The 144,179-nt window shown below is 40.7% G+C and overlaps 5 protein-coding genes across 5 annotated transcripts; 1 reads left to right on the top strand and 4 right to left on the bottom strand.

Annotated features, from left to right (window-relative positions):
* The first annotated feature begins 58,491 nt into the window (after positions 1-58,491).
* On the top strand, positions 58,492-72,887 carry LOC124148252 (NAD-dependent protein deacylase-like). Its single transcript, XM_046519243.2, has 9 exons — positions 58,492-58,955; positions 62,384-62,530; positions 64,352-64,450; positions 66,622-66,748; positions 68,111-68,198; positions 69,707-69,760; positions 70,733-70,856; positions 72,200-72,315; positions 72,732-72,887. The coding sequence occupies exons 1-9, from the start codon at positions 58,830-58,832 to the stop codon at positions 72,802-72,804; spliced, it is 954 nt and encodes a 317-aa protein (XP_046375199.2). The 5' UTR covers positions 58,492-58,829; the 3' UTR covers positions 72,805-72,887.
* Positions 72,888-76,605: 3,718 nt separating this feature from the next.
* LOC124148236 (myosin-4-like) lies at positions 76,606-96,588 on the bottom strand. Its single transcript, XM_048399146.1, has 14 exons — positions 96,435-96,588; positions 94,375-94,467; positions 92,410-92,505; positions 92,189-92,284; positions 91,299-91,394; positions 89,461-89,556; positions 87,071-87,184; positions 86,050-86,160; positions 85,559-85,642; positions 83,909-83,944; positions 82,518-82,807; positions 79,690-79,863; positions 78,581-78,725; positions 76,606-76,643 (listed from the first exon to the last, which is right to left on the bottom strand). Exons 1-14 carry the CDS (start codon positions 96,586-96,588, stop codon positions 76,606-76,608), a joined length of 1,623 nt encoding a protein of 540 aa, XP_048255103.1.
* Positions 96,589-103,294: 6,706 nt separating this feature from the next.
* LOC124148237 (GTP-binding protein Rit2-like) lies at positions 103,295-108,630 on the bottom strand. Its single transcript, XM_046519226.2, has 4 exons — positions 107,977-108,630; positions 107,234-107,319; positions 105,283-105,469; positions 103,295-103,932 (listed from the first exon to the last, which is right to left on the bottom strand). Exons 1-4 carry the CDS (start codon positions 108,482-108,484, stop codon positions 103,661-103,663), a joined length of 1,053 nt encoding a protein of 350 aa, XP_046375182.1. The 5' UTR covers positions 108,485-108,630; the 3' UTR covers positions 103,295-103,660.
* A 13,378-nt stretch (positions 108,631-122,008) lies between these two features.
* Positions 122,009-131,861, bottom strand: LOC124148243 (glutathione S-transferase omega-1-like). The gene is made up of 5 exons (XM_046519232.2): positions 131,750-131,861; positions 125,472-125,577; positions 124,853-125,072; positions 124,349-124,466; positions 122,009-122,632 (listed from the first exon to the last, which is right to left on the bottom strand). The coding sequence occupies exons 1-5, from the start codon at positions 131,859-131,861 to the stop codon at positions 122,394-122,396; spliced, it is 795 nt and encodes a 264-aa protein (XP_046375188.2). The 3' UTR covers positions 122,009-122,393.
* Positions 131,862-132,013: 152 nt separating this feature from the next.
* Positions 132,014-140,401, bottom strand: LOC125371568 (glutathione S-transferase omega-1-like). Its single transcript, XM_046519247.2, has 5 exons — positions 140,192-140,401; positions 138,182-138,287; positions 137,058-137,277; positions 135,474-135,600; positions 132,014-132,900 (listed from the first exon to the last, which is right to left on the bottom strand). The coding sequence occupies exons 1-5, from the start codon at positions 140,214-140,216 to the stop codon at positions 132,662-132,664; spliced, it is 717 nt and encodes a 238-aa protein (XP_046375203.1). The 5' UTR covers positions 140,217-140,401; the 3' UTR covers positions 132,014-132,661.
* Between the last annotated feature and the right edge of the window lie 3,778 nt (positions 140,402-144,179).

Below are 144,179 nucleotides of genomic sequence, written 5' to 3'. Positions count from 1 at the left end.
ATGAAATACAAATTAATAGTGATGAGGCACTATGTTGAAACAGCAGTCGTATAGTCTGTGGGAGGGCGTTCAAAAAGTGTAACTGGAAAGTGGAGAGGTCATTTTTCATACCGTAGGTGTGAAGATGATGGAGCTGCACACAATATATGCTCATCATATGAGCGAAATGGGAACTCTAGCTGAAACGGCGCATCTCTCTGGACAGATTAATACGCATTATTTGTTTGTCAGCACCTGGCCCGTTAGTTTTAACAAAGAGGTACACGCTTCGGACCTGTATCACTTTTGTCTTTTCAACCCGTGACGATCCGGGTCTTAATCATCCCATCTTTGGAAAGAGGCGACAAACGGGATAGGTGCATGTTATCGTATCCCAATTACGCGGATCCATGCTTATGATTTAAATCACTGGATTGTCTGGTCCAGCTGTCGATTAAGCTGACATACCGCGACGACCGCTGAAGTGCTGTTCAATGCAGCGCTGATAACACCCACCTACTCATGAAAATACTGTTTGTAATACGATTGTATTGTTGTTGTTTTTTATTCTCAGTAAAACTTGTTCAGAGCAAGCCATCCATGAAAAACCTTTTGAAAAGGGATGCATGCTTTAGCGTACTTCTCTCTGCGCAAATTAATTAAAATCTTCTCTTCAGAAAAGGAAATAGGAGCAGAATGACCACGTCCATAATATTAATGCTGAATCTATTTGTGTGTGTATGCCAAGAGGTTAAGCCCCACCTTCTAATGTGAGTCAAGAAAGTTATTTCCATATCAGCTATATAAAACATTCACGTGAACACGTACTACACAAATACAGCGATTGTGAGATGAAATGACAGACAATGCATACTTATAACCATGTATTTCGATATCGTATGAAATTCTGCCATTTTGGTTTCTGAGGAGTGGTTTTCGTTTGCGACACAAAAAAGCTTCTTCCGCCATGGTTTGGAAACAAAATGATAATTTACCTCAATAGTTCCTACTTGTAAAGTTATAGTGCATTAAGGCCAACATAACACGCCGCACTCAGCAATATTCCAGCCACATAACGGCGGTCTGAAAAAAACCGAGTAACAGCCTCCGCCCGTGTATAATGCCGGGGACATACGGCCTCATTATCTCATGCTTGTACCGGGGATATACTTCCTCATTAAATACGAGTAAGTACAGTGGACATACAGCCTCATTATCTCCGTGTTAGTACAGGGGACATACAGCCTCATTATCTCCGTGTTAGTACAGTGGACACACAGCCTCATTATCTCCGTGTAAATACAGTGGAAATGCAGCCTCATTATCTCCATGTAAGTACAGTGGACACACAGCCTCATTATCTCCGTGTTAGAACAGGGGGCAAACAGCCTCCGTTTCTCCTTGTTGGTACAGTGGACATACAGCCTCATTATCTCCGTGTAGGTACAGGGGATATACAGCCTCATTATCTCCGTGTTAGTACAGGGGGCAAACAGCCTCCGTATCTCCGTGTTGGTACATGGGACATACAGCCTCGTTATCTCCGTGTTAGTACAGTGGACATACAGCCTCGTTATCTCCGTGTTAGTACAGGGGACATACATCCTCATTATCTCTGTGTTAGTACGGGGGACATGCAGCCTCATTATCTCCGTGTTAGTACAGTGGACATACAGCCTAATTATCTCCGTGTAGGTACAGGGGATATACAGCCTCATTATCTCCGTGTTAGTACAGGGGGCAAACAGCCTCCGTATCTCCGTGTTGGTACATGGGACATACAGCCTCGTTATCTCCGTGTTAGTACAGGGGACATACATCCTCATTATCTCTGTGTTAGTACAGGGGACATGCAGCCTCATTATCTCCGTGTTAGTACAGGGGGCAAACAGCCTCCGTTTCTCCTTGTTGGTACAGTGGACATACAGCCTCGTTATCTCCGTGTTAGTACAGGAGACATACATCCTCATTATCTCTGTGTTACTACAGGGGACATGCAGCATCATAACCTCCGTGTTGGTACAGTGGACATACAGCCTCGTTATCTCCGTGTAAGTACAGGGGACATACAGCCTCATTACCTCCGTGTTGGTACAGTGGACATACAGCCTCGTTATCTCCGTGTAAGTACAGGGGACATACAGCCTCCGTATCTCCGTGTTGGTACAGGGGACATACAGCCTCATTACCTCCGTGTAAGTACAGGGGACATACAGCCTCATTACCTCCGTGTTGGTACAGGGGACATACAGCCTCCGTATCTCCGTGTTGGTACAGGGGACATACAGCCTCGTTATCTCCGTGTTAGTACAGTGGACATACAGCCTCGTTATCTCCGTGTAAGTACAGGGGACATACAGCCTCCGTATCTCCGTGTTGGTACAAGGGACATACAGCCTCGTTATCTCTGTGTTACTACAGGGGACATGCAGCCTCATTACCTCCGTGTTAGTACAGGGGGCATACAGCCTCATGACCTCCGTGTTGGTACAGTAGATAACAGCCTCGTTATCTCCGTGTAAGTACAGGGGACATACAGCCTCCGTATCTCCGTGTTGGTACAGGGGAAGTACAGCCTCGTTATCTCTGTGTTACTACAGGGGACATGCAGCCTCATTACCTCCGTGTTGGTACAGGGGGCATACAGCCTCGTTATCTCCGTGTTGGTACAGGGGGCATACAGCCTCGTTATCTCCGTGTTGGTACAGGGGACATGCAGCATCATAACCTCCGTGTTACTACAGGGGACATGCAGCCTCATTACCTCCGTGTTGGTACAGTGGACATACAGCCTCGTTATCTCCGTGTAAGTACAGGGGGCATACAGCCTCCGTATCTCCGTGTTGGTACAGGGGAAGTACAGCCTCGTTATCTCTGTGTTACTACAGGGGACATGCAGCCTCATTACCTCCATGTTGGTACAGGGGGCATACAGCCTCGTTATCTCCGTGTTGGTACAGGGGGCATAAGCCTCGTTATCTCTGTGTTACTACAGGGGACATGCAGCCTCATTACCTCCGTGTTAGTACAGGGGGCAAACAGCCTCCGTATCTCCGTGTTAGTACAGTAGACATAGAACCTCATTATCTCCGTGTTAGTACATGGGACATACAGCCTCATTATCTCCGTGTAAGTACAGTGGACATACAGCCTCCGTATCTCCGTGTTACTACAGGGGACATATAGCCTCATTTTCTCCGTGTAAGTACAGTGGACATACAGCCTCATTATCTCCATGTGGTAGCGGTGAACATGTAGCCTCATATAATCTTCGGGCAAGTTTCGGGGAATCATACAGCCTCGTTATCTTCGTGTAAGTTCTTGGGGACACCCGTCCTCTTCCATATATATTAATTATTATTTAAGTCGATCTAATGTAATTTGTATATTCCCGTCATGAAATAAGTCAATTATTTCCATTTTCATTACACAATCATATAACGACATCCACGGCGTTAAAACAAATAGAATAAATGCAGTATTTTTGTATCAGAACAAATTATCTGTTTCACCACAGCGACTCACAACAGGCCCGAATATAAGGACCACCCTGCGAATAGTTCTTTATTTCCGGGGCATAAAGACTTTGTTATTTAAAGCATAATCAAGACTAATGTCATCCACATCGGCCAGGAAACACTTCTAACTGCCGCTGTTAAGTATCACATTTTATATCTGACTAATGGTTTCTTTTTTCGCAGAAAACGTCATTGAAGACAAAATCGATATCTGTCACAGTAGCCGTTTAGACCGTTCACAGAACTTGCGTAGGTAATATCTTTTCTTTTAAAGCTTAATAACTGAAGGGACAAGATTGTCATTGCTTCAGGGGTAATTTTCGAATTCTGTCGTGGTTCCATGCATTTTATGTGAAACGTGAAAGCAGAACATGTGTATACATACAGAATATACCGAGTAACTGGGGTTCGTTTAGTTTAATTTGATTCATGCAGTCTATTTTAGTTTCCGTGTTACTGCTTACTATATAGCTACTTAACCGTGAAGACCCGGTTTAGAATTGGTCTTCAGTAACCCAATACTTGTCATAAGAGGCGACTAACGGATCAGATGGTCAGCCTCGCTGACTCGTTTGATGCTTGTCATCGTATCCCAGATGCGTAGATCGATGGATCGTCTGGTTCTCGATTATTTACAGATTGAATACTGCTGAGTGTGGCGTTAAACAACAACCAAACAAAAGCTTATTGGTAACTTCTAATTAAGCATCAGTTTATTTCGTTTATACTCGGAGGTTTGACCATTATGTTCCTTATATTAGTGCGTCTCATTGTTCCTGGAACAGCATTTCGGTTTGATCACATCGTGTCAGTATATGATAGGTAGAAAGCGCGAAATGATCCAGGTTTCACTTTGTTGAAACTCATGATCGCGACTTGGTGACGTCAAGTGTATATAGTATTAAGTGTATATTCAAAATGTTACCTTTCATAAAATCACCGTCCTCATGATTTACCTACATCTGTTACTCTCAAAGAGTAAGAAATGGTCCTCGAGGTTAATTTATAATAACAAGCAAACTCGCCATCCACTCTCTTTGGACCACTGGTCGGTTATCAACTTACAGCAATACACATAACTGTCATTATTTAAGTTTTGAATTAGGATTATCAGATACAGACAAATAAATGTTACTTCAACTTATACCCTTCTCTTAACTCTATCCGTTTTGAGATATTGCACATAAGTGTTGATATGTTTCAAATCTTAAAGGAAAACTGATAGTTCATAGTTTTCTCATGGTTTGCAATTGGTGTTGCATTTAAACCTTTCCTTGTTCTTTAAGATCAATAGTATTATGAATACCTATTGTATGACAATGGTTGGATTGTGAAGAGGTCGGCGAGGAGGGTAGTCATAAACAGTCTGAGGATCATGTAACTGCATATCGCTCTTTTGTAATAAATGCACACAATGGTCATCCAAGGGACAGGGGAACACAGTTTGGGCTAAAGAACTTGAAATTTCTAATTTTTCATAATTTAAAACTTGATTATTCAACCTAGATATTGTCTTGACTTTTCAACTAAGTATCTCTGATTTCAAAATGTTAAAAACGGCATGGCTGTAACAGGCTTCCGTATCCATATGTCTTTCACAATCAGGGATAATAAATGTGGTCTTTGAATATAAGATATCATAATGCATGATAAGTTATATTACGGATAATGTGGTAGGTTTTACATAAATGTAGTATATATTTTTTTTCTCCATGTATACTCGGACCTCGTGGTACTGCGGCATTCATCGTATCGCGGCATTTGTGATTTCCGGTAGTTCACGCGTCTTTTAATGCAAATCAGTAGCCAGGAAATGTGCTCGCTTCTTAAACAATTTCAATTTCCTCGGAATGTTCCGTCTGCCGTAAGTAAGGAATTTTTAGCGCGTTGATAGTTACTTCTTGCATCTTTTTTAATATTGCCTTACCCCCGTCTGTCAATGACCAACGATATAACCCGCAGTTCCCCAAGGAAACGTTCTCTATCGACCTGATTTAGGTAACGGAAGTTACGTAGTCCGCGAGGCCCGGGTTTTACTCGGCGCTACTGATGTAAATATTGAACTTTTATCAGTAAATATGCATTGTTAGATAAAATAAATGACATCTGATATAGAGAACACTAATAATCATTAAGGTTAGTGAGTGCATTTTGTTCCGTTTAGTGTACAAAACAAGTACCGCGATACCCCGAGGTTTGCAGGCTATACCACATTTACTTATCGCATTGAGTTCACGAAGGCCCATTTGACAACTCTTGGGAAACGTTGTTTTTCTTTATATACTGATATCAGAAACGTTAATTAGGTGACGTTAAGCAACGCTGGGGGCGGCGAGTAGTTGGATGGGTTGCCCCTGAGTGTTAACAGGGCGTTGACCCTGTCACGTACTGAACTACATTTCATAAAATATTTGGTACTCCAAGATGCAAGTGATTTTGTTTGAAACTGGCCCATTCCCCAGTAGCGTACATGTATGGGTGCCCGTGAAGACACGCAAGAACTCCAGCGTGTTATATAACCGACCTATTTTCAAAATATTCAAAGGTTTTGCAGACACTGTCACCGTTTGTATTCATGTACAAGTTATTACATATATTAATCAAATTTAACATTTGAAACCTCTCGCTGGGGGTTCGGTTCCAAATTCAATATAGCGCGGTAACCAGGCTCTAAATGGAAAACACGTCTGTCTCCTTTTTGGGTCGGCGAAAATATTGAGGGAAGGGAAATGGGCTTTGTCCATTGTTTGAAATTGCTTTGTTGATTACACTGCAGGACACACCTATAATAACCTTTAAACTAATAATGGCGTTTTATGTGGTTGAATGATATTTTTAATCCATCCGCATATACGACAGGTGTAGAAAGTGTGTAGAACAGTTATTTCGTGAGCCAGCATGAAGTGGGCACCCCTAAATTAGAGTAAGTAAGCTTTGGTTTTAAGGTTTTATTTTACACCGCACTCCTCAATGTTTACTTTAGATCGCGTACTGTTACGCAGACACTATGACGTCACAGTCGGTTATAGAATTTTGACAATTTTCAAGATTTGCACAAAACGAGAAATATACTCAATCGGTCGATTTCTATAATATTATTTCCTGCACGTAAAATGAATCTATTGAATTTGCGAAATGACGCCTTGACCTATTCGTCGTGCCTTGAATTGAAATCTTAAAAAGTGACGAAAGTTATTTAACCGTTAAGAAACACATATGTTCTGTATGCTCGATTCAAAGGGTTAATGATGAAATGCAATATCCACTTGTACTTTAAAATGCTGAATTGATAGAAAAGTCATTTACAAACAATGAAAACCTACCTCGCAGATTAGGGATCACGAAGCGCCTTGAGGAGTGCTAAAGAGGAATATAACACCATTCACGTTGAAGACAGGCACGTGACGCTGACTGTATTGTAATATGTTCCGTAGCATAAAAACCTGTCTCTTTAGTATCTGAACATTTACAGACAGTCAATAAGCTCAAGTCTTTGAAAGGCAGTCAGAAGTGATGCTTACAAGGAAGATAATGGATGGATGTCAACTTCTTTATTACGAGGAACACAACGTTTCGGAGTATATGCTTACTCCTTCGTCAGGTGAATGAATGCTATGAGGCAGAGAGCATATATATGTATGAACAACAAAAGTAATAAGATTAACAGAGCTACAGATAAGCTGCGTATTTGCGTAAAATACTCCCCAAAAATATTCAAAACCCAATTACTTTCCATCATCTTGCGTACAAAAACGTGTGCATTAAAGGAAAACCTCAAGTGGATAAACACAGTACGCGTAAATACCCAATGAAGCTTTTGTATCATGCGTACAACGGAGCTAATTTCCGAAAGACAATCATAAGCTAATTTACTTTCTGAGTCAAGCCTATATATTTAGAACAGTTATATACATCTAAAACATCTTTTTTTTTTTAATTCTTAAAATGTTCACTAATTTTGGGAAACCCCAATAGAGTGATGAATGGATGAGTGAAATAATATTGGTTACCCAATGAAAAATGTTCTAACCCAAATAAAATAGAAACCCTAGAGTAAAAATTCAATTGCTCAAAAAGTTATCTGGAGCTCTGCTGTCAAATTATAAGGTGGTAAGTAGATAGTTGGAATACTGTCAAGTATCTAAGCATGTCCAGATAGTAGAGAGGCTAGTAAGTAGATAGTTGGAATACTGTCAAGTATCTAAGCACGTCCAGATAGTAGAGAGGCTGGTAAGTAGATAGTTGGAATACTGTCAAGTATCTAAACACGTCCAGAGAGTACAGAGGCTGGTAAGTAGATAGTTGGAATACTGTCAAGTATCTAAGCACGTCCAGAGAGTAGAGAGGCTGGTAAGTAGATAGTTGGAATACTGTCAAGTATCTAAGCACGTCCAGAGAGTAGAGAGGCTGGTAAGTAGATAGTTGGAATACTGTCAAGTATCTAAGCACGTCCAGATAATAAAGAGGCTGGTAAGTAAATAGTTGGAATACTGTAAAGTTTCTAGGCATGTCCAGATAGTGAAGAGGTTGTTAAGTAGCTAAACATGTCGAGATAGTAGGGTTGCCGTTAAGTAGTTAGACATATGGAGACAGATAGGAGGCTGTTGAGTAACCGAAAATGTTGACATTCCATTGAAATTCACGTTCGCCTTATCGTAATCCCAAATATATGATAATGGACATTGAACACGAGGAACAGGTCCTATACAGATAATTGATGTATCTTAGATTACAAAAAAATGTTACTTAGACAGTTATGCAAACAAAAACGAATGTTGATACTTCATATCCCCAGTTATGGATATATTATCCAGAAAATGAATGATTTATTTGACTAGCCTGTATCATAATCATATCCTGCTAATTTCGAAGAAAATGAATGAATCTATGAATGGATGAATGAATGAATGAATCCGATTAGATGATAATGAGTTACACTGCTTATACGATCGATTGGGCTGTGACTTAAATTTCTTGTTGGCAATACGTCATTAGGGTATTGTTTTCCTTTCCTGCTTCCTTGTTTCATTAATAGATCGCAAACCGTTAATTGGTCTGTTTTTCCATGTCTTCATTACGTGTGGTCTTTGGATATGTGATATCATAATGCATGATTATATATATTACGGATAATGTAGTTGGTTCTACATAAATGTGGTATTGTTTTTTTCTCCATGTACACCACATTTACTTTTCGCATTGTTTTCATGAAGGCCCATTTGACAACACTTTGGAAACTTTGTTTTATACTGATATCAGAAACGTTAATCAGATGGCGTTAAGCCGTATTGGAGGCGGAGAGTAGTTGAATGGGTTGCTAAGCACGGCAAGTATTACCCCTGAGCGTAAACAGGGCGTTAGTCCTGCCACATACTGAATTACATTTCATAAAACATTTGGTACTCCAAGATGCAAAATATTAGCCCGTAGCTCAGCAGCGTACCCGATCGGATACGCAAGAATTCTAGTGTCTAATATAACGGACCTATTTTCTACATAGTAGTAGTAGTAGTAGTAGTAGTAGTAGTAGTAGTAGTAGTAGTATTTAGAGATTAAAATACAAAATGCTGCAACATGGGTTTGGGTGATCCTGGCAGTCAGGCAGGGTAGGCTCATCATCAGTTCAGGGCCCTTGCCCCCTCAACACAAAGCCCAGACAGCGAATGGGATATCTCCAAGGAAGCGCTGCCAAGTCGAACCAACCCAGAAACTTTCAGAGAATGTGAAAACTCCCCAACACTGCATGTTTTTGAAACATGACATTTCGAAAGCGAGGTCCGCATATTTGTCATGTTTTTCCTGAATCTTGTTAATCACATTGGTGGCAAAGGGGACAGAAAAAAATCAATGATATAAATTATTTCATTGGATTTATCAAAAAGGACAAGATCAGGTTTGTTGGTCTGGATACGTCTGAGGCTGTAAATGGGCCTATTTCAAAGAATTTTGTATTTATCATTTTCCATGACGCCCTCTACATATTCGGGGTCGTACCATGGGTGGACCTCTGTGTCAAAACCACAAGCATGGCGAAGACGGTAATAAAATGATCGAGCTACACCATCATGTCGTTTAAGATACTGTGTTTGTAGGCATCCACTGACAATGTGTTTGACAGTCTCATTAAACGCATTACATAATCTACATTTCATATTTACATTTTGATGCAAAATCACACATTGACGGTTTCGAGTGGGAAGTGACTGGTCCTGAGCAGCAAACAGAAAGCCTTCTGTCTCACTTTTCAGGCCAGACAACTTCATCCAAGCGAATGACTGCAGGATTGCTGATCGTCTCAACACACTGCACGTAAACTCGATGCAGTGGTCGTTCAGATGGCCTCTCCTTGAAAAACTGAGTCTGGGCCTACTTGATATGGCATTTCGCTTGGCTGACACTCATTTCTGTACAGAACCGTCAACAAAATCAACACCGACATTGCGATTATCTCCCACATCCTTGGCTCGTTTTAGAAAACTGTGGAATGTCTTGTTTTCATCATGAGTCTTGACATGCTTAACAAGAGGATCATCAGAGAAATAAATGTGTGCAAAAGTGCACAAAACAATTCTTTCATGAAGAGCCCCAACGTTATTCAAACCACGTCCTCCATAATGATTGGTAAATATTAGCGATTGAGGGAAGAGCGAGGGTGGTGGGATCTATTGTCTGACATGATTCTTCGTGTGAGGGTGTCAATACCCTGAATTTCTTGTTCGTCCAATCAACAACACCAAAAGAATACGAAAGGACGGGCACAGCATAAGTATTTGTGGCTTTGACTTTGTTGCGAGCTTTTCATTTGTACTCTGCCCGAAGTTTTTCCTTGATATGGGCATTCTGGAGTTTGTCCCTAATCTGCATCCCTGAGTACGTATAGGCCTGACCTTCCACAAGATGGTCAAAAACTCCTCCTCCGAGAAAACTGACTGATCCTCCCTCTTCCACCTTGCCACGTTTCAGATGAAGAATGTTGCATTTGTCGAGGCCAAAGGACATGCCGATATCATTAGAAAAGGACTCGACAAGGAGAATCTGATTTTTGAGTGTGGATCCTACATTGGCAATAAGTTCAAGGTCATCTATGTGAAGGAGGTGAGTAGGGAGTGTTGGATATCTGTGCTGAGGAGGTCCAGGATGATAACCTTCCTCTTTGCTAAGCAAAAAGCTTAAAGGATTTAATGACAAACAGAAAAGCAAAGGACTGAAAGTATCACCCTGAAATATTCCTCTTCTAATAGAAATGGGTTCCGAAATCACCACCTGCCCCTGCGAATACATCTCAAGTTGAGTGGACCAGCAATTCATTAAATACTTGAGTAAAACAAGTAGTCGCTCGGGGAGGTCATTCTGAGACTTCAAAATACATTCGTGAGGTACAGAATCATAAGCTTTTCTGTAGTCTATCCAACACATTGAGAGGTTACGGTGGTAAGTTTTAGCCTCTTCAAGGATCATTTTCTGAACCAGCAATTCAGACATCAACAACCCTTTCTGGCTCTTTTCTGCTCCATGTAGAAAATGTCATTCGAAGCGCAGTACGATGACACGAGATCTGTAAGATACCCTGTAAATAGTTTGTACTGTGTGTTCGAACAAGTAAGTGGGCGGAAGTTTTTAGGGTCAGTCAGATCACCTTTCTTTTGGAGAAGAATTGTTCTCCCTTTGCAGAACCAAGGCGGAACATCCCCTGCATCCACAGATTTAAAGAATTAAACAGGGAAGTAATGGCGTTTGGACACAAGGGAACAGTTTCCAATTCCGGTTTCGAATATAATCAGGCCTTGGCGCCGTATTAGATTTGGGCTTTTTAATGACATTTCTGTAGGCAATCAGGTGTTTTATGAAACACACCAATGGTGACCTTATTTTTTCATGTACACTGCACTATTATTATTATTATTATCATTATTATTATTATAATTATTATTGCTACAACACATTTGTTCACGTCTCTTTTAAAGATACGAACCATTTATCACCACGTCGTTTGCCAATCAATTCTCAGGGACGCTAACCTCAGACTAATATATTTCGAAAACAAAACACGTTTCTCACAAGATAATTCTATCCACAGGGACAGTCGTATACGAAGACAGGTAGGGATTACCGTCAAGTGTGATGCAAATGTGATATAGCACCTGCCAAAGAACTATACTTGCAGAGCCTGATAGACTGAGATCGTGTCAATGACCCATGGGCAATTAAGTTGCTGGTGCGGGATACATCGCCCGGCTTCACAAGCAGCCGATCGGTAGGTTCCTGGCGTACAAAGATCTTCTTTCGGCGTGGGCGAACATGTCCTTGATAGATAAAATGCAAGGTTAAACATTGTCATTTGAAAACAAATCGCCTCTCTTTCACATAAAACATTTCTTTCTCTTTTTTAAGAGACTTGGACAAGCACAGTGGTGTATTCCTGTCCGAATTACACATGGACACCATGGCAGCCATATTTGAAATGCCATTTATGCCCATTACGCAGTTTATACACGCATTATTATGCACGTTTGACTGTTTGTGTGTAATTTTGTCCACTATTTATAATTTTATTACTCATACTGGAGGGATCACCCGTTTACAGTAAACTCTAAGGGAACAGTGTTTAATAATAGCACGTGTGGACGGTACTACTGTTGGTCATCATTTGTTCAATCGAATGGCGGACGCCGGTAGCACAATGCAACTGTCCACAGCGTCCACCTTTTTCTTATGATTGATCTTGGTGAAAGGTGCGCAGGTTATTGCCAGATCGCACCTTGAGAGTCTATTATCAATTTTTAATTAAGAATTGAGTGAGCGAGTTGGGTTAAAGCTAGCTCAGGTATGATGCTGACAAGTGTTATGACATGGACGTATGTATGCAAAAATTGTTCATAAGCTCAGGGGCCGATATACAAAATAGCATAACTCACTCATATTTCCGTCCGGGCGTTCTGTATTTGCATGGGTCCCCGGCAACCTATTCCTGTCGTATGGGGAGACTAATTGGACAGGTGATCAGGTGACTTGGTTGATAGCCTAGTATCAAAAGCTGCTCATAACATCAATGCCTTGTTTGACTCGTGTATTTAAAGGCCAGGAATATTGCTGAGTGGAGCATTAAACAATCAACAAACAAATACAAACACTAAAATATATTTTCAAATTGTGGGTCAGCGAAAAGGAATAGACGAGCGCAGGGACAAACCAAGAATCATAATCAGGGCAAATGTGGGATTCGAACCCAGAATCAAAATATTCTAGCAAGCCTAAGTGAAGCGCCCTAACGGTTTATGTGAAAAATCCCAAAGTGATATTGTGTTAGCACGTCTGTCCCTTTGAATACTTGGCACAAATTTTTTTTCGAATTCTTGTCAACGTGAACCTTTTTTTCACTCAATGCAATTTTTATAGCGTTATTTAAGTCACATATATAAACTGCCACTAACAAAGATTTTGTCGTGTATTCTGATTTGGTGAAATCTACAAAGTACCTTTTCGAGAGTCGTAAAACGCTGAATTGTAGATATTCGCATTGTGTGTTAGTGGGTTTTTTTCAGAAATAGCATAAGCATCACATTACACAAGGCTTTAACGACACATGTATCTTTAATAACAGCCATAACTGTCTTGTTCTATCTTTACATCACTATAGTTTGCAAAACTAACAAGTATCGGATTATGGTGCAAATGTATTTTGGAGAATATCTACTCACATACGTCATGAGGGCTTCGTTCTACAAAGCAATTCAGGGGATGCTACTGCCATAAGTCTGATCCTTGTTGTCGCAGTCTTCAGATTGCTTTTCCGAAAGGAAGGGCTAAGCACTGCGACTACAATGGAATATTATACATTTAGTCCCAGAAAAAATAACCTTATTTAAAAATATATGTACATATCTACAGAATAAAATAGAAGATTCAAATTGTGCCCGGAACAGTGCCTTGAGCTGAGGAAATCGTCTAGACTTTAGTTGGACTCCTTTTCTAATGTATATACCAAGGTCTGGAGAACAGACTCGTGGAATATGTTCACCTTTTCGACTTTCTGACTCAACCCATAAGGAGATAAACATGTGTTGTGTGGGGTTTATTAAGTATTCGATACCTGGAAATTTTATTTGGTCAACGGTGTTACCGGGTTTCAAGTATTAATATTACACGTTAAATGTTAAATTACACTTCTTTTCGACATTGCGAAATAGAATACATTGCAATGAATACCATTTAATCACGTATCTCAACCAATCAGATTGCAGCATGTGTGTAGGAGCATACTGTGTTTTCAATTTAGAGCTCGGTTAACTGTAGATTTTATAACGCCAATTGAATCTAAACAGAAACACAGCGTGAGAATTCAAATGTTTAATCACCAATGTTGAATCAAAATAACCAAATGATAATCTTACAATAGTGCGTGAAAGAAACAGACAGTTCCCTAGGTATAACGTGGATACAGCATTTTTAATTTTTAAATTTCATTACAAATACATTAGTAATCAAAGAATACATATTGATCCTGTTACACTCCTGTCAAAAGTGTTGTTGTCCTTGTATTGCTTCTAAAAAGACATAGTAATCGGGTAAAAAGAAAAATAGGTAACATTCAAATTCAAACAAAATTACAAAGAAAATCACATTTCCTTGGTCGTATGTATAGAGGATGCAAAGAGAGATACTCGTTCTCATTAGGTTTTCTAACGAGCATTATCAAGAGTGAAGCATTCTGTTTATTGCCCACGTTAAATGTGTATTCAAGTGTACATAAATAAAATGTTTGATTTGTTTATCAGTCAAAATCGAAACCGGTATTGATCATGGTATACATGCATGCATACATAAGGACACTGTTGACATTTCTATGCATTCGCCTTTATAAACAAAATCTTCCTGTTATTGTGTGTGCCGACATGACACAAGCAATGCTCAACATTGGTAGTTCTAAGTACGAAGACCAACTGTAAGAATACTTAAAAAGTCAACCAGTACCGCTCCATGAATATCGGACTCACCCACAATCGGTCAATCGCACTACCGGTATCCCCGTCACTCACTCGCCATATATAGTGTCTTTGATCGATCAGCTGAATTTACATTCTGTCCAAATTATTTTTGGAAAGGGGAATGCATTGTGGTCGCCCGATAAGTTCATGTTTATAATACGACCCAATCCTGAAGACGTGAACATCAACAATCTAAAAAATTACAAGAATCTGCCTGGATGTGCATTGCCAGCTTCAAACGAAGGGCAAGGCCACTATAAGAACAAGGAAAGACAGCCGTATTCAACATACAACGTTTTACGCCACAGATCAATACGGAATGTTATTGTTAATCTTTTGGATGTTTTGGGGCACAAAATCAGTCAAACTTCCAAGGAGTATTTTTGTATCGGGACTGTTCAGTTTGAGTGATCAGATCGTGCGTTAGCGTACGTTCTTTCGTCAGCAAACACTTTCACAGATAGTGCCACAAAATATGTTTCGAAAGGATACTGAGGGCACAGCCAACAAACAGTCTATGTATCGACCCAAATGTATTAAACTGACTGCAATAAGTCAAGCTGAATGTAAGCATTAAATAAACTTGAAAATCCAAAGAAACGCCGATCTATGCTTTGTATATTTATAGCTATAGAAAATCTAAACTTGGCAAAATCACGGTTATCCAATCAAAAGGAATAAAACGACGTCAACATTGTACGACACACGAGTGACGTACAGATGTAGTATCTAACCACCAGTCGCGATACCCGGTGGATAAAAAAACCGCATACACTATCACACAATATAGCTACTGTTAATGACTAAATACCTAACACAATCTCGCAGCTATACGCCCACATACACAACAGTATGCGCAGGCTTCTCTAGAAGTGTCAGCGCAATCACAACGCATTCACACCAGGCATACAGAACACCTGTCGGCATCCAAACACAAAAACTGGGCTGAGAGACAATAACAATATTTTTCCTCTCTTCCCAACGTATTGGATTTCATGATTGTTGCCGACTTCGGTTTTCAAACACCATACCCTGCCGCGTGATTAACAATGAATCAAGGACCAGACAATCCCTTGTTTTTTTTTCTTTGGTTAGCCGCATGGGCAACACGGCCTATCACAAAGTATACACACGTGTGAAGAGAAAATAGGATCCTTTTCAATTGTTGTCTTGCTAAATACCACGAACGGCCGTTCTGTCGTGAATATGTTTTTAATTTGATAGTAAGATTTAGATTGAGTTTACAATAGTACGAAGAAATGTTTTGATACTCACAACATACATTTCACAACAGTGTCATTTTCGTTGGTGACACTTAGATTTGGGATAAGTCAAGCTTAAAAATAAATACAGCGACATAAAAGTGATAATTTCAATTATATGTCGAGAGATATGTCGCTTATTGGGGTATGTCGTGGGATTTGAATTAAAATTTAAAATTGATATATTGAAAATGTTATTAGGCATGTTATTACACTTTGGTAAACAAACATGAAACATGCCACATTAATATTCTTAAATGTTATTTGAGTGAGAGTGAGTGAGTTTGGTTCAACGTTGATTTGAACAGTATTCCAGATTTTGAGTTTTATCGATCACGGCGTACCAGCTTAGTGTGGGAGGAAAGCCCGAAGTGAAGCAGGTCACAGACGTTTACCACTTTGGTAAAACCCAGGAGCACGGGTATGGTGCTGACAAACCTAGAAACATTAATGTAACGAACGTGTTTCAAACCCATAGGATTCTTGATTGCCAAGGGGACGCAGCATAGTTCAGTCTGACTTGGCTGTGTCTTCACCCTGCTGTTTCAACAGCGATCATTACATCAAACGTTTTCAACATAGATTTACAAGTCGTTTGTAGAAACCAATCTAATTACCATAGGGCAATCAATGATCAGGAGAGCGATACAACCCCGAGAAGGCCCCTCAGTCCACTTGCGTGACGCGGAATTGGGAAATAAGCGGAACTTGGGACCATAAATGACGTCTGATTTTGTTCAATTTGTGTCGATCTGATCTTGGATAGTAAATGTACCTCCGCCGTAGAAATATGTAACGCCATAGAGCCAATACATTTTCAGTAATGACACCATAACATGGTATGGATTCTTTGTATTTCTTTCTGGACAGTGCCATGATATCAAGAACTCACAGGAACCAGTCCATAGATGCGAATGATGACAGACGCTCTCTTTGCAGCTGTTGAAGTCTGTTTTGCTCATATGAACGCAAGAAGGAAATTATTGATTGTTAAAGGTTTGTATTCACATTAATGTCTCACATGACTACGTGGTTTAATGTGTATGGCATGTGTGTCGTGTTGATCATGTTGCTCGCGTTGGTTATGTTTGTCATTTTGGTTGTTTAGGTCATGTTGGCTGTGTTGGTCATGATAGTCATGCTCGTCATGAAGGCCGTGTTGGTCGTGCCTAGTCACGTTGGTCATGGAAAACATGCTGATATATAATGAAGTCTTACGGTCGTGTTGCTCGCGTTGATAATGTTTGTCATTTTGGTCGTTTACGTCATGATGGTCGTGTTGGTCATGATGGTCACGTAGGTCATATTGGTCGTGATGGTCACGTAGGTCAAGTTGGTTATGATGGTCATGTAGGTCATGTTGGTCGTGATGGTCACGTACGTCAAGTTGGTTATGATGGTCAAGTAGGTCATGTTGGTCGTGTTGGTCATGATGGTAATGGTGGTCGTGATAGTTGTGCTGGGCATGTAGGCCATGTTGGCCACGCAGGCCGTGTTGGTCATGGGTAACACTTTGATCATGAATTCATGTTGGTCGTGATGGTCATGTTGGATATGATGATCATGTTCGACATGTTGGACGTGATGGTCATGTTGAACGTGATGGTCATGTTGGACGTGATGGTCCTGTAGATCATGTTGGTTATGATGGTCACGTAGGTCATGTTGAACGTGATGGTCGTGTGATCATGTTGGACGTGATGGTCTTGTAGATCATGTTGGACGTGATTGTAATGTTGAACGTGATGGTCACGTAGGTCATGTTGGTTATGATGGTCACGTAGGTCATATTGGTCGTGATGGTCACGTAGGTCAAGTTGGTTATGATGGTCATGTAGGTCATGTTGGTCGTGATGGTCACGTAGGTCAAGTTGGTTATGATGGTCATGTAGGTCATGTTGGTCGTGATGGTCACGTAGGTCAAGTAGGTCATGTTGGTCGTGATGGTCATGATGGTAATGTTGGTCGTGATAATCGTGCTGGGCACGTAGGTCATGTTGACCATGCAGCCCGTGTTGGTCATGGGCAACACTTTGGTCATGAAGTCATGTTGGACGTGATGGTCATGTTGAACATGATGGTCACGAATGTCATAATAGTCGTAATGGTCACCTTGGTTATGTTGGTCGGGATGGTCATGTTGGACATTGGCCATGAAGATCCTGTATGTCATGTTAGCGCTGTTGGTCATGTAGGTTCTGAAGATCAAGCTGGCGGGTTGGGTCATCTTAGTCATGTTGGTCATGCCGGCGGGTTGGGTCATATTAGTCATGTCGATCATGTTGGTGGGTTGGGTCATATTAGTCATGTTGATCATGATGGTGCGTTAGGTCATATTAGTCATGTTGATCATGCTGGTGCGTTAGGTCATATTAGTCATGTTGATGCGTTAGGTCATATTAGTCATGTCGATCATATTGGTGGGTTAGGTCATATTAGTCATGTTGATCATGTTGGTGCGTTAGGTCATATTAGTCATGTTGATCATGTTGGTGCGTTAAGTCATATTAGTCATGTCGATCATGTTGGTGCGTTAGGTCATATTAGTCATGTCGATCATGTTGGTGGGTTAGGTCATATTAGTCGTGTTGATCATGTTGGTGCGTTAGGTCATATTAGTCGTGTTGATCATGTTGGTGCGTTAGGTCATATTAGTCATGTCGATCATGTTGGTGGGTTAGTTCATATTAGTCGTGTTGATCATGTTGGTGCGTTAGGTCATATTAGTCGTGTTGATCATGTTGGTCACGTCGGTCGATTTGCTCACGTTAGTCATTTTGAATATGTTTGTCGTTTTGGTCATGCTTGTCCTGTTGGTCATGTTTATCATGCTGGTAGTTCAAATATTAATATAAATAATGATTCAGATCATGCTGACACAATTTACCACAACGATATGCACTCTCAGTCATACACTGATTTTACTGATGTGGTCTCAGGGTTCGTCTGATTGATGTGTTTGTACGAGGAAGTTGCAGAGTGAAAATAGCAATGGCCAACTTATCCGATCCAGGCTTAATAAACTAATGGTAATTCGCGATAGTGACCAGACAAAACATCGCGTTGGTAATCAAAACTCACGATTCCTTCCAGGTTTATCCCATCAGTATTACAACCAAGATACCGTTTCATCCCTCTGGGATTGATCAATAAGTTATGGTTGTGCAACTTATCGAAATGACCGTGACCCTTCGTTACCCAGGGGCAGATAATCCACATTCATGATCTTAGAGGGAGTCGGAAATACGGAACATTCGGCGCAACGTGACAAGTGGAGTTGTCGTATCGATGCAAAACAATCAACAGACATTATATAATAAGTTCAGGGAATAAATTAATGTTCGAATTTGGTCATAACATCACCTTTTCAACATAACCAAACCAATAACCAGTCGTCAAAGTCACTGCTGGTCAAAACCGTTGTTACTGAGTAGTAACACAAGATTGGCCTCCCCTAGTTTTGTAATGTAGTACAACTTATTTTATTCGGTGACAGTTTCTGTACTTTCGAAGCTAACCTATCAGGTTACTTATAACGCTAAAACGAATAAGAAGCACTACTTATCAGCAATTCGTGGCACGACAGTCGACTAGATCAATCAAACTTAAATATGTCCGCATATGGCAAAAAACATATTGTCATTGTTGACTCACCGTTGGCTACGTCCGTTTAATTGTTTAATTTATGCATTTAATTTAGTAAATATCTCAGGTTTATTTAAAGTAAATTTAAAGACTCTAAAGACCTCTAAAGACCTCAGAAAATGTGAGAGTGATGATGTCCAGGTTATTGCCCGTAGCCGTTAACGCCGCTTTTAACAGTATTCCAGTTATATCACGGCGTGTCAGTTTAATGTGGGAGGAAAGCCCGAAGTGATGCAGGTCTCAGACGTTTACCACTTCGGTGAAACCCACGAGCACGGGTATGGTGCTGACAAACCTAGAAACATAATCGGGGCGAACCGGGATTCGAACCCACAATCATAGGTTTCTGGCATGCCCAGGGGACGCAACTCTGCACAGCGAATCGCAGCGCCTTAGACAACTGGGCCACCCGCGCCCTTTTAAATTCATAAAAACTTCACTCGTTATAAACATACAGAGATAAAAGCAGGTTTTCATCGATACGAGGAGTAGCTGTCTCAACGAGCAAATCCTAAGTAAGAAAAGCGATATGTCGTGTGCACGATACCTACTATCATGAGGATGTGCTAATGGATCACTATTAAAAGTGATGACCCCCAGATGTTCGCGAAAAGGTAAGCGTGTCCTGCCCAACCGGTGGCACCCGTCATCGAAGCCACTGAGCGATACCCCAGGGATGGTATACCTTAATCAACATGTAACCATAATACGTGACAATGGTATTCCTATTGGCATACAACACCAGTGTCATACCTACCAATACAACAAATTGATTGAACGTATCTCGCAAAACTAGGACTTTTGGTTAAAGGAATTTTGACACTAAAATTAGTAGAATAACTTAAGCCTTGTTTTTGCATTAAGAAGCATTCGATGGCTTCCTCTAATTCAGTGATTGAGTAAGTTGCTTGGCGTCTGTAAAAATTCAAACAAGTGACTAATAGCATGAGCATCTGTCCACGAATGGGTAGGATAACAGGGCCCTGTTCCACAAAGCCATCTTACCGCTAAGGTGATCGTAACTCCCATACTTTAACACTGGCTTACGATAGTCGTAGCGCTAAGATCGCTTCGTGGAACGGTGCCCATGCCCATATATTATCACAGATAGTCATTTTGGACGGTGAGGTAGCCGAGTGGTTAAAGTGTTCGCTCGTCACGCCGAAGGCCTGGGTTCTGTTACCTATAAGGGTACAATGTGCGAAAGCCCATTTCTGGTGTCCCCTGATGTGATTTTGCTGGGATATTGCTAAAGGCGAAATTCACTACTTCGTCAGTTTAAGACAAACTTGGCACATTGATGACGTATTCACTCAGAAATCCGCATAGGGCCGGAAAAGACTTTCCCTGGGTGATAGTTTACCAACGACATCATTAAAGTGTACTGTCTGATAAATCACTGAAATCATACAAGAACGCAAATTAATAACATACCTTTCCAAAACTATTATAAATATTTTATGAATAATGTAGCATTGCTATGCCCTAATGAACCGAAAAACATTGATCGTAAGGGTCTGCTAGCACCGATAAAGTGTAATGAGTGCATAAGGCCTTTATTCACACTGCAGTAAAGATTGTGTATTTTTACAAGCCATAAGTCAAGACGTATTACCGTTTGCACTAACATAGGTACGCCGGCGCTTATCATGGTGAGACATTCGTACTTACATACTACTGCCCAAAGAACTAATGACTATTGCAGTGAACCTCAGATGAGGTTATTCGGTGCAAATACATCGTGCGCATAGCGTTCAGATGGGTACGGCTTGTCACTGCTGCACTGACACTGAGGGTGACAAAATACCACCTAAGTGACATCTCACCATACCATCATGCCTACCCACACCACAGAATCTGTCAATGATTAAGGGTCATAGCGTACAGTACAGTATACACAAACCATTTTTCTTATCTCCAAAGAAATGAACATAAGAATACTGTATCTTTTGTTCTTGGCGTCTTGTTTGTTAGTTTATCTGTTGTTTAACACCGCACGCAGCAATATTCAAGCTATATGACGGCGGTCTGTAAATAATCGAGCCTGGACCAGATAATCCAGTGACTGACATCATGAGCATCGATCCACGCAATTGGGATACGATGACATGCACCAACCAAGTTAGTGAGTCTGACCACCCGATCCCGTTAGTCGCCTCTTACGACAAGTATAGTCGTCTTTTAAGGCAAGCATGGGTTGCTGAAGACCTATTCTACCCCGGATCTTCACGGGTCTTGCGTCTTGTACATTGTATTGAATCAAAAGTATATCTTTATAAACATCGATGTATCGAAACGGTTCTATCTGGAACGAACTTAATAATAATAATTAAAATGTTTACTAATAAGACAATTAAGTTCGAGAATTTAACAGGCATTCCCTTGCGTCATTGAATATTTATTCATTAATTGGATAAATTTGTTTTCGAACACGCATTGCATACGAATATTTCAACTACCTGGCAGTAATTACAATTGCACCTTGTATTCTCTTCTCTACTCTAAACTAACAACCCGAAACTATTTGCACTGGGTAGTGCGAACCAATCTGCCGGAGTCCATTCATTCCTCACTAACCTGGTTTTGCCCATTCTAGTCAACAAACATGCACACAGGCTTTCAACATCTCTCGCATCTTTTTGTACTGCGTAACTCTAACTTTTTCTCTTCCACTTACGTCAAGGAATTAATGTATCTATGAGCACGGACAGTCAGCTGTTGTAGGATCGACCCAGTGATAAACGATAATATAGTCAAGCCTCGTTAATCTGGACTGAAGTGTTCTCAGTGAGGTCGGATTATTCATCCGGATTATCGAATAAGTGGAACGGAGTAATGTTTAAGTTTAAGTTTAGATTAAATAGATGTTTAAGAAAATATATACATAGTTTCGAAAGCGGGGTATCATAGGGATGAATCTCATCCTGACGGGAAACATCCTTAACGCTTTGCTTAAATAAGTTGATAAACCTCCCTTGAGTGAATGAGTTTGGTTTTACGCCGGTTTTAGCAATATTCCAGCAATATCATGGCGGGAACACCAGAACTGGGCTTCACACATTGTACCCATGTCGGGATTCGAACCCGGGTATTCGGCGTGACGAGTGAACGCTTTAACCACTAGTATAGGCTACCCGACCGCCCCCACCTCCCTTGAGACACCCACACACCACCATTACTGAACAGACCTTCAGCGTAACAGCGTAACATGTGTTGGCCAGTTAGGGTAGCTTCTGTGTTCCTCAACATTCAATAAGAATTAAATATATCCCGTGTCATTGACGGTCAACGTAACCAGTACTTAATACAAGACAAATAATACTTTATGGAGGTATAAACGAAAAAATAAGTTCTTAGATATACCGAAAACGAGAAGCTGGTTAATAGTGACGCATGGTAAACGTGTATATTCAGTTTAATATTATTAGTTTGTATCTACAACATCGTTTAATAGTAAATAGATTAAAACACCGTGGGTTGTCAAGCCTATTTAATGACTCACGTCTCACTACTAAAGAGCCTGTATTTTGATGAAAACTTTACGGTCGAAATATTACATTATGCGCGTTATATCAGCGATGCAGTTTTTAAATGTTATAATAGAAAAATAATAACGGTACATTTCAGACCTTATATATTAATTTTTATTATTATTTAGATGTAAGGCGTCATTTCATGTGTCCTTAAAAAGGAATATCGGAGTGTTTATGATCACAGATTAATAGTTATTTATTTCAGTATTGGAAATAAACCCGAAGAAACCCATCCATAAACATACGTTTCATGTTTCGATTCCATGAGTACAATGTGCGAAAGCTCACTCTAAGTGCCCCCGATGTATATATACCTGGAATATATTTATAGCTTCGTACAACCTTACGCTCTCACATTACAATTACCCACCACACAACTTGTGTATACCCGTGAAAATCCGGGAGAGAATAGGTCTTCAGCAACCCATGTATCTGTAAAAGGCGACTATCCTTGTCGTAAGAGGAGACTAACGGGATCGGGTGGTAAGGCTCTTTGACTTGGTTGATGCATGTCATCGTATCGCAATTGCTCGGATCGATGTTCATGATGTCAATCACTGGATTGTCTGGTCCAGACTCGATTATTTACAGACCGCCGTCATATAGCTGGAAAATGCTCAGTGCGGCGTTAAAAAACAAACAAACAAACACAGCTGTAGAGACGATTGCGTTCTTCAACATTTACTGCGTCTCATGAGCAAACCCTATGTAAAATCCAGCTCGTAGCGACCTACTGTGACGACCTCTCGCAGTGTACTCAGTACTGATACGACCGCAATCAGCGTAAAATTCTCACCGCTCATCACACGAATTTATCTCCGTTTCAATGGTGCTTGAGTGTTCTGAATGCAACGAACCGCAGGGGAACCCACACCAGTCTGACAGCGGTCTATGCCGCACCTCCACAATTCATGCGTGTTATCGACATATCTACATTTCCCCTTAACTACTCTGACACCTTATGTCACGTTATGGGAATATGATGTTTTAGAAAATACAGTTTCTTTGACGTGTTTGTGTAATATCGGGAAGTCGGCAAGTACCTTCTCTTCTGTGGGTAATAGCCGGTAAACATAAAGCGCATTCCCTCCAGGTCAGAACAACACCTAGAAGATAGCTGGTGGGATTTCCACGATGATCTGACAGTTGCACTAATACCTGTCGGTATCGTAGTGCACCCGTAGAGAGAGTACACCGGGCATTGCACTCACTGAGAGGCCCAGCAAACAGAGGTACTTGGGCTCGTTTCACCAGATGGTCTTCGCTTGTTTGTTGCTTGATATTCTTGGGAGGGGGGGGGTGGAGGGGCAATTTAGAGGGTTGGGGTAGGGAATCTTTTCGAAAATGAAATAATTTGTTCCTTAACAAATTCTGAAAATGTAATATTTGTCCTCATGATTTACTCCAAAACATGGGTGCCCGGGTGGCCCAGTTGTCTAAGGCGCCGCGATTCGCTGTGCAGAGTTGCGTCCCTTGGGCACGCCAGAAACCTATGATTGTGGGTTCGAATCCCGGTTCGCCCCGATCATATTTCTAGGTTTGTCAGCACCATACCCGTGCTCGTGGGTTTCACCGATGTGGTAAACGTCTGAGACCTGCATCACTTCGGGCTTTCCTCCCACATTAAACTGACACGCCGCGATATAACTGGAATACTGTTAAAAGCGGCGTTAAACCCAACTCACTCACTCACTAGTCCAAAATATTAAATGTTCTCTGGATATGCTGAATATTGTGAAAAGAATTGTTTGGTGCAAAAGAAAAATTGTTCGATCCCTTCTTTGAGAGTAACCATTGCCTGTTTTCATTAAGTGTCTGAAACAATACCTTGTCCTTAACGGGCCCTACTCACCCAATGTCTGCCGTAAAGGGACAACTAAAAGGATGGGGAGATCGGGATCGGGATCGGGATCGGTTATTTGACTTCTGCGTATCATCTTGCCGCGACGGGATGGATTGTTTCTCATTTTTGTAGTCACTGGTTTGCCTGTTCATTTACAGGCAAGCGTGACTGCGGCGTTAAACAGCATTCAGTTGAACTGACTAAAGAGTATAACGGTACACTACAAACAAGTGGCATCTGTACATATGTGGGTCCCCGGAACACATGGTCTATTCCCTGCAAATACTTGGTTGTGGAAGCTATCTTTTTGTAATCATGCAATGTACACGCGAATCAGTAAAGACGTCATAGCCTTTTGCTTAAGAAACAGGCACAACGTCCGGGTCAAGCCATGTTATCGACATGAGGTCCGTGTTGTTTATTACCTATCTTATTTATTGCGCAATGTGCATTGTGTTATGTAACCATGCACCTTTTCAAGCAGCTATCAGCATGATTTGAACAGATCAGACCCTGACATTTCCGGTAGGTACGTAAATTGCTCACACAAGTACACAGAACTCTTCACAAAAATATTTTTACAGTGAAGTTATTACAAACCTTAGATTTCCGTTACGCCTAAAGCAATGTTTCTACTTTGGTCTCACTTGTGACAGCACCTTGTAAACACCTTATAGTGCTCCAGCGATGGATTTAGACTAAAATTAAAGAGACAAAAATAGAAACATCTTAAAGTTGTACAGCAAGTGATCAAATAGCAATGTATCGCCTTCTTATTTCACTGGGGTTGCAGTAATAGTCAGCTTGAGGTACAAGATGGGAATAGATTTGTCTGTTATTATACGTCAAGAGTCCAAATTCAGATATCACTTCATTTATATTACACCTTCCGAGAATAACAAGCTGCTCAATTTATTGTAGTTATTTGTACTGTTGCGTGTACTGGAGAGATTGGATTGTGCACGTTTACGTGATACTATGTGTACGTGCGCGCGCGTTTTGAAGTGTGTCCGAGTGTTGGGCGTTGGGCAATGTGTGTGTGTGTGTGTGTGTGTGTGTGTGTGTGTGTGTGTGTGTGTGTTAGACTTGCACAAGTCTCAAAGGCAAGAATTATTAGTTTACATCATAATTTCTAGATTTAAATACATGTAATAAGAACAAGTTGTCCCTTAGTCTGTCCGCTTAAAGATATCTAGACTTGCCTATCCTAAGTATATAATTACTACCCATCCATGGACTTATCTTTCCATACATCCTCGGACAAAGGCTATGTGTTTGTGTGGGTGAGTTGCGGGATGTCGGGTGTTGGGAATGTTTGGTTTGTTTGTTGTTTAACGCCACACTCTGCAATATTCCAGCTATATGACCGCGGTCTGTAATAATCGAGTCTGGACAAGACAATCCAGTGATTGACATCATAAGCATCGATCCACACAATTGGGATACGATGATATGCATCAACTAAGTCAGCAAGCCTGACCACCCGATCCTGTTAGTCGCCTCTTACGACAAGCACAGTCGCCTTTTACGGCAAGCATGGGTTGCTGAAGTCCTATGTTAACCCGGATTTTCACGGGTGTGTTGGGAATATGTGTTGATTTTTAAGTTGCGTGGATGTGCGTGCGTGTTAGTGTATGTGAGGTGTTGCCGTGAGATATGGGAGAAGAGGTCGTGTTTGCGTGTATTCGTACCTGCTGCGTGCGTGTTTGTGTATGTGAGGTGTTGCCGTGAGATATGGGAGAAGAGGTCGTGTTTGCGTGTATTCGTACCTGCTGCGTGCGTGTTAATGTATGTGAGGTGTTGCCGTGAGATATTGGAGAAGAGGTCGTGTTTGCGTGTATTCGTACCTGCTGCGTACGTGTGCACGGGTTTGCTTCGGCGTGTTTGAGTGGTGCACAAATATGTGTGTTGCCGTGAGTTATGGGGAAAAGGGATGTGGAGGGTAGTTGATGTGTATGTGATGCGGAAATCCGTGCGTGTGCACGTTGTGTTTGGTCGTTAAATGTGTTGTGCATATTATGTTTGAAGCAAGAAAAGTGGATGCGTAGTGTTATCCACTTGCCCATATCGAACTAGACACAGTGCAGTTCCTCACGCCGGGGATGTTGTTGTGTAAGATTGTTCCTAATACACAGCAGCAATGAAACATAAAAAACACCGATCACTCTCTCGTTAATATACTGCACTTTCATTTCCTTTGTTGGCTGGATATCCACCTTGCAATGAGATTACATCGATACCCCAGACTGAAGATTATTGTTTCCCAATGATACTGACATATCTATTATTGCAGCATATATATGTAGTATCAACTACCTCATTAAGTTATGAGTTTTGTAACCACTTTGCAGAATGGCGATTGTTTACGTGAATTAGTATGGACGAGGCTGGTGAGTGTCCTAGTTGATCAGTCGGTGTCTATAATATCCTTACTTTAATTATATATCTGAGCAGACAATGCAACTGTCCATGAACATGAAACACTCATGTTTGTAGACGCGTCCAAGTTTTTAATCACCCACTCCACCCACCTCCCTTCCCCGAACTTGCTACGGGCTGCTATCTTTTACAAGTATCACCGTCGCGACTGCATCTTAGACGTTTATCTTTTTTTCTAAATTACCTTCTCATCCCATCTACTAGTATGGGGCATCCCCGATGCCGGAATAAGCTGCGCGAGAAGAGATCGCAAACATAAACTTACTGAAATACTAAGTTGTTCAGTGTGGATAGATCATCAGGAAATGGTGACCATTTGAAATATGGTTTTGTTGAGAACATATTTGAGAAACTCTTTGAGTCCTACACGATGTCGAAATCTGACTGCACTGGTGTGTCATCATATCCAAGCTGTGGAATAGCGGACTATCAACAATAGGATTGCCCGATGAGATATTGCTGATGTCAAGGTTCGGTCGTATGAATGTGTCATTGTACCCGAACTGTATTCTTGGCGAAGACATCCCATGTCCTGTCAGACATGGACATACCAAGGTACCGACGGTCTCGGACATCCCAAGGTATTGACGCTCTTGGACATTCCAGAGCTATTACGCCATTGGACATACCGGAGAACTGACCCTCTTGGACATTGCATGGTTTTGACGCTCTTGGACATTGCATGGTTTTTTGACGCTCTTGGACATTGCATAGATCTGACGTTCTTGGACATTGCATGATTTTGACGCTCTTGGACATTGCATGGTTTTGACGCTCTTGGACATTGCATGGTTCTGACGCTCTTGGACATTGCATGGTTCTGACGCTCTTGGACATTGCATGGTTTTGACGCTCTTGGACATTCCATGGTTCTGAAGCTCTTGGACATTTCATGGTTCTGACGCTCATGGACATTCCATGGTTTTGCAGCTCTTGGACATTCCATGGTTCTGACCTCTTGGACATTGCATGGATTTGACGCTCTTGGACATTCCATGGTTCTGACGCTCTTGGACATTGCATGGTTTTGACGCTCTTGGGCATTCCATGGTTCTGAAGCTCTTGGGCCTTGCATGGTTTGGACGCTCTTGGACATCCCAGAGTGCATAGCAAGGTAGCTATCAAGGTTCTGACATTTTTGGACATACCAGGGTGCTTGCGCTCTTGGACATCCCAAGGCACTGACACTCTTTGACATCCCAGGGTAATCACACTCTTTGGCCGTCTATGACACTCATTGGCTCATTGTCACCTTATCCCAATTCCATGGATCGATGCTCATGATGTCAAACACTGGATGGTCTGGTACAGACTAGATATTTAGAGACCGTCGTCTTATAGCAGGAAGACTGAGCGTTGCGTTAAACAACAAATAAATTATTCAGATCAAACATTTACATTTGTTAGGCGTATCAACCTACAAAGAAGTGTCTAACCATTACGAGTCATAAACGGAAGCGAATACAATATGGCTTATAATAATTCTTAATCTATTTAAATATAATCTGTTTGGGGGGCATAAACCTACAATGGAGTGACAAGCACGACTTAGGCTTTTAACCGACTTTGTACTTTTACTATAATGAGACATCAACGCAGGCGAGAAATATTGCTGAGGGCCAAATCCGAATTGATAATGCTAAAGTGTCTAAGATCTATCTTTGCTAGAAAGTTATCATGAGTTCTGTGTCGAGAGCATGTTTGTCCTTTTGATTTTGGTCAATATGTTTGAAAGACGATTTCGGAAGAGTTATTTTCATTCATTTGAAATTAGACATCTTAGCGCCATGAAACATTGTCGGATAACTCTTAAATGGGATTACTACACAAGCGTCAGTCGGATGCAATTAACTTCCCATGTGTTCTTTCAAAACGTATCTGACGGCCGAAAGCTCAGGACGGAATCTCCCATATAAAGCTGACACCCCATGATGTAATGGAAACAAATCGATGCTAAACCCAACTCGCCCACTCACTAATTCACTCACACGAAATAAATTCAATTCTAAGATATAGTTCAGTAAATGAGTGATATCGGAACACGGATATATACGGATACAATATTAGCCAGGAAAATAGATTTATTTCGACATCACTGAATATTTTTAGGAACACATGATCGATTACCATACATGACATAAAGATTTTCAGACAACTTTCACAATCACCGCAAAACAGCATTCGCCAAGGACAGCTGTAATCTTGTTTGCCTTGTGATGCTGAATCAATTAAGGGACCGTCCATTTAATGTTCGGGAGAGGGGTGATGGGGTGAGGTGGAATTTTGTTTGAGACAGGATATTCTTTCGGGTCACTGCTTAAAAACACGTCGAATTTGTTGTTTTTCTTCACAACACTTTTTGTTTCAAAACATCAAGCATGTCAAGCGAACAATGTATTTTTTGCGTAAATCGTGACGACATTTTTTTACAAAAATTCCAGGCCACCTATCAAATGGTCGGTCCCTAATCGGGACTTCCGAAAAAAATTCCAGAGTATCGGGGTTCGCCGAATATCGTTCCAAGCGATTGTAATTTACAGTCATTTACATCAACAAAGTGGAAAAACGGTCGTTGCCGTTATGTCCTTTGGTGGATTCTCTTAATGTTTTTTTGTGCTTTTGTGTTTTCAGTGGCAACTTATTAAAGATTTCTTATAATTCTTGGACATGCTGGGATACTGACGCTTCTGGACACCCCAGGGCACTGACGCTCTTGGACATCCCGGGATACTGACGCTGTTGGACATACCGGGATATTGACTTTCGTGGGCACCCCAAGGTATTGAAGCTCTTGGACAACCCAGGGTACTGACGCTTTTGGACTCAATTTGTCCCGAGCGCCATTTTGATGCAACGTCATATTTACTGTTGTTTAGACATGTCATGTTCCTGGGATTGTTATAATGACGTAGTTATAAGTAGAGACATGTTTCGTTCACAAATAGTATCTAGATATGTCTGTTTTTCGGGGCGGTCAGGTGGTCTGTTTGGTGATCGTGTCCCAGTCACGCCTCATACTCGGGTGCATGTCCCATTATGAAGACAGCGTGTGAAGCCTTCCTTGTGTTATCATCAGTGATTTTACTGTTAACTTTCTCCGGTTCCAGTCTCGATTATGTACAGGGCATTCTGATCTAGCTGTAACATAGCCAACTGCTGCATTAAAAATCATTCACTTATGTGATACTGCATTGCAACGTTAAACAATACTCACGATAGAAATTAAATGATAAATAAATCAAGCTCGAACCGGAAGACAAACCTTCAGTTTTATTCCATGATCCATGATCAATTTCTGCTTGGATGTATAGCAATACGCGGATTTGAACATATCTCTATCAAACTGTGTGCTGTATAACATTGTCAAACAGGGATGATATATAGAATCACGCAGTCGTACCAAACGTTAAGTCAACACAGCAGACAGGTTGACCTCACTCACCCTGCCTCCAGACATTCTATGATACGATTAGCTTGACTTCACGTATATATTTATAACCGAACTCCGTGTCTATTCCACTTGCCATAGGGCATTTGATTGTTAGAAGCCTAAACACTGAATCAGCAGAATACATGGTTTCTGGCCGCGCACCATCGGCTCGATTCGCTTCAAGATGACTAATTTGTTTTTGCTAGGTGTAACAACTTCATGTACAAAGGAGTGTCTGCCACGACCTGTATTATAAACCTTGGTCTTTAGTACAATACTAGTTTGACTGAGAGAGGTTAGTTTTACATTTACCATCAATATCTCGGCAAGAGCACCAGGACTTGGCCTCACACAGTGTGCCCATTTGGGGTTGTGGCCGGTCCTAGGGTTGGTGGAGGAGAAGAGGGGGGGGTTCAAGTGTTGAAATCGCGAATGTTTTAATTACATTTCGTCATATTGCTGGAAGATTGATGTGGCGTAAAAAAACAACTATTCAGATATAAAACATTTCAATTTGTTCCAGGCGTATCAGCCCACAAAGAAGTGTCTGTGTCTAACCATTAGGAGACATCAACGCTGGCGAACAAAATATGGCTTACGTACACTTCAATAATTCTGAATCTATTTAAATATAATCTGTTTGGGGGCATAAACCTACAAAGGAGTGACAAACACGACTTATGCTATTAACCGACTTTGTCCTTTTACCATAATGAGACATCCACACAAGCGAGAAATATTGCTGAAAGCCAAATACGAATTGATAATGCTAAAGTGTCTTAGATCTATCCTTGCTTGAAAGTTATCACACGTTCTTTATCGAGAGCGTGCTTGTCCTTTTGATTTTGATCCATCTGTTTCAAAGACGAGTCATTTCGGAACAGTTTTATTCACTGGAAATATAAGCCCTGTGAAATATTATCGGATTACTCTCACATGGGAGCACCCCACGAGTGTCTGGCGGATACTCTATGCAGAATAGTTTTTTGTCAAAACAGACCTAACAGGCGAAATCTCAGGTGTGTATCACTTTGGGTTTTCTCCTACAAAAAGCTGACACGCCATGATGTAATGGAAACACTTATCGATGTTAAACCCATCTCACTCACTCAACCACTCCAATACACTACAAATATAAATATATTTAAGTGAATGAGGAAGGTGATGTCAAATGGGGTTTAACGTTTCTTAGCAAATGAAGAAACACAGATATATATGGATACAATATTAGCCCGGAAATTAGATTTATTTGGACATTAATGAACATGTTCAGAAAAACATATCGATTACCAAACATAACAAAGATATTTTTAAACAGTTTACTCGTTCATCGCAAAACAACATTCAAAACATTTTTCAAAACATCCAACATGTCCAGCGGACAATTTATTCCTGAGGTTAAACCTGAGTACAAAACATTTCTTTCTGAAACAAATATTTTGTTAAAACAAGTTCCAGGCCCCCTCACATTATCAAACGTTCCTTCCCTAATCGGGGTTTCCGAAGAAAAAGGGTCAATAGTATCGGGGTTCGCCGAATATCGTTCGGAATCCAAACGATTGTGATTTACGGTTATTTACAGTTCACAGCTTACAAAGTGGAAAAAAACTGGCGTGGGCGTAATGTTCTTTGGTGGATTCTCGTAATGTTTTTGTGCTGATTCAGTAACAAACCCATTAAAGATTTCTTATAATCTTTAACACGGCAGTAATCGCAACATGACACCTGGTCGATTTCTACAAGAAGAAATCAATATCTTTGTAGAGGAATGAGTCTCTCGTCCTAAATAAATTTCTGTCTCGATATATGTAGGTCACGTAATTACTACCTGTCTGTCGAATTCCCCATCTTTTAGCATCAACGTCGCAGTTGCAACACTGATTGGAGAAGGACCAATTGATTCGAGTGACATTAATTCTGTGAAACGCAGTTCAAATAACACCGAGAAAGTTTCCGTTTGCATCATCATTGACTGTGGTCAGTATAAACTTGTCAAGAGAGTTTAATCAATCATCGATTGCTGTCGCCTTTCCTATTCGAGATAACACCTTAAGAAAATATATGCCACCTGCCACAGTGTATGTTATCCGACTATGATAATCTGACAGCTTTAGACAAATGCTGGTGTGTTTTTGTATGCGAGAAACACGAATGCCCTTTACAAGCTACACTGTTAATAGCATATCAACGTTTGAGATTTGTCCAGAAATGAGAAACGTTCGGGAATGAAATTACATGTTTGAATGAAATGAATGAATATTGTTTGACAATATTCCAGCTATATGGCGGCGACCTGTAAATAATCGAGTGTCTGGGTCAGATAAACCGAAGACTCTTTGATCGGTTATTCTGAATATTGTTAAAAGCCGCAGTCTCCAACATCCCAGCTATATAACGGCCATTTGTGAAAAACGGACGCTGAGTCGGGAAAACCAGTGAGTCTTTGATCAGTGATTGCCAGTATTGTTTTACGCCGCAGTCAGCAGCTATAATACTAATTAGCAGCGATCTATTGGGTGAGTGAGTAAGCTGGGTTAACGCGCTTTGAACAGTATTCCAGTTATATCACGGCGTGCAAGCTTGATGTTGGAGGAAAGCAGGTCTCAGTTTATCACTTTGGAGAAACCCACGAGCACGTATATGGCGCTGACAAACCTAGAAACATAACGATCAACTTGTGCACGATGACACGAGTCTGACCACGCAATCCATATTTGGCGACTCTCACGACAAAGGTTCAAGTGGACCAGTTATTCCAAGGTACCAACGTGGCACCTTGTTAGATATGAAACATGGCCTACTTATAAAAGAATCCATCGTAGCCAGCTGCGTTCATCCTGCTAGTACAACATGCATGAGAGTACCAGTCCTGCGTTCCATCAGTAACATTTGAGTGACCTGAGTCAACCGAGGTTTCTGTCAACCAGGTTTAACAAGATTTAACCTTAGTTAACCAGTTAATCAAGGGGAGTGTAGGGCAGTACTTAAAATAAAACGTATAAAATACAACCTTGGTTATGGCGATGGTTGCCAGAAGCATAAACACAACAGCCACTGCTACAGCACACGTCAGTGAGAGGTTAACAAGTGTGTCCTTGCTGGACAAAGTTGTCAGTGTACCTTTTCTATTTAATGCGTGTAAAACGACTTGAAAATTAAAATCAAACGAGATGCAACATAATTATCAAAATTGCATTAATGATTCTAAAGTATGTATATCAACAATCGAAATTTAAAATTCCGTGACGCATATCAGAATACATACACCATCAATATCTGGATAATTATATCCATTAAAATGCTAAGTATTTATGATTGAATCAATAAATGAAACAAATTAGCTTTAACGATGACGTCACGTGGGGGCTGCTGACCAGAGTACCGCATCCCAGGTGTTCAGTAGATATGGGTAATTTGGAGCAACCGAAGCATGACATTAGACAGTTAACATGAGCTGACATTGGTCAACCAGTGTTAACTTGGATTCCACTGAGTCGTCCAGGGTTTTGAAATCGAACGTGAGCAATGTGTTCGTGTTCGATTTCAAAACCCTGGACAACCCAGGTGAACCCGCGTTGACCAAGGTACAACCCATGTTAACTTTCGTTGATCAATGTTAAGTGATTTAAGTCATACTTAGGTTGACCCAAGTTGGCCATACCTACTGAAACCCCGGGGTGCGGTACTCTTGGAAGCACCCTCGACGTTAAAACTAATTAGTTCAATTATTGATTCATTCATGAATAGAGCCATTTTAATGTTTGTTTGTTTGTTGTTTGACGCCGCACTCAGCAAAATTCAAGCTATATGACGGCGGTCTGTAAATAATCGAGTCGGGACCAGACAATCCAGTGATTGATATCATGAGCATCGATCCACACAATTGGGATACGAAGACATGCATCAACCACGTCAGCGAGCCCGACCACCGGATCCCGTTAGTCGCCTCTCACAAGCATAGTCGCCTTTCACGGCAAGCATTGGTTGCTGAAGACCTATTCTATCCCGGATCTTCCCATTTTAATGAATATACTTAACAAGGTATTTATAGTGTATGTATTCTCATATGCGTCATGAAAATTTCGATTGTTGATAAAAATAAATTAAAAAACAAATATGCAACTTTTATAATGATTTTGCACCTCTGATGTTCTACGCGTATTTTCAACTTTCTTATCGTTTTACATAAAAAGGTACAATGGCAATTTTGTCAAGCAATAAAACACTCATTACCCTCTCACATGCTATTGCAATACACATGGCTACTGTGTTTCGCCTTCTACTTGCAGCCATTTAGTATTACATCTAAAGTTGCATTTAAGCGTTTTACTTCGGGTCCTGTCCTAAGTTATCCTTGATTAACAATTGAGACTAGTCAGCCCTGGATGCCAGACATGTGGTTGCCTCGGTTGACTAAGTTCAGCCAAATGTTAATAATCAAACGCACGCAGAGCAATGAAATCAAGTGTGAGCCAGATGTCAAAGGCGCCGATCACGTTGTAGAGTTATGTCCCTTGGTCTTGACCCCACGATCCTTATCTCTCAGCACCACGCGTTGCCGGTAGTTTCGCCGTAATTACGGCCGCGATTTGAATCACTATTGGCTTTCATTTCACGTTAGGCAATCAGTCCGAATCAGATTCAAGCTAATCTGTATACAGTGTCAGTTAATGTGTTTAATTATTTAAACACTTCCGTTTTATCCTCTTCCACATTTACCGTATGTCAAGTCAATATAGACAACTATTCGGTACAACCGATTTCGGTACAACGAGTGTCGGTCATATGTACTCTTCCCACTAGGTTTGCGGCGATGTGGTGACGTGAAATGGGGTTTAACGTCATGTCCAAGATTGTTGCACTTACAAAGCGACGTGCATGTACGTGTGTTTGTGTGTGTGGTTGCTTGTACCAGTCCGGACTGATGCTGATTTATAGTGCTCGCCCACTGAGATACCATGCTGCAGTTTAACATGAATGCCCCACTCTGACACAGTATACTGACTCCGAGGGGATCAGTACTTGTTTTAGACCCTTAATGTCGAGCGCCAGACAGGGTAACAACAAGTACCATCTTTTAACGTCTTTTGGTATGACGCGGCCGCGGCCGGGATCGAACCCCGGACCTTCCGCTCTCCGGGCGGACGCTCTACCACTAGACCACGGAGGCGGTCTGGTTTGCGGCAATGAATATACAAGGGTTCGCTCGCAGATAAACGTGTTTGCTCGAGCTGTGTGTATGCTATCATTTGAACTTATTAGTTGCATGGGTTTCGGGGTAGCCTGGTGGTTAAAGTGTTTGCTCGTCACTCCAAAGGCCCGGGTTTGGTTCCCACCATGGCTACAATGTGTAAAGCCCATTTCTGGTATCCCCCGCCGTGATATTGCTGGAATATTGCTAAAAGCAGCGCAAAACCATACTCACTAACTGTTAATTGTAATACTTTCCATTCAGCGCATGGGGTTTCAGAACACATACACAGTACCCAATGTTTGAGCCAACTGGAGCGGATCCTGGCTGATTGTGCGTCATCACATCGTTACACCAGAGAGAGTTGGCCATGCTGTCAAAAGACTCGTTTATATACAGGCCGTATTGATAGTAATTATACCACGTAAATATCACGTATCTGTCGCACGAACATGTATCACGTACCTCTCAACGTTCCTCTAATATGCCCGCCTGGAGAGCGGAAGGTCCGGGGTTCGATCCCCGGCCGCGTCATACCAAAAGACGTTAAAAGATGGTACTTGTTGTTATCCTGTCTGGCGCTCGGCATTAAGGGGCTAAAACAAGGACTGGTCGGCTCGGAGTCAGTATACTGTGTCTGAGTGGGGTATTCATGTTAAACTGCGGCATGGTATCTCAGTGAGCTAACACTATAAATCGGCATCAGTCCGGACTAGTACAAGCAGCCACACAAACACACACACGTACATGCACGTCGCTATATAAGTGCAATAATCTTGGACGCGCTCTTAAACCCCATTTCACCTCACCTCACCTCCTCTAATATGCACCTCTGCCTCATACCTCTTAAAGGTACAACTTCTTTGAGAGGCATTTTGTTGGAGTCTTCAGTAAGGATAAGATACGATATGGATGAACAACCTCTTCATTACAATGAGGAGTGACATTTCGGTGCAGGTTCTAACACCGTTAACAAGCAAGTTGTGAACAGGGAATGGCTGACCAGCATATACACAGGTTGGAGGCAGTGTTTATACCGTTGGGTAGAAAGGGATGTAGTTACGCTAATGTGGAGAAGCCTGTGTCAGAGGTACGTACCTCTTCCACGTAAGGCCACCACTTACCTCTTCCACGTAAGGCCACCACTTACCCCTACCACGTACTTTTACCACGCATATTTATCACGTACCTCTATCACGTACTTTTGAGACGTGCCCCTACCAAGTATCTCTGATATTTGCCCCTGTCACGTACCTCTAACACGTGCCCCTGTGACGCACCTCTAAGATGTATTTCATTTATGATCATACATATTTGGATTTATTATCAAAATATGCCATAATAAACATGCATCTGCAAAATACGCACGGCATTTCCAAACCCAAAATTCATCCTTTCTATTTGCCAGATAACAGTTGAACACACTTTGAGACAGCCTAGAAAATCGTTATTTGCAGATACGACGTTGGTTGCGAATAAAACTAATGTGGCACAAACGCCGATATGAACAAACACAACCTCTCTTTCTATGCCCATTACTATCATCCGGGTACTCAGAGCCAGCTCCTTTACCCCCCACGTTGAGCACCCAGGGTGAACATAATCAATCTGACCAGTGATTTATCGATTAGCAATCACTGATCAATATATGACAGCTATAAGCACTGAGACTTAGTAAAAAGGCACACGCGTTGCACTTCGTACCTAACGACATGAAACAGCAAATTCCAGCAAAACACTATTCACATGTTCAGTGCATTACATATTATTTAAGTCCGAGATCTACACTCGAACAGGCCTTAGAATTTACACGGAGCCTATTCCTTGAAATAATATAATCGCACGTAATCCTCTGTACTGGAAATGTACTCGGTGGCAATCACGGAGAGTTCTTGGGGAGCATATCACGAGTTCTTGGGGAACATATCAAGATGGCTGTGTTATATGTGCTGATGTATGTTTGAATATGGGGTGTATAATTTTATCGTTTGTTAAGTATATTAGGTGCAATTAAACGACTTGAGGTAAGGGGCTTTCAGTTGAGTGAAATGCTTGACTGTTATATGTAACTGAGAGTATCGCTTGTTTTGTTTGTTTGTTTGTTGTTTGAGCTATATGACGGCGGTCTGTAAATAATCGAGTCTGGAACAGATAATTCAGTGATTGACATCATGAGCATTGATCCACTCAACTGGGATACAATGACATGCATCAACCAAGTCAGAAAGCCTGGCCACCCGATCCCGTTAGTCGCCTCTTACGGCAAGCATGGGTTGCTGAAGACTCATTCTATCCCGGATCTACACAGCAGATTTTGTGTTTCAGTGAAAGCTGGTAGCTGATCGGCAAAGCACTTCAAAACACGTGTGATTGTTGAAGGGCAGTGGTGTTTGTAATTTGGTGGCGCAACAGACTAATGTGATGCCTCCCCGGTTGCATCTATAATGTTACACCGTGTGTAAAATTACCCATGTCGGGGCCGATAAAAACTGAGATCACGTTGATGCGCCTTCAACTATGTACCACTGTGCAACAACGATGTCTGATACAGACTTGGAGAATCATACCCCTGGTGACTATGACCTTGTGTTTTAATAATGCCATAATGCTTTGCCGACATTATTGCTAGGATGCTCATCGTTATTATTATGTAAGCCAGTATTGTGGGTAATGAATTATTCTTACTATAGTATAAAATTCTTCTTAAATGAAGTTAGATTGTTGTATAATCCATTATACTTGTGCGAGTGGTATTGTATACCCCGTTGCTTCACAATCGCTCGTAACAACCTCTATGAGTTTACCTGCCACAAAAAATACATTGTTGCAAGATTATGTATTTTCCTATTATTTCATTTATGCATTATTACTGATACATTTGTGTATCCATTTTTATATTTAGCAGTTTGACGCATTATGTGGACATATTGGTACAGCATGAGTGAGTGAGCATTGATTATGCCGCTTTTTCCACCACCGCCCTAATAACATGACGCAATCATAACGCATCCACTCTTCATCCATTCTTCATTCAATAACCCCAAACATCAATTTGAACACGAAAAGCCGATCTGACAGCACCTGTTTTTCGATAGCCCTTCGTCAGCTTAAACCCGACACCTGTCTGGAAGAAATCGCTATTGACCATGGATGAACACGACATCGATGTACAGACACACTGCCGAATGGACTGCAATGTAAGCGGATCAGACCCTTGGGCAGCACATCTTGAAGACTAGTGAAAACAACTTTTCCAGGGTAACACCACATCTCGGAGGTCAAACTTCACTGACATTTAACCTATTAACGAAATCGATCTTTCGTTGTTCTTATAATGTGTTTCGTGAAGAGCATGCATGTATTAGGCTAATAGCATGCATTTGTAGGGTAACACTCATTATCACGTCGTTTGTTCTCTGTTAACTGTCTGTATAACGTTTATGCCTAATGCATAATACCTTCCTGTGACAATCATTATTTCAAGTTACTATTTTTGAAATAATGAATCACGTTTTGAGCGTGTTTGTCAAAAGATCATCATCATCCTTTACCAGCACCTATTTTTACCAGACATAATGACAATTCCACGCAAAAACACCATAAGTTCAATAATAGTGATTATTGTAATCTATCCTGTTACGTCGGCGTCATGTGAGAAAAAAACATCCTTCTGGCCAATATCGAAGATGTTTACCATTCTGATGAAAACTGTGGCCAATGGTTTATTTTACATGAGCAATCCGGCCCTTAATCAAAATAATTATTACATAAGCAATTTTCTAATACAAGTAAATGACAATATCGTTATATAAATGCCAATATAGTAAACAGAACACACTACAGGAATACAATGCCATGCAGTTCAGTGAGTGAGAGAATGAGTTGGGTTTGACACTGCTTTTAACAGTATTCCAGTTATATCACGGCGTGTCAACTTAATGTGGGAGGAAAGCCCGAAGTGATGCAGGTCTCAGATGTTTACTACTTCGGTGAAACCCACGAGCACGGGTATGGTGCTGACAAACCTAGAAACATAATCGGGGCGAACCGGGATTCGAATCCACAGTCATAGGTTTCTGGCGTCCCCAAGGGACGCAACTCTGGACAGCGAAGCGCGGCGCCTTAGAAGGCTGGACTGAACCAAACCAATGAAAAAAATAAAAGTATAGTAAGTTCACGAGCAGTACATAGGTACAACACGCTACTACAACACACGCTGTATGTGCACCAGCTTCACAGTTAACCTTCAACACTGCACCACTCCACAACCATCAGTTAGACCGCAACTGGAATCAACTTCAGAGCTTTAAGTTCAAGCAGTTTAAACTTCTCTCCGTATAATGTTCCATCGAACCCATTCACCTAATCTAAACATATGACTATGCATTATTCATTCAGTTGTAGACATGATCGTTTGCAGTACCGAAGTTCATTGAGTCGACTGATTCTCTTATAGTAAAGTCAACCGGAATACCCCCACCCCCGTTATCGACCCCACCAAGCTTTCTCTACCCCCCACAGCCTCATATCCTATGTTAGGCTTTTATGACTATAAACCGTACAATCACATATCGATAAACATATAATAATGAATAGTCATCAGTAATGGCCACTCCAGTCAGCTAATCGTTCCAGCCGGGGGCCTGCTATTTAGCTCCTACTTAAAGACAATCCGTATCGGCCGTACATCATTTTTACTAGAATCATAATCGGTGTTCAAACATTGAGTGCTGGAAAAAAACACCGCTGTTTATTTTCGGTTTTTTTACATTTCTGGTTTTATTCAAACACAGAGTGCATTATCACTATGAAAGAAAATAACGCTTTGTTTATTTGATGTTATTATCCATGTCTGAATAGGCTTACGCGCTAAAATAATTTTGAACTTCAATCGTACAAAATTGATACAATTTCCGGTGTGTGTAGAGCAAATATATTTTGTGAAATAATAATGGTGTTTGTCAGAGGGATGGCTGAGAATTTCTGAGCCTAACGACGAGCTACCAGGTTCCGTGTATTCAGTACAATACTTGCCATGCTCACAGGCTGCATTTGAACCAAATACACAACCAGACAGCATATTTCTACAAGCATCCAAGTCACAAGGTCTTCTCTGTTGATGAAAATGGACAAATTGGCTACCAAGAATCTCCAACTGAAAGGGCTAACTCCACCAATGATATGCTATAGGGGAATAATGCCCCGTCCCTTACCACTGTTAATAAGTAGGCAGCGGCGTTCAATAGGGGAAGACAGCCTCGAAGATGATCCAATATCAGGAAGATCTTTCACTGCCACCACTAAGGAAAATGTTGATAAAAGTACATGATATGATTATGGAAGATCGACGCGTCACAAAGCTAAATACATTATGAGGAATGAACTGGGCACGACAATTGATTCAGAACGCTGGGTTCCAAGGCTTCCGACACCTGATCGCTCCTGGTTCATCTCTCGTGAGAATTTAATGTTGATTTGTTACCAGGGGGAGTCTGGGGTTCCCAATATCAGCCAGAGACTAAACAACAGTCAAAGCAGCAGAAAAATCTGCCGCCTCCTCCTCCGAAGAAAGCAAAATGTATTCCATCAGCCAGCAATTGGGCGTCGGTTTTCTGGGATTCCAAAGGAATCCTACTGGTGGACTACCTCCCGAAAGATGACACCATTACTTATCAAAATCATGTTATTTTGCTAAGGCAAGGGATTCCATTATTTGAAAACGGTTTAACTAGTATGCGTCAGTTTGGTGAGCACGCAAGTCTTCTTCTACGCCTGTTCCCAAGGCAAGGGACTTAACTGACTTTAACAGTGGAAACTGGGCTTTTAAAGTCAGTTAACTCCGTTGCTACGTCGGAATGGACGTTATATATGTCTGCAAATTATTCAGTATTCCTTGAGAACTGCAAATCCACATTTCTAATGTACAGTGTTACGGTGGCAATTGAATACTGATTAAATACAAGCAATAAATAAATTAAGCATAACATGTTGCAAGGAAAGCTACATCCGTATCCGTATCCACTACACTGCATGACCGTTCAATAAAGTGTGATTGAGACGCGCTGATAAGAATAGATCAGCTGTTTGTTATTCGGAGAAGATCGTGTAAATACATAGTAATCGCTTATCGCATTTGTGCTATATTTAGCGATAATGATAACTCCAGAACATATCGACTTCCTGGGTCGACTTCTATGACGTCATTAATTTGTCCCGGAACCCAGACAGACAACAATATTAATGAGTTTGAAACAGTGTTAACACAGGCATATATACATGGAAGTCTTCTAAATATAAACGGCGAGCTATTTCACAAGACTATCACACGCTATGCAGAGGCGGTACAATAATATACAGTGACGGTGGAGTTTCATTTTCGTGAAGGAACTTGATCATGCCGCCTGATTTGCGCATACACTTTTCATCCCATTTATCAAGTACCATTCCGTTTATTGACGACGTCATTGATGCACAGTTTGTCATTTGCATCAACATGTCCTGCGATCCCGCAATGGGGTTTCATTCTCAGTATACCCGTGAAGATCCGGTGTAGAAGAGGTCTTCAGCAACCCATGCATGATGTAACAGGCGACTATGCTTTTCGTAAGAGACGACTAACGGGATCGAGTGGTCAGGCTCGCTGACTTGGTTGATTAATGTCATCGTATCCCAACTGTGTGGATCGATGCTCATGATATCAATCACTGGATTGACTGACTTATTTACAGATTGCTGAGTGCGGCGTTAAACAACAAACAAACAAATTAATCAATCTTTGTAAAATATGAAGGCGGTGAGGTGGGGTTTCCCGTCCCGCCCAAGATTGTTGCACTCACATAGCGACGAGCATGCACGTGTGTGTGGCTGCATGTACGTATGGACTTCTGCCGCTTTTATAGCGTTAATCCCATGAGATACAATGCCGCAGTTTTACATGAATACCCCACCAGTTTCAGTTTTATCCCTCTATTGCCTAACGCTAGGCAGAGTAACAACAAGTACCATCTCTAAACGTATTTTGGTATGACGCGGTCCGGGAATCGAACCGCCGACATTCGCTCTCTGGGCAGAGGCTCTGTACACTAGGCGACGCAGACGGCCAAGAGATGAAGGACAAGTGATAAGATTTTATCGGGATAAGATTCTGCCTCCGAAAACAAAGCAAGGAGGCAGAACGTTAACATCGCACAAACAAAAGTCACAATTGTCATGATTTCTTTACCTTCCTCCAGGTGCGGTCTAAACAGTACGTTCTGCATGGAATCCAAGTGCAACGCACAGCCATCTAAATGCAATCTTCAGTAGAACCAATAGGATCATACTAACTCCATAACGTCACGTCTTTCTTTTACGCCATGACCTTGCCCAGAGGCCAGATAAACAGCATGCACAGTCGCAGGAAACATTTTGCAACAAATGTTCACACGAGTGCTGCACACATGCCTGTGAAATGTACCACCTGTTGTAAATTTATCGGAATATAAATGTCTTCCCGGCGATCAAATGGCAACCTGTCAATGGTCAAGGGTCTCAAGCAGGGGCTTTAACCTGTGTAGTGTAGTTCAAGTGACTACGTGCCTGTATGTGGCAATTAGCATTATATCTTGTATTGTCAGGTAACCGGCTATTTCCCCCATTGCCTAGTCTTTACTAGTCCATGAATGTATTAGTAATTATATTTTAAAAATCGGCACAAAAAGACAATCGTTTTAGTCGACTCAAGTAGCAGTTTGCTCAGGGACTGACAACCCGACTTGAATTCTTGGGTGCTGCTGCCAAACTCGTTAAGTTGAATTAAGTAATCTTGTGAAATCAGTGCTCTACACTTGCACTATACCAGTGCTAGATGATAGGATACTAATTGTACACGTCTACAGTCAAAATGATATTCAGTAAATTTTGGATGACTGTTGTAATACATTGTTGAATTGTGACAAAAATATTGAGAAATATTGCATATAACGAAATATATTGGTACGTTGGATGTAGTACATTGGATGTCTGTTGTAATATGAATAAAATATGGAGAAACTCATGTTTCATTATTTTTCAGTTCTTGACTTATGTCTGCAAAGAGGGTATCTGTGAGTGATACCATTTCAATAACGACGAAGGAAGGTAGTAAATTACAGTGCATTCAACCTTGTTTTTTGTTTAGTTGTTTAAGCTGTCTGCAAATTAGGGCGTCTGAAAAATGGGAAATCACCCCTTTTACGACATACGCTCAACAAAGATGTAGAACTATTTAAAAAAAGTTAAATACTATTAACTGTTAAACAACAAATAAATAAATAATGCTGAAGTGAACTGTTAAGACGGTGGCTGATTTCACTATTGCCTAAATCTGTAGTAAAGTGTATATTTCGGCCTTTAGTCGACAAGATTGGCCAGCGCAATAGTCATGAGCACTAACACGTCTTTCTTCCGAATGGAAAGTTAGATAAACCATCTACACGTAACCTGTGAAAATACGTACCTCAGAAAAACTTTCACACTCGAAATTTGAACCAGAGGCCCCCCTCAACAGACAAGCAAGAAATCGGCCGCGGTGCACGGCAAACGAACTCATGAAGAATTAACATGCCTGCACTAGACAAGGTAGCAAAACAAAGAATTGACGTAACGTGTTGTGACAACAATAACGACCTACAGGACAGTATTTACCCCGAAATACAGCACTGAGAAACATTCACACCTTCACCAAGTACAGAGTCGTTGGGTGTACGCGGTAGTAACAGTGATATCTACACGAAATATACATATGTCTGTTTCAGAAGGTCAACGTATTGCTCAGTACTGGAAGATTGCCAGCGTGATAACACGTCATTGTAGTGCACGCTAGGTTTATATGTCAAGACTCCTCACATCGCATATACACGGGAGTTCCAGCTTCGCTCGGTGTGATGTGAAAGGCGTATGTGTAAATATGTTGTTAATGGGTGAGGCGATAACATCAGCATTGTACGGTCCATTTGGTTTTGAAATAACATGTGGCTACGATGTTTTAACATGAAAAGGACATATGTTCATTTCATTATAAAACAAGTGCGTGCGGGCCTCTGTTTCAGACCTACGCGTGTTTAGATTGATATGTACATGGCGGGACGTCATTAGCGTAGGCCAGTAACAGAAAATAAGGAAATTAATGTTATATAAATGAAGGAGTACCAGTCAGTTAAAATGTGAATTCAGGTCAAGGCTGTGAAATAGATAGTATTTACTGAATGGCAAAAAATAATTTGACCTACATTCTATTGATGTGAAATGAATTATAATTATAATTACCAAATCTGGGTTTCCACGTTAAGCACCGCTAATGGTTAATCAAAATAATATGAACTGTCTGGCAATGACAGTACATTTTAAAATTGCATTTGACCAAAATATTATAAACGCTATTAAAACAATCTTTAAAAATTCAACATCAATGAGCAAAACTCATTAAAACTACAACGGAAAAGAGCATGTTTGAATTATACCCATGTTACATTTAAAAATCAACTAAGACTATGATCTTTGGTAATATGGCTGTGAGTACATATGGCAAAATACAAGGGCCCGCTTGTAAAAAGCGATGTTAGCGCTAAGGCTATCGTAAGCCTACGTTAAAATATGGGAGTTACGACCATCTTAGCGCTGAGATCGCTTTTTGCATGTGAGCCCAAGAAGGTTTTACGTAACATCTAGGTATGATGCGGGGATTCGTATATCTACAAGTATTAACTACAGCTGACTCGTTGGCATTGTTCCATGTGCATCATATCTCAACGTTGATGACGTAAAGCAACATTGTTGATCGATTTCGTGTTCATGAATAATCATTTGTCTCAATTTGTATTGCTCCGACAAATAACGGGAGCGCTTTATCAAAATATCCGATCTCAAACAAAAATAGAATTCTGAGCTGAAAATAGCAACGTGGGGTTTGATGCGCTGAATTTTATATATACTGATGGACATAAATATGGAAATATGTGAAAAGATAATTGTTGGTTTTCAATATACCGGTGGTTAAAGCGTTCACCCGTTACGCCGAAGACCCGGAGTCCCCAAATGGATAGAATGTGTGAAGCCAATTTCTGGTGTCCCCCGCTGTGATATTGCTGTAATAGTGCTAAAATCGGCGTAAAACATTCTCACTCACTTACTTACTCATATCAATAAAATAATACTAAAAGAGCAGGGAATTTCAAAACGTCTGGCGTGTCACTTCGTTGCCTAACGTTCACGGGTACTCTTCCCTTTGGGATATAAAATGTATTGAGTTCGTATTCATGCTCAACTTGAACAAGAGAAACGTATGACCTCGGCTACGGTATCAGCCGTGACAGTGCTAAAACAGATCTCGAGCAGAATATAGATTCATTAACCCATGGTTTGTATCTACGCAGAGACCCCGGGATAGAGGATAGTCTAGGAAGACTTGTTTGTGTCTACACTGAGATCCCATGGAAGCGGAGATCCTAGGTATCCATGCTCGTGTCTACACTGAGATCACGGGGTAGACGAGATCCTAAGAAGCCACGTTTATGTCAACTGCGAGATCCCTGGGTAGCGGAGATCCTAGGAATCCATGCTCGCGTCTACAATGAGATCTCGGGGTAGAGGAGATCCTAGGAGTCCATGCTCGTGTCTTCACTGAGATCTCGGGGTAGTTGAGATCATAGGATGTCATCCTTGTGTCTCCATGTTTGTGTCTACAGCGAGATCCCAGGGTAGACGAGATCCTAGGAAGTAATGCTTCTGTTTACACTGGGGTCCCGGGGTAGACGAGATCCTATTATGTCATCCTTGTGTCTACACTGAGATCCTAGGAAGCCGTGTTTGTGTCTACAGTGAGATCCCAGGGTAGACGAGATCCTAGGAAGTAATGCTTCTGTCTACACTGAGATCCCGGGGTAAACGGGATCCTAGGATGTCATCCTTGTGTCTACACTGAGATCCTAGGAAGCTCTGTTTGTGTCTACAGTGAGATCCAGGGTAGACGAGATCCTAAGAAGTAATGCTTCTGTCTACACTGAGATCCCGGGGTAGAGGAGATCTGAGGAAGTAATGCTTCTGTCTACACTGAGATCTCGAGGAAGCGGAGATTCTAGGCAGTTATGCTTGTTTCTACACTGAGATCCAAGGGAAGACGAGATCCTAGAAACTCATGTTTGCGTCTTCAGCGAGATCCACGAGTAGAGGAGATCCTAGGAAGCCATATGTGTGTCTACAGAGAGATCAGAGAGATTAACCCATGGTTTGTATCTACACAGAGACCCCGGGATAGAGGATAGTCTAGGAAACCTTGTTTGTGTCTACACTGAGATCCCATGGAAGCGGAGATCCTAGGTATCTATGCTCGTGTCTACACTGAGATCACGGGGTAGACGAGATCCTAAGAAGCCACGTTTGTGTCAACTGCGACATTCCTGGGCAGAGGAGATCTGAGGAAGTTATGCTTCTGTCTACACTGAGATCTCGGGGTAGAGGAGATTCTAGGCAGTTATGCTTGTTTCTACACTGAGATCCCGGAGTAGAGGAGATCGTAGGAACCCTAGCTTTTGTCTACAATGAGATCCCAGTGTTGGGATATTTGTCTATTTGCCATGGTCAGTGGAAACTCTGATTCTGTAGAATATATCTGAGACAATGACCTAAACCGCTCACAAATGTTGTTCAATTACAATGATTTTTATATCAAATCGGCTAAGATCAACAAAAAATGTAATTCCCTTTGGCACTGTTAATGTCCAAACGCAAGGAAAGGTCCTATCAATCACTGCATTAAAAACCTCTACTTTTCTTATTCGGATTCGGAAAAGTCCATATAAATACATCGACTTGTTGTTGGTTGGTTTGTTGTTTAACGCCGCACTCGGCAATATTCCAGCTATAATACGGCGGTCTGTAAATAATCGAGTCTGGACCAGACAATCCAGTGATTAATATCATGAGCATCGATCCACGCAATTGGGATCGATGACATTCATCGCCCAAGTCAGCGAGTCTGACCACCCGATCCCGTTAGAAGCCTCTTACGACAAGCATACTCGCCTTTTACGGAAAGCATGGGATGCTGAAGACCTATTCTACCTAGGATCTGCACGGGTCCTGACTTGTGGAAATGTGTTTTGTCTCACGGAGAACCGAAGTGTTTAAGCTGTGACGTAATGATGGTAAAGAGCATTATTCTAGTTCTGGAGGACAGTATTGTTTAGATTAAGGCAGGCGAGTGTATTAACCCCCATACAACAGACATCATTCTCTAAATGAGGATGAACATCCTATATACAGCAAGCTTGGCACGTGGCCTTCTCTTAATGCATTGTGTGATTTGTGCTTTCAACGAAAAAACGTTCTTTAAAACAATGGCACTACTATCCGCACGCGTGGATATTTGAAGTAAATTGTTATTCATCTGCCTGTCTCAGGCCGGTGCCTGCGGGAACCCATGGAAACACCATGCTAGTCTCCACGTGGGATCCAGGGGTTGACCGAGTGCACCATGCTGGTCTCCACGTGGGATCCAGGGGTTGACCGAGTGCACAATGCTAGTCTCCACGTGGGATCAAGGGGTTGACCGAGTGCACCGTGCTAGTCTCCACGTGGGATCAAGGGGTTGACCGAGTGCACCATGCTAGTCTCCACTTGGGACCCAGGGGTTGACCGAGTGCACCATGCTAGTCTCCACGTGGGACCCAGGGGTTGACCGAGTGCACCATGCTTGTCTCTACGTGGGACCCAGGGGTTGACCGAGTGCACCATGCTAGTCTCCACGTGGGACCCAGGGGTTGACCGAGTGCACCGTGCTTGTCTCTACGTTGGATCCAGGGGTTGACCGAGTGCACCATGCATGTCTCTACGTGGGATCCAGGGGTTGACCGAGTGCACCATGCTTGTCTCTAGGGGGATCCAGTGGTTGACCGAGTGCACCATGCTTGTCTCCAGGGGGATCCAGTGGTTGATTGAGTGCACCATGCTTGTGTCTACGTTAGATCCAGGGGTTGACCGAGTGCACCATGCTTGTTTCTTCTTTGGATCCTGTGGTTGACCGAGCGCACCATGCATGTGTCTACGTTGGATCCAGGGGTTGACCGAGTGAACCTTGCATGTCTCTACGTGGGATCCATGGGTTGACCGAGAGCACCATGCTTGTCTCTACGTGGGATCCAGGGATTGACCGAGTGCACCATGCTTGTCTCTACGTGGGATACAGGGGTTGACCGAGTGCACCGTGCATGTCTCTACGTGGGATACAGGGGTTTACCGAATGAACCATGTTTGTCTCTCCGTTAGATCTAGGGGTTGACCGAGTGAACCATGCTTGCCTCTACGTGGGATCCAGGGATTGACCGAGTGAACCATGCTTGTCTCTTCGTGGGATCCAGGGGTTGACCGAGTGCACCATGCATGTCTCTTCGTGGAATCCAGGGATTTACCGAGTGCACCATGCTTGTCTCTACGTGGGATCCAGGGGTTGACCGAGTGCAACATGCATGTCTCTACGTGGGATCCAGTGGTTGACCGAGTGCACCATGCTTGTCTCTACGTGGGATCCAGGGGTTGACCGAGTGCACCATGCATGTCTCTATGTGGGATCCAGTGGTTCACCGAGTGCACCATGCTTGTCTCTAGGGAGATCTGGTGGTTCACCGAGTGCACCATGCTTGTCCCTAGGGGGATCCAGTGGTTGATTGAGTGCACCATGCTTGTGTCTACGTTAGATCCAGGGGTTGACCGAGTGCACCATGCTTGTTTCTACTTTGGATCCTGTGGTTGACCGAGTGCACCATGCATATCTCTACGTTGGATCCAGGGGTTGACCGAGTGCACCTTGCATGTCTCTACGTGGGATCCAGGGGTTGACCGAGTGCACCATGCTTGTCTCTACGTGGGATCCAGGGATTGACCGAGTGCACCATGCTTGTCTCTACGTGGGATACAGGGGTTGACCGAGTGCACCGTGCATGTCTCTACGTGGGATACAGGGGTTTACCGAATGAACCATGTTTGTCTCTCCGTTAGATCTAGGGGCTGACCGAGTGAACCATGCTTGTCTCTACGTGGGATCCAGGGATTGACCGAGTGAACCATGCTTGTCTCTTCGTGGGATCCAGGGGTTGATCGAGTGCACCATGCATGTCTCTATGTGGGATCCAGTGGTTCACCGAGTGAACCATGCTTGTCTCTAGGGGGGTCCAGTGGTTCACCGAGTGCACCATGCTTGTCTCTACGTGGGATCCAGGGGTTGACCGAGTGCACCATGCATGTCTCTTCGTGGGATCCAGGGATTTACCGAGTGCACCATGCATGTCTCTACGTGGGATCCAGGGGTTGACCGAGTGCACCATGCATGTCTCTACGTGGGATCCAGGGGTTGACCGAGTGCACCATGCATGTCTCTTCGTGGGATCCAGGGATTTACCGAGTGCACCATGCTTGTCTCTACGTGGAATCCAGGGATTTACCGAGTGCACCGTGCATGTCTCTACGTGGGATCCAGGGGTTGACCGAGTGGACCATGCATGTCTCTACGTGGGATCCAGGGGTTGACCGAGTGGACCATGCATGTCTCTACGTGGGATCCAGGGGTTGACCGGGTGAACCAAGCTTGTCTCTACGTTGATTCAGGGGTTGACCGAGTGAACCATGCTTGTCTCTACGTGGGATCCAGGGGTTGACCGAGTGCACCATGCATGTCTCTACGTTGGATCCAGATATTGACCGAGTGCACCGTGCATGTCTCTACGTGGGATCCAGGGGTTGACCGAGTGCACCATGCATGTCTCTACGTGGGATCCAGGGATTGACCGAGTGAACCATGCTTGTCTCTTCGTGGGATCTAGGGGTTGACCGAGTGAACCATGCTTGTCTCTTCGTGGGATCCAGGGATTGACCGAGTGCACCGTGCTTGTCTCTATGTGGGATCCAGGGGTTGAAAGAGTACACCATGCTTGTCTCTTCGTGGGATACAGGGGGTTGACCGAGTGAACCATGCTTGTCTCTATGTGGGATTTAGGGGCTGAAAGAGTACACCATGCATGTCTCTTCGTGGGACACAGGGGGTTGACCGAGTGAACCATGCATGTCTCTACGTGGGATCCAGGGGTTGACCGAGTGAACCATGCTTTTCTCTACGTGGGATCCAGGGGTTGACCGAGTGCACCATGCTTGTCTCTAGGGGGATCCAGTGGTTCACCGAGTGCACCATGCTTGTCTCTACGTGGGATCCAGGGATTGACCGAGTGCACCATGCTTGTCTCTACGTGGAATCCAGGGATTGACCGAGTGCACCATGCATGTCTCTACGTGGGATCCAGGGGTTGACCGAGTGCACCGTGCATGTCTCTACGTGGGATCCAGGGGTTGACCGAGTTCACCATGCTTGTCTCTTCGTGGGATACAGGGGTTGACCGAGTGCACCATGCTTGTCTCTAGGGGGATCCAGTGGTTCACCGAGTGCACCATGCTTGTCTCTACGTGGGATCCAGGGATTGACCGAGTGCACCATGCTTGTCTCTACGTGGAATCCAGATATTGACCGAGTGCACCATGCATGTCTCTACGTGGGATCCAGGGGTTGACCGAGTGCACCGTGCATGTCTCTACGTGGGATCCAGGGGTTGACCGAGTTCACCATGCTTGTCTCTTCGTGGGATACAGGGGTTGACCGAGTGAACCATGCTTGTCTCTACGTGGGATACAGGGGTTGACCGAGTGAACCATGCTTGTCTCTACAGGAATATTACTAAAAGCTGCCTGAACACCAATTCCAAACTCGAAATGAATGCGGTCGTGTGTATTGTTTATGGAATGCACACCTTCCTTGCGAAGTCCTGATTATGACAGCACGTGCAGTAGATGGGAGGAGTTGAATAATACATGAACAAAACATGTCAACTCTGCTTTTGAGTCAATGCCATGACTGCACTGATTCACGATCCCCAAAACAAATAGTATTAAGCTTCTGGTCCCCATCTGCGTCAGTTAAAAACCCTGTTTTCAATTACCTACCTAATTTTTAGACGATAGGGGTAGTCCGGGGATTAAAGCATCCGTTAGTCACGACGATGACCCTGGTTCAATTCTGAAGATGGATACAATGTGTTTGGCTAGAATCTTACTGAAGCTGTCTGATTTTAAAAGCATGTGCGCTTCACAATGGTGCATTATCGCCTATGATTAAACTGCTAGTTGACATGGATCTCGATCCATTCACGTATGCACACACGCACGCACACACACACTCAAAGAAGTTAACAACAATCTAATTAATCATACAGGTAGTCTGACAGTTAAGTATAAATCTTTCGAAAAGTAGAATACGGATAAGTGAATAATGAACACTTGCTTGTGTTTACAATGATGGAAGGGGGATAACTCTATTCTACATATCAGAAGAACAAAGCAGATTGACAAAAATGGCCACATCTTTTCTGCACGTGAATTTCTACAACTGATCGAGGCTTGGTTCGAAGGGTTTCGTTCAACATATGTGTGTGTGTAAATATTTACTGATGGATTTGTTTAAATTTCAAATTCATACCATGGAGTGAATCGGGTCCACCGAATGACTGACATGCAAATTGACCTGGATCTCTGATTCGTGTTTGGGAAACGTTGATACCGTGTGTTAATGTATCAAAACACCCTGTCTGTTTTACTAACGACACATATCGCCTCTTTCGACGAGCAAATAACATGTTCATGGAGAAGGGGAGAGGTTGGTTATTTATTACGAATACAAATCACATGAATAGGCATTGTCCTTATACAAATTACTTATTCTTCATCATTTATGGTTTGAGTACATAAAAAACACATTACATTGAACCGATCGATCGTCATTGAGCCTCCAGTTCCAACATTCAACCTATTGAAAATTACGCGTGATCATCGAGGGCAAGTTTATTTTTGCAATAGTTTTACGATATAATAAATTATAAATCATAATTAGTGATGAAATAGTACTGACTCAAAATGGAAGTAACGTAGGCCTCATTCCCGCATTCAACTTGTTGTCCATGCAAGTTTTATCGAACTAATGTTACATTGTTATTGATGGAGTACTAGCCTTCTAATCAACAAGCATGAAATTCTCATATCCTCCGCCAATATGACATGTCCAGTTGTGTGCAATGCATTAGCTCCTGTGAACTATGTTCACTGGACCTTTTTGTAAACGGCCTAATTGCAGCACTAAAAAAGTTATTACTGGTCTTGTTTTGCCATCTGCATATTATGATAGAATACGTAACTGTATTTGTATAATGAGTAAGGATGAGACACATGGACGAACAACTTCTTTATTACAATTAGGAGCGACGTTTCGGTGTAGGTTCTAACACCGTTATCAAGCAAGTGATGTACAGAGTATGGTTGACTAAATATATACAGGATAGGAAGCAGTGTTTATACAGTTGAGTAGGTTTAAGATCATTTACACTGTTGTATTTGTAATGAGTTGAGTTATTACTAAAACAATAATCAGAGAAGTAAGTGAGTTTTTACTTAAAGATCAATGAGAGCAGGGGTCACCATGAGGTACTGAGAAGTACAGCATCAATTAATCATCTGATGATCTGAGTAGAAGACTGGAGTCTGGAATGCTACACTGGCATGATCAGTAAACAACAAGTCCAGTGTAGCTCCAAGACAGTGAGTTGGAGAGTCAATGAGTTTAGTCATATTCCGCACATAAAAGAAATCTTCAAGTTTCAGTTTTTCACTCAGATCACAGTTGAAATCCCCAGTAACTAGGACATGTTCATATTCATGGTGCTTGGGAAGATCCTGAAGTTTCTGCATGAAGTTAGTAAGTGAGGAACATAAACACAGGCAATGCAGAACTTGCCAACAAGAAAGGAAATGTATTCAATGCTATGAGATGACATTATGTGCCAAGTTTGGTGAAGAAATATGGTACGGTTTTCAAGATCTGCTCCGGAAACGAGGACTACCGCCATTTTCAGTCTAAGTCAAATTTGTTTCCATGGAAACTCGAAAAATATATTTTTTGAAATCCCAAACTATCAAAAGGCACCAGTTCACCACTAGACCTATCTATGTGCCAAGTTTGGTTAAGATATCTCTCATGGTTTAAGTGTTCTGCTCCGGAATCGAAATGTGACGGACGGACGGAAAGACGGACGGACGGCACCCATTCCTATATCCCCCTTCCACTTCGTGGCGGGGAATAAATACACCGAATGACTGAAAATGTACGTCTTTGGCGACGTCGGAGAAAGACGACATCTCTATATTTATTTTTATCTTATATGCATCGATGATATGAGGTATTTTGCATGTGCGATAGAGTCAACATGGAGACGGGCATATCACAGAGGGTGTAATAATCAGACCCTGTCGGCCTGGATTTGCCAGTCAATACATTTTGAATGGGCGATCGCTTTCAGCTCGCTGGTCAGAAATTAGAGTTACCTCCCTTTGTGCGTCGTCTGCTTGGCTAGCTTTCCCGTGAAAATGTCTTCCATCCACGGAATTTAGAGATGTTTTAAGAATGCATTCATTTTACAATTTGATGTTATGGTATTTGATAAAAAGGTTATTATATGGCAGTTTTCATATCATACCCAATATAAACCCTCTGATCGTCGACCCTCGGGCTGACTTGGGTGCCTCGGGTTGATGTTGGATATGACATGAAAACTTGAAAACTGCCATATATAAGAACCTCTGAATATAATACAGCAACTGGCCATATTATTACGTTCAGCCAACCTGATCGGCGTGTAGAGGAGCACAATTTCAAAATGAGATTGAATAATAAATAATGTTTCTTACCTCAATATTTGGACACTTGGCCATTGGTCGTTAATATCCTCCATGTTCCAAGAATCCCTCTCTCCAGTTCAACTGCATTTCTTATGCTTTCTCGTTGTCACTGAAACTTGTTTTCCAATAGAAACCCAAAAGTCTTAATAGTATTGGCATCTGGTGATTGCGCCGGCCACAGCATTCCATTTTTGTTGTTCTGGGTTTCTCTTATTCTAAACTACACGGGCTCTATGAACTGGCGTATTATATCATCCTGGAAAATGTAATTGTTCCCCGAGAAATATCTCGCCTATTACTGGCCACAAGTGACAATCAGTTATGCCCTTCTATTTGTGAGCAATTATGTTTCCATTTACAGTCAATGTTCCCCATGCCAGGTAATACAAACTCATATCGGCAAACTGACTCTGGGCTGCCAACAAGGACACTGGGGTAGGTATTCTCTGCCTGACACATCTCCAAACATACTCGCGATTGTTTTCTCCAAGAATAACCTTGCATTCATGAGAAAGGATAAATTTACTGCAGTGATTAGCGCCAGTTTCCCATCGCTGTCCTCGAGCCCATGCCAGGCGATGTTTCACAGTGTTATCACGAATTCTGATCTTTCTTACACGTCAGTGGGAGGGTACATTTTCATGAAGTCTCCACAAATGTGTAGACCGTGCTTCTGTATTCTCAAAATAAAATATTCCCAGTTCTTTTAGCATTTTGTCCTCCTAAATACCATAACATAGAATTATCTTTTGACGGCAGTCGGCAAACCTTTCGATTTTCCGAATTCCTCCGGAAATGAAGCAGACGACAAATTAAGTCACGTGACGTAGCGTGCGAACTGACCTATACCACGTGACGACATTTGGCGTCAATTAACGACCTCGTTTTATATATAAATGTTTACGTTTCTTGAACTTTGTATTTCCCACTAATGTACTTAATGAAATGGCCCTTCGCAGTTTCTTTCAAGTAAGTAAGAAAAAGACTCGATTCGTAAAACAGAATTTGAAGCTTTTACGACACAATATTGAATTGTACCATGTTATTGTGTGGGTCTTGTTTAACGCCACTTTTAGTAATATTCAACCAATATCACGACGGGACACCAGAAATGGGCATCGCACCTTGTACCCATGTGGTGAATCAAACCGGGTCATCGGCGTTACGAGCGTACGCTTTGACCACTAGGCTACCCCACCGCCCCTTTTTACCATGTAATTTATGTCTTTGAATTCAAAGAAAATGAGACACATGTGTAGGTTGTTTATTTTGATTTGACAAGACGCGCACATGTTATTTTATTACGCCTATTCGTACTATCTACAGCGTAGCGCGGCATGCATGCTAAAAGTTTGTTTTATCATAAAATTATGTGTGTTTTCTTTTCATATTGGCACCGTGATGATCCACGCAAGAATAGGTCTTCAGCAACCCGAACTTGCCGTAAGGGGCGACTAAGCTTGTAAGTCGCGACTAAAGGATCGGGTGGTCAGGCTCGTTGATGCATGTCATCGTATCCCAAATGTTTAGATCGATGCTCATGATGTCGATCACCTGATTGTCAGACACAGTATACTTACTCCGAGCCGACTAGTCCCTGTTTTAGCCCCTAAATGCCGTGCGCCAGACAGGGAAACAACAAGTACCATCTTTTTAAAGGTTTCTTGAGGTAGCATTTGTGTCCGCTGATGACGTATATAAATCTGTACTTTTGAATGTTGTGTTATGTCTTGCTACGAACCCTGTACAGTTAGCCAAGATAGACACAACAGGGTTGAGCTCACAATGTCTGACTGGGCGTACGTAAGACATCGTGACCGCACATATGTTACTGGTTTCTTATTCAGCCGAATTTTCTCCATGAGTTTAACTTTCGTTTCAGATGGTCTGAAGTCGACAATGTCATATATTCCTGTATGGTCGCCTTCAGGCTAATCATGGTTGACGCGACAGTATCTGATTCCCGGGCGTTATATTAACTGGCGTTATCCATGACAATGACACTGACGTTGTTTAACATGGGCAATAGCTGATGTTCAAACCAGTCTATGAACACATCACCTCCTATAATTTCCTTAGGAAAGTCACCAGCTTTCGTTTTCGCCTCGAAAACTATCACACATCCATCAATAAGCCCCACGTCATGGGTTGCGGCGTGCAAAACAATGACACGATTACCTTTACCTGATGGTACCATGGGTGCTTTTTGTCCATCTGCCGATAGCCACATATAGTCAATGGAATGATTCATCAAGGTAAATTATCTGGGTCGCCCTGACTGTGATAGTTATGAATGGCTCGGAGATAAAGAGACCTCATTGACAGGATGGAATATTTTCCCCTGAAAACTGCTCGGTCATCGCCACGGGCAGTGTATCGAAATCCCATCTCTTGGAGAGCTATACATTAATTGTATCTTTTTTATTTCCTCCCAAATTCTACTACAAGTCAGGGTTACCTTCTGCTCACAAAGCCTGTACACTATACGCCTAATCACCCTGTATCAAAGCTGTCTGATATTTTTTAACGTCCCGGTTTTGATTTTGTGACCACCCCTATTCCTGTTTTGTCTTATTTATCATACCGTAAACTTGATGGTGTGAATTGAAAACCCCATAGCCTGGGCCATTCAGAATCGAGTATTTTCTGGAAAAACATGGTCGACAAGAATTTCTTATTTTGACCCCATACTTACTTTTAGGGAACCTACACTAGTCTAGAATTTCCAATTTTGACCTAAGTTTACTTTGAGAGAACCTTTAGTTTGTGCGCAAGCAGCTGACCATCATCCCTTCTTCCAAATGAACCGAAAATAGAGATTGACCAGTTGATCTGCTGATTAATTCAGGGAGCTTATAAAGATCTAGTCAGTGAAAATTAGACAATGACGTATATCTGGAGGGTGTCAACCCCGTCCTCCCCTGAATCCGGAATATCATGTATTTTTTCACTCTGAGTCTCATTGCTCACCCCTGATTCCCAAATACTACTTAACACAAATCCCAAAAGCATTATTGGGAAAAGGGTGCGACTTGAAGTTCAATCACTTTTAAAATATCGAAAAAAATGAATTATAACGGAATGTTGTAAGTACACCATTTATTTGTTTAAAATGATGAATCTGAGATTAAACACGATTGTTCGACATGGACCCCGGAATTCCGCTTACCAAAAGGGGGCTCTTCATAGGTCTAGCTGTTGTGAGTTTAGATGCACATACAAACATCTATTATTATTGGTAAGTTTAATTATGCACTTTATGCTGTAGATTATCAGCGTCCATATAATATAATGATTTATAGATTACCACAGTGATGCGGCTGTAGACGTTATTCCTGACAGGAGGCCTTCTCCTGGATATGGATATAACTAGATCTATAAATTTATGTGGTCGTTTCTAAATGCTGCTTCAATATTATTTGTATTTATACAATTATTTTTCTATCTATGTCTTCTTAATATGTTTTCCTTGTACAGCTGAACTAACCATCACTGTAAACTCCAGCTGTTTGTCTTTTGTGAGATGTATGTCTTGTCTTGTCTACCGTGTGGTAGGGGACACGGGTGGCCCAGTCGTCTGAGGCGCCGCGATTCGCTGTGCAGAAACCTATATGATTGTGGGTTCAAATCCCGGTCCGCCACAAGTATGTTTCTAGGTTTGTCAGCACCATACCCGTGCTCGTGGGTTTCACCGAAGTGGTAAACGTCTGAGACCTGCATCACTTCGGGCTTTGCTCCCACATTAAGCTGACACGCCGTGATATGACTGGAATACTGTTAAAAGCGGCGTTAAACCCAACTCACTTACTCACTACCAAGCTCCCCACGGCGGGAGTGTCTCGAAGGTGTCACGCGCTGGGAAAGAGCTTGTGTTGCAAAGGGAAGTAACTCTAAATTATTTACCCTCATCTCTGATCAAAGCGAAATGTCACTTGCAGTATTTTGACCAATATCCCGCAAGTTTCAGCTTGTAGATTCTTTGATCCTGTTTTGCATGCACAACTCACCTCTTGCAAGTGTCTTGGGAAAAAGAATGCCACATGACGTAATCTTTAATGCAAGCAGCAGGTCCTGAACAAATGTAGGCCTACTCCTAGATCACACGCAGTCAGACAACCAGCAGACATGTCGAATTACTTTCAAGTTTTATGACAAGGAATATAAGTAGACAAGTACTACATGGTTGATTGTGCAACAACCTTTTCTTTTAACAAGGAAGTTTAGATGTTCTCCAGTAGATCCGGGTCGCTGTGTGCATCTCTGATCAGACATATCAAGCCGTTGTCACGGAGGAAAGATTTCCTCATGTCTTCTGGCAATTGTTGGACGTTCAGCATGGCGGGGAGACAGGTAGGTACACTGTCTTCTGTTTCATAGGCAGTGGGGCATGAGGGTTTTCATCCAGTATGCCTACATGTAATGGTTGCCTCTTATGTTACAAGCATGGGAATCGTGCCAAGACCTGTAAAATGGTATACAGAAGATTGACACTATAAATTAACCTTTTTCTTTTTAAGTAGCAACATTTATGTTTACAATTCAATATAATATGACATAGTGTCATATTGCTAGATGGTTGTCTGGTCATGTAGCTATATACATACGTGTATTATATAATTGTCTATGGTGTGTAGGGGGGAGTCGCCCCTATTATGTTTCTAGGTTTGTCAGCACCATACCCGTACTCGTGGGTTTCACCGAAGTGATAAACGTCTGAGACCTGCATCACCTCGGGCTTTCCTCCCACATTAAGCTGACACACCGTTATATAACTGAAATACTGTTAAAAGCAGCGTTAAACCCAACTCACTCACTCACACTCGATCCTTCGATAGATGCTGCTTCACGCAGTGCAGCGAGAATAGCGCCAAACTCAGGACAAACCAGTCAAGATTATAGTCTATAAATAGAAAATTTTGAATCTGCGAAGAAAAAGCCTATCAATACTTTCAAAGTTGGAGTGTTGTTGCCCTTTAAAAAAGAAGTGACTGAGGTCAAAGATTTAGGGTGTCCTTGTAATAAAACTTCAAACCCTAAAACTTAGATTATCAAAATCTAAATAATAAAAGATTTAGGGGATCCTTGCCATTGCCTTTATGCAATAAGTGTACGAAAGAGGAGGGTTCCTGAACCGGGTTCCGGGATAGATTTGATCCCCAGCAACTGTGGCGGGTAACTCGGATACTCGGGGCGGGTGCTTACTGAGAAGGACTATCCTTCACATTTTGTAAACTTATTTATAGCACCATACGAGCCCAGGGGTCCGGAAACCGTCATATGCGCCGGACATGTCCGATTGGGAATCTCAAATGTCCGTTTTAAAATATTGCTTACCGGACATTTTAAAAAGTATTGTCCGGACATTCTTAAATTTTGACCGGTCAGCCTCCTCTATTTTGTTGGGAACAACCTTGTGGTCAAGAAACTCCGACTCTATTTGTCACCATAATAAACTTTTATTAATGGGAGTTAACACAGTGACAAATAGAAGTGCTTAGAAGAAATATTATTCATCTGAGACTGCAGTACCTAGAAGATTTTAGTTTAATTATTGATCAAAGCCAAAGAAATAATTTATTTACATATTTTCTCAGTATACCCACTAATTTAGATCATTTCTCACTTTATTTAGTTGAACGTTTGCATTAAGGTAATACTGTTTTTGTTTACAATATCATCACTGGATTGTCTGATCCAGACATACCTGGAATTTTGCAGCAGAACGTGGCATTAAACCACAAACAACAACATAGCATGACGAAGTGGGTCCCTAGACTCAGATACTGTAGGAACAAACCTCTAGGCCCAGGACCTGCATTAGTCTCATGTACACAGCTCAGTCCCAGCTGTATCCCACGGCCAAAAATATTTTTAAAATCTTCAGTCGAAGTTTGTAAATTCTGACTTTGATAATTCTGCATACAATTCTGCCAACTTTTAAGCTTACTTTTCATGAATGTCATAGTTTTGCACCGGTTTAACTTCTGGCATGCATGTTTATGATAAACTTATCTTCTGCAAGAATAGCTTATTCTAGTGAATCTGGTGAGCACTATGTAAACATGCAGACATTCACTTTCGGTAAGCATTAAGGCAAATGTCAGCTTCACTTCAAAACGAAATAAATATCTGTTTACATGTTTAAAACCATCTTTTGACTCACATGTTAAAATTCTGTAATTCCTCGGCAGCTAAATGCAAATTTCTGCACAAAATATGATTTTCTGGAAGATAGCTACATTTCTGTGGGACTTTTTGCAAAATCTTCAGCGACCACTGATTTTCGCGGAATACAGCAGGGACTGAAAACTTAAAGAAAAACACACAGACAGCAGGGAATGACTTATTATCCTCCAAAGTGAACTGATTGGTTTAGTAATCACTTCAATAAATATTATTACATGAGTGTGTGTGTCATACTGTTTCATGAAACTATTGGCAAAATATTGGTATTTCCTGAGTGAGAGTGAGGAAATGTATGACACAAGTCCCAGAGAAACAGAGGCGGATATCCATTTTAAACTCTAGCATGGTATCTCTATCAGTGGACTAGCACTGTATAACAGGGGCAAGTCCAGACATGTACTAGCAGCTGCACCCATGTCTATGTACATGTATGTTGCTGTATGAGTGAAATAATCATGGACACAGCATCAAACCCTGTTTCACCTCACCTCATAATTGATACATACCTGAATTGAATATGTGTCATCTCTAAAACTTTGTTTGTTTTATTTGTTTGTTTGTTGTTTAATGCCGCACTTAGCAATATTCCAGCTGTATGATGGCGGTCTGTAAGTAATCGAGTCTGGACCAGACAATCCAGTGAATGAAATCATGAGCATCGATCCATGCAATTGGGATACGATGACATGAATCAACCAAGTCTGGAGTCTGACCAGCCGATCCCATTAATCGCCTCTTATGACAAGCATAGTCACCTTCTACTGCAAGCATGGGTTGCTCAAGACCTATTTTACCCCGGATTTTCTATAAAAATTGTCCAATCGATTGGATCAGCATGAAACAGCTGAATTGAATGGAATCCCAAAGACACTTATCATGAATGATTTCCCTTTAACCCTTTAAAGTCTTATCTAGAACCAATACCTTATTACATTGAAAATGAATTAACCATTCTAACCTCAATTAACATGGCTGAACTTGTTCTTTGTCAGGAAGGGGATTTTGGTGTTTTCAGACAATGTTAGATGCATTTCAACACCTGTTATTATTTCAGACATCAGTCCTGTCTCTCTTTGACAGGGACCCAAATCACAGTTTTTTGTTTACAATGATGTTGTGTAGGTCAAAATAAAATTAAAATAGATATGCACAACAATATTTAACTCGGCATAAAGTTGTTTGGTTAGGTCTGTTTAGATGGATAAAAGTTGGATTATTCTAATTGAACACTAATTTTGTTTAAGTACCAGATGTTATAATATTTTGAGAGTAACATTATATGCAATTATATTGTTAATATTTTGTTAAGTTGATTACATGCATAATAATTTGAGAGTTATGTCCCTTTTAGTTCATATACACTCTTTGCTAAAGTTACCTCCCTTAATCTTCTGAGAAAAACACCTCTATTTGCACACATATTGAGTTTGGACTTGAACTGTTGAAGGTATTTAGGTTTAGGCTGATGAAAAACATATGCACTTCTTCCGGCTTCGGAAGCAATCTGATCCAAGGAATAAATATTAATGGTCTGAGATTCACATTCCCTAAGATTATTCATGATGATAATGTCTTAACTGTGTACATTTAAGCAACCAAGCTCTGATATGGCAGCTTTCCGGAAGGAATTTGCAAAGGCGAAACACATTGTTGTGTTGACTGGGGCGGGAGTGAGTGCAGAGAGTGGTGTCCCCACATTCAGAGGAGCGGGAGGCTTCTGGCGGAAGTACCAAGCTCAGGTAAGAGTATTACCATGCAGGCCTCAAACTTTAAATTTTTACCAAGTAGCCATATGGCTACAAGTATTTTTTTTCCATGTAGCCAGTGGTAAAATCAAGACGTCAAGTCAATATTGTAGGTAGCCAAAGGCATTTGAAATTATCTTTTTTCAAATAACTATATAATATGTACAAGTCATAGCACTAGTCTTGGAATTGTATTTTAGTAGAAACTGTACTTGATCTTTGTTATTTGTGACTCTAACTATGATGTTACAATTAATGTTACAAGATTATGTAGGTATATTCTTGCTTATCAAATGTGCATTGTCAACTGAAATAAAATACTAATTACATTAATATTTATGTACTTCAGTTTATTGTCGACTGTAGGAGGAATTATTCACAAGTATAATTATTAGCAGACATGTTTTCCATAATCAGATGTTATTTACTTTTTGTATATCCATACATGTAGCGGGGCGGTCGGTTAACCTAGTGGTTAAAGCGTTCGCTCATCAAACTGAAGACCCAGGTTCGATTCCTGACATGGGTACAATGTGTGAAGCCCATTTCTGGTGTCCGCCATGATATTGCTGGAATATTGCTAAAAGTTGCGTAAAACCACACTCACTCACTCACTTACCCATACATGTAGCAATAGAATTTAGTCGCCACAAGATATTTTTCAAGGTAGTCATTTGGCTTCCTCTGAATCTTAGACAGTAGACAAACTGAAATTTAGTTCGCATTGACGACCGTTTTAGTCGCAACTTTGAGGCCTGCCATGATTACATATGTCTCCATTCCTTTATGATGAATATGTATGTATCCAATAGGTCTGTATTGAATCATTTTGAATTGCATGACCATATAAATTGTCATCCGTATAAATTACACATTAATAAGAGAACATCTGTGGTAAGTTAAAGATGTGCAATTAAAGTTCACCATGTGATCTCACATGGGCATTCCGCGTTGGAGACACCAATACCTGCCTGCCTATACTTGTTGTACGAGACCGACGACTTAATGGATCTGGTGATCAGGCTTGATGACTTGGTCAAAAGTTAGCATGAAGGTCAAGGACGAATGAGGACGGCTAGTACTGATCTGGAAATGACAGTTTGAGGGTGATTGTGATACAAACAGTGATGAATTGTAACCAAATTCAATTAGCAGATGTATTGATGTTGTAAAATGTTGTAAAAAGCTAAGTTGGTCACCAACAGTCACTATTCAACAGATGCAAGGTCATTATAATGGCTACATAACAAACAATCTGCTGAACACAAATGCGAAAGAATTTCTGCTGCTACAGTGTTCCCATTTACCAGTAATTAATTTAGGCTTGGATTGGACCGGTAATTCATGTGGCTGCCAGTCAGTAAATAAAGTACCTTAAAAATCTTTGTTGTTGAACAAGACATCAGCGATATTCATATGAGAATATTTTTCAAACAATGGTAGCTGGTCTGTTACCATCAGAGTTTCCCCTTGTCTATTTTTAGTGCGAGGAAATAACATTTTGCTTTGCTTCGAGGTGAAATATCCATTTGTAGTGATTTTGTCTCAAAATATTGAAAAGAAAAGAGAAAATTGTGACTGAAGTTTGTGTGAATGATGTGTAGATCTAAGTTACTTCAGAGATGACATCATTGCACTGAAACATGATGTTGAAAGAATTTAAACAAGGTTATTTTAATACATTTGTTTCTTTGTTGAAAGTTTGGACTGACAAAAATTAGGACTGGTACTTTTTAGAGTTGCCAGCCCACTAGGACTGACAGTGTCAAAAGCCAGCAGGAACACTGTGCTGGTATCATGATATTTCTCTTTCAGAATCTGGCAACCCCTGAGGCATTTGAGCAGAACCCATCGCTGGTGTGGGAGTTCTACCATTATAGGCGCGAAGTCATGCTGAGCAAAAGCCCAAATCCGGTTAGTTGACTTTTCTCACACAAGCAGAATAGATCCCCTGTACCCCTGCTTGCAAGTTGTAACAGACATACTGAGTGGGGATTGGATGTCCACAATGTAGGGATCCAGGTCTGAACAAGTGCAATTCATGTTGTAAGAGTTGGCTAAGATGGGGATTAGGGGGTCAAGCTCTATGATTTGGGTGACTATGGATGCTGCTCATGCTATCAATCACTGGTTCACCTCGCCCAGATTATATTATTACAGCATGGTGACATGACTGAAATATGGCTATAGTGGCATGAAAAACCAAACAATGATTATCAAGTTTCCCAGGTAAGGACTGATCATTTGATATTCTTGAAGGTAAGACATAGGATTATATTTTTTTTCAAGTTACAAGGAAAAAATAAATATTGGTCGGTCCTTCAAATCAAGTTTATTTAAATGCATCATTTATCTCACTTCAATTGTTATGACGTCATCTGACACCCCTGGGGTGTTTGCGAGCTGTAGACATTATGAAAGGTCTAGGTATGGAGCTTAGCCCCTTATCTTTTACTTCACCCTTGTGGTGTGTGCGAACTGTAGACATTATGAAAGGTCTAGGTATGGAGCTTAGCCTCTTATCTTTTACTTCACCCTTGTGGTGTGTGCGAACTGTAGACATTATGAAAGGTCTAGGTATGGAGCTTAGCCTCTTATCTTTTACTTCACCCTTGTGGTGTGTGCGAACTGTAGACGTTATGAAAGTTCTAGGTATGGAGCTTAGCCTCTTATCTATTACTTCACCCTTGTGGTGTGTGCGAACTGTAGACATTATGAAAGTTCTAGGTATGGAGCTTAGGCTCTTATCTATTACTTCACCCTTGTGGTGTGTGCGAACTGTAGACATTATGAAAGTTATGGAGCTTAGCCTTTTATATTTTACTTTTACCGGGTAAACAGTGGCACTAGATGTTTATGGTATCTCAAAAACGTGTTGGCATTTAAAACAATGTCATGGATCAGTTACTGTCTCTCATACATGTCAAAGTACTTTGGGTTGCAAGGAAGGCGACCAGTATATTCAGAAAGGTGCAAATTTTGGGCTTTAAAGAAGCTGTTCAAAAGTGTCAGAGTTGTCAGATAGAAATCTTAATTCGTTAAGCATTGGGGTGAGAAGTGTCCAGATTCGTAAGTGTTCCATCCAAAAAATCAAAGAATTAATAACTAGCAGCTTGGAGGCACTTATAATTAGAATAATTATATGTTTAGAAGAATTTATTTCAGTTTCCATGGCAACAAATTTGACTTAGACTTAAAATGAGAGTGGTGCTTGTTTCTGGAGCAGATCTTGAAAACCGATCAATATATGAGAGTTATGAACAATGATGTATGATGTATATAAAATGAAACATAAAACAAAAATGATGAGGTACAAAAGTGATAGGATGTACGAACATGGTGAAGCATAATACAAAAGTTATAATTGCTTGAAAATATGAAAACTCACTCATTGCCGAAAACCCAGCATATATGTTACCATAGTTACCATCAACATGATGCCTGATAACAATTATTAAGCTCTTGATCATATTTTTAGAAGATATTTTCATTTGTTTTTGTATATCATTGTATTTTTTCATTTCTTTTCAAAGGTTTGTCAAGGTTGAATTGAGTTTGACATCTTAAAAAGCCCCATTTTGGAAAATATAGGCAAGATATTTCATAGACAAAATTGATCTGTCCCTTTCAATTCACAAAAACAGAGCTCCAGATAACTTTTTGAGCAATTGAGTTTTTACTCTTGGGTTTCTATTCTAATTGGGTTATAACATTTTCAATTGGGTAACCAATATTATTTCATTCATCCATTCATCACTCTATCAGGTTTTTCCCCAAATTAGTGAACATTTTAACACTTAAAAAATATGAAATAATGTTTTAGATGTATATAACTGTTCTAAATATATAAGCTTCACTCAGAAAGTAAATTAGCTAATAATTGTGTTTCGGAAATTAGTTCCGTTGTACGCAGGCTAAAAAAGCTTCATTGGGTATTTATGCGTGCTGTTTTTATACATTTACATGCACACGTTTTTGTACGCAAGATGATTGAAAGTAATTGGGTTTTGAATATTTTGGGCGAGTATTTACGCAAATACGCAGCTCATCTGTAGCTCTGCAAAACAAAACCTGTCTTTCCTCAGGCTCACAAGGCTATAGCAGAATGTGAGAAGCGGCTAGCATCACAGGGGCGTCGTGTGGTAGTTATAACGCAGAACATTGATGAGCTCCACCGCACTGCAGGGACACAGAACATACAAGAACTGCATGGTGAGTAATCCTTGTATCTCCGGGGACTGCGGACACATTTTATTTTATGGTATACAGATTTTTGGCAGCCATTTAACTATGGTCATTCAAAATATAAATTGATTTGTGTGGCTCAGTATTTTTTTATTCAGTATGTGTACTTCTTCGCCATATAACCATGCCCTTGTCAGTTGTTATCACTTACTTTATAAAGGTAGCATCTGTATCAAAACATTGCAGCTGAAATCCACAGATCAACTCTGTCTTCATTGTTACTACAGCTGCTAAAGTGCCACTTAAAGAAATGATTGGTATACATGTCGTGTTCCCCAATGTGGCATGTCTGTGATTCAGCAGATGTGATGGAAGATAACAGTCACCTTTGGTTCTTGTGTCAGAGACAATATGTACCGGGCAGCACCTATATTAGGAAATGCTAGTCGAATAAATGTTTATATTTCTCAACGGACAATGCAAGTCTGTCTGTGGTCTATATCATATATAATCGGAGAGATCTTCAAGACAAAAAGTTCAGCTCCCAACTGCTTAGCTCTCTCTGGGTTTAGTATCAAAAGCCAGATACATTCTTGCTCACGTTCCTTAATAGAAGATTTAAAGATTTTAATGCATTGAACATTTTCTACAATCCAGGGCCCACTAGCACAAAGCGATCTAAGCGCTAAGACTATTGTAAGCCTATGTTAAAGTATGGTAGTTATGATCATCTTAGCGCTAAGATCGCTTTATGCAAGTGGGGGCAGTAGTTGTCAGAATTCTCTTCCCATGACCTTATCATGCTTATAAATCTTTAAGTTGTGTACTTATGAAGTTCTTCAAATATACCTAATGACTGTCACCTTATGCTGAAGTGGAGCTTCCCATCATACATGAGTATGACATCAATAACTTTAACATCTCTTCTGATAGTGTAATATCTGTGAAGCTGAAACACCCATCCTGTCTCTAACAATGCCACCAGAATTACAATCTGATTCTTAACATCTCATTTTTACCTTTAATCAATTGAAAAGCTCACCTGAACCATATGACCTGTTGTCTTAAATGACCTAATTCTTACATTTTACATCCCCTCTGAACATTACAAAAAAGGTTAGGTGAGCTACAGAGACATTTTGATCTTTTCTTGTTGTTTAGACGACACAATCTTCAAAGTACCTGACTGTGGTCTGTAAATAATCACATCAGGGCCAGACAATCCCGTGAGGGTCATATTGAGCAGCAATTCATGCCATTGGGGTACAATGGCATGCACTCGAGCATGTCACCAAGTCTGACCACTTGATCCATGAAGTCGTCTTTTACAACCAGCTTGGTTGCTGGGGACCTATTCTATCTCAGAAGTATCTTTATATTTCATTTCAGGATCGTTATTCAAGGTTCGATGCACCAAATGTGGTGATGTGACTGTGAACAGAGACAGTCCGATTTGTGAAAGCTTGAGAGGCAAAGGGTGAGCCTGTTTCTATATCAAAACAATCTAAATGCTTAACGCTTCATTGAAAAATTCAGGGAATAACATCCTCCTCCTGTTATGATAAATATGCTGGACCCATCCAACACCAAAGCTTCATTTCGGAAGTGGTGTTAACATCTTCATCTGTTTTATCACCAACAAAGCACAAGATTTCTCTAATTTAGAAGTGTAGTTTGATTGGGCAGCTAAGTGTCCTGACACTAAACTCAGGTTTAAAACAAAGCTATTGTAGTGTATGGGTCCATATTGATCAAGATAGAGTTAGGTACGATACAGTATTTAACAGTACATACTTTTGATTTGTGTTGAGTGGAAAATAAAATATGCACACAGGACTTTATCAGGGCATTCTCAGAGATCTTCCCTATGCCTTAACCAGATCATCTTCCTGAGGCAAGGGTGTGTTAACTGACTATAGAGTGGAATTTCGAGGCTCGATCGTAGCACCACCAGTGGCTATCACGTGTCATATCACTTGTATTTGCTTTAAAAAAATGATGGCACCCAGTATAGACAATCTGATCGATAATCAGGATCTATGTTGTGTTAAAACAGGTCTTATCCCCGAAGTGCAAACAATCATTTGAACACCTTATGAAAGCATGAAAAGATTTGCAAAATATCTGTCGACACCCAGTTGAGAGTACACATGCTTTGTCAGTCGACCGTATTCTGCACTTTGAAATCCAAGTTGTTTACGAACCGGATGTCTAGTTCATTGTTTCATTATCACTGGTAATGAGGAAAAGACATTGATATTTAGGTTTCCATTATTGTAGTAAATGCAATGTCAACATAGTTCTATATATAAGAAAATAAATCATTGGCAAATTAGGTTTTTGCCATTTTGCCTGCCATAGGCACTTAGTTTGGAATCCCAAATAACTCCCTGGTACCTTTGAAATTTCTCTCATGAATCTCCATGACAACAACTGCTACAGCAAACCTTTGTTTGTCTTGAACCTGTTAGGCTGGTTGTTGGTTGGTTGGTTGGTTGGTTTGTTGTTTAACGCCGCACTCAGCAATATTCCAGCTATATGACGGCAGTCTGTAAATAATTGGGTCTGGACCAGACAATCCAGTGATTAATATCATGAGCATCGATCCTCGTAATGTGGGATCAATGACATGCATCAACCAAGTCAGCGAGTCTGACCACCCGATCCCGTTAGTCGCCTTTTACGACAAGCATGGGTTGCTGAAGACCTATTCTACCCCAGATCTTCACGGGTCTGAACCTGTTAGGCTTGACCCTGTGAGTGTGGAAAACAAACTTCCTATCTTTTTGGCAGTGACTGTATATATCTACAGCAACACTGATCTTCTCCAATAATTCCTTACCCAAAAATATACCAAAACAGACAATTTCACTCAGAGCAGTACAACAAGGTTTTACTTTAGGTAACTTGGAAATCTTAATCCTCATTTAAGATAAAAATCTTGAATATTTTATATTTTTGTTTTCTCTATGTTTGAATTTTCAGTGCACCAGAGCCTGATTCGCCTGACGCCCAAGTACCTATCGACCAGCTTCCAAAGTAAGCTGTGACATTGGCTTCAGTTTTGGTCATGTTGACTTATGAATGGGGTTTTCATGATCAAGATAATTAAGGGTCAAACTTTACATGTGTTGTAGATGTACATCAACTACTGCTACTACTGTATATTGATGAAGATGTGACATCTGTTTATTGATGAAGAGCTTCAAACAGCTGTTATTCTGATTGTTTGAAAGTGGAAAAAGGTGAATTTATGTGCATTATGTTATGTAAGTATCTCTGCATGGGCAGCTACAAAGCAGAAAAATTGCTGATTTGATGTCAAATTTTATCTACTTACCTCTTCTTCTTCTCCAACCCCCCCACCCCCCACACACGACACACTATATGGAGTGTCTTTTGGTATCAAATATAACAACATGAGTTCATACTAGTTTAAAACTATGAAGCCTTTATTGACAAGTGTTGATATATTTTATATAATATTATAAAAACACAAGGGTGAGATCTATTTATCATCCAAGACCATTTTTCTTCTCCAGTTTGTATACAGTAATAACCATTGTCTTGACTGTACAACTTATAGCTAACCAGCTTCAGTGGCATAGAGGTTAGTCATGTAATTTGAGAGTGGTGTTATTTGGTAACCGATGATGTCACAATGATCTGCAAAGTATTGTGCTGCAATTTCAATGATTATACACAAGTGAAGATCCAGGGAAGAATAGGTCTTCAGCAACCCATGCTGCCGTCATATAGCTAGATTATTGCTGAGTGCAGCGTTAAACAACAAACAACCAAACAAATTAATGATTTTACACTGGCAATGTCTCCCGTGGCAGTTTTGGTATCAGTGTTCAGTTGACTGAAATTTACACACGATGCAGATTATATGTTAAATATAACTTCATACTTCACAACCATCAGCAGCATTAGGATACTTGACTTACTTATGAATGATTGACTTGTGCAGGTGATTTCCAGATTTTGACTCCATTCAGTATATTTCAGGTGTAAGAAATCTGGGTGTGGTGGACTGCTGAGACCTCATGTGGTTTGGTTCGGTGAATCCCTCGACCAGGAAGTCATGAAACAATCCGGAGAGGAGATGGACAAGTGTGACCTTTGTCTGGTGGTAAGTCCATGTATCAGTTCATTATGTTTGTCCATGTGATCAGGCAATGTGGTCAGGCCATGTGATCAGTTTGTGAGGTCAGGTCATGTGATCAGTTTGTGAGGTCAGGTCATGTGATCAGTTCATGTGATCAGGCCATGTGGTCAGGCCATGTCATCAGTTCATGTGATCAGTTTGTGAGGTCAGGTCATGTGATCAGGCCATGTGGTCAGGCCATGTCATCAGTTCATGTGATCAGTTTGTGAGGTCAGGTCATGTGATCAGGCCATGTGGTCAGGCCATGTCATCAGTTCATGTGATCAGTTTGTGAGGTCAGGTCATGTGATCAGGCCATGTGGTCAGGCCATGTCATCAGTTCATGTGATCAGTTTGTGAGGTCAGGTCATGTGATCAGGCAATGTGGTCAGGCTATGTGATCAGGCCATGTGGTCAGACAATGTGATCAGGCAATGTGGTCAGTCCATGTGGTCAGGCAATGTGATCAGACCATGTGATCATGCCATGTGGTCAGTCCATGTGGTCAGCCCATGTGATCATTCTATGTGATCAGTCCATGTGATCAGTTCATGTGATCAGGCCATATGATCAGTTCATGTGATCAGTCCTTGTGGTTAGTCCTTCTCTTCAGTCCATGTGATCAGCTCATGAGATCAGGTCGTGAGGTCAGGGCATGTGATTAGTTTATGTTGTACCATGTGTGTTTACGCAGACCATGGGTTTATTGATGATGGTCGAACCAGTTTTACAGTTTTTCTATAAAATTCCTTTTGAATACATGGTTTCACACTCTTTTAAAGTCACTGGACCAATGTCACTCTTTTTTCGATTAATTCCTTCTATCTGAAGCAAAAGGGAAGTAAGTCTTTCTGTCTAGTAAGTTCAGCTAGTCTCATATATCACATGTTCCCGAGGCAGTGGAGTTAACTGACTATAGAAGTCCAGTTTCCACCATTGCCGAACTAGGCTTGAATAATGGAGTTACAGTTTGACTGTACTAACGAGTCTATGCATAGTCCAATCAAAATCACATAACTAAATCGACATCAGGTTAATAAACAACTTTGCGACTGCCGTGATTTCGGTGGATTGCAGGATAAGCAGGATTGATATTAATCAAGTTGCTCAAGTGATTTGATGCACTTAAGGTAAGACTCGTTTGATTACAATAAAGATCTTGATTATCGATCAGATCATTTGGACAGGTTGCTGGCATGTCGGGCCAGATTCCACCATTTACAGGTCTTTGTTATACAACTGGAATATGGCTGAGTGCAGCGTTTAACATCAAACAAATAAAACCAGCAAACTGTTTGTAGTATCTGACAATGACACTCTCTCCGCAGGTTGGGACCTCTTCCGTTGTGTATCCAGCAGCCATGTTTGCCCCGCAGATAGCCAGCAGGGGTGTGCCGGTGGCCGAGTTCAACATGGAGAGCACCCCAGCAACCTCTTCCTTTGGGTAGGTGCATGGACTGACTATTATCAATTATCCAGTGCATTGAGTCTTCATTCTGTTATGATAAATGCCCTGGATTCATCCACCACCTCAGGTTTTTTTAAAAATTCTGTTTGTATGACATGATTCTAAAAATAGAAGTTACATTTTCTGTTTTAGATTGATACTAGTGGTGATATGACCAGTACTTGACCTGATCTTGTGTGCCATATCTCAGTTACAGCAGGACTTGCCTGCCAGTGTCATAGTACTCAGGAAAATGTCTTTATACCACCTGAAAATTCATTTAAAACAGTTTTCGGTTTTGAATAAATATATCAAAGCCTTCAGGAAAATCAAGAAGAATGTTCAAGATCAGTTTGACTTTTATTCTATGCTGAGAGAATTTGATGTATATATTTTTGTCCATTTTCCCCCAGATACCATTTTGAGGGCCCGGCTGGGACTTTCGTTCCTGAAGCTTTGGCCAGACATGAGAGCGAGCCTAACTAGTTGGAACAGATGTGTGACCTTCCTGAAACCAACTGCAGATTACATTATTAGCTCACCTACCAAAAGAAGCTTGTGATCTTTAGGACACTATCGATATTGATCGATAATTGCTTGGAAATCTTAATCCTCAAATTAGGTAAATTTCTTGAATATTTTTTATTTTGGTTTTGAATTTTCTGTGCACCGGAGCCTGAAGTGACTGACGCCCGAGTACCTATCATCCAGCTTCCAAAGTAAGCTGTGACATTGGCTTCAGTTTCGGTCATGTTGACTGATGGGGTTTTCATGATCAAGATAAGGGTCAAACTTTACATGTGTTGTAGATGTACATCTACTTCTGCTACTACTGTATATTGATGAAGATGTGACATCTGTATCTTGATGAAGAGCTTCACACAGCTGTTATTCTGATTGTTTATTTTTTCATCTCCAAAATGGGTTATGTTCGTGATAACCCTTAGGATTTGACATTAAGATGGATGAACTTTCTTATTAATGTAGCTGGAGGAATGCGGCTTTGTGTTTCTATATTTGCATGGGAATTGTAAGACTTTGATACAGTTGTGATTCCATAAACAATATTCTCTGCTTTGCTGACCTGAAATTGTTTCTGTAGGCCAGAAACTAAGTTTTTGTCAACTCCTGTGCTTTGTATTCTCTATACTTTTTTGTTTGGATGTGGAATTTTGTGTTTGATGCACATGGAACTCAAATGAATACATACTTGAATATGACATGTGCTGCTTTTGTAAAGGTCAGTGCTCTTTGATTATTTATATGACAAGATTTAATGGGTATGTACTAATTATTATTATGGAAATGGCATAGTTTGTGTTGTGCATTTTACCCCTGTAGATCTGATCATGAGGGGGGGGATGTGTTTTTATGTTTTCGTTTTATGTGTACATTTGAATAAACTATTTTGTGATACATGTCTTATGTTTTATATAACAAAGAGTATTAGATGTCACATAGTCCTGCCGTAGAACATCCATGCATATATAACATTTGGTGGGAAGAAATTACTTTTTTCAACATGGTTATCACAAAAGTCATATTGTTTATAAAACAATATATCTGTTGTGTGACACATATGAAATATCCGAGTTTCAGCAACCCATGTTTTTCGTATGAGGTGACTAACGGGATTAGGTGGTCAGGATCGCTGACTTAGTAAGAAAACCAATGTTGAATTCATTAAAGCTCTTGCAAAAGTTAGATGGGATCATGTTTTATCATACCACTACGTATCCATACAAAATTTAGATAGGGTCCCATGTCATACCAAAGCATGTCTTGAATGGTTTGTGTTGACTTCCACCTACATACATATAACATGTTTACTGGTAAACTTTTCACTTGTGGTAAAAATTTGTACTATTTCAGGGTTCGTAAAGTCCATTTTTGCCTTGGGAAATATGATTTTTTAAAATCATTTGCATGTTTAGTTATGTGGTTAATGCAGGCTTTAGTCAAACTCATGCACTTTGGATTAAGAGCACCAAACTTGGCACACAAATACATTGAACCATTTCTTGATATAGATCCTGCTCATTAGCGTCCCCTTGTGGTAGAAAATCCAAGATGGCTTGCAACATGGCTGAAATCTTTAATGTCAATCTGTCATGGCAGATCTGCGGAATCTGTGACTCGTATTGACTACACAAACTTGGTTAAAATTCTGTATTTGTGCACACAAGATATAAGAATCAAATCTTGTCTGAAATTCTAGACCTGAGAGGACACAATCATGGCAAAAGGGCATTTATTGGCAGATGTTGGACCTGCACGAAAACATGTCTTTTCCACATTACCTAATCCCACAGACTGGGGTTGGGAGAGGACATGTAGTGAAACAACTACTTCAACAAGTACAAGAATGGAATTTGTTTCGGCTGATAATCTAGACTGATTATTCTCGGGCAATGACGTTATTTATTTCTTTGAACTGGGTCGATGTTTCTGCTGATGGACTGAAATCACCCGAGTTACTTCCTAAGCTTAGAATTATTCATCATTTGTTATTTCTTGTCAGCAACAGAATCTCATGATTCAAAATTGACTTTGTTTATAATGCCAACAACATCAGTAAATACGCCATCGGTTCACTTTATTGTCTAGTCAAGACTCGATTGAGCATGAGCAGCCATATGGCAGGAGAAGTGCTGTACTGCATCAGGCCACAAACAAACATAATTTTATATATGCATATTGTTTGTGCTAATGGTAGATACTACTTGTAGGGCAGGACATGTTTACCCTTTTCAGGAACACCTGGTGTAATCACTGAATTTCAGCGATCCATTCATACACTTTTCATCACTCATCACTTCTTTGCTTCTTGGAGGGTTAGTATGATTGTGGGTTGGAATTCCGGTTAGCCCCGATTATGTTTCTATGTTTTATGAGACGATTCACCAGCTAGATTCGGAAATTTCATCAGAAGAAAACTCATATTATAAACAAAATTTATTTCCGCACAATTTGTCAGAAATGAAAGCATTTCTAAACCCCACATACTTGACCCATTGACTTACAGGCAGAGCTTTCTTTGTGTCTAGGACTAGATTGGAGTCTAAAGGGGACAGGTCAGGAGTATAAGTTGGATGCTGAAAGAGTTCAAATCAAAGTGAGAAAACCTATTTCATATTCATAAGAAATGTCTACTAAAGACAGGGACGAGATGATTGTACGATTTCGACTACCGGTATATCATGAGCATGTGATTATGAATCACGAAAAAATAGATGCAACTGGGTGTTCGTAAAAAGGTGACCTTATCCTGCCCCACCGGTGGCACCAATCACAATATATATATATGTAAGTTAAACTTTCAGATATAACGATGATCTGATATTGTTCAATAGCCATCAAATAGCAAAATGACTTTAACGACAAATCTTCATCTGTTTCGGCGGATAAAATAAATCTAGACTGGTATCTCTTGTATTGTCATTATATACAAGTGTTTTGTCAGTCTTGATCTAACAATTCTAACTATGAACAGATGAAGTGGTCGCACTGGTCTCCTTTATTTCTTGTTCAGATGGGTAAAATAGAGGAAAGGAATTGGCTATTTTATGGTTATTGAACAATGCCAGTTCATCGATATACAGGAAGGTTAAGTCAACTTCTAGGCCGAATTACCTTGTTTTAACTTTGCCTGTACGAGCAAAAATTCCGATTCATATGCATAAAGAAACAGAGAAGCAAGAAGGGGAACAGAATTTGTACCCTTGGGGATACCTACTTCTTATCCCCGGTTCTTTACATAGATGTTATCATTGAGGAAGTCCAGCCTATCACATATTGTTTTCTCAGTAAACTTCAGATTGCATGTACTTTGTTTCTTTTTTGACAAATTACCCTGAACTGCCCTGAAGCCACACTCGTGGATTGTAGCCATGGCAACGACTGACGTGTGTCACGATATGACGTGTTTTCCGGATGGAAGGAGGACACACATTTTCTCAGCTTCTAATGTCTTCTTAGTCTTAATTTCATCCCAAAATTGCCTCAAATGTACAGCGTAATATGTCTCCGATTTTGAAGGACACATCCACGATAACCACTAGGCTATTCCACCGTTCCCTAGCATACTCATTATATAGTATAACCTGTATAAGATTTGCACTTAAGTAATATAAAAACAAGACGGGAAAACGTAGATTTTATTTCAGAAATATTCATATTTTAAGTGAAACTGCATCAGTCCATTTCAGACAGAACAGAACACCTAGTCGACGACGATGTTTGTTTTGGAATGTACTGCCAGTTATTTCAACAAGTACATGTCGTGGTTTAACACATGATATCAGCCGCACTCTCAAACACGGGTTCTGTAATCAAAGAAATATGATTTTGAGACACACAGTATCATATCACATATGCGAATACAACCAAACCTGGGGTGGCCCGGTCGTCTAAGGCGCCGCGATTCGCTGTGCAGAGTTGCGTCCTTTGGGTACGACAGAAACCTATGATTGTGGGTTCGAATCCCGGTTCGCCCCGTTTATGTTTCTAGGTTTGTCAACACCATACCCGTGCTCGTGGGTTTCACCGAAGTTGTAAATGTCTGAGACCTGCATCACTTCGGGCTTTCCTCCCACATTAAGCTGACACGCCGTGATATAACTAAAATACTGTTAAAAGCGGCGTTAAACCCAACTCACTCACTCACTCACACACTAATTCCTGATGGAAACACACAAATACAGTTAAATCATGTATCTGATTAAAGTTGGTGGTTATTTTCGCAGAGATCAAGATATTCACTATATAGTTTTTGCACTTTCTACATACTCTTCAAAAAATGAAATGTTACATCAGAGTGAGTGAGTATGGTTTTACGCCGTTTTAAACAATATACCACGAATATCACGGCCGGGCCACCAAACATGGGCTACACACATTGTGTTATATCTGAGTGAGTGAGTGCGTGAGTATGGTTTTACGCCGTTTTTAGCAATATAACGGCGGGGGACACAAGAAATGGGCTTCACACATTGTACCCATGTCGGGAATCGAACCCGGGTCTTCGCCCCTGTTACATCTGAAAAACTGTAGGGGAACTGTATCACTGTACAACATAAGTACAGACAGAAGATACGGATAGTCAATGTTACCCCTTCTAAAGCATATACCAACAGAAACAAACACCCCACCCGACCCTCCTAGAGATCAAATGACAAGGCAGTAAATGCGTGCCTTCACATGCACCTAGACTAACGCTTAGTCTCTAAAAAGGAGCCCCAGTGAGACGGTAGATTCAGTAAAATCTAGACTTCCTTCAATTAGTGTGATAGATGCACCTAGACTAACGCTTAGTCTCTAAAAAGGAGCCCCAGTGAGACGGTAGATTCATTGAAATCTAGACTTGCTTCAATTAGTGTTTTGCATTACAGTAAGGGCTGGGGAGAGGGGAGGGATGGAAGAGAACATAATTATTTATTAATATGTTTTTATTAGTAGTATTTCTTTCTAGTTATACATAAACATGTATAATCACATTGTAAAATGGATAAATGATAAGGCCAAATTCATAGCGACGTTTGTACAACAGATACTAGACATTTCAAAATAATAGTGTTCGGGAACTGTGAGACAGATCAACGCGCAGCGGGTCGCTGTTTAAAACTGCGTACGATCGGTTTGACGGAACCATGTACGTGTTCGTAGGTTCCAACTCTAAATTCGCCCTGGTTAAAAAATGTTTTGCTCGTCAGAACCAAACTGGTCCAGTGTCACCAGCATGGTAACCGTCTTCGACTTGAACCACTTCATGCTTTCCTCCTGCATTAAGTGGGGCACTGGTGACCAAGTCGTCTAAGGCTCTGTGCTGAGTTGCGTCCCTTGGGCACGCCAGAAACCTGTGATTGTGGGTTCAAATCTCGGTTCGTCCCGATCGTTCCTAGGTTTGTCAGCACATTTCCGTGCTCGTGGGTTTCACCAAAGTAATAAACATCTAAGATCTGCATCACTTCGGGTTTTCCTATCATATGAAGCTGACACGCCTCGATATAACTTGAATTTACTGTTTAAAGCAGCGTTAAACCTCACTCAATCACTCACTAAATAACTCCTACATTAAGCGGACAAGCGAAAATTGAAATACTGTTCAAAATGACCAACGTCACTGACCCGTGTTTCATGAACCACAAGCTATTGTATAATCAATAATTTCTGTTGTATGCCAATTTCTTAATACATTACCGCGAAATCATTCTTAATGTAGTGAAGGTATATAAATGCAAAGATAAAAATATTTTCGTCTTACCATCAGATGCAATCCTCTCCAGGACGATGTTCCCAACAGGTTCACAATACCCACACCCTCCTCCACAGACCACCCTGATCAACCTGTTGTTCTCCGACCTCAGAACTTCAGCGAAGGGCTGGTTTCCAGCTGCCTTCCAGGTAAGCTGAAGGCACGGTACAAGATGGTTTACATCCTGGTGAAACCTGCTTTTCATCCTGGTATAACATAGTTTACATCCTGGCGAAACCTGGTTTTCATCCTGGTATAACGTGGTTTACATCCTGGTATAACATAGTTTACATCCTGGCGAAACCTGGTTTTCATCCTGGTGTAACGTGGTTTACATCCTGGTATAACATAGTTTACATCCTGGTGAAATCTGGTTTACATCCTGGTATAACATGGTTTACATCCTGGTGAAATCTGGTTTACATCCTGGTATAACATGGTTTACATCCTACTAGTAGTATAACATGGTTTTTCATCCTCGTATGATATGGCTGAACATGGTTTACGTCATGACATGGTTTACATTCTGGTATATCATGGTTTATACCCTGGTGCAACATGGTTTACATCCAGTATGACTTAACAATAATTAAATAAAGATTTTAACAAAAGTTCTCTTGGATCAAAATCAAAAGCGCGTTCAAATATAATAATATATAAACTAAAAAAATTTACTCGAACGCTATGAAAAAAGAAATGCTAACTGTGATATTGACACATTCTGGGATCTTCATGATATTCCGTAAGAGGCGACTAACGGGATCTGGTGGTCAGGCTCGCTGACTTGGTTGATGCATGTCATCATGATCGATGCTCATGATACTAATCACTGGATTGTCTGGTCCAGACTCGATTATTCACAGACCGCCGTCATATAGCTGGAATATTGCTGAGTGCGGCGTTAAACAACCTACCAACCAACCAACCAATCATGCTATTCAGTGTAATGTTTTCTCTATCCCGATATTAAGCCATCCCAGTGGGCTATACATGTAGTTGTACTTACGGTATATCGACCTTTGAGATAACTGTTCAGTTTCTTGTTATTATTTTTAGTAGACTTGGTTTGAAAAAAGTGTCGGCAGCGTAATGGTCTGACAACAAAAATATGCACTCACATTGGGATTAACTATGAGACCAGTGCCACGAGTGTCAATCTTGAAGGATCCCAACGGCCCACAAGCTCTTTTTCCACCGTAGTGGTTGCTGTAGCAGTCACCCGCGAAGCCGTATGGGTAACGAGCACCATTTCCGCCAACAAACCCTCTGTCCTCTCTATCCACGACCATGGTCTACGAACAAAGTCAGAAACTAGAGAAATGTGTTATGGTATCAGGTGGTACAGTTGAACCTCGTTGTGTCGAAATCCGTTTGTCTCGAACTTATTTTTAATATTGGCTGGCATTGTGCACAACCACCAGTGGCTAAATTGATAACGTAAATCCTGCTGGGGTATCATGCAGGAAGCAGAGGTACTGTAAGTCCCCATGATCCCCAGCGAGGTACTGGTGGCCTAAAGCCCGTGTTTTAAAACTGTAAACATGATATTGTTATGCTCAAATATGTTTCTGATCATCAATTGTTTTTATATACGATTATAATTAAGATTATGTCAGTGAATCTATTACTCGAGATATAACTTAAACACTGACGCCAATCAAGGATGGTGACAGTGAGTTTGATTATATGCCTGAGTAGCTTCCCCTTCAATACCAGCATCCTAGGCAATGTAACTTACTATGAAATCTAGTGTTGCGATCGGTCCTGGTAGCAATTTCTTATGACATGATGTTTGGTTTTCGAAATTTCACTTTGTTGATTACCCCGAACCCCGGATAACTCGATTTTCTCCTAGGTCCCCACGAGTTCGATACAACGAGACTCGACTGTATATCTTATCATTACTTTTTTTTAAATCTAGCAATCTGATTATCTTCGTCTTGTGAACAAATACATACATATTATTTCGTAATAGTGATGTGACACCACAGCTGACACAACCTACGCTTTAGTTACCGTCCTTATACCGCCCCTCAGCTTATTTGTTTGTTTGTTTGTTGTTCAACGCCATATTCGACAATAATCGTGTATATGACTGCCTTCTGTAAATAATCGAGTCTGACCGCGCCATAACAATGACGTTATAAGACGGTACTTGTTGTTACCCTGCCTGGAGCACGAGGGAAAAAAACAAGGACTGGTCGTCTCGTAGACGGTATATAATGGGTCTGAGTTGTGTATCCACGTTAAACTGCGGTATGGTATCTCCTCTTAATTATAACCCGGCATAAGACCTGACTGGAACAAGCAGACACACACAGTGAACTAATCTGGAACGCGACGTTCATAACCCATAGTTCCTCACTATCGGGGTGTACAAGATTTTACGAGCTGAAGGTTCGTATACATCCATCCATTTTCTGCTTCGTGGTGTACAAAGACCGCCTCCGTGGTCTATTGGACAGTGCGTCTGTCCGGAGGTCGGAAGCTCGGGACTCGATCCCCCGCCGCGTCATTAAAAAGACGTTAAAAGATGGTACTTGTTGTTACCCTGCCCGGCGCTAGGCATTAAGGGACAAAAACAAGGACTGGTCGGCTCGCTTCAGTATAATGTATCTGGGTGGGGTATTCATGTAAAACACGTGCATACACGTCGCTGTGAAGATGCAACAATCTTGAACGCGAAGTTAAACCCCTTTTCACCATACCTCACCTCGCGGTGTACAAACCTTCACTTCCAATTCACCCCGCTACTGACAAAAGCAACTCATAATTTAGCCCGAACCTCCTCCTAGACCAGTTGTTAGTCGCCTTTCAGTATTGAAAAATACCCGTGCTCATGGGTTCACCGAAGTGGTAAACGTCTGAAACCTGTATCACTTCGGGCTTTCCTCCCACATTGAGCTGACGCGCCCTGATATAACTGGAATACTGTTAAAAGCGGCGTTAAACCCTACTCACTTAGTCACTCACTCACTCACTCATTATTGCAAATATCCTGCCATTTTGAGATTTGACTCAATTTTCTTTTTCATTTCTACATATAACGTTTGTAACTGGCATGTTAACTTTGATTAATGCAAAACTTAATTACAGATCTGGGTTTATGCATTTATCTAAATCGTGCTGTCACCGTGAACAACTATTTTGGCAGCCATGGACGGAGAATAATAATCGATATCGGTACAGATCGGGTCGGAGATGTTGTCATTCTGAATAAAAAAAATATGTATTATTGTTTCTGAGGATTTATTTCAGACCAACTGCTACAAATTACAGCTGGGGCGGTCGGGTAGCCTAGTGGTTAAAGCGTTCAGTCGTCACGCCGAAGACCCGGGTTCGATTCCCAACATGGGTACAATGTGTGAAGCCCATATCTGGTGACCCCCGCCGTGATATTGCTGGAATATTGCTAAAAGCGGCGTAAAACCATACTCACTCACCTACTTGCAGCTTGTTAAAAATCAATTTTTGCAGTTTTTGTCACTATCTGTACAACATGTCACCCATACAATGATAAAATAGGTATCCGCTGGGGTTATTTACTGACAATTTATAAATGTAATAGGTTAGGTAGGTACTACTTTCAGTGTTTTCAAACAACCATGGCGTTGCCCTTGTCTATAGCCGATCGAGTCACTATTGACCATCGGGGTTTTCGACACATAACTGGGATATGTGTTATCATTTTCAAAACGATAGCCTAATATAGCGACAGTCAGCGTCTAGCTAAGGTTGAGCGGAGCCTTGTGTGCGGGAATGTTCTTTGGTGAAACCAAAGACTACGAGCATGTCGCTGACAAACCAAGAATCATAATATGAATGAATCTCTGACTCGAACCCCAAATCATAGGATCCTTGCACGCCTAGGGGACTCAACTCTGCACTGGGCCACCCGTATCCCTGTTTATGTTCCTAGTTTCAGTGTGTATTCAGATCTACTCACATTAATGTCAATCTTAATCTTCTCGAAGTTATTTTTTCCAACTTTTTGTAGATCACTGCCAACGATCTTTCCTCCTTTGTTCTTCGACTGACAGTTCAAATTCTGTTTATTTGGAAAGTCGCCATGATTCTCATTCGGTAGAGTAATGTATTCCTGTGGGGTGCCCGCCATGTCATGACACCACACCTTTATCCGCTCCCCCCCAAGCCTGGGCGGGTATAGCCAGTACTCAGCGTCCGGGTATTGGCGTCCACAGCTCAAGATGTCTTTACATGACTTTCTTCCTGTACCTGAAAAGGATTTGTTTAAATGACATGTTTAGGATCAGGGCTCACATGCACAAAGCGACTTTAGCGCTAAGATGATCGTAACAACTCCAACACTTTAACATAGGCTTACAATGGTCTGAGCGCTAAGACCGCTTTGTGCAAGTGGGCCCAGGAACTTTCAGCAATCATAAAGACATCTTAAGGAACCGGACTGGCACAATCAACTCATGTCAATTCAAGGAGGGACGGTAAATGTATTTTCGTCTTGGGACATGATCAAAACTGATTTGTCTGAGAACAAACATAAATACAGTAAACTACGTTTATAACGAACACGCTTATAACGAACTGACGGATATAGCGAACTTACTTTTTTGTCCCGACTATTTGCTGTAGTTATGCTGTACATATGCTTATAACGAACTACGGTTATAACGAACTAAAATTAGTGGTCCCTTTGAGTTCGTTATATCCGTAGTTTACTGTATATAGGACATAGTCAACAATCTATTATATTAACATGTCTTTATGTCCTCTTTGAAAGTGATATGAGGACAATTGCAAATGGTCATCACATAGATACGTCAGTAAAGTGACTCAAGGATGTATCCAATTTGAGTTTACAGGAGTTAATTATGATGAAATGAAGTACACGATAAACAGTATATCGTTTGGGCGATCAGAAGCAATTTTTTAAGTTGCAGCAGTATCGTGAGGGGTAATTGTGGTTTCATGCTTCATGCACACACACACACACACGCACGCACGCACGCACGCACGCACACACACACACGCACACACACACACACACACACACACGTACATGCACGTCGCTACATAAGTGCAATAAGCTTATATGTATGGATCCAATGTAAATGTACTTTAGAACTTACTGAACCCAATCTTTGTCAACAATGTACATGCTGATACCTCAGTACGATTAAACTACGTCTTGACAGGATTTGGAAATTAAATGAAACGCGAAGTTCAGTCGGTTAAATCACGTTCTTATGGAAACTTGAGGATAGACATTACCGAAGTTTGAAACCAGATTGATAATTGAATGCTGGAACAAAAACGGCTTCTTTATGTAATAAGTTTCAAATATTCAGTTGGTAATACCTGTCGTTTCCTTGGAGCCCGGGTTTGAAACAATGCCTGTGAACAAGAGGACAGAAAGATGATTATGAGTTACTATTACCGTATTCGACGTAATAAGCGCCCCGCTCTAATAAGCGCCCACGGCGATATTTGCTAATATATTGGCAAGTGAACAATCCCAAATTACCACCCCTTCCGATTGATCAAAGTACACAAGACTTATTTATTCGTGTATAATACGCACTCGTGTGTTATATGAACCCTTAATTATGGGCAATTAAATTATGGAAAAATATATCTGTCGTATATAAACAGTTCAGGCCGTCAGCATAAACCACGAAATTTATCTTTCAACTCTGTTTTTTCCACCAAAATAATATTCTAATAAGAGCCCCCTATTCCTAATTTTGAGAGAGCCCTGTGCGCTTATTACGTCGAATACGGTATGTGAAATAGTGTAAAAAAGAAAGTTTTATCATACCCTGTCAGCGCCTTACAAGAGCAGACAGCCAGTGATCAGAGAGAGATGGTGTAGGCGCATCCGGCGTATGGTTGTACCAGGACATCAAGGTAATGCTGATCGTCAGGCTCTAACTCATGAGAATACCGTAAACCTAAGGTTCCATAACCCCTAAAATATTTTTTGCGACAGGGTCCAACAATCGGTTCACGCAGGTCTCTTAACACACCCTCTTACCCAGGTACACTTTGCCGATCGTGAACGTTCTGATTATTGCTCACTATTTCAGGTTGTAAGGAAATGTCATTTTTTAGCTTTTTGGGGAGCTATTTTTTTAAGAATCATATCCTTTTAATAGTTTCATGACACGGAATGTTTTCTGTGCGCGAGTGCTCGGTTGAAAGTTACGAGACTTTAATTAGGCTTACGAGAGCTTCACGACTCGGAGTCCAGTCTTTCAGGTGTTAAGTTTCCAGGAAAGACCAGCGGAGACAAACCCTTGAGTCAGACTCACAAGCTTCCATGACCATAGGGGCGGTAGGGTAGCCCAGTGGTTAAAGCATTCGCTCGTCACACGAAGACCCGGGTTCGATTTCCAACATGGGTACAATATGTGATGCCCGTGATATTGCTGGTATAGTGCTTAAAGCGGGGTAAAAACATATTCCCTTACTCCATTATCGTAGTCTTCCACCAGGCGTGTATGGCAATTCGCTTCCATGATCATATTCTTCTACCTGGCGAATATTGCAATTCGCTTCCATGATCGCAGTCTTCCACCAGGCGTATATGGCAATTCGCTTCCATGAACATATTCTTCCACAAGGCAAATATTGCAATTCGCTTCCATGATCATAGTCTTCCACCAGGCGAATATTGCAATTCGCTTCCATGATCATAGTCTTCCAACAGGCGAATATTGTAATCCTCTTCCATGATCATAGTCTTCCACCTGGCGTATTTTGCAATTTGCTGTGCAGAATCAAGTCCCTTAAGCGTGCCAAGCTCCCATGATCGAATCCCAGATTTTCCCTGATCATGATCCTTGTTTTCCCAGCACCATACCTCTGTTCATGGGATCCACAAATAAAAAATAAGACAAATATCGCTTTCCTCTAGCATTAAGATGAGAAGCCGTTATATGACTGACATATTGTTCAAAGTGGTGCTTAACCCGTCTCACTCACCCACCCATCCACTCACTGACTCACCGTCAAGCTGCTTCTTGAGGTCTTCTACCATTGACTCCAACTTCTCATCCGTTGCCTTCTGTGCCTGAAGTCCTTGTTCCAGTTCTCCAAAACAGAAAATACCACAACATTGTCATGATACTGTTCGCTGTTTAGAATTTGATTTACAAGAAATATTTGTTACATATAACATATAGCATCCCATTAGCGTTTGCCCTTTGGGTGCTGTTGGTACCATCTTTAGAAAATTCTGGCACGCCTAAAAGGCACTCCAATTTGCACAGCGATGTTTTTAACCTTAGACGATGAGGCCGCGGTTATCTTCTGTGAATAAAATCATTTTAGAATTATTATTTTTTTAAAAGGCCACACGCAAACTTTCAGCTCATGATCAGTTCCCTACAACCGTTAATCAAATAAAAAGGACCATTGCCAGCCTTGGGTTTTTCCTGATAGATGTGAAATAACCGGTAATTCGCTACAATCAGTTTTGGGTCTAGTATGGAACTCACCACTGGATAATTTATCTGTCTGTGACAGGGAGGAAGTCAGCTCATCCATTTTCGTTATCAGTCCCCCTTGGGTGTTCTTGATTTGCCCAGTTTCTTCCTGTAGGGTACTCACTATTGAAGAAAAGTAAGCCATTAAACATGTCGCATGAATGACAGAGAGCAAGTGACTTAGTTGACTTTTCGACACTTTGAACAGTATGTCCGTTATCTCACGGTGTGTCTGGACCAGACAATCCTGTGACTGATGTCATGAGCATCGATCCACGCAATTGGGATCAATGACATGCATCAACTAAGTCAGCGAGCCTGACCACCCGATCCCGTTAGTCGTCTCTTACGACATGCACAGTCGCCTATTACGAAACGGCAAGCATGGGTTGCTGAAGACCTATTCTACCCCGTATCTTCACGGGTCCCAAACTTGATTGACATTGAGTAATGATAATCATAAACCTAAGCTTTCCCCGGACTAATTGGACGTCGCACAACACGTGGAAAATATATTTTTAAAAAGTGTCGTATATTTGATATTGGGATAACTATGATATCTATCAATGAAATAAAAACTAGCAGAGTTACATAAAGGTGATATAAAGTTTATATCGCCATACAACAGAAACAGTGACGTCACACAAAGAAACTTTTAGCTTAGTTTGCTGTATCCTCAGCTCGGTAAACCAAATGAAAAGTATCATTGCCACGCCTTGGGTTTTGCTGATGAGCGATGAAGTGAACGTTGAAAATATATTTTTAAAAAGTGTCGTATATTTGGTATTGGTATAACTATGATATCTATCAATTAAATAAAAACAAGCAGAGGTACAAAAGAAAGTGATATGAGGCAAATATCGCCAAACAACAAAAACAATGACGTCACACAGAGAAACTTTCAGCTCAGTTTGCTATATCTGAAGTTCAGTAATCAAATGAAAAGTATCATTGCCACGCCTTGGTTTTTGCTGATGGATGTGAAATAACCGGTTATTCGCTATAATCAGTTTTGGTCTAGTATGGAACTCACCACTGGATAATTTGTTTTCTGTCTGTGACAGGGAGGAAGTCAGCTCATCAATTTTCGTTATCAGTCCCCCTTGGGTGTTCTTGATTTGCCCAGTTTCTTCCTGTAGGGTACTCACTATTGAAGAAAAGTAAGCCATTAAACATGTCGCATGAATGACAGAGAGCAAGTGATTAAGTTGACTTAACGACACTTTGTTTGTTTGTTTGTTGTTTAACGCCGCACTCTGCAATATTCCAGCTATGTGCCGGCGGTCTGTAAATAATCGTGTCTGGACCAGACAATCCAATAATTGACGTATTGCACATCGATCCACGCAAATGGGATTGATGACATGCATCAACCAAGTCAGCGAGCCTGACCACCCGATCCCGTTAGTCGCCTCTTACGACAAGCATAGTCGCCTTTTACAGCAAGCATGGTTTGCTGAAGATCTGTTCTTCCCCGGATATCTTCCCGGGTATAACTACACTTTAAGCAGTATGTCTGTTATCTCACGGTGTGTGAGTTTCATCTGGGATTAACGCCCACATTGACGCAGACCTTCATCAGTTAGTGAAGCACACGCAAATGGGCATGATGCTAACAGGCCAATGGTCATAATCGGGGCGTATTCTAAACCAAGACCAGCGGACTTTCGCGGTTAAGGAAATAATTATATGCACTCGACGCAATGAAGTGAGCGCCTTAGACCACTTGACCACCAGTGCATCCAATAACAGAGTAAAAGAGAGAAATGACGTTGAACGGTTCCTAAAATTCCACAATTGATTGACATTGTGTAATGATTATCATAAACCTAAGCTTTCCCCTAACTAATTGGACGTCCAGCAACACGTGGAAAACATAAAAAGTGTCGTATACTTGGTATTGGGATGACTGTTAAACCTATCAATGAAATAAAACCCAGCTGAGCAAATATCGACACACAACAGAAACAATAACATCACATGTTGCTGTGTATAACGACGCCACATGTTGCTGTGAGTAACGACGCCACATGTTGCTGTGAGTAACGACGCCACATGTTGCTGTGAGTAACGACGCCACATGTTGCTGTGAGTAACTACGTCCCATGTTGCTGTGAATAACGACTCCACTTGTTGCTGTGAGTAACGACGCTACATGCTGCTGTGTATAACGACGCCACATGTTGCTGTGAGTAACGACGCCACATGTTGCTGTGAATAACGACGCCACATATTGCTGTAAGTAACGACGCCACATGTTGCTGTGAATAAGGACGCCACATGTTGCTGTGAGTAACGACGCCACATGTTGCTGTGAGTAACGACGCCACATGTTGCTGTGAATAACGACGCCACATGTTGCTGTGAGTAACGACGCCACATGTTGCTGTGAGTAACGACGTCACATGTTGCTGTGAGTAACGACGCCACATGTTGCTGTGAATAAGGACGCCACATGTTGCTGTGAATAACGATGCCACATGTTGCTGTGAATAACGACGTCAATATTCCAACATGTTTCACGGTGGCCCGTAAATAATCAAGACTAGACCACACAATCCAGGGACGTTTAACAAAGATTCACGTCAACGAGGCACACAATCAGCAAGGTACGCAAATCACAGTTCCTTACGAACCGATGCCATCTTGGTCGGCCTCTTACGACAAGTATGGAGTACTTGGGATCTACAAAAAACTGTGTCTTATTATGTGCTTTCTACAACCCAAACATATGTTAATTTAACCTCAGAACTCACCGCACAGGATCTTCCCATTGGCTTGACATACATAATCTTAGAATGTGTACATTGGCCAAATATATGATGATACTGACAGGTCCATCCTGTAGGGGGGCGGTCGGGTAGCCTAGTGGTTAAAGCGTTCGCTCGTCACGCCGAAGACCCGGGTTCGATTCCTGACATGGTTACAATGTGTGAAGCCCATATCTGGTGTCCCCCGCCGTGATATTGCTTGAATATTGCTAAAAGCGGGCGTAAAATCAAAACTCACTCCTTCCTATAGGACCATGGTTCCCACGTTTCTGACACCTAATATTGCCATCACCTTTGAAGGGCGCTGAGGTAGCCAAGTGCTCGTAACGCCTTCGACCCTGGTTCGAGTCCTCACATGGTACACGGGCAGAAGGCCATTTCTGGTGTCCCCCACTTATATTTATATTGTGAAAAGCCATGTTCAACTGCTTAGTTTAGTCGTTAGTGTGCATTTAGATTTGTTGCGTTTCTTTTATTCTACTGACAGAGAATTAGGTATGATTTATATCACGGAGGTTTCTAAAGTAAGTAGAGAATTCAGTACCATGACTTAGTGTTCACACCGTCTTTTCAAATACAATGTTATTGCTGAAAACCCTCGAGTACTCCTACAGTTTACATATACATGTACAGACGTTATCTTTTGCAGCACCTTTGATGTCTCCGTCTTCAACTGCCTTGGTGATTGTTCCTTTAAATTCCCCTTGTTCTTTTTTGAGGGAATCTATTGACGAAACTATTTCTTCATCTACAACAATAATGAAAACATTGAAACGATGTCTTGTTTCAGATATACATCTGAATAAGACGAGATTCATAGAGGAAGAAAATGAGAGAAGTGAAGTCGATATTACTTGAGTAAATGCAACAGAGTTTAAAGATGCTTTTAACAGTGATGGGTCCAAAGCGGCGCGGATAAAAAGTTGATGATGCTCATAGTAGAGATTTAACTGACGCTTCCAGTGGACCCGATTTTGCACTTGGGCATACCTAGACACATATGATGAAGTGGAAAAAAGAGAGTGTTTTCTTTCCCATGAAGGGGTTTTCGGAGAAAAGGGGAATAAATTAAAGTATTTAGAAAGGACTTTGAAACCAGATAGAGACTTGCTTCTAGCTACGTGATGAAATGTTTTCGTACCCAACTTCCATATATCATGTTGTATTTCAGTGAAAAGATCAAAGCAATCGGCAATAATAAGGTCATATGAATTATTTTTTTTAATGTGAAGTTTAAACGATATACGGCTTATCCATTGGACGAAAGGTCGGTCACGGGACCGCGAAAAAGTGCATGAACGACGCAATTTGACGTTCATACGTTTTTCACGAGGCTGTATTCTTGAAATGACGTAAACACTGACGGACTACTTCCACATTTCTTTGGGGAACACCTGGGAATTCCCTAGCACGAATACATACAGGAGCGTTGTTTCTGATCATTTAAACCCTTTAATCTTGAACTAATGAACGTTTAAGCATACATTGAGAAACGTCAGAGAGTTTGACCGCATGCCCGTTCATGAATATACCCGCTACAACCCATCTTAGTTAACAAAGCGAAGAAATGCACATCAAAACTATCGTAGTATCGACTCGATCCGTGTCTAGAGTACAGTCACAGTCTACAGCCTTCTATGAATATTCCTTAGTGTCTATTTGACAAATCTGTATGATCACCTTTCAATGATCGGCCAATTGATCAATGGTGACTGACACATGTAACCGCCACAGGTTCATTAACGACTTCGGAAATCTCTCCCGTCACGTTTGTCGTGTCGGCCATTTTGACATCTTGTACTTGATGTAAATGTTTTACGACTGTCATTGTTACTGACTTACTGGGGTAATTCTTAACAGATCTTTCTCATCCAATGGCGATATTATTTGAATACATTTGTTGAGAACAAACTACAACAGATGTTCATGTAAAGCAAGTTGAGCATACATCCGCTCACGTCACCTCTCTTTTTAAGAAACTATTTTATTCCGCGATACAGCTGGTTGTTGTATGGCTGTCAGTGTAAACATGAAGTCACACATAACACTTGTGTGTAGATCCTTCAATCCTTCGAGGTAAAAAATAGTGATGTTAGATAAGAATATAAGAATTGACTTTCACTTTATGAGTTCATGGGCTTCATAGGGTGAGGGCCAAAAAAGCAGGCTCTTGTTTTAAAAGAGAGAGGGGAATGTGAGGTAATTGGGGTTTAACGTCGCGTTCAGGATTATTGCACTTACATAGCGACGTGCACTCATTAATGCCGGTTTCATAGACTGGCGCACTGAGATACCATGCCGCAATTTCAAATTGACAGTTCTCAATGGTGGGAAACTGGACTCAGTTACCCCCCTTGCCTCGGGAAGATGACCACTGCGACGCCTCTGCAAACAAAACGCCTATGTCTTGGGCTCTATCAGCCTCGGTCCAGACACAGGGAAAGGAGTTCAACACTACACATTCAGAAAACAGCCTTAACATAATCGCACCTTTTTTCACAACGTCTTCAACTGACTGTGTTATTTCTTTTTTGAAGTCGTTTTGTCCAGTTGAAATCGAGACAAGTGATGAAGATAACTCATCATCTAAAATCATAAGGCTTCATTATGGCAAATGATGCACATGCATGATCTCATACGTTTAAACTGGTAAAGACTTGCTGAGTGGGATGATATTGCTGAGTCAACCAGACACACACACACAACAAACACTCAAGCACGCTCTCTCTCTCTCTCTCTCACACACACACACACTCAAGCACGCTCTCTCTCTCTCTCTCTCTCTCCCTCTCTCACACACACTCAAGCACGCTCTCTCTCTCACACACACACACACACACACTCAAGCACGGTCATTCTCTCTCTCTCTCTCCCTCTCTCTCACACACACCCAAGCGCGCTCTCTCTCTCTTTTTTTCTCTCTCTCTCTCTCTCGCTCTCTCTCTCACACACACACACTCAAGCACGGTCTCTCTCTCTCTTTCTTTCACACACACACTCAAGTACGATCTCTCTCTCTCTCTCTCACACACACACACACACACACACACACACTCAAGCACGCTCTCTCTCTCTCTCCCTCACACACACCCAAGCACGCTCTGTCTCTCTTTCTCTCTCTCGCTCTCTCTCAAGCACGCTCACAAACACAAACACACACACACGTATAGCATTACATGTAGCACTACCACTGCCAGCATCTTTCTCCATGACACTTTAATAGATATAAAACAATTGAGAGAAAGTAACAATGAATCAATATCTTATGTAAACCCAGGTGTGTAGTGATATTGATAAACATATCATTTTAACTTATTTATCTCTATTGTTGTTGAGGTAGGAGTCTTTAACACATATACTGGAGTCAGTTATCGCCGAACCTTTGGCCACTGCATCATCAATTGCCTCGCTTATGTTTCGTTTGAACTCCTCGTGTTCTGTCTTAATGGAGTCGAGAGACGAAACCAGTTGCTTATCTACAAAGAGAACAAATGATGGTATCATTTCTAGTGATGTCCAAAACGATTATATCTGTATAGATTATTATTAAGTGTTCCATCCGCCTTAAAATAAACCAAATTGATGTGACCTTCCTCCTCACCTTTCTTCTCGCCATTATCAACGGACGTTGTAACCTGATTCTGGAAGTCTTTTTGCTGATTTGTCAAAGATTCCAACTCTAAGGACAATTCCGCATCTAAGAAAACGAAAACAACAATTTTTTTTTTTTAAATATTGAAATATTGTTACATAAACATTGGTCATTGGACATTATCAATCAGTGAGTTGGGTTTAACGCCGCCTTTAACAGTATTCCAGTTATATCACGGCGTGTCAGCTTAATGTGGGAGGAAAGCCCGAAGTGATGCAGGTCACAGACGTTTACCACTTCGGTGAAACCCACGAGCACGGGTATGATGCTGACAAACCTAGAAACATAATCGGGGCGAACCGGGATTCGAACCCACAATCATAGGTTTCTGGCGTGCCCAAGAAATGCAACTCTGCACAGCGAATCGCGGCGCCTTAGACGACCGGGCCACCCGTGCCTCAACATTGTCAATCAAATACATGCAATTTTGTTGAATGAATTATTCAATTTAATACATTTCTACTCCGATCCACAAAGCGATATAAGCACTCAATCTCATTAACACCAGATCTGAGTTGTCGCTTCCCATTAACAAAGATCTGAGGACATCCCATTAAAAGGTCACTTCAGAACGACCTTTCATCAGACCATTTAGAGTCACAACCGGAATGTTTTTGGTGATCATGTAACCTCGAAAAGGTTAACACTGTACATGTGTATTCCGAACGCCAGTTACGGACTGTACGACTGATTCCATCAAAACATCAAAATCATGGCCTATCAAGATTCAGTGGGATAAACATTTAAACGGAAGTGATTTTGTGAAGCCCATTTAAAGTATCTCCATGCAATCTCGGCCATCTATTGGACATTCCATCTTCTCTTAGTCGGTTTTCAAATTTGCATCGAGAAATTTGTCAAAATATTTTTGAAAGCGTAGTTTAGAATGAAAGTCACCAGTTCAAACTAGTACCCTATTGGGAGAAATCTGCTTTGTGATTGGCTAGTGTCGACTTCTTGGTAGTCATTTCATTGGTCGGTCAAAGCATGCTAAAGGTCGTTCTGATGTGACCTGTAATGTGATGTCCTAAGATCTTATTTAGCGGTAGCGAGAACTGAGACCTGATTTTAATGAGATTGCATATTCAATACGAGTTCTGTTTGAATAAACTGTAATATTAACTGAAAGGTTTTATAACAGCCGCAGACACATGATATAATATACAGTCGGCTGCATGGATCGGAAAAACCTTGAGATTTATTTTATTGATATATTTGTAATTTTCAATTCACATAAACAGTACCGATGAAACTGATGTTGTTGTTTTTATCACTGTTGCAAACAGTTATGTCACGGCCTGTCAACTTGATGTGTGTCTTAGACCTTTACCAATTTGGTGAAACCAACGATCAGGGGTAAGATGCTAACAAGCCATTGAGGACAATCTGGAAGCATCTTCATCCGAATCTCAAGGATCTCAAATATGCACAGCGAAAAGCGGCGTCTTACATGTAGACGACTGGACCATCCGGGTTCCGTGTCCCCGAACAGATGTTATGGCAATGAGTCTAATACTTTGTGGTAATTTACCTGTATCAGAGACCGCCTCTGTGGTCTAGTGGTAGAGCGTCCGCCCGGAGAGCGGAAGGTCCGGGGTTCGATCCCCGGCCGAGTCATACCAAAAGACGTTAATAGATGGTACTTGTTGTTACCCTGTTTGGTGCTCGGCATTAAGGACTAAAACAAGGACTGGTCGGCTCGGAGTCAGTATACTGTGTCTGAGTGGGGTATTCATGTTAAACTGCGGCATGGTATATCAGTGAGCTAGCACTATAAATCGGCATCAGTCCGGACTATTACAAGCAGCCACACACACACACACTATATAAGTGCAATAATTTTGGACGCGAAGTTAAACCCCATTTCACCTCACCTCACCTCACCTCACCTCACCTCACCTCACCTCACCTCACCTGTTTCAGATGTATTATGTTTCCACGTCTCGACCTCCTCTGACAGCTTCGATACAGACGCGTTCACTGCTTGAACGGTAGTCTCTATCTCTTCTGCAAAAAATAATGGACATCTGAATATGAATTCATACCTTCTGGGCGTCGGCTATCTTATCTTATCTGGGCGGTGGGGGAGCCTAGTGGTTAAGGCGTTCGCTCGTCACGTCGAACACCCGGATTCGAATCCCCAAATGGGTACAATGTGTGAAGCTCATTTCTGGTGTCACCCGCTGTGTTATTGCTCGACTATTGCTAAAAGCGGCGTTAAACCATACTCGCTCACTCTTATCGTATCTTATTTGTGACACTACAAACTCAAAACTTTAAAGTTGTTTTTTTTATTAATCTTACATATCATGTTTTTGTCTTGTTGTTTAACGCCGCAGTCAGCATTATTGGAACTCTGTATGGACTCGAGTGATTGATATCATGAGCACCGTCCCATGGAACAAGACACCCAGGATGACCACCTGATCCAATTTAGTCGCCATGGGAAGAAAGTTTTTGGGGACCTATTCTAACCCTGAAACCCCTGGGCGGTGTTTTTGCAAGGCAAAGATAATATCATTTAACGGATGTCAAAACTATCCAAACCAACCAGCTAATGTACTCCGTAATCAGGTGTAATAACAATGGACTGGGGCACATGTATTAACATGTTCAGTTCTTGATTCGAAAGATATGTAAATCTAGATGTCAGTGACAAAGTATGGTTTTATACTATTGCTGCCAGTATAAAAAGAAAGCCATCTAATACTCCATTGTCTACCATACTCCAATATAAGATAGCTACGCGATAAACCGCAAAGAACAATGAAGAACGAAGCGTGGTTTATTTCACAATAAAACATTGTTCTATCATGACCATAAAGCGTTCGCTCGTCACGCCGAACACCCGGGGTCGATTCCCCACATGGGTACAATGTGTGAAGCCCATTTCTGGTGTCCCCCGCCGTGATATTGCTGGAATATTGCTAAGAGCGGCGTAAAACTATACTCACTCACTATATATTTTTAAGTGTGATTGAGGTTTTCTTAAGCCGTTTTGAACAGTAGTTCAACTTTATCATAGCGTGCTGGTATAACCTGGGAGGAAAGCCCGAAGTTGTGCAGGTCATGGACGTTTACCTCCTCCCTCTGAGCAAGTACTAGTATATGATGCTGACAAACCTAATACTCAGTGAGAATCTGGGATTCAAACACACGACAATAATATTCAGGCCCGCCTAAGGAAATTGCCTTAGGTAATCCTTAACTGACGGTTTGGAATACATTTAACAATATGAGCTGGTATTCACACAAAGGGTGGTGGGGTTACTTAGATGCAACCAGACTAGGACTGCCAAATGGTCCAAATCTAGTATCCCTTTTACACGGTAACACGGTTATTTCAAAGATGGCTAGAGGTATGGTTTTGTTTTCACTGCGCTACTCTATCTGTCGTGAATTGGGACTATTTCGCAACATATTTATGTCAACACATCGCCGATATCAGACACTGCAGCCGCGAATCATTAACTAAAGTCATTTCTTCAAAGATGTGGCGTTATTCATGAAACAAGAACGGAATTAACCCTCATTTTACGACAGCAGAATGGGAGAAGTGTGTGGAAGTTCTTTACCAAACGACGTCATTGTAACCTCATTGCTTGTCATCAATGAAATTAAAACTGAGGAAAAAATACATGTGCACGGTGTTTTTTCTATTTGCGAAAAACATAGCTCACTTATAAAGATATATTCTTATTGATAAACGTTTTATCATATGTGATTCAGATACCCATAAAACGTGAATACAATTAAACACACCGTAATGCTGAAATGTGGTGAATGATTTCCCCATGTGCTCCAAAAGTAAAATGTGACAATCTCTTCTCAAATTGCACTAACTCACTTTCCCATTTGGACAGTTAGGTATTTTTAAAAAGGTTGATAATAATCCAGATATATCTCAACATGGTTTACACAGATTAACATAAATTATAATACATGTTTCACGAAATATAGAAATGAATAATTACCTTGTTTTAGACGCATCTCCTCTTGTTGTGATGACGTCGGTTTTACAGGTGCAAGATTTATGAACATCTGAGCCGGAGGAGGAGGGATGAATGCAATGGTACCCATAAAAAAAGACACGACTACAAACACTAGCTGTGGCTGGATGAAACCCATGGTCGACTTTAAGTGAACTTCGGCAATCATTACATATATTTAAATAGTGTTTAAGGCCAAAGAATTTAATCGTGTTGCTTGGATAGACATAACTCTTTCTGATTGACCCTTCGAAATAATGCATATTTCAAAATTCATGGGATAAAACTCAAGGATATTAATAATTATATTCAATGAACCGAGTAAATTCTGTTATCCTAATACTTTGTGTAAAACAATGTTACTTTATTGTAAATGCAGAATATGTATCGGAACTATGATGTGATAGAATAATCCGCTTACCCCGAACGCGATATACATCTTCGAAGTTAAGGCAATCTAACTTAATTGCTCCGACAGTCATAATCAACGCTGTAGTAAAATATCGCTACTCCGCTTGTCCCGAACAATTGGTGACTCGAATCGTTTGTCTAAATGGTCGAGTTACCAAGGCTTAAAAAAACATTAAGAGAGCATGTAGGACACTTCAAACCACTTTATATAATTTCAGAGGAACTAAACCTACACGTAAGGTTCATTTGTTTACGTATTACGGAAAGCCAAAAAATGGCCAGCTTTACAAGAAACGGAAATTTACTTAATCAGCCTTTCAAATGTGATTACATACAGGTTGATGCACTGAGAAGGCATATGATATAAATGTTCTGTGATCTCATCAATGCATTCCGATCTATCTGTGATTCAATGCCTTATGAACTGTGACATGTAACGTAGCTTTTCAACACCTTTGGAATGTCCTTTGATATATCGAACATAGATCCTAATTCGGTGCAAAGATAAGCATTTATACTTAATGGTTTCGAATGCTTGCGTGATGTTGGTGTGTATTGTTTCAAATCTTGATATGGATTCGGACGAAGGTGTAGAAAGTGACTTCGAATCACACGATTGCATAATTTCACTGAACATCAATCGTTTCCTGCTGCTCGTTAACATGTGCAGGTTTATGTACATGTTTAACGATTCACTCAATACCTTAGTCTACTTATTCATAACAGGTGAGTGATTCATTAACTGAAGGTGTGAGTTAATTTGAATAGATGAACAGCAAAACCAATTTTCGTGACCCTAAATATTTTTTTATACTTTTGGGTATATTTTTAAAAAAAATTACAATCACGAAACTACACAGGGATATAAATATGTCTACTGATATAGTTATAAAGTCATTTTCGATTGTACTAGCCCGACATTACCATGAGCATGTGTTTATGAATCACTACCAAATAATGATGATACCAGGTGTTTGCAAAAAGGTGAGCATATGTCTTGCCCCACCGGTGGCACCCGACACATGCAAAGGCAAGTCAATTGTTCTCCCGAAATAAAATACGGGAACATATGGTACAAGTCAAAATATCGAATTTCAGCGGACATAATTTTGGACAAATTTAGAAATGCCCTCCACGTGTCTGCCATAATACTTATTTAAAGCTTTACTGAGGCCTTGAATGCTTCAACAACTTCTAAGCAAGAGTCGTATTGCGTTCTTGGGTACCTACGTAGAAATCACATACTCGATTGTACCTTATTAGTGGTAGCTGATTGGGTCTCCTCCCATTAGTAAGACAGCCCAGTTGTGAGACACCTTAAAACTACAATGTCATACCTGGTTGCACATGTTAATCAGGTAATTAACCCATATCATGAAAATGGACTTGTCTTATCATAGACAAAAGAAATGACTCAAGATGCTTGATACCCTCTTTTACTTTATTTCATTCAACATTTTAATTCATCCATCCCTTAAATCCATTGTTTTAACATATTCGCCACTTAGAGTTCAGTTAAAGTTAATATCACAGTTCACATCACAGTTCACATCGAGGTTGTCACACTGACACAACCTTAATCCATCTTCAGAAGTTTGCCAACAGCATCCAAGAACTGGAGTGGTGTCTTGACACCCTGGGATACCTGATCCTTCAGTCTGGAAAGTCGATTGTCAATCTCCTTGTACACACGCTTTCTTGCTGGTGGAGCTGCACCTAGGTCTAACTGAGATAGCTTGGTCTTCTCAGATTTCTCAATCTTCTTGATGATCTCGATGAACCTGTAGAGATTAGGATGACGATGATTCAGTGATGCATTGAGGCGACTGTGGAAACCCTCCAGGTTGTTGTTAGTCCTTGGGCCGAATGTCTGGTGATGGTTCCACAGCGAAAGAGGGAATCGACATCAGGGGAAAGTTAACTGTTGGAAGGTTGAAATCATCCCTCTTGTGCCACAGTCCTATGTCTGTATGCATAGATCTACATAAGAAATGTACGAGTAGTTTGCATTGGTCTATTTCCACGTGCTGGAAACTGTGCAGTCGAAATAACAAAAACGAACATTGCTACGTTATAATGTTGGGCAAAGAAATGTGTTTTGTATTAAAACCCATCCTAATTGAAATACATGTACCTTAAAGATTCGTATCGCTTCTTGACATGTCTAGGGAATCTCGCTGTCCAGGACATTTAATTTTTTGTGGATATATTTGTTTGTTATATACTTCAGTATGAAAGACTGAGTTTTCTGAAGTTGAGAAAAGTGATATTTTCACTGCAGTGAACATAACGCTTTCACGGAATTAGTGTCATGCAAGAGTTACTTCCCCTGAAATTATCTCCCTTTATCATAAGTTTCTGGGCTGTAAACAAACTGTTGACGTCCTTTTAACGTTGGTTCCGCATTGACAAGGCAAAATAATGACAGATGGTCATTTAGGAAGTTGATATCGCTTCTTTCCGTTTGTTATTCACTCACTGATCTCTGGCTTCTACTCGGCTGTCTCACACTGGCCGCCAGGGCTCACTCGCTGCCGTGAGTCGATTTGTTCGCCAACGCAACTGAGCGTGACAAGAGACTGGGCTACCGTCTGCAAGGACAGCTAAATATACCTGGAGGCAATATTCGGATTGCGTGGTTAAAACTATTACTACTCCCTTGTTGTCATCCATGTTCTCTGGTGTAATCCTACACTTGTGTATTTGTCGTCATTCACTTGATGCTCAGTTAATGAATTTATTACAGGTATAATTAGTGGTAGCACCACTCAGATTACCTGATAAAGGTTCCCATTTGGCATTTCTTGTGTCTGGGGTAATTATCCAATCTAAATCCAGGTTTGAAGTGAGGTGAAATGTGTGTTATGTAATATGCATGTGGCAGTCCAGCAAGAGATGAATGATCAGTTGATTTACTTTTTGTAAATCAACAGATCATTCCTAGCCATCAAAGGATCAACAGAAAAAAAACGTTCATTGATTAATCACTGTTATCTTGCACAGTGGATAAGTCAAAAGTAAGTGTTTACATGTGTAGGTTTACTGAAGCAGACTGAATAAACTCATATCATGGCGTGAAGTGCCGATGTAAAAAACAACATTCTTTGTTCAAATGGTTAACCGATAACACGTTGAATGATTGCTCACTGTTATCTAACTCAAATGGATTTTTTAAGAACCGTGGACATTATGAAAATAACTGTCACGTGGGCTTTCTCAGCTGACCTTTGAGATTTGACACCTATGTGAAACAACTGAAACAAACTAAGTGATCTGTTGAGAAACGAACACGGGTTATAATACCCCCGAAACGCTATACATATTTTAAAATATTTGATTGTTGCAGAGACACGCGACATCCAATAAGCTTCTTTGTACAGCTGCAGATGTATGGGATGTTGTTCTTTTATGTGGATATTCACGGATACATTCTTCGAACAATGAATCTGCCTAAAATTATACATATAACTTTAGCAGGATGTAATTATGATATTTGCATTTTGTTTTCGTTCATTTGATGTAGCTTTGAACAGAATCATTCATGTTCCCCTACGTCTTGGTTGAGAAGTTCTTCGATGCGCGATTGACATTGTTTTCACAAGTCTTTTCCTTTGTAAGCATGTATATGTTACAGTCAATGTGTAATATGTGATTCACTTGTCACTTTCAGTCACTTGGTGATTATATTAAACATAAAAATGTTTGGAATTCGTTATCATAATAATACAGAGGGACATTTGTTCATTCAATTTGTAAAATAACTGAATATTTAGGCGTTTAAAAAAAATCCTAGGTGAAACTTTTACATATTTTGACTGTACAAATATACACGCGATACAATAAGCAATGCTCAGGTGAAATTTTTACTTTGTGTTGCAAGTCAAAATAGTGTAAACGAAAATCGCACAATTACCAAGCAAGTGACTTATCAAAACTTCGTCACCATTACCGAAATTATTATTTCCAAAACTGTATTTCATTTTGTTGATCAATGCGACCATACGCCCTTATACCATAATACAAGTGACAAATGCGCTTACGAATGGCGCAGCACAGGTCGCGAATCGAACTAGTATAGATTTCTGCTGCATCACCCGGGTACTCACGGGGAAAAAACAAAAACAAAGGTAACAACCAGTCCCAGGGAATTGCTTCAGACCAGTTCCCCTTTAACTCGTCAATCGAGACTGTTCGTTTCGCAAAGAACCGTTTTTGTTATTTGACCTATGTGTATTCTTTTGCTTCCAACAGCAGTCTCGTAGTTTTAAAGAATAGTTTTTGTTTAAGTTGATTTTGTATATGATCATATCTATGTATAAGAGAATTTTCGTGACCCTAAATATTTTTTATACTTTTGGGTATATTTTTTTATAATTTTGCAATCACGAAACTATTTTCTAAGTCGCAAATACAAGGGGTGGTGATCCGTCCCTGTGTGTTAGGTAGGGATAATTTACGTTTCAAGGTTTTACATTTGTAAGGAAATTATATATTTTCCGGAAGACAACTACACAAAACATATTATAATAAATAGGATATTTCATCTGTCGAGTGAAATATCACGTTTCTCTCATCGAGTGACGAGTAGCGCCTCTCAACAGAGGAAATATCCTCTATATCTTAGCTGCAGGATAATCTGTTTAAGGGTTCGAACAACCAGATTAGGATGGCACCATACCATACCCATGAACAATTGTTAAACCAGAAAGGTAGATAATTGTACGAGAGGCCACTGTAGCTATCCTCTAAACACATGAGTTGTGAACTGCCTCCGTGGTGTAGTAGAAAAAGCGTCCAACCGAAAAGAGGAAGGTCAGTTTTCCAAACCCGTGGCCAGTTATACTGAAAGACGTTACAAGATGGTATATGACGTTACCTTGCATGGCGTTCGGCATTAAGGGGCTAAACCATGGACTGGTTGGCTCGAAGTAAACTGTTGAATATCGATTTGTGTATCCATGTTAAACAGCGTTTTGGTATCTCAGTGGGCGTGCACTATAAAACCATCTTCCAAGCATGGGTTACTGAAGACCTATTCTACCCCGGAACCATAAGGTGATATGAGAGATGGAAGCTAATTGGTCGATAGGAGAGGTCGCTACGCTACGGTCGAGCCCAGGAATTGCAGCCTAGTTCGGCAGGGTGGAAACTTGACTTTTAAAGTCAGTTGACGCTCTTGCCTCGGAAAGATGTATAAAACTGGCATAAATCCGGACTAGTACAGGTAATCACACACAGTAGTGCATGCGCATATGTGTAGCTATGCAAGTGAAATAATCTTGTACGCGACATTAAACCCTATTCCATTTCACCACAATATTTTCGATATTTTGATATGCTTAATAGATACATGTACAAGAAAGATGCCCTTTTACGTATTTCCCTCCGCGGGGGCGTTATTTTGATTGTTGTTGCAATATTGTTGTTGTCAGCAATATTCCAGCTATATGACGGCTGTCTGTAAATAATCGAGACAATTCAGTGATTGACATCATGCATCGATCTACACAATTGGGATACGATGACATGCATCAACCAAGTCAGCGAGCCTGACCAGCCGATCCCGTTAGTGGCCTCTTACGACAAGCATATAGTCGCCTTTTACCGTTATTTTGAAGGTCCAATAACATCTATAACGTGAAGCAACAAGGTTACAATACAGTGACGTTATATATAGTTAAAAGAAAGTCGCAAGCAATATGGAAGTAATCACTTTAATACAGAACGCCGTACATGAAAATTACGTTCAGTGATATCATGGCTGTGCCGTATGGTATCGGCGACAGATAAGTAATAGATATACGATTCACAATGGATGGAAATGCCACACATGACCATACCAGCAGGTATCCTTAAGACAGTGTTCAAAGATGGTACATACATCTTATTCAGTGTACAAATTGACAGATAATCGCACATGGACGGAACATGAACAGGATGTCTTCATAGAACTCTTGATTTATTCCAACTTATGGTTTGTAATAATATGTGATAAACAGTGATATACATTATGTACTAAAAAGGATAAAATCCAAATGCATATGCTATGCATAGTCATTGCATATACTTCATCTGTCACGACAATTGCCTGTTGTGTCACAGACTAATACCTGATATCACAAGTGTCTGTCGTGTCCCTTTCCAAATCTTAGCTATAATTACCATAAGGGGAGTCTTATATCATTATTGCCTGTTGTGTCACATACTGCCTCCCGTGGTCTAGTAGTAGAGCGTCCGCCTCTAGAGGTAGAGCGTCCGGGGTTCGATCCTCGGCCGCGTCATACCAAAAGACGTTAAAATATGGTACTTGTTAATCTGTCTGGCGCTCGGCATTAATGGGGCTAAAATAAGGACTGGTCGGCTCGGAGTCAGTATACTGTGTCTGAGTGGGGTATTCATGTTAAACTGCGGTGTGGTATCTGAGTGGGCTAGCACTATATATCGGCATCAGTCCGGACCAGTGCAAGCAGCCACACACACACGTACATGCACGTCGCTATATAAGTGCAATAACCTTGGACGCGACGGTAAACCTCATTTCACCTCACCTCACATACCAAATCCTAGCTACAATTGCCATAAGGAGAGTTTGACATTACGATCGTTTGTAGCGTCACAGTCCAAATCCTAGCTATAATTACCAACAGCAGAATTTGATATCAACATTGTCTTCAGCGACACATTGTAAATCATAATCATTATCATGAGTTGAGTTTGTGAGATCACAATGATAACACCCTCTGAGGTAATCGCGCGTGTTGCAGGGATGAGGGTGGAGCAGAATGATGTTCTCCAAATCCTTACTGAAGCAGGTTTTCGCATGAGCGAACCCGACGTCTAGCCTGCTTGAAAAAGCGACTGAGAAGTGAAAGTATTTTCTTCTTTTTGTCCATTGGAAGCTTCTTGGTGAGGTCCTCCTCCTGTATGTGAGTAGCTACAGGTGAGGTTGAAGGGCTGAGTTTGATTCTAATCTGTGCTAGCATCCCTACAACCAGGTTGTCCACGTTGTAGTTGAGAGCTGCCGACGTCTCCACACACTTGCAGTCGTATCTGCTTGCAAATGTCCGGATATCTGTTAATAATAATAATAATAATAATAATAATAATAATAATGGTGCATTCACCGAGGGAGTACACAACCTATGCCGCCTGCTAGCCCCTTGGCAATTACATAACCGTCTCATTCTAGCAGGGGGTGCATGGTGACGGACGTTTGATACCGGCACTACCCTAGACTTGTTGTATATGATTTTTATTCATCTCATCACTTGTGGTTAAGACCCGGGTTCGATTCCCGACATGGGTACAATGTGTGAAACCTATTTCTGGTGTCACCCGCCGTGATATTGCTCGAATATTGCTAAAAGCGGCGTAAAACCATACTCACTCACTCACTCACTCACTCAATCACTCGGGTGCACGGGTGGCCCAGTCGTCTAAGGCGCCGCGATTCGCTGTGCAGAGTTGCGTCCCTTGGGCACGCCAGAAACCTATGATTGTGGGTGCGAATCCCGGTTCGCCCCGATTATGTTTCTAGGTTTGTCAGCACCATACCCGTGCTCGTGGGTTTCACCGAAGTGGTAAACGTCTAAGACCTGCATCACTTCGGGCTTTCCTCCCACATTAAGCTGACACGCCGCGATATAACTGGAATACTGTTAAAAGCAGCGTTAAACCGAACTCACACACTCACTCACTCAATCACTCATCTCATCACTATCGCTTTCCCTTCATCTCGGACTTGCAACTATAACTTCTTTATTCTGGGGGAACAGTTTAGACTTAAAGAAACCCCAAACCCGATTAAACCTGAATTAAAGAATGCAATTAGTCTCCAATTTTCCAAAAAGCAAATTGCCATTTTTTTGAATAAAATATAAATCGGAATTCGAAAGTATTATAAACACCTGGCAAGAAGCTAAACATCACTCGATGTCATATGCAGATATGTCCAAAAGCTTTACATTGTACGAAAATTTTGAAGAAATAGAGCTTAACTCCTGCCCAAGTGTATATGTTACAGTCAATGTGTAAATGACTGAAATTTTTACTTAGATAATTTACAAAACGCTTAAATATTTCTGTCATTCTACAAACTGACCGAAAAATCTGTCCATTTATTTTATTATGATAACATTTTTTTGTTTAATTTTATCACCAAATGACTAAAAGTGGTTGCCTAAGTGAATCACATTTTACACATTGACCGACTTTACACATTGATTGTAGCATGCATAGACTCACAACGCGTTGCAGGCGTTGAAAAAAAACCGTTATTAGTCTCGAAGGGCAATCTCAGCTTCATCACACCCTACCTTCACCCTACACCAACATGAACAGTAGAAAAAACAAATAGCCATCGACGCTTACCAATTGGATAAATTATACTAACTGACGAAATGAGTTATAAAAACCCCTTTACCTGCAGTTTTGACGTTTCTCTGCCTGGCTAGATCCGCCTTGTTAGCTACCAATATAACTGGTCGGTCACATCCCCGTTCTACTCGAAGTTGCCGCACAGCGCTGGTGGCGACTTTAAACGACGACGTGCTCGTGACGTCGAAAACGATGACATATGCATCAACCCTCAAAGCCTCGCATTCACCAAGCTGTGGATTAATAACAGATAATCATACATATATATTCATGTAATATTTGTTTCATAATCTACAGAAAAAGGTTTTTAAAAACTTTATACTAAACACGGAAAGTGTTATTTCCTGTTTTGGCGCTAAGAGCCTATGGTCACATTTTCGTAGAACAGTATCATTTGAAATCAATTCAGGTCTATTGTGCAGAGTTGGGTCCAGGGGGCACACCAAAAACCTGTGATTGTGGGTTCGAATCCCGGTTCGCCCCGATTATGTGTCTAGTTTTGTCATCACCATACCCGTGCTCGTGGGTTTCACAGAAGTGATGAATGTCTGAGACCTGCATCACTTTGGGCTTTCCTCCCACATTAAGGTGAGACGTCATGATACAAATGAAATAGTGTTCAAATCATCGTTAAACCGAATTAACTCACTCATTCAATTCAGGCGTTATAATTATTACCCTGTTTGCCTTGACGTAAGATATTGTTCAATTAACAGTTCAATCAAACCTGAGTTGGCCAAAAATGATTTCTGTTAACATTTGCTGAAACTGCCATTTTACTCGAGCCAAGTTCCCTTAAAGTTTAAATGTTACATGTCTTTAATCTAGTACATGTAAACAAGGCAGTGACCGACGATTTGTCTGAAATATATTTCATGATATGTTAATAAGTTTGTGTTCATACTCTGCGAAAATATATTTCCAGGAACGTTGGCGCAACGCAGAGTGACACACAGCCAGCGGCATCCATGTCGCTGCTTCACGTATTACTCGGCTCGGTCAATAAGCTCAGAGTACTGCCTAAGAGGATACTGTCTATAAATTGCAAGTAATGGTAATTGGGTAAGAATACAGAAATATATCACAGTGAATGATTCCCGAAATAGAAACAGTATAATCTTCTTGTCGTATCCTTCCCAGGGATTGAGGGAGGTGGCCTAGCCTAGTGGTTACAGCGTTGACTCCTCTCTCCGATGTCCTGGGTTCGATTCCCAACACGGGTGTGACGACCCTGTCGTTATGTAGTTGCAATATTGCTAAAATCGCCATTAAAACTCATTAACTCTGGGAGATTGCGTATCAGAATAAACCATTGGTTCCAGTGCCTTGTAGCGACTACATGCTACCATTGTCACAAAATGTAGACGTAATATCTTTGTGTTCTCAAAAGAAGACCCCCTCCGTGGTCTAGTGGTAGAGCGTCCGCCCGGGGAGCGGAAGTTCCGGGGTTCGATCCCCGGGCGAGTCATACCAAACGAAGTTAAAGATGGTACTTGTTGTTGATTTGGCGATCGGCATTAAGAGGCTAAAACAAGGATTGGTCATCTCGGAGTCAGTATACTGTTTCTGAGTGGGGTATTCATGTTAAACTGCGGCATGGTATCTCAGTGTGCTAGCACTATAAGTCGGAGTCAGTATAATGTGCCTGAGTGTCGTATTCATGTTAAACTGCGGCATGGTATCTCAGTGTGCTGGCACTATAAACGTCATCAGTATAGTAGAAGCAGCCACACACAAACGTGCATGCACCACGCTATAAAAGGACAATAACCTTGGACGTTAAACCCCATTTTACCTCACCTCACCTCACCTCACCTCACCTCACCTCACCTCACCTCACCTCACACTCCGACGGCGTGGATTCTGACCGTGTCGGGTAGTAGCATGGCAGCACAAGACTTGATAACATACATATTTTAAAATATTTCCTAAGTGAGTAGTTGATTTATATTTAAATTAACTCAAACCAAACCACACACTGAATACGTAGTACTCACCATAAGGTCATCAACAAGCTCAATCATTGACTCTTCTCCATCAAGAACCACACACATCGTGTTGTCATCTTCAATATCACTGTCATCTGAAACAAAATAAGTTTAACTGTGAACAAATTATGACGTAAAAGTAGTGTTAGTATGAGTTAACATTCGGCTTGTCAAACATATTGATGAATCGCGTGGAAACAATTGACGTGATCATGTAATAATCACCGTTTTCTTTCTACACTCACTGGCGTTGTTGTAGATGTTGAATTGATTCACAGGGTTCATCAACCGATTACAATAAACTCAAACATAATGAGTGTTATACAATTTGGCACGATGATATCATCGTGTTCATCACAGTGGAGACACAAGTGGACTTTAGGCGATAAATCACTCGGTGTAAGGTGCTTTTGGTCTTAGGTTCGAACCCCATATCCAAACCTGACCAACATTGTACCCATGGTTTGTCATGCCACGTGTTCGCTGGTTTCATAAAAATACAATACGTCTACCACTGGTGCCACCGTTGGCACATTGACCTTTGAAGACCCACCATGTAATTGACAAGATGGTCATCGAGGAGATAATTCCAGTTCACTGACACGCAAACCTATTATCATCTACGTACAGCTAAACACCAGCTAGAAATATCAATAATAATAATCATCATCATCATCATCATTATCATAAGTTATTAATTTCACATTTCCATAAAAAAGTAAAAAACAGTGACATTATAGAAGTGTTCTTACGTGATGTAGTTTCGTATGAACTTGTGAATTCTGATGTAAGGCACTGTCTTATTAGCGACGTCTTCCCCGAACCGCTGGCCCCGAGGAGAGCTATTCTGTAGTATGACGGAGCAATGGAGGATCCGATGCTGAGTGTCGTGCACATGCTCATCGTTGACAATTGGGAAATATCCGACACATCTGACGAAGTGCTTGTAAGCCTTTGTTTCTCGTTGTCAAGGATACTACCAGCTGACATTAAACTGTTCGTGCTCCGTTTCTTAAAAGAATCGCCCCGATTTACAATACCTTTCGATGTCGTCTTGAAAGATCGCACCCGACATAATCGGCTCTCGTCATCGGAAGCAGATATGTCGGGAAATGAACATGGTACGGTGTATGCCTTGGAGACATGTCGAAGGCTTCGGTTCCTACAATGTCGAACCAGGGAGCGAGACTTGTGCTTGAACGATTGACATCTGGTATGGAGCTCTGACGAAAATTCAAAATCGTTGTCGTTGAAATACATTTTTTTATATAAATTCTTCAAATAAGAAAATAAATTATAAAACTACAGTAGGCTCTCATTCACTATAGTACTGTACACTGAAGTCCGGAGGAGTGTTGTGATTTCTTCACAAATGCTGATAGTCAGTGTCCGTTTCAGCAGATGAGCTAGCGCATTGGGAAGATGCGGCAATGCCAGTGGACACCGATGGTTTTATTGAGAACTTTGCACGAGGGCGAGCCCCACGTGACCAAACCAGAACCCAATCACCTAAAACCACATCTTCGCTTTGCCAATCTATCATCAGATGTCACGCAATCGTTTCCTCGGAATCAATTTGACTCCCGATTTGAAGGTCAACAGCAGCTATGACGGCGTTCGTTGTTGTCGCTTTTGTAATTATAAGCCCCTCCCAAGTAGACATTATACTGTTCCTGGTTCCACAGTTCACGTTTTCTTACACTGAAATAAAACACGTGCTTTGCGAGGCACCTGTGTAAAAACTTATACTGACGACATAGTTCCACATTCACTTGCGTCTTTCTGGATTGTTAGATCAATCATGTGTTAGTAAAAAAAGACGTAAGAAAAATAACATTTCGGCTCCCACTAGAACCTGAAATTATACGCATTTATTAAATCTGGACTGGTAGACAAAAATAACGTTGACAGTTGACAGTTGCCAATGGTGGCAGTGGGCGGCCCGTTGTAAGTACGTTTGTCATAAGTGGTGCTTGTCCGGATTTGAATCAATATATTTACTATTACATTGATATTTATTTAGTATATTAGTATTAGATCGTGAACCTCGTTTTGTTCCTTGCATTGCGTGATTGGAGAAAAATGTATTCCCATTTTCAAAATATATGCTTTAATGTATTTGAAAATATAAAACTTACACATTGTCCAAAAACAGTGTCGCCTGAAATAAAAATAAGTTTATTTTAACATGTTGGGAATGTAAGTTGGCATTGTCATCTAAAGGGTCATCGCCTAAACACTCGTCGCCAAATGCTAAGCACAGAGGTACCAATTTACATATTGTCAGAACCTGGTCGTCTAAGGCGCTCTGCAGAGTTGCGTCCCTTGGGTACGCCAGGAACCTATTATCGTGGGTTCGAATCGCTGTGACATTGCCGTGACGTTGTTTATACAATAAATAACCACTCACAGTGAAACGTAAATACAAGAAAGTCATTTGAATAATAGAGAACATTGGCATGACTTTGAGCGTTTACTTTAGAATATTTTAAGCATACAGGAGACAAATCTGTTGATATTTCTTAACACTGAGACCTTAGGAGTATAAAATTGTTGTTGTAGTATCATGCTTGACATATACCCCTTTTAAAGAAAGCGCTGAAGATCAGTTTCCAGATATGTACACTTAAACAAGTAGTGAAACTCGTCACCGACAGTAGTAGCACAAAATGGACAGATCCTATCAACATAGGATAAATCTATCCATCGTTCCCTCTCAACAGGTAGAGAGTGATTGCTAGTTCTAAACCTTAGTCAATGGCAACATGTTTGTATTATCTTTATAACTATACGGTTCAATGCCAATTTCTGGTTTGATACCAGAGTACAATTTTTCTTCTTGATGACATGGTTTGATCGTAGTGCTATCTCTGTATAAACTGGTCTTTAAGCCTACTTTCTACAGTGGACAGCAGCCATTGTCTGTAACCAACACTACTTTGATTTAACCATACAAAGCTTCAACCACACCAATCCAATATATCCTTAATACAATTGATCCATTTAGCATGGTAATTGTATGTGATGTACATCGAATAAGTGGCGTTAACACCAACTAACCCACTCACTCATAATATAGGGCACTGTATACCTTGTGACGTACATAGCGTTTTCACCCCTTCATAATGTAGGCTGTTTTACTGCTTTATTGTTGTTAATAGTTGTTGGCCTTTGTTTAAATTAGTTAATCTTTCATAATTATGACCATCACGATCAACATGACGTACGTGACCATCATGACCAACATGCCCTACGTGACCATCACGACCAATATGACCTACGTTACCATCATAACCAACATGACCTACGTGACCATCACGTCCAACATGATCTACATGACCATCACGACATGACCATCACGACCAACATGACCTACGTGACCATCACGTCGAACATTATCTACATGGCCATCACGTCCAACATGACCTCCTTGACCATCATAACCAACATTACATACGTGACCATCATAACCAACATGACCTACATGTACGTTACCATCATAACCAACATGACCTACGTGACCATCACGTCCAACTGCCGCATGGTATCTCATTTGCCAGCACTATAAATCGGCACAGGCAGACACACACACACACACACACACACACACACACACACACACACACACACACACACACACACACACACACACTAATACTAACACTAACACACACTAACACTAACACACACTAACACTAACACACACTAACACTAACACACTAACACTAACACTAACACTAAAATAATGATCGATGCTATTTTGACTCTTTTGACTTGAAGCATATGTTCCCGTGTGATTTTTTCAGGTGAAAAAATGACTTGCCTTTGCTTGTGTTTGTGGCGCGTGCAACCGGCTGTGCAGGATACGCTCACCATTTCGCTAACACCTATTATCATCACGATTTTATAGAGATTGATAAACACATGCTCATGATATAGTCGGAATCAAACAATTGACTCCACTTTTGGAAATGATGTCTTATAAATAGGGAAACTTTAAGGGTTTTGGTGCTTGTATTTAGAAGTCTGCTTCGTATCTACTCACAATTGCTTTAAAAGACTCTGATGCTTTTATGTCGTTACAATGAACCATGCGATATTTCACGTCTGATAACAGGACTTCGCGTCTTTCAGAACAGTTCACAACGGACACAATTACACGAAAGGTTTCCAACGGAGACACCTGTCCTGAAACTGAAACCCTGAAGGACATTCTCACAGATTAATTAGCAACTGTAGTTCAGATGTGCCGGGTAGCGTGCATGCGTAACTCTGTCCTTCAGAGCTTCCTTGAATTGTCGCGTGATAGCCTTAAAAAAGTTTCCTGTAGAGATTATACACGTGCTTATACAAGCGCAATCTTCACAATATTTCCAATTTCCAATAGGCGTCAAGCATATGTACTTTTGACGGTAACAAGGACTAAGATACTATTTGAAAAAAATACTGGACATCCTTACATCGAAAACCTCACAATCGCGTAAAATCGATTCCTGCTGTGCATATCTTTGAAATTTGAACTTCAATTAATTTGTTCATGTGGGCAGCGGAAAATAATCCTCAATGGAAAATGTAGATAAAAGACCTTGCCGTTTTCAAAGTCGAAACTCATAATCCGGATTTCCAGTTTGGGCTGTTTCTGTGAATTGGATGTGTGTCGGTGTGTCCCAGTGACGTTTCTGTACAGCTGGTACCATGTTTTCAATCCAGTCGCTATATTTTGGGTACCGATCAACTGTCACCCTCGCTTTCTTCACTAACTGGGCCGTAGCGTCAAACCTTTCAGTTTGACTCCACAGCTTTAGGTCAAACATCTCAACAGAGCTGCCTGATTTAAAAAAAATGGATTTCTGAATGGGAGCCAAATATATAGGCCGCAGTCTGTAAGATGGGTACCCGGGAGTATATGATGAAATACCTGTTATCTCGTACCACAACAATTTGAAAGATGATTGTCATTTCAAGACTGGCCAAAGCATTCTGTTGATGTTTAACATCCAAGGTTTGCAAAATATACCAACATTGTTATGACAGTGTGAGTGAGTTTGGTTAACGTCTCTTAACAGTATTTTGGTTATATCAAAAAATTTAACAGAAGCCTTTGTTGTCTTGTTTGATTATGTACATATGTCTAACAGTTAATGAGACAATAACTCAGTTTCATTTGGTTGCTTTGTTGTTTAACGCCGCACTCAGCAATATTCCAACTATATGACGGAGGTCTGTAAATAATCGTGTCTGGACCAGACAATCAAGTGATTAATATCATGAGCATCAATCCACGCAATTGGGATCGATGACATGCATCAACCAAGTAAGTGAGCCTGACCACCCGATCCCGTTAGTCGCCTTTTACGACAAGCATAGTCGCCTTTTGCGGCAAGCAAGGGTTGTTGAAGACCTGAATAGATTCTGACCTCGGCAATGTCGGACAAGTCCATATTATGAACAGGAGGTATAAATTTGGTCTTTCCCGCATATTCTTATAATTGCAAGTCGATTTCTGCACTTTTTGTCATATTCCTCCCACTTTTGGATGCGATTGTTTGGCCATTGCGTTTATCTGCGTTGCCCAGCTACATCTATGGCGAATAACTCCCAAGACACCCCCCCTCTCAAAAATAACGTCGTCTAATTTACGACGTCATCAAGTTGTAAGCGCATGTTCGAATCTCCAGAATGTCGTGATGATAGAACAATGTTTTATCGTGAAATAAACCACGCTTCGTTTTTCATTGTTCTTTGCGATTTATCGCGTATCTATCGTATATACTGTTATATGGTCAAATAACACCCCCAAAGCCAAAGTCTCTCTCTGCAAGAGCCATCTCATCCCTGTTATCCCGGCATCAACACTTTCATTGCATCGTTTTGCTCATCTCTAGCCAATGCTATCCTGTAATAATTGGACACGGATTGAAATTTATTCAAGATACACAAGGTTAAATTTAATGTCCAGATAGTTCCAATATGTGACAATCCTAAATCAATTTCAGTGATGTCAGAAAAAATTTAGATAGTACGTGCACAGTGTCGTTTGTGTGTCTGTTGAGGTTGAACTATTTCCCTACTATAAGGGACTATATATTATAAATTGGAATAATTCCTTAAAAGTTTACTATTTCACTCGACCGCTGTTCTTCTAGTTTGATTTGCATCCAGCGTCTAATCGAGATCAGACGTATTTTTTAGAATAGAGTCGAACCTCGTTATCTCCAACCCCGTTTTCTCGAGTGTACGGATATCTCGACCGCCTCGCTACAAACATACATATAATTGTGCCCGCTTATCTCGAATTCGAGATAAAAATACAAAGCTATCACAAAACTTGGACTCTGTCATTTGTATTAGTGATTATTAATCATTGTCGTCGAAATATAGTTCAATTTGTCATCACATACACGTATGACTTGATCTGTCTGGATGTTCATGCCTCGTTATATCGAATGTCCGGATATCTCAAAGTTATAACACTGTCACGCTAGGTTCGAGATAATGGGGTTCGACTTTATATGGTATTTGTCAAAAGACACCAACACTTGGCATCCTGTTGTGAAAATTGCTCAACCGAACGCCCTACTCAAACAAACGATTATGTATCATTACTGGGCGAAGCGTTGTACAAGTCGTGGCATAAGTAGTATTACTAAGCTCTCAGACAAAGACAATCGATTTGCTCACACAATCCTGCAGCGTTTTCTCGATATTGCCATCGTGTATTCAAGCAAGATTGTTGGCCATCACATTGATTGTGTGACTAGGTCAAGGTCATACACAATGAAGATAATTACAACCGAAGACCTTGTTCTGCTGACACTTCATCGAGTCGTGACCGCCTCTGTGGTCTAGTGTACAGAGCGTCTGCCTGGAGAGCGAAAGGTCGTTGGTTGGATCCCCTGGACGCGTCATACCAAACTACGTTAAAACATGGTACTTGTTGTTATCCTGCCTGGCGCTTGGCATTAATTGATGGGCTCGGAGTACTGTATGTGAGTTGGGTATTCGTGTTAAAACTGCGGTGTGGTATGTGTGTGTGCTAGCACTATAAAACCGGCATAAGTCCGAACTAGTACAAGCAGCCAAACACGCACATGCATGTACGTCGCTATGTGATGAAACAATATTGAACGCGACCTTAAACCCCATCTCACCTCAACCTCACGAGTCGACTTTCTTTCTTTGTTAATACCACGGACATTGATCATTGATCATTGACGGGCCTTAACCTGTGAGTGGACAAATAAGCTCTCACATTAAACTGATACGTTGTTATGTGACTGAAATACTGTTTGAAGAGGCGTAAAACTTCACTCACTCATTTATACCTTTATTAAAATCTTTATCACTGTGATTCTTTGCAAATGTTTATTTGAATCAACACGACTGGTATTACGTCGTTAAGGGGAATGCAGTGCTTGTGTTATTGAAGTGATAAACCAGACACAAACAGTTCCACAATTATCCTGTCCCGTGCTCTCCTGTAAGGGTCCGAGGGGGTCAGTTTGTTGTTTGGGTACACTTCATCTATGTAGTCAGCGCAGACCAGAGACTCATAGATCACCTTGTCGTCTTGTTCTAAGATAGGAACAATCCCGTTAGGGTTCCTGTCCCAGAACCAAGATGGCTTCTGCTTCAAGTCAATATTCACTGTCTTGTGCCTGGTGGAATAAAATAACTTTTCATACAATATTCATCATAAATAAAATATCATTTTTTTAGAAAATAGAATACAGCATGTTCTAATGCGCTTGAACTAATTTCGATATTTCAGCATAGGGGCAGAACCTCTAATGTATACCCTCTCGATGTTATATAATGCTCTAGATTTAGTCTCGCTCTCTCAGCATAGGGGCAGTAGTGTATACTGACACACTGGTTTCTTTATATCCCAGAACGAGTCTCGGTCTCTCGGTTCTAATGCGCTTGAACTAATTTCGATATTTCAGCATAGGGGCAGAACCTCTAGTGTATTCCCATTCTATATATACCCGTGTATACCCTTTGGGTTCCTGTCCAAGAACAAAGATGTAATCTGTTTCAAGTGAATATTCACTGTCTCGTATTTAGTGGAAAAACAAATGACTTTATCAATATATATGCAGTAGTGTACAACATGTTCTTATGCACTACACCCAGTATCGCTCTATCAGTATAGGGGCATCATCTGCAGTATATGTTCACTCTATGTTCTTATGCTCTGGAAGTAGTCTCGCTCTCTCAACAAAGGGACAGACCCTCTAATGTATACGCATTCTTTGTTCTTATGCTCTAGAACTAGTCTCGCTCTCTCAACAAAGGGACAGACCCTCTAATGTATACGCATTCTTTGTTCTTATGCTCTAGAACTAGTCTCGCTCCTCAGCATAGGGAAAGAACCTCTAATGTATACGCATTCTTTGTTCTTATGCTCTAGAACTAGTCTCGCTCCTCAGCATAGGGAAAGAACCTCTAATGTATACGCATTCTTTGTTCTTATGCTCTAGAACTAGTCTCGCTCCTCAGCATAGGGAAAGAACCTCTAATGTATACGCATTCTTTGTTCTTATGCTCTAGAACTAGTCTCGCTCCTCAGCATAGGGAAATAACCTCTAATGTATACGCATTCTTTGTTCTTATGCTCTAGAACTAGTCTCGCTCCTCAGCATAGGGAAAGAACCTCTAATGTATACGCATTCTTTGTTCTTATGCTCTAGAACTAGTCTCGCTCCTCAGCATAGGGAAAGAACCTCTAATGTATACGCATTCTTTGTTCTTATGCTCTAGAACTAGTCTCGCTCCTCAGCATAGGGAAAGAACCTCTAATGTATACGCATTCTTTGTTCTTATGCTCTAGAACTAGTCTCGCTCCTCAGCATAGGGAAAGAACCTCTAATGTATACGCATTCTTTGTTCTTATGCTCTAGAACTAGTCTCGCTCCTCAGCATAGGGAAAGAACCTCTAATGTATACGCATTCTTTGTTCTTATGCTCTAGAACTAGTCTCGCTCCTCAGCATAGGGAAATAACCTCTAATGTATACGCATTCTTTGTTCTTATGCTCTAGAACTAGTCTCGCTCCTCAGCATAGGGAAAGAACCTCTAATGTATACGCATTCTTTGTTCTTATGCTCTAGAACTAGTCTCGCTCCTCAGCATAGGGAAAGAACCTCTAATGTATACGCATTCTTTGTTCTTATGCTCTAGAACTAGTCTCGCTCCTCAGCATAGGGAAATAACCTCTAATGTATACGCATTCTTTGTTCTTATGCTCTAGAACTAGTCTCGCTCCTCAGCATAGGGAAAGAACCTCTAATGTATACGCATTCTTTGTTCTTATGCTCTAGAACTAGTCTCGCTCCTCAGCATAGGGAAAGAACCTCTAATGTATACGCATTCTTTGTTCTTATGCTCTAGAACTAGTCTCGCTCCTCAGCATAGGGAAAGAACCTCTAATGTATACGCATTCTTTGTTCTTATGCTCTAGAACTAGTCTCGCTCCTCAGCATAGGGAAAGAACCTCTAATGTATACGCATTCTTTGTTCTTATGCTCTAGAACTAGTCTCGCTCCTCAGCATAGGGAAAGAACCTCTAATGTATACGCATTCTTTGTTCTTATGCTCTAGAACTAGTCTCGCTCCTCAGCATAGGGAAAGAACCTCTAATGTATACGCATTCTTTGTTCTTATGCTCTAGAACTAGTCTCGCTCCTCAGCATAGGGAAAGAACCTCTAATGTATACGCATTCTTTGTTCTTATGCTCTAGAACTAGTCTCGCTCCTCAGCATAGGGAAAGAACCTCTAATGTATACGCATTCTTTGTTCTTATGCTCTAGAACTAGTCTCGCTCCTCAGCATAGGGAAATAACCTCTAATGTATACGCATTCTTTGTTCTTATGCTCTAGAACTAGTCTCGCTCCTCAGCATAGGGAAAGAACCTCTAATGTATACGCATTCTTTGTTCTTATGCTCTAGAACTAGTCTCGCTCCTCAGCATAGGGAAATAACCTCTAATGTATACGCATTCTTTGTTCTTATGCTCTAGAACTAGTCTCGCTCCTCAGCATAGGGAAATAACCTCATGCTGTGGACTCTTAATTAGCCCGCGGGGAGGGCGGGGGAAGGAAGACACTGACAATAAAATAAGGTTTTAGTGATTGAAATGGAGATAATTAAACCAACATTTTTCAAGCAATCAGACAGCAGCACAACTCATTTTTTACTTTTTTTCACGGGCAGTCGACAATATTACAGCTTTAAACCGACCCACACTATCCCGACACGGTGACTCATTCTCATTTTGTGTCCTCAAACTCGATACCACGTGATATAAGATAACGGCCGATTGCCAGTGTTTCACTGACCCAAGTTTCAAAGGTAACAAAAAAGGACCAATATCACGAATGTATTATGAGGTGTGGTGAAGTAAGGTTTAACGTCGCGTTCAAGATTATTGCACGTACATGTACATATAGCGATATGCATGCACGTGTGCATGTGCGTGTGGCTGCTTGTACTAGTCCGGACTTTATAGTACTTGCTCACTGAGATACCATGCCGCAGTTTAACACGAATGCCCCACTCAGACACAGTACTGTAATAAATATGTTCAATAGTATTATCAGTCATAAATAATGCTAATATTTTGTTTTAGTCACTGTAATAGATATGTTCAATAGTATAATCAATCATGAATAATGCTGTTATTTTGTTTTAGTAACTGACATAGATTTCTTTATGGTTGTATCGTTTAATAACACATGCCTAACTTTAGTTCCTATGTTTGTTTTTATTGTTTAACAAGTTAAGCAATTATGGAAATTTAAGTTTACATTTGGAACAGTGCAATAAAGCAAGATGGAGAAATGAACTCGAATGTATTATAACTAGCATCAGAGATATAATTATTGTTAGTAACAGGTGTGACTCGTGTAAGATGACCCCGATTATGTTTCTAGGTTTGTCAGCACCATACCCGTGCTCGTGAGTTTCCCCGAAGTGGTAAACGTTTGTGACCTGCATCACTTCTGGCTTTCCTCCCACATTAAGCTGATACGCCGCGATATAACTGGAATACTGTTAAAAGCGGCGTTAAACCAAACTCACTCACTCCTTCACTCATGTAAGATGACAATCTCCTGACACCATGATGAGCTAAGATACCATGGCATGTTTCACACCCTGAGTCGTGGCGATACTGTACGTGACTGAAGGCAGGTGCTGTTAATATTAGCATACGGAGAAATCAGAAGGTCTGTCATGATAAGGGGACATTAATATTATCTGAACTGAACTTGAATAACACAAGCCTTACAAACAGATCACTTTATCAGATAGGTATCACACAGTCCTTCGAATCTGTTGTGTGTTATGCCAGGGACAGGTCACTGTTAACTAATGTAGACTCTTTAGACAATATATATGTTGTTTTCGCTTAATATAAACCTGTAGTTTTTTATTTTATTTTCATATACGAATTTCGCATGAGAAAATGAACTATGTTCTATATGGACATGATAGTGCGTGTGCGCTTGTACATATGTTACACATTTGCTTAAAGAACCTTCATGGAGCGACAAAGTAATAGTCTTAAGATAATATAACCGTCAAAAATAACAGTTTAATGGAACTGTTTAGAGGCCGATGATTAAAATATTATTTTTGGTTGGTCATACTCTATGTAGCCAAATGCCTTCTTTGATTGATTGAGTTGGTGAGTATGATTTTACGCCGCTTTAAGCAATATTCCAGCACTATCACGGCCATCAGAAATGGGCTCCACACATTTTACCCGTATGGGGAATCGAACCCGGGTCTTCGGAGTGACGACCGAACGCTTTTCTTTAATTGAAGCTTCTGTAGTGTCATATGTATTTATCCTGTGTGCACTTACGTAGATGCAATATCTTTATGTGTGGTGCTGCGATTTCTTGTTAATTCAGGTTTAGTGACATTTTGCTTGACACTTGTTGTTCTCATAGACTGTTATTAGTAGTTACTTTCGTTGAGGCGCCTAAGGTGCGGAGTACATCCTGATTTGATCCTAGTTGGCCAGCACTATACGCTTGATCCTGCGTAGACCAGAGAAACCGCCTCATTTGTTTTAGATATATGCATACAGATTCAGAGATACTATTCAGATGCCTGTATGACAAGAGGCTTCAACGTTCCAATAGTCATCGTCTACAGTTCAGGTATAATCGAGCATGCTCTTTCTTGCAAGATTCCAAAGGGTGTCGTTCGACTCTTGCTCTAAAGTTGTTTGATCAGGTTCACAACATTCAAGACCTTAGTGGAGAAAGTGTTGGGTAGACATGTGGATGACATATCCAAGTGTGTGTAGGTAATCTGTGTTTCCTTATAGATTGTACAAATGTGTATATAATGGTTTATTCTCAGGAAGGTGACACCTCGCGGGGTGTATAAACAAAACGCTTGAACGGTTCACCTCTTGGTCAGGTAATCACTTAACTTGATCAATGGCCATGGTGTGCTGATTTAAGGCTTAGGGAAAGTTGAAAAGGAATGAGGAAAGAATGAACTATACACCGGTAACATTTATTTTATTTTTATTTAAGAATACCCTGAAATGCCATAATAAAAGACCAATTTTAATACATTTTACAATTCTAGTACAGATCTTTGAAAGGCTTTTAGAAGTGATGCACATAAGGAAGGGAATATATGGATGTCAACTTCCTTATTATGAGGAACACAACGTTTCGGAGTATATGATTCATCCGATGAAGGAGTAAGCATATACTCCGAAACACTGTGTTCCTCATAATAAAGAAGTTGACACCCATATATTCTCTTCCTTAATTCTAGTACACATTCAAACTAAGTTCATACACAGTTCATACACAGTTGCAATAACTTATAATTAAGTACAAAAACAGCATTGTCTGCGTAGTCGATGGTTGTGATGTCATCTCGTGACAGCCTGTCTTTCAGTGTATTCAGGCGCCGGTTGATGTCTTGATACTTCTTTCTTTTTGGTGAAAGACGTTGTTCGGCAGTGTACTGGACCAACTGTATTTCATTCTTCTTCTGCTTGGCGGACAGGAAGCTGATAAGCTTGCCGATGATTTTATCGAGTCGCCCATGACAACCCTCCAAATGGTTACAGACCGCCTCCGTGGTCTAGTGGTAGAGCGTCCGCAATCAATGTGTTATTATAGATTGTATAGAAGTGCATATAATACCTCTGTTTAGTATGTGCGTACATTTATGTCTGTTTCGAGATAGTACAGCGGTGTGTGTATTCTGTGTGAATGTAGTATGTATGTTGCCTGAGTGTATGTAGTATGTGTGTCTATGTAGTCCGTGTTTACATGTGTGATATTGCTAGAATATTGCTAAAAGCGGTGTAAAACTCACTCACTCACTCAATCACTGTGAAACTGGGGATTTCATGAAATCCCTGAAATATTCTGTGAATTGGTGAATTTACCTAATATAATGTTCAGTGATTTCATATATTTCCTGAATTACTTTGACATGTACAATGACATTTTGTGCAGTATGTCCCATACATATATAATTGCCTTGATTAAACAAAAAAATGCACAACAAAAACATACGTAGGTCAAATTCTTTATTCTATCTGAATCAACTCTTACACTCCATACACAGAATACAAAATGTTTACGTATTGCAGCAGTTGAAGCTGTTACACTTCAGTTATCTCTCGTTATCTCACAGTGAGTGGGTGAGTATGGTATTACGCCACTCTTAGCAACATTTCAGCAATATCACGGCCGGGAGACACCAGAAATGGGCTTCACACATTGTACCCATATCGGCAATCGAACAGGGGTCTTCGGCGTGACGAGCGAATGCTTGAACCACCAGACTACCCAACCGCCTTCCTAGATTCACAATATTACTGTAACATGTACAACGTGACATTGCACTGTGACTGTGGTTCCTTAATCCGGACGATTTTAATGGACCGCTACCCTCCGGATTACCGGGGTGCCCCTATATATTCTTGGCAAAACAGAAAAACTCCAACGTGCGTAATGCATTACAACCTTAATCCGGATGGTACTGTTCATAGTGATAGTGTGCAGATTAACACGTTCTTCATCGATGCCACGGAGTGAAGGAGCAATTGAAACATTACATGTCGAAATAATGTGTTAATGAAAAACAAAAAAAAACAAAAAAAGTAGTTAAAATATTTCATAAGATTTACGAAAAAGTAAAAGTACAGGGCCACAGAATGAGCAACACCAACACATAATGCAAGTGAGTTTTTGATCTTGCACAATTGTTTTTCGACATTGAAGTTTTGAAACTTTACCGAAAGTGCCACAAATATGTGTAAACATTACAACAGTCTATCTACCGGAAAGAGGGCATTCAGGAATAACGGGAAACCAGTTCAAAGTCGAATAAAACAAATAGATATTCTCCTCTCCATGTAGCATAAACGCAGACTGCATTCATGTTGTCTCTGGTATAATCAACAGGAACTGAGACAGTGGGATGAACACCCCATTGCAGCCTCACTATGCTTCTGCGATAGTTTCAGTTCATTTCATGTCATTTTGGTCGAGAAGGTGAGACAACAACGATAAGTGATGCTTAAAAGAAGTAGCAAGCTAAGCAAAATATTGAATCACCGTTAATCCAGAAATCATCAGACCCGTGAAGATCCGGGGTAGAATAGGTCTTCAGCAACCCAAGGCTACTATGCTTGTCGTAAGAGGCGACTAACGGGATCGGGTTGTCAGGCTCGCTCGCTTGGTTGATACATGTCATCGTATCCCAATTGCGTGGATCGATGCTCATGATGTTAATCTCTGGATTGTCTGGTCCAGACTCGAATATTTACTGTCCTCCGTCACATAGCTGGAATATTTCTGCGTGCGATCTTAAACAACAAACAAACAAATTATACGTCCGGCGTTTTGAAATAAACAAAGTCTAAATCTCACATCCGATAACTTTCATTACAAAGTTTGGCTCTTTTCTTATTTTACAATGTACGTAGGTCATACCTTTATTCGGGGCGGTCGGGTAGCCTAGTGGTCAAAGCCTTCGCTCGTCACGCCGAAGACCAGGGTTCGATTCCCGACATGGGTACAATGTGCGAAACCCATTTCTGGTGTCCCCCGCCGTGAATATTGCTTTATTTGTGAATTTACTTCATCTGCACAGTTCTGTGAGGTGCAGATGCAGATTCAAAGTCCGAAGTCATAGTCCGGCTTTCCAGCTTTGGTTGTTTCTATGAAATGAATGTGTGCCGGTGTGTCCCAACGACATTGCTGTACAGCTGGTACCTTGCCCATGTTTTCAATCCACTTGGTAAGCTTGGGGTACCGATCAGCTGTCACCCTCGCTTCCTTCACTAACTGGGTCACAGCGTCAAACCTTTCAACGTGAGGCCAGATCATTAGGTCAACCATCTGAACAGAACTGCCTGAAATGTAAATAGATGTAAATAAACTTTAAAAATATTTGAAGCAGATGTTTACGCACCTTCCCCGGTCGGAAGGTGGGTGGCTGGGGGGAGGCTCTCATGAGGTGGTTAGAGCCACACCCTCTTAAATACACCCTCTTATAACGCAAACATTTGTACAGGAAGATTTGGGGGTTATAACCATGGTGGTGTTATAACCAGGGAAGCTATTCTTACCAGTCAAAATGAAGTCATACATAAATACATATACAATTAATAAAAATCATTCAAAAATTCATTCAACAAGTACATGCATAAGTAATAGAAACAAATATAACATTCTACGATGTTTGCGATAAACTGAACAGGTAAGTAAGTGAATAGTAGTAGTAGTAGTAGCAGTAGTAGTAGTAGTAGTAGTAGTAGTAGTAGTAAGAGTAGTAGTAGTAGTAGTAGTAGTAGTAGTAGTAGTAGTAGTAGTAAGAGTAGTAGTAGTAGTAGTAGTAGTAGTAGTTATGTGAAGACTCCCCAAAACTGCATCCTTCTGCTTTAAACAGATTGTCAGAAGGGCTGTATTCATGGTAGCAAACCCGGTACTCTCCAAATGTCAGTCAACAGATTGGGAGGTACCAAACAATGGAGAGTCGGACTGCATATTTGCCATGTTTTTCCTGAATCTTGTCAATCACATTAGTGTCAAAACGGACACAAAATTCAATTACATAAAAGATTTTATTGGATTTATAAAAAAGGACAAGATCAGGTTTGTTGGCCTGGATACATCTGAGGATGTATACGGGCCTATTCCAAAGAAATTTATATTTATCATTTTCCATGACGCCCTGTACATATTCTGGGTCGTACCATGGATGGACCTCTGTGTCAAAACCACAAGCATTGCGAAGACGGTAATAAAATTATCTGTCCAATCCATCTTGTCGCTTAAGATACTGTGTTTGTGCTAAGGCGGGGCAGCCACTGACAATGTGTTGGACAGTATCATTAAATTCATAACATAATCTACATTTCATATTTACGTTTTGTTTTCGTGGAACTCACTGGTACGCGTGAATGAGAGTGTATTTAATAATTCCTTTTGTGATTTGGTGACAGAAAAGTGGGTGAGGGAACACTGTAAGGATAAAGTGGATCATAGTAAGGTATGAGGAAGACATACGATTGCTGCTGGGTCGAATTTTGAATCACATCTGAGCAAATGTAGCGACAGTTAGTAGATAGATAATGTTCGGACCGGCGACGTTTAAATATGTGCAACGTTAATATATAAATTATTTGAAACTGAAAAAAATGTTTTCAAAATAAAAATGTTTTCATAAACTGGCACTTGGTATAAAATGCACCTTAACAGGATGTACGTAGTAAACAAATACTTGTATTAAGAACTCTCAACAATGCTGGGCTTATTAAATGACATTGGAGTTGATACATCACTGAGAGGACCTTGCAGCAAAATTTTACAAATTACGTCATGGGGAATTGTGACGTTTTTGAAAGTATGTGATACTGAATCATAAACGTACATGTTGGCCCAAATATATTTATTTCAAAATAATCCAAGATCCCTCAAACTATCAAATGTACTGTCCCTTACGTTGAAGTTGTTGTTGCGTTTGGTGTTACGTCTTGGAGGTCACTCCATGTAATCAGTCAGCTAAAGTCATATCACCATTTCTAAGCCAAATCTTTTTCGTAAAACATATGGGAATTTATTCTCACCACCAAAGAACGGGGTCCCTCTCTCTGCAAGGGCCTTCTCCACTGGATCAAGAGCATCATAAAACCCCTTAATTGCGTCCTTTGGGGCAAAAGATATCTTGTAAAAATGGGCCTCTGTCTGAAAGAAAACAGTAGAATGATAGTAGAGGACACTCATTAAAATACATTCACTTCGATACGAAACCTATCTTCAGGAAGATCTGATGGAACCTCAACAGAAGGTCGAGTCAGTTGACATTCTCAATCAGCCAATCAACGTCGAGGCTTCTAAATTCACGTTACGGGTGAGCGAAGCATTCAGACTAGCAGTTTTGTTTTTGTATCTCGAAAACGAACTAAGACGACCACTTCCGAATGTTGATAATTAAGACTGCGCCATGTTATTGCGTTTTATACACCATGCCGTTCACTGCCATAGTTCTACACCCACGCGGGAATACCATCGTGTTTTGTGAATGTTAAGTGCAGTTCTTGTTTTATTTAACTTTTAAACCAGATTGTTACCTTTGAAAACAGTTCAACAATGATCCTGTCCAGTGCTCTCCTGTAAGGTTCCGAGGGCGTCAGTTTGTTGTTGGGGTACACTTCATCCAGGTAGTCAGCGCAGACCAGAGACTCATAGATCACCTTGTCGTCTTGTTCTAAGTTGGGAACATTGCCGGTGGGGTTCCTGTCCAGAAACCAAGATGGCTTCTGCTTCAAGTCAATATTCACTGTCTCGTGCCTGGTGGAATAAAATAACTTTTCAAACAATATCATTTTTTTCTAGAAAATGTTCTAATGCGCTGGAACCTATTTCGATATTTCAGCATAAGGGCAGAACCTCTTATGTATACCCTCTCGATGTTATATAATGCTCTAGATTTAGTCTCGCTCTCTCAGCATAGGGGCAGTAGTGTATACTGACACACTGGTTCCTTTATATTCCGGAACGAGTCTTGGTCTCTCAGCATACGGACAGAACCTCCAGTGTATATTCACTCTATTACCTTATGCTCTAAAACTAGTTTTGCTCTCTCAGCATAGGGTTAGAACATCTAGTGTATACTCACTTCATGTTCTTATGCTCTGGAAATGGTCCCCGTCTCTCAACATAGGGACAGAACCTTTAGTGCATACTTACTCTATGTTCTTATGAGCTAAAGCTAGTCTCGCTGTCTCAGAATAGGGGCAGAACCTCATGTTGTAAAGCCTTAATTTGCCCGGGGTGAGCGCCGGGAAGGCAGACGCTGAAACCAAAACAACTTGATTGAGTGAACCACAGCTAACCATTAGGAATAACCATAGAAACAGCATCTAGTCGTTAACATGCAATCCAACAGTCATCGGGGTACGATGAAACACTAGGGCAGCCAAGTGACAGAGTTGTTCTTTTCGAAAAGAGGCCATTCTCATACGTGCTCAGTTGACATCACCCGCTGTGGTCAATATCCATTACTTGGGTCCATAAAGAATGATGTTGCCCGAAATGTGGTCAATAATTGTTTTATTACACAACATAAGAAACACCAATATTTTAATTGCGTATTTTTCCTTTTCGCAAATGACAGCGAATCGCGCAGCAAAATTGTTTACCTTGGAGATGCTGCTTCACAGCAAACTTAACCGTACAGTCGCTGATTAGCTGAACATATATCTCCCTTTTTGAGTCCAATGGCTTAATCGCGCAGGGTAAAACAATTTTAGATCGCTGCACGGCAGTGTGGGCCTCAGAGGAAATCGTGTTTTAAAGAATGTCATTTAACCCTTTCTCAACCGATGAAACTACAAATGTAATATGTAAATGTAATGCAACTGGATTATTGCTGACTGCAACGTAAAAGAAGAGCAACATACATGTATTCTCCCATAACAGGGCTTGATCTTCAATCGCCAGCAGTGGTTTATTCGCAGTGGTTTATTTTTATTCACCCAATCTGATTGGCTTGTTGAGAGTGGAGAGCTTGTGTCATCGCGTTTTGATTGGCTGGCTAAAAATAATTGACTGCACTATTTTCGGTTCGGGGATACCCGAGGTCGCCTGGTACAGGAAATCCCCAGCTGGCAAAACATAACCGTAGTGACGATGTTTCCATCTCCGAAAGTTGGTGACCGAGAGAAAATTTGTGGGGGAAGAAGGGATGTGATATGTGGAGATATATCAGAGATTTTCGGCTTCCCAAAGTATGAGATTCAGTTGCAGAATGGGGAGACGGTAACCGAAGGGAGAAACCGCATCGATATTACGGGACCAGGTAGTCTAAGGTGAGCCACTCCGGTACATTCTTTACTTGGCGTTTTCAAGGCTAATAACAAAGCTAATGAAACAGTTAATTAATTCATGTAAAAATACTGATGAAATAGTGAAACAAACCATATTGTTTTTGGTATTTTTAAAGAAAATAACTATCAACCACATAATAAATGTCACGAAGTGTTGATCTAGACCCGATCGATCAAAAACATATTTCATAGTTTTATTAAAATAATCGAGACTTTAATTTCATATTTTAAGAAAATAAAGGCTCAAATAATTTGGATTTAAAGCAATACCCAATGTTATTGCAGGAAACGATCAATCTTTGCCGGACGGACTGTACATCTCACGACCAAGATGTTTTGCAGTTGTTTCCCCTTTCAACAGGTGGAGTTTATCCAGATCAATAGAATTAATTTATTTTGGCCTATAATTATTTGGGTTTTTTTTAAACATGAAGACTTCAATTAATTAAACATACTATCTCAGGACAATTAAGAAACTCATTATAAAAAACAACATTACCACGTCACGTTTAAACTTGAATGTATTAAGTCATACCTAAATCTATGTAAACTCAAAAAAGTAATATATGTATTTATATATTTTCTTACGATTTTGATTTCTTGTAGGGAGCAGACAAAATGATGAAGATAAACATGGTGGGCACCAATCAACCTTATAAGGTTTTTTTTTCAAATACATTTTTTTTTCAACAATGATTTACATTTATGCATCTTAAAATATATGTTGTATTTTAGATAGGATGAAATAATCTTATTTTAGTTTTAGTTTCTTAATTAGTTTTAGGTAGAAACTCAATATCACAGTTAATTATTTTCAGAATTAACAGACAAAACAGAGTATTAAAGACATGTAGAATTATGTTTGTCTCAAGTATATTCTTTAATCCAAAGATTTATTATTAACCATGTTTACTGAAAAAACAACACTTCTTTAATAATGCAATTGTTATATTATCATAGCAGATAAAGAGCCCAAATATGCATAGCTAGCTTAATTTTAATGATAATTATTTAGCATTTCTCTGGATGATAAACTGGACATATGACAAAATAAGAAATGTATTCTTATTTATTATTCTCCCATTACAAGGTTAACAGTGGGTTTTTACACATAATCTAATTGGCTGCCTGAGAGTAGAAAGCTGTGTCGCTATTTTAATCAGAGACCTGTAATTATTCTAATGTGTAATGTGTAAATTTTCAGAACATGGTAAGCAAAGAAAAACTCAAATTTATGGGTGATGAAGAAATGACCAACAAGAGGTCCTCTTATAACATTTTTCCATAAACCTCATTTCTTTACATTAGCAATGACTAATTTTAATTTTAATACTTTATACAAAAGAAATCATATATGTACAGGTAACTAAAATACAAATTTATTATGAGTCCTGTTTTCATGAAGATAAAAAGAAGAAAATGTTAATTTTAAATTACCTATTATCAGCAAGTCTTAACTTCTTATCTGATAAAATATGAATAGTATAAAGTTTGGAGGTAACTGTTGCAGTAAGATAACAATGTAACATTACAAGGGTATTAAAATGCAAATATTTGTAGAACTATTGAAATGATAATTTATTGTTTACATATATCCTATGTATTTATGTTTCACACACAATAAAGTATTGTGCTTGTCAAATTCACATTGTTTCTTGTCATTCACAAATATGGGGAAATTAGATAGCTCATTTAGTAACAGTTTTGGTGTCTTGATGTTAAATATTATGTTCAAAAGAAAAATTGTCCACTGAATATAATAAAAACACATGTGCTCACCATGTTCAGGAGTGGTTTCTAAACACGGGAAATCTTCAACTACGAGCTCGACTTTTTATGGCGTATTGTTATGGGAGTATTGTTGAGAATATTGCCCAGTGCAGTGTAAAACAACAAACAAACATCCACCTCCACACACTAAGCAACACACCCAACTTTACAGTTGATGCATAAAATGTATGCACACATAAAACTGTATTCATGTTGCACAAAGACATACCGTTATCATGTAACACTATTATCGCGTTTATTGAGGAAACAAGACACTCTTGAGCATGTACATATCTACACCAGCGACATAAAACAAAATGGTGATTTGAACTGAAATTCATCACAGTGTGTGTGTGTGTGTGTGTGTGTGTGTGTGTGTGTGTGTGTGTGTGTGTGTGTGTGTGTGTGTGTGTGAGGGAGGGAGGGAGTGGGGGGAAGGAGGTGAGATATGTCTGGAACATTAACACATTATTTTTCTTAGCTGCCATTGAATTTTTCAACTGCTCCTTCACTCGGTGACAATGATGAAGGGCATGTTAATCCGCACACTTCAACTATGTTCAGTGCATCCGGGATTGAGACGACATTGCATAACGCACGTCAGTGTTTTTTTTGGTTTGCCAGCATGTATACGAAACCCCGTTAATCAACTGAAATTGTCCGGATTAACGAATCACGGTCACAGGATAATTTCACGCTGTCACGTTACAGTTGTTAGGCCATGTAGGAATTTCAATAAATAGACATCGTGTGTTCTGGGTCTTTACCTGTGCATGGATAATAACAAGAGATAATTGAAGTGTAACAGCTTCAACTGTTGCAATACATAAACATTTTGTAATCAGTATACGGAGATTTTGACAAGGGTTGATTTGTTTTTGTGCATTATTTGTTTAATCATGGTAATATGTGGGATGAACTGCACAACATGTCATTGAACTTTATATATGGTCACCACGTTCAATAACAAATGTCCAATGGATCAAGGAATGAAGTTTTCTGAAGTTTGTTCGTGTGAAAGTGCTGTACAAAGTTGAACCATCAACTTGAGTATATGAAGCTTAAGTTAAACATCTTACACAAATTACAATGTTTTGACTTTGGTTATCTGAGCAGAAATTCTGATTCATATACATAAAGAGACAGATCAGCAAGTGGGGAAGCACAATTGGTGCCCACGGAGATGCCCACTTCTTGCCTTAATGTTGTACCCCCAAATTCTACATATCAATGAGGAAGTCAAGAATTTCACATATTGTTTTCTTAGTAAACTTCAGATGGCATTTGCTTTCATTTTTGACAAATCGCCCTGCGCCTCTGGAGGTAGATTTGTTACAGTATCTATGGTCACCACGTTTTCTAACACAAGCTTCATGGATCAAGGAATGAACTTTCCCTAAGTTTGTCATGTGGGATAGTGGTGTACATGTATAAGGTTGAAAAATCACATTTCTTCAGAATTCACATTGTATTTAATCCACTTGTCTCAAATACTTTCTGTGAATATGAAGAAAGTCCTTGATTGTTATAAAGAAGGGCAACACATCAATACTATCATTTGGCGTTTGGCCCTTCTTGTAACCATGGCTCCGGCGGCGACTTCGGGATGCCAGAAACACACTAAATGAATTGACGTTGCAATTGGCGGTTCCTTGGTTGGTTGAACTGCGAACGTCTTTTATTTTGTCACTGCATCCATATGTCATTACGCGCTAGAACACGTCTCCCTCTCTCAGCAAAGGGGCAGAACCGCTAGTGCATAGTTACACTATGTTCTTATGTGCTAGAATGAGTCTCGCTCTCTCAGGAAATCCACATAACCTCATGCTGTAGATAGAATTCTTAATTCTACCTAAATCAGTCCTTGTCAAAATCTCCGTATACTGAATACGTAATGTTTATGTAGTGCACTAGTTGAAGCTGTTAGACTTCATTTATCTTTTGTTATTATCCATGCACAGGTAAAGTCAGAACTCATGATGTCTATTTATTGAAATTCCTATATGGCCAAGCAACTTGTTTGGGGACTACATGAAATACTGAAATGTTGAGGGTACCGAATACCATCCGCAGGAAATTGCGCAATCTATGTTCTTTGCACGAAGTTTACTCTCACCAGTTTACTGTTGGTTCCACTGATTTCTTTCACCCTATCATTAGCACTTAAATAAATCAAACAGGTGAGTACATAACATTTATCTTTTGGTTTATGATTCTAATATGTATGTGTACGTACTTAGCTGCATTGCAATGCAAAGGCGTCCAAACAGTCATTTGCATCAGGCCTGTTATCAACAGGAACTTGAGGACGACGTGGAGCAACATCAATCTCCACTTCTTTGGCATGAGGCCAATAAACCCGAACAATCAGTTCCAGGAAGGCCTCGAATTTATCAAGTATTTTTGACGAGTAACGAATTCTTCAAAATGTAAAGGATACAACCCTTTGCCCATATTCTGTGTTGAGCTCAGTATGACATGATCAAATAACTAAACAATCAGTGAGCACTTGTCAGTGATAAGTTTCCCAAGCCATTCTGTTCCACATCCCAGGGGACCTAGCAGATTTCTTCCTCAGTTAACATACTGGCCTTGTATATGGTATAAAACATTGTATACGAAGCAAACGCTTCAATGCATCCAACTATGACTATAGTGTTTGTATGAGCCCCTGTTTCGCTAGCTTTGCAACTGAGTGATGTACCATAAGATACTTAAAATCTTCCCAACCAACAGGTTGATTGCAGTATGATGAGTCTTTCTCTTTCTAATTTGTAGACCCATCATCAAACGTTTCTGAAGACATTTGATTTCTTTCATTGACACTGGGCCTATTCTTGTCCTTACTTTGTGCAGTTCCAATGGTTACCGAAGGAAGGGCAACACACCTTCCAAATCGATGTAAGGTGGCCTTCGTCCTTTCTTGTGATCATGGATGTGTCGGCATCTTTGGAATGCCGGAACTCAGTAAATACATTCATGTTGCATTAGTTATGACTCAATAGTTGGAAAGACTGTGCACGTCACTTACTTTGTCATTGAATCCACTTGTCATTGCTGTACACGACAGTATTTAATCCAATGTTGTCTCTGTAATTTTGGTGAGGCTATTAAATGGAGCAATATTTTCTCTGATACCCTTACCTTCATGCAAAGGATGGAGTGATTCTCTATAAATATTAGCTTTGGCGGTAATGCGGCCGTCAAATCGGCTGTTCCAAGTCAGAGGCGATAATTGTCACCCTAACTGACCAATCAGAATCGAATAACTTCAACTTGTATTTATGTAGTATTAATATTTTCTAGTTTCATCTACCCATATGGACAAGAAAAGTTCCCTTGTATTCCATGCTTGTGGAGAGAGCCTACTGAAGAGGATCAGGAAGTCAGGATCCGTGGCAAAGTTGACTGAATGTTGTCGTAGACATGCTGTCAGGCACTGGTTTTTCTGGTCAACCCTTGGACATTTGCAAGCCGCCATGATATAGCTGGAATATTGCTCAATGTGGCGTTTGAAGGCAATCAATCTCCAATTCACTTTAGTGTCGCAATACCTAGTAGCATCTTTACCCAAAACGTATCCCTTCCTCATATTTATAGTAACAAATGAATTAGATAAACCAATACCAAATCTTGTTTTTGATGACCAAGCTTTATTATTGAAGCACTACAAGTGTATGATTTCATATCTGATCAAACAACCAACGATCTTACACTGGCAAATGAATGTTACCTTCCGTAAAACCCTGCATATGTACATTAGCTCGGAGCACCAGGATCGTATGTCTTTGAGATCAAATTGCAGATGTGACCTCACCTTGGCTCTAAGATCCTCGGTGATATCATGAAAAGAATTATTGCCAAATGGACATGTATATGTAATTAAAATAACAATCTTAAAACGTAGATCTGTCTGTGACAATGTCCTTGACCCAAGATGAATTTTCTTCTAGACCAAAAATCCCCCCAAATATCAGCTTGGATCAAAGACTTGCACAAGTTCCAATATTGAAATACAACCATAATTCCTAAAAAAAATAGTTCAAAGTTTTAGCGCTTTTGTTGCATTTTAGCAGTACCTCAGTCTTAAGTTTTATTACAAGTCAAAAGTTTTGAAATAAACAAATTCTTGCTTTCGTTCACAAAAACACATCCGGTAACTTTCATTCCAAAGGTTAGCTCATTTCTGAAGTGACACTCCATGAAGGCATGAGAATATGCAGATTCAATAGCTATGTTGTGTTGTAATCTGCACAGTTCTGTGAAGATATATATGCAGATTCAAAGGCCAACGTCATAGTCTGGTTTTCCAGCTTTGGCTGTTTCTATGAAATGAATGTGTGCCGCTGTGTCCCAGCGACATTTCTGTACAGCTGGTACCTTGCCCATGTTTTCAATCCACTTGGTAAGCTTGGGGTACCGATCAGTTGTCACCCTCGCTTCCTTCACCAACTGAGCCATGGCGTCAAATCTTTCAACGTGAGGCCAAATCGCGAAGTCAATCATCTGAACAGAGCTGCCTGAAATGTAAATAGATGAGATTTAAAAGGAATAATGTTTGAAATATTTGCAGCAGATATTTATGCGCTACCGTGCACGGCGGGTACGGATCCCAAGGGAAAGTCAAGGGGATAGGACTACACCTATTTCAAAATTATATATTGACCCAAATGACCACCAACATCAAACTACCGTTTTATTGAAATACCTGAGTGTGTACATCTTTGTCTGATACCGGTAAATTTAGAACATCCAGCAGAATAAGTGAACAGTGTGTGTTTTTGTAATACCCAGGGCCACATTATTATTCTTATTATTATTATTTACAGATTAAAATATAAAAAAGAGCAAAGAGGGTTTGGTGATCCTGGCACGGTCAGGCTGGTTAGGCTCATCATCAGCTCAGGGCCTGTGTGCCCACTCTACACGCAGCCCAGATAGCGAATGGGACATCTCCCAGGAACTGCTGCCTGGTCGAACCCACCAAGAACTTTTCAGAGATCGCGAAGCCTCCCCAACACTGCAGCCTACTGCATTACCCAGATAGTCAGAAGGGTTGTATTCCTGGTAGCAAACCCGGGCACTCTCCCACTGTCAGTCAACAGATTTGTAGGTACCAAACCTAAGGCACCGAGAACAATTGGGAGTCGGACAACTTGGTACTTGGATGCAAGTGTGACATTTCGAAATCGAGGTCTGCATATTTGCCATATTTTTCCTAAATCTTGCCAATCACATTAGTGCCAAAAGGGGCAGAAAATTCAATAATATATATGATTTCATTGGATTTATCAAAAAGGACAACATGAGGTTTGTTGGCCTGGATACGTGTGAGGCTGAATACGGGCCTATTCCAAAGAATCTTTTATTTATTATTTTCCATGACGCCCTCTACATATTCTGGGTCGTACCATGGATGGACCTCTGTGTTAAAACTACAATCATTTCGAAGACGGTAATAAAATGATCGAGCCACCCCATCATGTTGCTTAAGATACTGTGTTTGTTCCAAAGCTGGGCATCCACTGACAATGTGTTGGACAGTCTCATTAAATTCTTTACATAATCTACATTTCATGTTTACATTTTGATGCAAAATCACACATTGACGGTTTCGAGTGGGAAGTGACTGGTCCTGAGCAGCAATCAGAAAGCCTTCTGTTTCACTCTTCAGGCCAGCCGACTTCATCCAAGCGACGGGCTCTGCAGGGTTGCTGACACTGTGGTCGTTCAGAAAGCCTCTCCTTGAAAAAGTCTGGGCCGATTTGATATGGCACTTCGGTTGGTTAACACTAATTTCTGTACCGTCCAGCAGTACAGAACCATCAACAAAATTGAGATTATGTCCCACATTCTTGGCTCGTTTTAGAAAACTGTGGAATGCCTTGTTTTCATCATGAGTCTTGACATGCTTCACAAGAGGATCATCAGACAAATAAATGTGTGCAATGTGATTTTATCACGAAGAGCCTCCACATTAATCATACCACGCACTCCCATCATATTATTGTTGTTGTTGTTGTTGGTGTTGTTGTTGTTATTTTTAGTATAACACTTAATAAGGTTACGGAAAGGGACGAAGTGCTGACGGGCCTTTACATATGATACGAGCAGCCATGATGTCACCTGACTTCAGTCTGCGGACACTTACGAGTGGTCACGATATCATTTGGCACATTCGTCTTGTTCGGTAATCTACAAGATCCAACGTGATAAAAAAAAAATAGCCGAAATGGCGCGAACCGAAATCGACACCAAACGTCAATTGTCAAGTTGACGATTACGCATGAACGGCAAGGTGTTCAATAATTCCTTGAGTGATTTTGTGACATAAAAGTGTAGGAGGCAACCCTGAAAGCGAATGAGAGAGTGAGTTGGGTTTCACGCCGCTTTTAACAATATTACAGTTATATCGCAGCGTGTCAGTTTAATTTGGAAGAAAAGCCCGAAGTGATGCAGGTATCAGACGTTTACCACTTCGGTTAAATCCACGAGCACGGGTATGGTGCTGACAAACCTAGAAACATTATCGGGACGAACCGGGATTCGAACAACAATAACAGGCGAATCGCGGCGCCTGAGACGACTGGGCCACCCGTGCACCCGAACCCTGAATGGATGACGTGGGCCATGGTAAGGAATCAGGAAGACCCGGGTATTGCTACTGGGTCGAAGTTGAATCATATCTGAGCATTTGTAGCTTTTAGTAATAGACAGATAGTGATTATTGGAAATATGAATGCTTTCATAAACCGTAGCTGGCAGTATGTAGAGAATTGTATGCAGATCCGATGACCCCAGCAACTCTGCTGCTAGGCTAACGTCAGAGGGCGTTGTTTCGCCAGTGTATCTTGCAGCAAAATTTCACAAATTACATGAAGTTTTCTTAAAGTTTGAGTTAATTAAGGAATTAACATTAACAACGTACCTAAATTATTTTCTTTCAACATAATCCCAGGCATCTCAGAATATCAAATTTACTGTCCCTTACGATGAAGTTGTTGCGTTTCGTATTATTTCACCCGTTCGCTAAAGTCATAATCACCATGTTTACGCCAAATGTTTTTCTTTAAAAATACGTGAAAATTCTTACCACCAAAGAACGGAGTACCCCTCTCTGCGAGAGCCTTCTCCACTGGACCAAGAGCATCGTGGAATCCCTTTATAGCATCCTTTGGAACATCTTTGCCATAAGCTATCTTGTAAAAAAAGGTCACTGCCTGAAATATATAACATGTGTATGAGAGTAGGGGAGACGTGACTTCTGACAGTAGTATGTCACAGTCGTCTAAAGGGTCGTAAATGGTTGCGTCCCTTAGTCGTGCTAGGATCCGCAGGTAGCTGGGTCAAATCCCTACTGCATACTAATTCATGATCCTTGGTTTGTCAACGCCATACTTGTCTTCGTTGGTTTCTCCAAATTGGTAAATGTCAAGGGTCGGCATCAATTTAGGATCTAATCTCAACCTTGATATACCTGACATACTACCGGAAAACCCGCTCACTCACTGCTCTCTTTTAAGGAAAATACTATTATGTGGCCATGTGAATCCTATTTCGAACGTTAAAGAGTTTGGATGATACATATTTCGTTTTATAGTCACCACTACTTATCGTTGCTTTGTACAAGAACACCACACACGGGTCAACTAGGCTTATTCCGCTCCTTTACATTGTCCCTCGAGCAGCAACAGTTTTATTTAAATCCCCAGGAAGAAATTACGGTACCTCCTTAGAAGGTCCAGTCAGGTGAATTGTTTAATTAGCCAATCAGGTTTCTAATTTTCGGTACGAATGAACGAAGCATTCAAACCAGCATATTTGATATCTGTATTTCGAAAACGAACTAAAACGACCAGTTCCGAAAGTTGATAATTAAGGTGGCACCATTATATTGTGGGTGATACACCCTGTCGTTTCCCTGCCATGGCATCTACACCAAAAGTGAATAATAATATTGAAGGATCATTTGGGTTCAGTGTCAGTGTCTTTCTTGGTGTACAATTCGAAAGACTCGTTTTCAAAAGTGAAACTTCTTCTTTGCTCAAGATCTCATGTAACATATATCTAGATTCGGACGTCATATTTCGTTCAGGGTTCGCCTGATATTGCAGGAAATTACTGTGAACCGTCCAATATAGAATCCTGCCAGGTACTGACTTAAGGTCAATCAAACTGAATAGATCACAGTGAAAACACACGAAGTTTGACGAATCAATTTAGTAACACAACATCGATTGGCAACCCACGACACGGGTACGGTGATGACAAACGTAGAAACATAACCAAGCGAATCCAGGATTCGAACCACAGATGATCGGGTTCTAAGGGACGGGACTCGTGTGTTCACCATGATATACATTGTACTTGAAAGACGTATCGTATCAAATAAAACACCATCACTTAAAACATGTAACGTACCTTTTTCAAAATTAGATTCCGAACTGACTGAAAATTCACTATTGTTACTATGTGTTATGTATTTAACAAACCAGATTAACTCCTATCCTGTACATATGCTTGTCAACCATACTCTGTACATAACTTGCTTGATAACGGCGTTAGAACCTACACCGAAACGTCGCTCCCAATTGTAATAAAGAAGTTGTTCATCCATATATCTTATCCTTACTTAGTACTTCTAAATGCCTCTCAAAGAAATAAACCAGATTGTTACCTTTGAAAACAGTTCCACAATGAGCCTGTCCCGTGCTCTCCTGTACGGGTCCGAGGGGGTCAGTTTGTTGTTAGGGTACACTTCATCTATGTAGTCAGAGCAGACCAGAGACTCATAGATCACCTTGTCGTCTTTTTCTAAGATAGGAACAGTCCCGTTAGGGTTCCTGTCCCAGAACCAAGATGGCTTCTGTTTCAAGTCAATATTCACTGTTTCGTGTCTGGTGGAAAAACAAATGACGTTTTTTTAACAATATTCATCATAAATACAACGTCAAAATGTTTTAGAAAATGGAATACAACACGTTCAAATGCGATAGAACTAGCTACATACTATATATCTATAACATCAGCATCGAGGCCGAACGGAGGGTGGATTCTCACCGTTCTTTTGAGCTAAATCTAGTCTCGTTGCCTCGGTATTGGGGCCGAACGGTTAGTGTACACTCACTCTGTGCTCTTTGGAGCAAAACTTAGCCACGCTCTCTCAGCATACGGGTAGAACCTCGAGTGCTTTCCCAATCTATGTTCTTATGCGCTGGTTTAGTAGTTAGTTTCCTATTCGTGTTTTTCCTACTTTAGAAAACACAAATCTGTTCACTCACGAGGTTAGACAGTGTATACTTTCTCTTTGTTCCTATGCGGTAGAACTAATCTTCTTCTCTAAACAGAGGGACAGAACCTCACGTGTATACTCACTCTATGTTTTTATGTCCAAGAACTTGTCTCGTTCTCTCATCATAGGGGCAGAACCTCAAGTGTATACTCACTCTATGTTTTTATGTTCAAGAACTAGCCTCGTTCTCTCAGCATAGGGGCAGAACCTCAAGTGTATACTCACTCTATGTTTTTATGTTCAAGAACTAGCCTCGTTCTCTCAGCATAGGGGCAGAACCTCAAGTGTATACTCACTCTATGTTTTTATGTTCAAGAACTAGCCTCGTTCTCTCAGCATAGGGGCAGAACCTCAAGTGTATACTCACTCTATGTTTTTATGTTCAAGAACTAGCCTCGTTCTCTCAGCATAGGGGCAGAACCTCAAGTGTATACTCACTCTATGTTTTTATGTTCAAGAACTAGCCTCGTTCTCTCATCATAGGGGCAGAACCTCAAGTGTATACTCACTCTATGTTTTTATGTTCAAGAACTAGCCTCGTTCTCTCAGCATAGGGGCAGAACCTCATGCTGTAGATCCTTAGTTTGCCCGGGGTGAGCGCCGGGAAGGCAGATGCTGAAACCCAAAGTAACTTGATTTATTGATAAGCATGGAAATGACACCGAGTCTTGAATCACACAAATCAAAACGTCACCGGGGTACGATGAAACACTGGGGCAGTCAGGTGACAGCACGGAGTTGTATTTTCGGAGGAGGTCATCCTCATGCGTGTCTATGCTCAGCGGACATCAGATCCCTACTTCCTCTTTGACCATGGCGCCTATATGGATATCTCCCAGAATCTCAAGGATAGAGTGTAGTTGCCTACACAGGATATTTGGTCAAAACAATTTAACTTTTCAGTATTTATTACTTGGTTAATGGATCCACAGACTCTAAAAGTCAGAAAAGGTTGAATGTTTTCTTGGTAACACCGAACCTTGTCATGAACACACGAATACAACATCCGACATTCTTTCCCTGTCTTACAAGTGGTACGTGTTTATTACCCGTAAAGTTTCGCTTAAATACTTTTCACAGCTTCTCCAGTACTCTAAAACCTGTTTGCTTTGTTCACATGTAAACGCCAACGAGTTTAACATTCCTGTCACACTTCACAACGAGAGTCATCAGAAGATGACATATACCCCCGGTCTGGTGCAATTAGGAAATGGAGTTTCTCAACTTAGACCCCGAATAGCAGGCAAAACGAACCACTTTATCCCCTGATTAAAACATGTACTAAGGTGGGATGAAAAATCTTAAAGTTTTTATTTCTCCTCCTGACACGACACCCACCTCCGTTTCAGCTGTCTAACTTGTTTCCATGGAAACAGGAAAAAAATGAATTTTGAAAAGTTCCTGAATAGCAAAAGGCACCGCTTCAGCCCTTTGGTAATACATGTACCAAATTTGGATGAAAAGTCTTTCAAGTTTTGACCGTAAACGAAATACGGACAGACAGGCAGACGAACGTACGCCCGGACAGTAGGAGCAGATGTTGACTATACTCACGTCAAACACACAACTGGAAACAAAGGGACGCAACCCTGCACGACAAACCGACCCAAGCCCATTCAAATAATTGTGAAACTATCATCTTGCAACTGATACCTGATAACCTGAATAATGTGTTGGTGAGCCGTGTCTCTGAACCCTAACTGTCCAAATAGTCCAACGATAATACTTGAGATAGTTGTTAAACTGTCTAGTGGGTCTAGGCGTGGGTGTGGCGGTCGGTTAGCCTCGTGGTTAAATCGTGCGTATGATGTCCCGGGTTTGAGTCTTTATAATAGAGCTCATTCTTGGTATGCCCCACTCACTCACTCACTCACTCGCTCAATGTTTCCCTCCCCCACCCTCTCCCTCCCGAGCTCACTCACTCTAAAACAAAAAAGCTCCTTCCAGTAGTCTAACTCGACTGCTTCCTCAATCTTTCACCTCATTAATCATTCAGCCATTTAACCATTAAATAACTCAACTATACAACGCACTCGGGGCAGTGCATTAGTCTAGTGGTTATAGCGTTCGCTCGATTCCCAACATGGGGACAATGTGTGAGGCTCATTTCTAGACTATTTTACTGAAAGCGGCGTAAAACGGCGGGGCGTCTTTAAGGTTTTGTCGTGGATTAAATGTTATCTCACTGTATCGATTCCATACCAAATCATGCTTAATCATGTCATGCTAATATCCCAAAACCTTAACGGGAGAGCGCTAGGATTGAAAGACAGAGTAGATCCCAGGCACCCAGCGGTAGTTCTAGGAATGTCAGTGGAATGGATATGCCGTCCTTCCTCGATGGTGTGGATCGTTGCTCACTCTTCCACCCACTGGCCTGTCTGTTCCAAATACGATTATTGACGAAGTGATAATTACTGAATGTGACGTGAAACAAAGCAACAGTACTAGTTAACAGATGACAGTGTCACGACGGTCACGTGATCTAAGACGTGACAGACTTAACATCGGGTACTCACTCGTTGTGTAGGACTTCTCGGTCATAGCGATGTTGTGTGTGAATGAATTCAACTCAGTCCCTTCAGACTACTGAGAAATCAGAATACCTGTCACCATGATTTAGCACAATTAATCGTCGCTGTACGCTCCCGGAATGTTCTATATCTGCGCTTCATAACGCAGTGGCCGACTGAATGCATGCACTACAGCTCTCTCAAGGCCGCTCATGCTGATATCCTGTCTTTGTTTACACAGTTAAAATCGGACGCTGACTATGCAACTATGCCACCCCGTTACCGGACGATTGAGTTACCACTGATAAAGCTTAAGTGTGTGTGCTTCAGTGAGCTTGTGAAGATTGTGAAATTCATGAATGCCTAGCGTTTACATGAACTCACTGACCAAAACGGTCTTTTTAATGAAATTACTGAACTGTTTCACGAAATCATCAGTTCCACAATCTTACACTCTTCAAAAAAAAGAAACGCACAGGTAGATTTTTAGTAAATTTATTGTACCTGATAAAGTCGATATATTTAATTCAATATCAGAGATACAAATATGAAATTTTGGAGCTCGATCACATGTTGTCGTTGTACAAAGGCATTGAAACTGTTCATTGTCATGTCACATTTATGGATCAGAAATATGGACATTCCATAAAATATGTGCATTCCATAAAATATGGGCATTCCATAAAATATGTGCATTCAATAAAATATGGGCATTCCATAAAATATGTGCATTCCATAAAATATGGGCATTCCATAAAATATGTGCATTCCATAAAATATGTGCATTCCATAAAATATGGGCATTCCATAAAATATGTGCATTCCATAAAATATGGGCATTCCATAAAATATGTGCATTCCATAAAATATGGGCATTCCATAAAATATGTGCATTCCATAAAATATGGGCATTCCATAAAATATGTGCATTCAATAAAATATGGGCATTCCATAAAATATGTGCATTCCATAAAATATGGGCATTCCATAAAATATGTGCATTCCATAAAATATGTGCATTCCATAAAATATGGGCATTCCATAAAATATGTGCATTCCATAAAATATGGGCATTCCATAAAATATGTGCATTCCATAAAATATGGGCATTCCATAAAATATGTGCATTCCATAAAATATGGGCATTCCATAAAATATGTGCATTCCATAAAATATGGGCATTCCATAAAATATGGGCATTCCATAAAATGGAAGAAGTTGAGAAAGTTCATTTATATGCGTGTAAATGGTTATTGAATGTTACTAAATGTACATCAAGTAGCGCTGTATTGGGTGAATGTGGTAGAATCCCTTTACATATCAATGCAATGATGAGAGCTTTTAAATATTGGCTACGTTTAATGTGTATGCCGGGTACCCACTTACCTAAAAAGTGTTATGAAATGATGTATTTATACGATAGTCAAGGAAAGAAGAATTGGGTTACTTATATTAGAACAACGTTATTTTCACTCGGATTCGGCCATGTTTGGTTACCACAATCACCCGGTAATGTACAGGTATTTACTTCGATGTTATTTCAACGCTTGAAAGATAATTTTCAACAAATATGGCATAGAAGTTTATGTAATAGCTCCAAAATGTCCTTCTATTCTCATTTTAAATTAACGTTGAAGGGTGAAGAATAATTGTATTGTGTAATCGTGAGTAAATTCCGGTCATGTATGTCAAGGTTTAGATGCAGTGCACACTGGAAACAGAAACTGGTAGAAAACTTAATATCCCTCGTGAAGAAAGATTTTGCAAACTATGTTAAGTTTGCCTGATAGAAGACGAGTTTCATTTCCTGCTAGTGTGCCCTGCATATACTCACGTACGTCATCTCTATATTCCTTCAAAATATTATCTACACCCAAATGTCCATAAGAGTAATATTCTTTTATCAACAACCAAAACAAAGCTGATTATTAATATCGCTAAATATATGTGAATGAATTTAAATCAGATATTTTTGAATGTACTGAGAAATCAGAATGCATGTTACGATGACTAAGCACAATTAATCGTTCCTGTACGCCACTGGAATATTCTTTGTCCACTGAATGCTCACTGAATGTCCACTGAATGTCCACTGAATGTCCACTGAAGGTCTCTCGGGGCCGCTCAAGCAGTCATCGCTTTCAGTTCATTGTTTAAACAACCTTCATATGCAAAGTCCATTTTCCATAGGACATACGTTGACTGTATAACGATGTTAAATACCCATTACCGGACGATTACTACCAGTAACCAGTACCATATAAGTGTACATATGTCACAGTAAGATTGTGAAATCATGAAATCCCGAAGCATTTCAGTAATCTCATAAAATCTATGAATATTTTACATACTTACATAAACTCACTGCAATGTTGCACGAAATCCCTAGTTTCACAATCGTACTGTAACATATACAACGTGACGTTACACTGTGGAAGTGGTTCGTTAATCCGCACATTTGCTAATCGGGACGATTTCAGTGACGCCGCTACCGTCCGGATTACCGGGGTTTCATTGTATATGGTATTGCACAGCGGAGAAACACTATTTTCCGCAATGAATTGCCACCTCAATCCTGACTATACTGTTAAAAGTGAAGTGTTCAAACTGTATTGCCATGGAGTAAAAATTCCATGTCAAGTAAAAAAAATATTAATGTTTTATAGGTGCCTTCCTCCCCTCACCTCACATAAATGCACGCACATACGCACACATAAACACAAATACACGCCTACACTCACACACATATGCACGCAGACACACATACACGAACACACACATACATCCACAAGCACGCACACGTACACACATGTACATACATACGCACGCGCGTACACACTCACACACACGCACGCATAAACACACATACACGACCACACTCACGCACATATACACCCACACACACATACACGCATGCAAATACACACGAACACGCACACAAGTACATACATACATCCACACGCACACACACGCATGTACATGTGCAAGCACGCGCGCACATTCTCACACGCACGCACACATGTGCACCCACGTACACACACACGCACGCACATACATGTACAAACACAGATACACACACATTTACATACACATACACACATACACGCACGCACACACACGCACACGCACATTTTTTCAGCATTTCGTTTCGGTTTACCTCGTTGACTCTGTCTCTGTGTGTGTGTGTGTGTGTGTGTGTGTGTGTGTGTGTGTGTGTGTGTGTGTGTGTGTGTGTGTGTGTGTGTGTGTGTGTGTGTGTGTGTGTGTGTGTGTGTGTGTAGTCTTGAAGGAAGGGCAGCCTACCTTCCAAATGAATGGTATCATTTGGCCTTCGTTTTTGTTGTGAGCAGGCTGCGGTGGCGTTTTTGGGAAGCCGGATATACACTAAATAATACACCGGTAATAAACATTATGCAAAGTTTGGTGCTGTATATGCTCAAGCATATTTTTATAAATCATTGTAATTTAAAACAACATAAATCAGGCATTGGAAGTATGATCGCCGGCAACTTCGTAAGACAGCGTGAAGTGGGCACCCCTTAAGACAATTAAGCAAGCCTCCCAAGGTTTTGTCCTACATTGCACGTCACCGCTCATTGTGACGTACCAATTATGACGTCACATTCGGCAATAGAAAAGCGACACATTTGCAGCTCTACCTGGACCCTAAACTTTGAAATAACCCTCATAGCCGATTTCTATGTTATAATCTGCCCAAAATGTATTGCCTCACATAGTTGGAATATTGCAGTAACCACGGCTCAGCATTTTGTAACTTACTGACAATGACGAAGAAAGAAGTAATTTTCTATAAAGCAATCACCAATTTACTCTGGTATAGCAAAACCTAACAGTATCTTTACTCACAACGTAATCCTACCTCATTGTTTCTGATAACAAATGAATGAGATAAACCAATACCAAGTTTTTGTTGATGATCAAGGTTTATTATTTGATAATAAGTGCATAATTTCATATTTTGATAATGCAAACA

This window comes from Haliotis rufescens, unplaced genomic scaffold (genome assembly GCF_023055435.1).
Source record: "Haliotis rufescens isolate VD_foot unplaced genomic scaffold, xgHalRufe1.0.p SCAF_19, whole genome shotgun sequence".
NCBI classification, from domain to species: Eukaryota; Metazoa; Mollusca; class Gastropoda; order Lepetellida; family Haliotidae; genus Haliotis; species Haliotis rufescens.
Note: the sequence above shows the minus strand (reverse complement) of the source record. Positions and strands in the feature narration are given on the sequence as shown.

Excerpts from the sequence above, each read along its gene's own strand:
- LOC124148252 (XM_046519243.2), top strand. The coding sequence starts at position 58,830 with ATGTTCTCCAGTAGATCCGGGTCGCTGTGTGCATCTCTGATCAGACAT. Across the intron at positions 62,531-64,351 it reads GGCGGAAGTACCAAGCTCAG|AATCTGGCAACCCCTGAGGC; the intron begins GTAAGAGTATTA and ends TTTCTCTTTCAG. Across the intron at positions 72,316-72,731 it reads CCAGCAACCTCTTCCTTTGG|ATACCATTTTGAGGGCCCGG; the intron begins GTAGGTGCATGG and ends ATTTTCCCCCAG.
- LOC124148236 (XM_048399146.1), bottom strand. The coding sequence starts at position 96,588 with ATGGGTTTCATCCAGCCACAGCTAGTGTTTGTAGTCGTGTCTTTTTTT. Across the intron at positions 92,285-92,409 it reads TGATAATGGCGAGAAGAAAG|ATAAGCAACTGGTTTCGTCT; the intron begins GTGAGGAGGAAG and ends TTCTCTTTGTAG. Across the intron at positions 83,945-85,558 it reads CCTCAAGAAGCAGCTTGACG|GCATTGTTTCAAACCCGGGC; the intron begins GTGAGTCAGTGA and ends TCTTGTTCACAG.
- LOC124148237 (XM_046519226.2), bottom strand. The coding sequence starts at position 108,484 with ATGTATTTCAACGACAACGATTTTGAATTTTCGTCAGAGCTCCATACC. Across the intron at positions 107,320-107,976 it reads TTCATACGAAACTACATCAC|ATGACAGTGATATTGAAGAT; the intron begins GTAAGAACACTT and ends ATTTTGTTTCAG. Across the intron at positions 103,933-105,282 it reads GAGAAACGTCAAAACTGCAG|ATATCCGGACATTTGCAAGC; the intron begins GTAAAGGGGTTT and ends TATTATTAACAG.
- LOC124148243 (XM_046519232.2), bottom strand. The coding sequence starts at position 131,861 with ATGGCGGCTTGCAAATGTCCAAGGGTTGACCAGAAAAACCAGTGCCTG. Across the intron at positions 124,467-124,852 it reads TTGTTGAACTGTTTTCAAAG|ACAGAGGCCCATTTTTACAA; the intron begins GTAACAATCTGG and ends GTTTTCTTTCAG. Across the intron at positions 122,633-124,348 it reads AGGGACCCCGTTCTTTGGTG|GCAGTTCTGTTCAGATGGTT; the intron begins GTGAGAATAAAT and ends TTTACATTTCAG.
- LOC125371568 (XM_046519247.2), bottom strand. The coding sequence starts at position 140,216 with ATGACCGAGAAGTCCTACACAACGA. Across the intron at positions 135,601-137,057 it reads TTGTGGAACTGTTTTCAAAG|GCAGTGACCTTTTTTTACAA; the intron begins GTAACAATCTGG and ends TATATATTTCAG. Across the intron at positions 132,901-135,473 it reads GGGTACTCCGTTCTTTGGTG|GCAGCTCTGTTCAGATGATT; the intron begins GTAAGAATTTTC and ends TTTACATTTCAG.